Below are 125,490 nucleotides of genomic sequence, written 5' to 3'. Positions count from 1 at the left end.
TGTATACACACTTTTTAAATAATAGTTTGATATTTTTGGAAAATATGCTCATGTTTAGTCATTTATACATAAAATTATGAAGCTAGCAGCGAGTTAGCTTAGCTTATTGGAAACAGCTAGGCGAAGGCCGTCTGTCCAAAGGAAATAAAAAATCAACTGATTAGCACCTTCAAAACTGACTAATACATTATGTTGATCTAGGTGTGAAAACAACATGTGCTAAGCTAACTAGCTACTGGCGATGGCTTCACATTCACTGAACAGACATGAGAGTGGAATCAACCTGCTTGGCCAGCTCTCAGTACAGTTTAGACATATTGATCAAGGCCAGGCTGTTTTCAATCTGCTAACCAGTGGTCAGCTGTAGCTTCATATTTCCCTCCCAGACTTGTTTGGTCTTTTTAAAAAATTCTACTCTCAGTCAGACAGATACGAGAACCACATTTCCAAAAATGTTTGCACTATCAATTTCAATTTTGAACTCTTTGTGAGGGACAGTGAGTCATTTGTGACTTTTTCTACAATATAAACAGATCATGCAATAGAGTATTTTTCCACAATCACTTCTTATCCCCCTCCCCCACCCCCTCTAATGGGTCCGATTATGGCCCTGTTGAAAATCAGGTCTTGTGACCACTTTTTTTTTCTGCTGTTGTGCAGACAGGAAGAATATCCACAGCCACACTCTACAGAAATCCCTCCATTTCTTGAGTTTCCAAATATTAAAAAAACGCTATATTGCTTGTTTCAAAACTAATCCATATTAGTCTCTTTCACCCCTCCCCCCACCCACGTCGGTTTGAACCGGCTGCTCCCCTCACGGTGAGGATGGAAGCTGCCGATTTCATGGACAACAACGATCCTTATCAACTGGAGGTCACAGATGGAGCCTGTGTCTACATGTTGCCGTTTCTCATGGCCCTCATCAATAATTCAATGACTCCCGATACGCCCCGGACACAAACAGCTCCCCGGGCTCCGCTAAGACACCAAACATCTTTGGTGAGCTTGACTCCGCTGATGCCCTGACTCCTCTGCTCTGCTCTGCTCAACCTGCAGCCTGAGCTCAAAATGTGACCTTGTATCAAGCATCATAAACTCATTTAATTTTGGTCATGTGATGGAGGAGGATGACGCTCTGCAGATGCCAGTGTGACAATGGAGCACATAGGCGTTGTCTGGTGTGAGAAAGCAGCAGGGGTGGCAGTTTTATAATGTTATGTGGATATACTAGTTGATAGTGCATGAGGTATGACAGCTTGTGCATTTAGGGCTGCAGGAATGGCTTGATCAGGCTTTGTAATGGGGTAGAGGTGCACACACACACACACACACACACACACACACACACACACACACACACACACACACACACACACACACACACACACGCCCACAGTGAGCCTTTGTGCTCACACTTCCCTCACACAAACACAGACAAACAGGAGGAGGTGTAAATGCTACGCTGAGCAGATGGGACATACCTCGGGCGGTCAGTGGAAACACACACTTCATCATCTCTCACCACACACAAACGCACACACACACACATTGAGTTTATGCTAGTTTGGAGCAGAGGCCTGCATGGCGAGACGCAAGCGGCCTCCACCAGCGGGCTCTTCACATCATCGCAGGATGAGACCCGAAGCCACGGGGACATATGTTGAGCAGCGTGAGCACATATCGCCCCCGATGACATGATCTAACACAGTTGGCTTTCACACCTCTTTCACTCATACACTGTGTGTGTGTGTGTGTGTGTGAATGCTGGGGGTCTGGGTTGTGTAATATCAGCGGATGTCCCTAAAGGCCGCCATGAAAGATAACACAGGTGACAAGCGTTTGATGTTAAGTTGCATATTCATGATGCTGAGTGATGTGGTTTAAGGTGGACTGAAAAAACTGTCTGACCTAATTTCCTCTATCAGCTGTTCTGCTTCTTCCAACTCCTCCTTAACGTCTCATTCATCCCGCAGCCATAAAAAACACACACACTCTTACTCCTAAAGACCCAGAGGGAGCTCACTCTGCAGCTTCATCCCGTGGTTTTCTACACCAGCTCCAGGACTGAGCCTTTTCCCCCACACAGGAAGAACACAAGCAGAGTGGAGAGGAAAAGCTCTGGGAGGAAGTATTCCTGTTCTCGTCTGACTCAGTCAACCTCCACTGAAATGAAACCGTCCCTCCCTGCAGGGTTGTTGTTGTTTCTGGATCAGCACTGGGATGTAAATGACGCTGATTGGAGGAGACACATTTTAGGAGGACGCAGAGTATTTAATTTGGCAGGAAGCATCAACTGGCACAGGCTGACATCTGCTTTTTATCCCAATGGTGGGAAAAAATGGACAGGGATGAGATTCGCCAACTATAATCATTTCATTCTTCCTCCTCTTGCCTAACATGTGTCCACACAAACACACACACACACACACAATCTCCACCTCTGAACCCAGAGATGAATGGACATCCATGACCACAGCAAGAGTATCCCACCCACCAGACCCCACCCCCCTGCTCCGTTTAGCTCAGACAAGGTAGTGTTAACAATTCACAACACAACTGTGTCACCTGATGCACTGTCCATGAACAGATCTGGACAAGGACAATATGTTGCATCTACGATTTTAGTTTAGAGTCTGGAAAAAAACAAAACAAAACAAAAAAAACACATATCAAACATTTACATTTAGAGGCTTTTTCGAGAGAATATAAAACGCAACATACTGTAGCGGCTACGTCAGGGCGGAGAGCAGCCACCGTCCAGGGAGGTGTTTGTGAACAGATACACAAGTTATTTAAAATGCAAGAACACTGCTTAATGATTTAGGGATGTTTTTCTTCTGAATAATCAGCATTCAGCAGACTTAGAGTTACCTTTTCAGCCAGTTGGGGGACAGCAATAAAAATATCAATAACATAATGTATTGCTCTGTTTGAGTTCCTATATGTGTTTACATTTGTCTCCTAATATTTGACAAGAGGGTCCTCCTCCAGCTGCTCTCAACCCCTGTCACGGACGCCACAGCACAAATAGAGCACATTTATATAAAGTCATATACTCCATAATTTCCTTATTTGCATGCACATGCAGTATTAAAAAATACAAGTTAGACCAGAGCAAATAGTTTATGTACTGTTTGAAAAAAGTGTAAAAATCCAGTGCGACAGTCATTGAGTTCTTGAGGTCTACATGATTGTAAATCAGAGAAAACAGCCAATGAGACGATCCAGTTTAAAGAGAGGGGGCGGGGTCTCCTCTCTCTGTTGCATATTCAAGTTAAATCTGAAGGAGCTGTGTGGCCCAAATAGCCTGAAATAATGAGATGAAGACTTCTTTAAGGTTTTTATCAATTAATATTCAGTTCCAATAATAGAATTCAGGCTGATGAGAGAGTTTTTTTTTCTTCTACTTCTTCTCTGTCTGCCTGTTAAACACATGATTATTATTCACCCTCTTCGCACGCAGAGAGAAAGTGATGCCTGTTCAGGTTCCTGTGGAAATCACTTAGCAGCTCTGCACTAAAAATGGATGATCTCACTGACTGTTTCAACATGCTGTTTGCTGAAGGAGGCTTCCTTGATTTCCCAAACATTTCTAGATTGCACATCAACAGCGACTCTTCACGTCGACGTACATTTATCTACAAGCCCTTGTAGTGAAGGGAGAGAGGGGTCATGTTTGGGAAAGCAAAGAGAGGGCGGGAAACAACAGACAGGGAGAGAGAGAGAGAGAGAAAAAAAACACACACACTGAAACACAGTATCATCATAAGTTTCGATCAAAAAATAGTGTACAGCAAAGAGTAGAAAAGTCACCCTCTGCAACGTCTTTCTAGAACCAAGAAAGGGCCAAAGGGGCCTCTGAACGCAACTCACAGGACGTTTCTTTGTATCACAAATCTTTGAAGTATAAGTACAAGAAAGCAGAACTCAGACTAGCCAGCACCAGAGACATTCCTTCATCGTCGCTGTGGCCCTGCACATCACAGCAACACACCTGCCACGCAGAGTTTCTACACATTATGTGGCGACTGCTGAGGTCCACTCTCGAAACTCTACGCTCATCAAGGCACATTCAGGACTCCTATATGAACCCTCTACAGAAAGACCACAACCAGGGTGAAGCAGCTCCTGGAGACACACACTAAAGACTTCATGTCTTTTTTTTAATCATTAGTGTTGGGGTGGGTGGGTGGGTGGGGGGGTTGAGTGTTTGCAGGAGCCATTTCACCCTCTGTCCAACCCTCCTCCTCCTCCTCCTCCTCCTCCTCCTCCTCCTCCTTCACATTCCTGAACGAATGAAGGAGGGAGGGCCCCTCCTCTTTTTTTTTTTTTATTGACAACAACATCGCCCTGCCCCGGCCGGCACCGGCAGCAGCTAGGGGGAGCAGGGATGCATAAGCCTGCCTGTCAGTATGGTTGCCAGGGAAACTAGCCCTACAGTTTGATGGGATCAGGACACTTCACAGACACACTGCTACGCAATCTATACTTAGGGTCATGCAAGGCAACGCTATGACTACTCAAGCGCACTCGACCGTGCGCAGTCAATTTTCTGTACTTTTAAGCACAATTTAAATTAAATCCATAAAAAAAAAATCCATCTTTCTTCGACGTGACGTCAGAGCTCCGCAGAGCGCCACCTACTGGGGGGAGGGGGCTGTGTGGCGGAGATGCAGGTCAGTGGGGCAGATAACGACCCCTGTGATCTGCAACCCAGGGAGGTGGTGGGCGATGGTGGTGGGAAAGAGGGGGGGGGGTGCACATGACTAAAGGCACAACCTGTCACTTTAACCTCAACTTCTGGAGCTGACGGTGCAGATACAACTGAAATCATAAGGACGACTGAGAGCAATAAAGTTGGAGATATCACACCAATATACCGATACACTGATACTGTAGCTTAGATATACTGTACTGCAGCTTAATCTGAATATATTGTAGCATATATTGACTCTATTTGGGTGATATAAGGTATAATAAGTGTCAGCCCCTTGTCACAAACAAGTCTTGTCATGTATGAAATATTGATCTGGGTAAGGATCAGGTACATAAAGCAGGAATTCTTATAAAACTGTCAACACATTGACTGCTGTTAAAGCCATCACTGCTCAGTGGCTCTGCTGGACAATCGTGCACAGACATTAGGTGTGTGTGTGTGTGTGTGTGTGTTAGGAGGACATATACATCAAAGATCCCTCATAACTCACAAGAGTTGATTTTTATGCCGTCCGTAAGCAGAATAATGCCATCTTGTTTTACTCAGCTTATAAATCACGGCTGAACGCTCAGTCCTTTAATAGGCGGCAGCAGAGGGGGTAAACACACCAGAGAACAAAAGCCACACCAGCCACCACTGCTGCATTTGACAGGGGGGGGGGGGGAGTCCTCATAAGTATTCATATCACCCGCACTAGAGTAACAAGACCGCCTATTGTGGCTCTTTGATGCCACAGTTTTAATTCTGCTGTGCGAACATGTTTGTAATGGCAGCCTGTGCTCTGAGCTCACGTTTAGCTGCTGGCTCCCTGCAGGTTTCACGGCCCAGAGCTCAGCGCTGCTCTAATATGAGTAAACTAGATGATCAGATCAGGAGCATGGTACCATATGGCATGTTTGGCACCATCAGGGTGTCAATTTGGGAGTAAAGTGATGGGTGTCGTGATCCCCCGCTTCATCTGCCAGTTTTGCCTAAAAAGAAGCAAATTATCCAATAACTTTAACATTTCTGCTCATTCTGACCTCCGGGACGCAGAGAGCAGATAAAATCTTTCATTTTTTGCAAATGTTGGAGCTGAAATACAACTATGGGTGACTGTTTAATATTAGTAGGTTGTCATATTTGATGCAAAATGTGCAAAAATACAAAATAATGTCTTCAACTCAGGGCCCATTTACTTACTCCCTCTGGGGCTTCAGACCAAATTGCATGGTCTTTATCTGCAGTAATGGAGAGTGAGTAGATTAGATTTGTGATATAAAATATTAACTAACATATTACCATGAGCTGATTTAGCTACCCAGTGAATTAAGGTAGTTAAATTACCCCAATGCTTACCAAAAAGTGCAAAAAAAATAAATAATCCTATAATACATTATAATGTATATTACTGTAAAAGAGGTTGTTCTACATCAAGAATACTTTTACTTTTGGTACTTTAAATATATTTTGCTGATAATTCAGCGGATGAAATTTGCTCATTTGTTATGAAATGACGCAATCATGGCAATAACTCATAAACTCTGCTGATGAAGACTGTAAAATATGGCCAGAAGCTCCAGGACGAACACATAGTAAATGGACCTTGAGTCAGATGCTGCTTCCAAATTAAAGAATATAATGTTGAGCTTAAGTTTGAGTGTCGGATATTTTTTGTTGTTGTTTGGGATTTGCTGAAGGCGCTCCAATGCTCAGATGAAATAATTTGCCAACAGTACAAAATGAACTGATTTTATATTCTATGCAATTCATCCTTTGAATGAATGAGGAAACAGTCACCAAAATAAAAGCATCATTGATGAGGAGGCAGGAGAAGGAGACCCCTCACTCACTTGTGTCGGGACACTTGTTTGACTTGAGGCAGGGTGTTTTTATTTTCATGTTCTACAGCATCACATAGTGTACAAAATGGAGTTAGTAAGACCAGAGGACACATGGGAGAAACAGCACTGCACGGGAATATAGCACCTCCATTCCCCCCCCCCCCCCCTGCCCAGGCCTCAGCACCAGTGTGTGCAGTCGGCCAAGACAGGCCTGGGCTGAGTGTCTCTGAAAACACCTTCATGCTAAGGCCATCTTTGTGCCACTGGAAGTGAATGGGACCGAGATGTTTTCAGTACAAAGATGCAGGCCAGATCACAGTCCATGAACAAATCCCAGAGTTCCTCGCTGATCTATGAGGAGACGGACGGGTTTGAGAAAAATGTCAGCAAAAATATCCTTTCGAGGTAATTTGGATCGACCCTAAACGAGGGCGGGAGTTTAGCTTATTTTGGCCAAATCTTAATATTAGCCATCTGATCTGCACAAAAACGTCTTTTAAAATTAGCTGCCTGGAGACGCTGCCACTTAAAAATGATCCAGTCTCCCAATGGATCTGAGCGACCGGAGGAACTTGTTCCTGGACCGAACCCTGACAGGATCTGATTGGCTGACAGATTTCTAACCCTCACCCTAATGGAGGAGACGTTGTGAACGCAAACATGAAGCACCACAGTGATGGAGAAAGGGCAGTGGGAAGTGCATGGAGTTACAAAGAAACATCAGTCACATCTGGCCGCTGACGCCTGGGCCCCACGAAAACATCCTCAAACTCCACTCAGTGTCAGGAGCCAGGCAGCGGACTCCACCGACATACACACACACACACATTCACTCACACACACACCCTGACAGGAAAAATGCCACAGGCCATTTGACAGAAGTGTGTAACTCCTTGGGAGGAGCGGAGCACCGTGCTTCAGTGGTAGCCCGCGTACTTCGCCCGGGGGCTCCTTCACACACACACACCGACAAGCATGTGAGCGCACACATGGGTGCAAACACACTAAGATGTCAATCAAACTAATTGCGAGTGGGGCCTGCGTGATACCGGGAATGGGAGAATTGGAAATAAGATAAAGGTTTTAATCAACTGTTTTCGACCGCTAAGCAGCGGCGGGGGGGTGGGGGAGCGTGACGTGAAGGAGCTCCAGGCGGGAGCGTGCGGGTCACACTCACTGAAAAGAGCATTAACAAGCCTGGCTCGCAGTGAAATACATGTGTGGGCTTCCTTCCAGATTTTAAAAGCCACAGAAATTTCCTTCGGCAGAACATGAAAACAAAACTCATAAACAGTTTATATATTCATATATATATATATATATGTGGAAAAAAAATAAAAAATAAAAACAGCCAAATCAACATCTTTTTTTTGCTTTGAATTTAAATTCCAACATTTTCTTTACGTATATATAGATTTGTCTTTTCTCAAACAATAATACGTTCACATAATACAATGGAAAATCAGTTTTGAGATAATCTAAATATTTCTTACTGAAACATCGATGTAATGACATAGAAGAAGCACAATTATTTTTCAACGAGTGACTTAAGGCTATCCCTATATTCAAAACAACAGAAGCCTGACAGCTTGAACAGCACATTATTTCCTCACGCAACATCATTGAACCTGTCTTGTTCGCAAGGTGGCAGATGAAATGACCGAGGTAATTGGTCATAAAACATGGAGCTTTGACTACATATATACATGGAGAGCCTAAAAAAATAGACAAAAGTAGAAAGCTGAGCAAACATAATGAGCTACAACTCTTTTTTTTAGGTGAGGAAGTACTGAATGTTGAAATGGACGAATGTGAGTTTATTAGCTGGTGTTGGTTTTCAACAATTCTGGTGTAAAAACAAACGACTAAATGTGCACGTCACAGAAATGCCAAGAAAGATTTGCAGCGTGCATTCAGACAAATTTCATATGATGCTGAGAATAGATGCGAAAAAACTAAAATCACTATTTTCCTGTTGGCAGGAACCCTCGTCCGAACTCGGACACAGGACACTTCCATTACTTCCACTACATTGTAACAAAGAGTTGGTCCATCTATCACCACCAAGTGAACATCTGTAAACTATTGGAGTGATTTTGTTTCCTGCCTCTGAGCTAACATGGAGGGAGGCTGGAATTAAAATGAACACACATTCAAATGACAAAATCAGAAAACCGCATTATTCTCAGCGATCCCACTCTTGACCTCTTCTCATCTCATCACTATTACACCAACGAACGCTGGAGCCAAAGCTTTGCCAGCTCGATGCCAAGTGAATGAAAGGTGCAGTGCACGTTAAACGAAGAAATAATCAAGTGCTAGTTTTTTTTTTGCTTTTTTTTCACCGTTCTCCAAAAAAGCTTTGGAGTGATAATGGTTCAAAAAAATAAAAAAGGGGGAGTAGCCATACAGTAGCTGCTTTTTTTTTGTTTTGTTTTACTTCCTTTTATAACTAATTCAGCAGGAAGTGGAGAGAGCAACATTTTCAACTCTCTGAGCGTAACCACAGGCGTTAACAAAAAGGTACCAAGTGCTCTGTTCCACACGTTAGAGTGCAAGTGCCTCACATTTGGTTTTCAGCCCTCCTCCTTTTGGTTAGCGTTTCATCAACATGCACCTCTGCCATGTAAGTAAACACAATGTTATTTAGTTCCCTTTGGGAAGGTGTAAAGGTGGGGCGAGGAATAGGAGGAGGAGGAGGGCACTCTAGTCTCTCTGGCTGTGGACAAATATCTTTTTATGGCCTGGCCTGCTGCTGACTTCATGACTCCAGGAAGGTCTTTAACACACTTTGATAAGCAGTTGGTAGGTAAACAGTCATAGAAAAAACAAAAAAAACATGGACAGTAAACATGGCACCTTAACAAGATCCAAAAACATAAAAGAAGAAATGAAGGAGTTTTTGGTTGCAAAGTTGTCATGAGTAATGAGAAGCTGTTGTTGAGATAGTGCTGTTTACAGTATAACCCCAAGTTTTTAGCTGCTGGTTTTTGCTTTCTTTAGAATCACATCCCTGATAAAGCAAAGAAAATGAATCAACTGGATAAAAAAGTGACATAAAAAACAGTTCCCCATCTTCTGTTATGATTGTGTGGAAATTGTTTTTTGTTTGTGTGTGTGAATGCTGTCGTGGTAAATCACTGGCATGACCCATCTGCTTTCCCTGACTGTAAAATGTACTTTTTTTGCATTGATCATTCACCTTGTCTCTCTTCCTCCTTTTCTTTCTATCTGTCAACCTGCCTCTCCCGCCTCGGCCGTACATCCCCTCAGGGCTGTCAGGAGAGAAGAACAGGTGAGAGTCCGGGAGAGGCTGTGGTGTCGGTGATAAAAGATCACCTCAAAAAAGTTCAGGAATAAAAGAGATGAACAAGTTGAAGGAAGAACAAAAACTTGAGTTTTACCTCCATGCTTTTTCAAAGCGTTCTCCTACAACTGAAGCAAAGAGGCTCATTCTTCATTCTTTTGGATAAAAAAAGTGAGTTTTTTTTCTCTTTAGACAAAACACACCAAAAAGGAAAAAAAAAGTTGTTGCCCTTTTTTTTCCTGGACCACTTCTTTGACTAGACTTTCCATTTAAAAACCAGAGCTTTACAAAACATAGAAAGATGCAACACTGAGAACCCAACATTAAAAAAAAAAAAAACGCAGAAAACTTTAGATCTGTTTTTTCTTTACACTGTTTAGCTGCACTGGGTTTTTTTTCCCAAAACTGGGAATGACGGGAATCCCGGATGGCAATGTGAAAGGTGACCCCGCTTGTCCTTCAGTTGCTTCTGCAGCTGGAATGGTTGGGTGGAGCTGAGGGTGGGCGTCGGGCGGAGCTTGACGAGAAGTTGAGATTTGGAAGTCGAAGAAAACCGAAATGCATGCAAAGGGACGCCCCTCCCCCCCCTCTCTTTATCTGGCTGGAAAAGGCAGCAGTTCCCGTTGGCGTGGCGCCGCACCGTTTGCGTTGGCGTGGAGGGTGGGGTGGTTTCCGCTCAGTCGGTGAATCTCTGACAGGCCTTTTTCCAGCGGCAGGCGGTGCACCACATGTCGCGGTTCTCCATCCCGTACACCTTACGGCACTTCTTCCCCTCGCCGCGCACCTTCCGACTGAGGACAGGAGACAGAGGGAGTGAGATACGCTCGTAAACCAATGCACGGATACGAGACTCTGCGCCAGAAACTCACTACACACTACACAGATTTTTTTCCTAAATGATGAACTATTCCTTTAACTCATTGAGTGCCGCGCTCCTTTCCAAAGTTTTAGTCAAGTGTACCGGCAATTTAGACCATTTTTGACTTTTTATGTAGAGCCATAGTGTATTCTATATTATTGCCACCAACACATACTGTAGCTCAATTGAAAGGTTTATCTTAATGCTTCAAGTGGCCACAATCCGTTTGTTTCTACGTGCCTCCGTTCCTGAGAAAACTCAAGCTAAACATGGCTGGGTTTCACCAAAATCCCTCCTTTTTTTCTAGAAAAGGAGATAGAGCGTCTTTTATGAAAGGTGCGCTGTTTGTGTCTGTCGCTCTTCTGACACTCGCATTTCTGGATCAAAGGGCTCGTATAAGATAAATATATACAACACTGGTTGTTCTATTCACAAAACCACCAGCGGGGGCGGGGGGGGGGCGCCACTAAACAACAATAACACAGACGCACCGTGCCCTGTCACAGCTTCTCGCCGCGGAGCGTGAGGGTCTGTCGGCCACCGCGGCTCGGGAAGACCGGTCCCGCCGGTGGTCGCGGTCTGTCTGTGGTACGGGTCGGTGACGGCGGTCTGCTTTGGCCCAGAGACCATCAGATTTTACCGCGGGGGGACTTTGGGGAGGACACGGTGTTGCTCGAGGTGAAGACCGGGCGGGACTGTCGGCTGAGAGCTTCCTGGTTCAGCTCCGAGCTGCTGCAGCAGCGCGGGTGAGAGCAGAGCAGCTGCAGAGCAGCTGCGCTGCATCTGCATGCAGAACTCCGTTTGCAGAAGCCGAGTTATGATAAAAACTTCCAGATCATGAGCTGTCATGTGACTTTGATCGTCATCTATTTCAGTTCTCCTCGTCGTAGAGTCCCCAAATTTACATATAATGTGTATTAAAGTGTCTATTTTCATAATTAAAAAAAAAAGCAAAAAACGAAAAATCTCCTTTTTGGCACTCAACGCATGGGAACGAAAAACGAGAAATTACGTGGTTGGCACTCAATGAGTTAAGCATGGGAACCTGTTTTCTGCCTAATTAATGGGAAACAACCATCAATAGAGAACAATGCAGCTTCAATTAGCATCAGCATCACACTGCCTCCTTCAGTTCAGCTCTGATTAAATCCTACGTGATCATTTGTGTCCTGATTAATAGTAATTAATAAGACACAAAACCAACAATACAATCTAAAGCAGCTTGATTCCTTATTGAGGTGGATTAGGCAAATCTGAGGCTGAACTGAGCCGCCTAATCATGACTTATTTTTAATTACAAGAAACTGACCTATTTTATAAGAGTCAATATTTGGTTTTTCATCTTTGAGCACATGAGGAGATTTTCACTTGCTGAGGTCTAATCCAAGCAGAGAATCATATTAGATGCTTTGGCTTTAATTCGAGTAGATTTGCTGTAATATGTGAGCTGTGCCTTCAATTAATTTGCTCTTTAATGAAAGCGAGCAAAGGGCAGTACCTGAGGGCGGTGGTGGCTCTGGGAGGGGAGGAGAGGACGGCGATGGTCTGGGAGCGCTGTTCGCCAAATCCCTGGCTTTTACTGGGAGACACCTGAGGAGGGGAGGACACAAGCGCAATCATTAAAAATCCACAGGCGCAATTATGTGCGTAATTGATGAGACTGAGAGTAATTGTGTGTGTGTGTGTGTGTGTGTGTGTGTGTGTGTGTGTGTGTGTGTGTGTGTGTGTGTGTGTGTGTGTGTGTGTGTGTGTGTGTGTGTTCCTCACCGTGCTCCCAGTGAAGGTGACGGGCGGCGACTGCCAAGAGATGCTAAAGCTGGAGCTGTTGGTGGGAGTGAAGCTGGTGGAGGCTGAGCCGGCTGAGTTACTGCTGCTGGACGGGATGGACACTGGAGCTGTGGCCTGAGGGTGAAGGTCAAAAGTCAAAAAAAGGTGTCGTTTTCTGCTTCTAGCTAAAATCTGTAAAACAATGTTCTGGATTTGCCCCAAAACCCCTTTTAATTCACAAAGCTGTGATTCAACGTCTTGTTCTGCCTTTTCTAATCTGTGTGTCCTTGCTTTATTTTTAAATTGTAGATTTTTTTTCTTTTAATAAAAGCTGTTTGAAATAACAACAAACAACATAACAAATCTCTCTCCCTTGGCTGAAAGGAAACAATGAAGCTCTGTACAACAGTTTCCATGTTTGAGAAAATTCCTTTCATTTTGGCAAACAGCAAATCTTTGACATTCTTCAATTGAACACAGATCGTGTCCCAAACTACTTGAAATGAATTTTACACTAAACAAACTTTTTAGCAGTGTTGAATATAGATATTTTTCAGCAGCAAAGAAGCAGTTTGTACACACATCACTGTCACATTAATGTCAAACTCACTCAATGTCACTGAATTTTTCTTGTTTTAAAAAAAAAATTGCCCCCCCCCCCCCCCCCCCCCCCAAATTATTATAATAATAATAAACAATAAGAAAGCAATTTATAAGATTACCACAGTGTTACCTATACATCTTTCATTTACTATGAGTCATTCAATCATTTGTAAAAATAAATACAGCCGTACAGTTTACATGATAGAAAATGGTTGAGAAAAAAAGAAAAGGAGAGTGTAGACTAACCAGCCACTAACTCTATGAAGGAACGCCAAATCTTATGGAAACTCTCTTCAGAGCCCCGAAGAGTAAATCTAAGCTTTTCCAGTGCAAGGTGTTGCATAGCATCTCTCCTCCTCCTCCTATTGTGCAAGATGGTGGGTTCATCAATGTCACTGAATTTTAGGTGAAAAATGATCGACTGTGTGGTTACTCCGCCTATAATAAATTGTTCAAACCTGTTGCTTTTGTTGCTTCTCATACCTCCACTGTCAGCTAACAGATGTCACTGTGACATCATTTGTTTTTTTGTAAACACTGTGACACATAATCAGGATAAAGAGGCGGAGGAGGGTGTGGGAGACAATATGTGCATTTAGTGTGTAGATAATTGTGCTGTGGTGTGTATATTGATCCAGAGAGCGCATTGATCTTTTACCTTCATGTTCAGTTTGAGCGAGTGTGTTGTACATCGATCTTAATCTGTGTCTGTGGAAGTGTGTGTGTGTGTGCCATGTGCGCACACTCACCTGGTAGGCGTGATCCGTGTGGATGAGGTAGAGAGCGCTGGGCGCGGAGCGGCTGAGCGGCGTGGTGCCGCCGGTGTGAGGCTCCTTGGTGTCGGCGGGCTGCGGCGGTCTGTGGGAGTCTGACAGCTGGCTGAGAGGAGGGAGAGGGGACGGCGCCGGGGGAGGCGGGGAGAGGACGGAGGGCGACATGGGGGAGAGGCTGCTGAGCCCGTCGGCCACCGAGTCCGTGTTGAGCTTGATCTCCGTGTAGTAGAAGTCCTCCTCGCCGTCGCTGCAGTCCGAGTCGCAGCTACGCCTGGAAACAGAAACAGAGGATGTAGGGAATCAATGCTGTGGTGACGAGCAATCAGTCAACCTGCTGCTGTTGAGTGGACAGTAGATGAGATATGCAGAGTGTGTGTGTGTGTGTGTGTGTGTGTGTGTGTGTGTGTGTGTGTGTGTGTGTGTGTGTGTGTGTGTGTGTGTGTGTGTGTGTGTGTGTGTGTGTTGGTGTCCTACCCCAGGTGGATGGTGCGGATGTGTCTCTGGATGCCGGCAGCAGTACTCAGCACCTTGCCGCAGTTCTTCCACAGGCACTTGAACATCACCTTCATGGAGTTCTGTGGGAAACACACGACAAGACGGCAGCTGCAGTCAGGAAACACAGGAGCTCACGTGTGTTTCACATGTTGACAGGGAGAAGTGACCTCGTGAATATGAACATCTTTGTAACCATGGAGCCACTGACATGAAATCACAACCAAGCAAATGTCTCAGCGTGAGGATATAACTTTCTTATCCGTCACCACAATCACTGTGCACAACTCCCTGAGCTGTTCATTAAAACTTAATCTCTCAGAAGGCTTGTGACAGTCACACCTATACATCTGCTCTTTAAATAATTCACTAACAGTAATCCAGTCGTCTGCTCAAAGCGTTCATATTGGGTCTTGTTATATTAATTCAATAGTATTGCAGCCTGTTGTTTTTTTAACAACAAAGAGCTAAAGAATTGATTTCTGGGAAAGCTGCTGTTTTATCTGAGTGGGAACTACAAAGTTTAACTTTTATTGAACCAGTGCTTAGACTCAGGCACTTGCTGTTTCCTGTTCTAACTTTATGATGTGACTAGAGTTAGAACTGGAGCAGCATCATTATCTATCATTGTTTCTTTAATGTTATCAACCTTTCTTGGGAATAAGACCACATTTACACAAATCAGTTTGCTATAAATCAATTAGTAAATCTGAAGCTAACATCGTTTTTAATAAATAAACCTTGATGTGGATATGTAAAGTGGACGGTGGTAGAGTTACTGTATGTTGATCATGACTGTTGGCCAACTGCCACTACCAAGAACGAATAACTGATTCAACACCACAGTTGGTGCTCCTTCCTCTTTGCTATAGTTTGAATATGCTAAAAATGCACAAACAGCTTTACTATAACTTCCTTATAGGGAGCTATTCTGGACACACTCAACTAAGAGCTGAGTGAGGCTTATTCCAGTAAATATTTCTGGATGTGAGCAGGCGGTGCTCTTGGATTTTTTATCCGTCTACTGTAATTACACCATGAGAGACTGTACATTGTTTTTCATGGAGTGATAAGCCCAGTGAGCTTTCTCTCTGCCCTCCTGCTTCCCCGCTCTGAGCCATTATAAATGGTCTTACAGGCCCGTCGATCAAACTATTGTTGAGGGGGCTGATTTAATTTTAACAAGATGTTTTTTTTTTTCTTTTTTCAAATTATCTTCCTCGTTGCAGTAACGCATGCACAACACCCAACAATCAGCTGTCCCCTGTGCATTGTTTTGTCTTTGGGTAACAAAAAGCACGCTTTTTTGTGTGTCATTGTGTGTGTGTGTGTGTGTGTGTGTGTGTGTGTGTGTGTGTGTGTGTGTGTGTGTGTGTGTGTATGTGTGTGTATTCCTCCCTTTAAAGAAGCATTTCACAGTTAATTAAATGGGGAACGCCACACAGTATTGTCTTGCCAAGAGAGAAGCCAGAGCACAAGGGGACCATGTAGATAATTTCATGTGAAACCTTGGCATCACATATACAGCGTGTGTTTCTGTGAGACAACTACATTGTTAGCAAAGCTTTTACAGAAACTGTTTTGTTACAGCCATGCTCTATTTTCTTTTTCCTGTATTTGCTGTTAATTCTTCAACCATAACCTCCCTTTCTCTTCCACATTCCTCCATAATGCCCCCCGTCTCCCTCTTCCTGCCCCTTTTTTGTGATAAGTCCCCAATTAATACAGTGCTTTGTGCCAATGTGGAGCTCACCCAAGAGTCTTTATTGATTTTTAGAGGAGCCATGAAGCCGGGCAGGATCTTTATGTTTGCTGTAGCGGGTATTAAAATCATTACTGCGGTTGCGGAGCGGCTGCATGTGAAGGCTGAGAAGTAATTATGAAGGGCAAATGTCTGGGGAGGACACACACACATACAGAGCAAGGGGGGTAGAGGAGAGAGAGAGCACGGGACAGTGCAGGAAACATAGTGAGGAACAAGGAGGGAGAGATGGATGATACTGACAGAGAACAGCAAACTATCACTGATAAGGAGAAAGGGGTAAGAGAGAGAGAGGGAGAGAGAGAGAGGCAATATATATCTGAAAAAATAATGAGTGACACTGAGCTGTGGATGTGATGAGCTGTCAGCAGTGTGTAGAAATGAGACGAGGCAAAATGATGAGTGAGGAGGCAGGAGAGCACACATATACGTACATGTGCATGTGTGTGTGTGTTGTGCTAATAACATCTGTATAACAAAGACAAAACTACCACAGCTGCAATAGGTTGTGTGTCCCTTCCTGTCCCATTTTCATCTCTTCCTATCATTCGGTCTAAAGCACATCTACAACCTTCAGAGGTTAACACACGGTGCGTTGGGGAAGAGAATCAACCTCCTCATGTTCATCTGACAGCATCTCAAAGACAAACTCTTCACCTTCTTCTTATCAAGATCTCTGCTTGTTATCAGGAGAAACGCTGCCGGTCTCTTTTTAACACGTGAATCTCTGACAGCTCCACACCATGGTAAAAGAAATTCTTACAGTCTGGCTGCAAATATTTCTGGGGCACGTAAGGTCACGACAACAGAACAATTTTAATTCCTGAGAAACTGTGAGGATTGGAAGTGGTAACGGGGCAATTTATTTAGAACTTGCAGCCTGTGAGAAAATTGCCTCTAAAAATAACTCTTCAGAGGTTTATTACTTTGGCCTTCCATCCACACTCAGCCGTTATTCCCACTGCATTCTTTATATCTAAAAACAAACCTTTTCAAAACGCCGTCGAGTTTCAGTGTGAATGTTCAGTAAACAATGAAGGAGGCTGCTTGACAGTGAGAAAACAACTTTCTGCCCTCTAACCTACTCACTTTAAATGTCAGTAGTGCTTTGCAACCAAGTTGACAGGTGTTGTATTAAAGCCCCTACGAAGAACCTTTAACTGGATATGCAGAAGTCTCTCTTTTCTGCTGATGTCTCTGTTTGACCTCTGACAGCAAATGAGGCCGTAGGCGGGAATAAGCTATTTCTAAATAGTGTAACTCTTCACCTTCAGGAGGCAGTGGTCGGGTCGGTCCAACAGATGAAACGATTTACGACACTCAGACCAGAGACGGCATGCGCGAGCCAGATAAGCATCTTTATGACAATACACGCTAAAGCTCATAGGAAATGCAGTCTTCATTCTGGCAAAACACTACCGCTTCTGTCCACAGGGGTCACCAAAATCAACACAAAATGAAAGTTCTTTGTAGATGATTTAACAGTGGTCAAATCACTGTGCCAATTTTCTACAGCTGAGAAGAAGATAAACCTGAGAATCAGTTTCATGAATTAAAACACAAAATGAACTCTGAGAGCAAGAAATCGGCCCAGGTGAGGTTCAGTGGGTGCTATCCGGCTTTCTGTTGCACGTGTCTGTCAGTATTCATTCACCTTGCGCTTGCGAGGGATGGGCTCATCGAAGAGCAGGCTGCTGCCGTCCTGGTCGTCCAGGCTGGGGTCTTCGGGCCCCGCGGGTCCGGGCCCGACACCGCCCAGGCTGGGCACTCGGAATGGCTTCAAGCTGTCGGCGGAGAGCGGTGGGGAAGGTGTGGAAGGGTTGGACTGGTCACTGGGGGCAGACCAACTCCAGTAGCCCCCCGAGGAGCTGTTGCTAGATGGCGTGAAGGGTCCCGCTGAGCCGTTGTCCTTCCACGAACCACTTAGACCATCTAAGAGAAGATGGAGAACAGAGAGACGGAGAGAGAACAGAAAGAAGATCAAAATGATGATGAGTTGATTGAAGTTTTTCTTTCCTTAATTTAAAATTCAACCTTTAATTTAACCAGATAAACTCCCACTGAGGTTAGCAAGCTCTTTTTTAAAGGTGCCCTGGCCAAGTTTCAGACAGAATACAATACAATACAACATCAGGCACACAAATTACACGAGTGAAGAAGAAAGGTAGAGCCCCTGAGGGAGGATTCAGTCATATTTGCAGATGCTAAAACCACAACAAAACCTGATTGTTCTTCTGTCTATGATGAGAGATCAAGACTTTCGATGAAGCTCACACAGCTCACACAAAAGAACCTCACAGCACAACTGTTGAGTGTGAAACTAGAAAATAAAAAGGTTAGTTTCCTGTTCTGTGATCCCGCCGGCAGACTTCCAAGGTCTCGTGTTTTAGATCAAAGAGATTTTTCTTTTGAATATCAGCTATAGAAGGCATTTCACTTTGTGAAGACGGAGGCTGGGGCTGAGAGTGTGGAGTGTGTGAGTAACAGAAGAGTAGTTCCAGTTTGTTTGGTTAAATGGAGTGTCTTGGTGATGTGGCTTCTCTCTTATCTCCATAAGTTTGACATAAAACAGGAAGTGGCTCACTGACAATAAGAAAACTGCAGTGCTGACACATGTTTGGTTTTGTAGTATAGAAAAGCAAATATTATGATTGACAGATGTGTTAATACTATGATAGGCACATTTAAAGATAAGAAAACATCCTTATATGCAACTTTTATTTAATTAATTTTTAAATGTTATGTCGGGGAAGCACTGTGTGTGATTTTAAAGTGGAACTATGCAAGTCAGGTCCTCTTTCGCTGTTTTGGTCGCTTTCTTTCTCTCTACTGAGCTCCCCCTACAGTTTCGGAGTACATATTTTCGTTGTGGTAAAAACACATTCTGTCACATAGAGTATATGTGACCCCCCCCTCATGTGCATTCGTTTATAACGAAGCTGGTGAGAAGGCAATCCGTGGAGCGGTGTCTACCGAGGTGGGTAACGTTAACAAGAGATTATGGATTACTGGGCATGTTTTTGTCATGGTGCCGTAAAGCAGTCCATGTTTCTAGCAAGAGAGATCTGGGACACCGGGTCGGAGGCGCTAATCTTGCAAGGTTGGTTTTCGGCCAAGAGACGTGAGGTAGAAGCCAGAGAGCCTCCATTCTCCCCGTAACAAGTTATTTAACCATCACAATTACTCTGAAGCTGTTAAAATAAGGTGCAAATCTTGCTTGGTTCCTCTTTAAAACTCTGAGTGTGCACTAAGCTTTATAACCTGCTGTGTGTACTGATGTAAATACACATCGTATGATCTTCAACATGTGTGCTTGGGTGTGACAGCTGTATGACTATGTGAAGATGAAACTGTGCAGCTGGTACTTAAACTCTAGTTTGGGCATGTGTGCATGATGTATGTGATGTACATTTAACATCTGACCGCATGTTAGTGTGTGACTGTGATAACACGTGCGCGGTGGTTGGAGGGTTGGCTGCGCTGCTGCTCGGTTGAACGGACAGCTGGTCGGTTACACAGACGATCTAAGCGGTTGCATGTGATTGCAGTTAGGGGGCACTTTGGATTTCCGCCACCGCGTTGAGTGGCACGGATCCAGACTCATTGTGCCTTTTCTGTGGATTTGCAGAACTCATTGATGAGAGCATCCGAAAGCACAGCAGGTGGCAGTAATTTATCAACCTAAGCTTCCACATGTATTCACAAGATAGCCGCCGAGGGGGAACGAAAAGTCAGTGTAAGGCAGAACATACAAATGACCGGCTCAGGCTGAGCTACTTTTTTTGTGTTCACTTTTCAAAGACTTTCTTCTTTTACTAGAGATGGAAATGAGAGAACGATACATCAAAGCCAAAGGTTTATTCAAACCCGCAAAGCACATTTTGTTTGTAAAAAAAAAAAGTATATTTCTATTTAATCAGCCATTCAACAGTTATAAAACTCACCGCTGACTTTGACAGGTGGACTCCTAACCAGCGGGCTGGTGGAGAGACTGGTCAGCACCATGGCCGCCGTCACCTTGTCCATGTCCACTTCCTCCTCTGACCGCCTGTGAAAACACAACAGATAAAGAACATGAGCATGATGATCTGATGGCATCAATCAGGCACTATGGCTGAAAACACAACGCGAATGATTAGAAATCAAATGTAAAACTAGACTGGACTGCTGTGGCTCTCATCCATACAACAGCTGCACAGTACCACACTAGCCGATCCATATGACACTGTAATTACAGACGATACACGTATTTGTCTCTTCTAATTGGCGCACGGAAAAACACACTAGAAGACTGGAGTCTTAATCCTCTCAGATGTATTCCTCAGAGAGAGGCAATCCCTGTGATGAAAGGGATGTCAATAGCTTTATTACTGACAGTAAACCTACGGTGCATGCTCACTATTAAGGTAACCAGCAGTGTGTGTGTGTGTGTGTGTGTGTGTGTGTGTGTGTGTGTGTGTGTGTGTGTGTGTGTGTGTGTGTGTGTGTGTATTATGTCCCTGAGTGAACAAGACTTTGATAGTGTGTGTAGAAGCCAAACGATCAAAGTCGATTCTGTTACAATGATGAAATCTCCAGCTGTCTTGGGAAAAACATGACATCAGCCATCACCAGGTTTCCAAGATGCCAGGATCAAATAGCAGGTTATTCTGCATCTTAATGGGAAATGAACAGTACAAACGACAAACTGTTGAAATAAACAACCTCTCATACTTTTCCAACACCTGTCAAATGACAAATAAATACCCGCTTAGTCGTGAGACAGCAGCTGATGGACACATAGACGAATGAGACACGAGCAGATGAACAGATGAACTGATGTGATGCGTAACATCACAAATAAAACGTTCAGGGGGCGTCGTTTAGCTTATGCAGAGGCTATAGTCTTTGCCTCATTCAATTCCACTGCTGGCCCTTTGCTGCATGTCATTCCCCCTCTCTGTCTTCCCATTTCCTGTCTGTCTACAGCTGTCCTATCAGTTAAAGGCCTAAAACCCCAAAAATATAAATTTACTAAAAAAAGAAAGAAAGAAAAAAGGTTCAGGTGAACAACATGTCCATTACAAGTTAAAACTGTTGAGTCAGAGGAACTCTCTCTCCTGACACAAAGGAGAGTCATTGTACAGAGTGATGGCAGCTGGCAGGAGTGACTTCCTGTTGTGCTTCACATCACACCACAGTGGAGCTGAAGAAGCCTCTTCCTAAAAAGTGCTCCACTGACCAGCAGGTGGTGGAGCGGATGTGACATGTTTCCATAACTTTCAACATTTTATTTTTTTTTGCAGCATCTGGCGATGTGGGCATAAGAGTTAACACACAGCCAAGGACCGCAGGACCTGACGCTGCAGCACTTGGCGGCAACAACCACATCTACTGTATCTGTGTTGTCAGGCAGAAATAACAAAACAAAACCCTGTCTATGACAGCATGTCTGGCTCTGGCAGAAAAAAAAAGCACATGCGAAAGGTTAAAAGCAAGGAGGCTTTAATCAAATTAACATTGAACTCCTCAGTCATGTCGCAGTTCACCGTCTGGTCCTCGATCTCACGTAATGCATGGTGGTAAACTAGGAGACTGAGAAACACACAATGAATTTTACTGCCTCTTTCACCGCGACAACCACGCACATCCTGACAGGACACGACCCAAGACATACAGTCGAACTGAAACCATCGGTGGAGAGGCTTAAGAACAACAGTGTGAAACTTGTTCAGTGGCACAAGCCAAGACGTGACTCCCAGTATTTATTTTCAAAATAGCTTTCAGGCACAGATGCTCTCCATCCGACTTGACCCAGCTTAGGCAAATCTAGAAAAAAAATTAAAAAGAATGAAAGTCCCAAATCCCAGATGTGCCAAACTAACACAGATGAATTTAAGACGACATACTAGACTGAGAGTCGCCAAGTTTCTCTGACTCACGGGGTTGAATATATGTTTAAATTAGAAATCGCTGACGAAAAATGCAATAAGACACAGTTCTGCATCATTTTATATTTTATGTGTAGATAGAGTATTTGCAAAGACAACTCTTAAATGTTTGCTGTGACTTAAGTTCTATCCATCCTACATAAAGTTGAATCTAACCATGATGTCCATGTGCTGATCCCAAGGCTTTGTTATGGGATTAGATTTAAGAGAACAAAGCACAAGGACACAATGTTAAAGCATCGGCAGCTGAATTATGGGAAGAACAATCTGAGTTATATACAGTATACACGTTTGTTTGTGTAATAGCAAAATGATTTTTTTCAGTGCAGATCTTTGTACTGTGATGATGCAAGAGATATAAAACTCTGAGAGGACCTATAACTGGATGTACTCTGACTGTGGCGTGTTTGACTGCTACAAATTGGTTTGTCTGTGGTCTTAACAACACAAACAACCAAGTTGTTGTTGATCAGCAGTGTTTTCACTGCCCACATCATCATGGATACCTGCTGTTGTAGCTTCTGTGTAGATCCACACGAAATGCTGGTGTTGTTGTTGTTCGCAGTAAGACTGCGAGCGTCTCGAGACGCAGTCATGACCTTGTGTCTTGGCTGCTTGAGCCCGCTGAGGGCTGAATGCTTCTGTTAGCAGCTACAAGTCGAGGAAGCTAAAAGAGGCAGGGGGATTTCCACTGCTCTTTTCCAGATGACAACAGACTTGAGGGATTACTTTTTAAATGAATCAGCTTCATAAAACTGACTCAAAGCACAAGGTTCACCATGGACTAGTTTGATAAGAAAAACAAAATCCCATTGTTCACCCAAGGTTTTTTTTAGTTAATAACAGAGTACAACTTCAACGTCTTTGTAACAGACAAGAAAATAACATTCTACACTATAAAAGCACTCATTTCTGTCAGTGAGTCAACCATTCAGCATGAGACGGTGACTGGCGATAGTTTTGAGAGTTCGCAAGAACACTAACTTTGCACTTTGCAAGAAGAAAAGAGAAAAGAAGAGATGAGGAGAAAGAGAAGGAGAAAAAGAAAGTCTCAGCCTCCATTAGCTGATGTGTAATTTATTACCTTTTCCACTGTTGAATATGATGTCATTACAGCCTTCACATAAATCAAGAAAGGAAGCCGCACACACAACTGCTACTTTTACCCGTAACCCCCCACCCACCCCTTGTCGCTGTAAAACCACTTCTTGGTCACCTTGGGAGGCCATCATGTGACCGTAGATATTATATCCATGGCAACAATGACAGACAATAATTACCTAGTGCTCTGTCTATCTTGAAATATGAAAGAGTAAATCTCAGAAAAACACATTAGGAGGCACAATAATTAAGACGTGATGTATGAGACGGGGAGAAAGAGAGAGCGAGAAGGGGAATTTCCCAAATTGCATTTGTCATTAGTAGTCTTATCAAACTTCGTTTCCGTCCGAGTGCTTATTATGGCCATAATTAATAAACACTGAGAACATGTATGAGTGTGTATTAGAGAGACATGTCTAAAACACATGATGCATGTGACAGAGGAGTGTGTGGTGGGACGGTTAATGGATGGATAAGTGAATTCTGATAAATGAGTTTCATATGTTGGTGTGTGCATGTGTGTGTGTGTGTGATAGAGTGTGTTCGTTTTAATATTCTTACTTCACTAACCTGCAATAAAGCATCCTCCTGAATCTGACTCCTGAGGCTTCCTAAAAGGAGCACTACCATGGACATATAGCTTCATCAACCGAAAAGTGGAGAGAAAGTAAAGAGCTTGTTTGCTAATGCAGATTACGTGAAATGGATCCGTGTAATTTTATCTTGCCGCTGGCTATTCATAAATGGAAAATGAGTTTATCTCCAGGGTTCAAACAAACAGATTACTGTAGAAGCTGTTAATGTTGTGAAAGCCCTTAAAACACTGGCAACGTTTGATGAACGAGCTGGAAGAAAAAGCTCATTGTCTCTTCAGGTAGCATCACTACACTGTATGGATTTAAACCATCTATCTTTACACATGTATCACTGAGCACATGATTAAAGACGTCATGAGATAATGGTACATAAAAAAGGGCCACATACAGTACATAGAGAACTTATTATGTTTACTTCCCTCTTAAAAACTTGGACTCACTTCTTGGCAAAAAAAAGACAAATACAAAAGATGTGACAGTTAGATATGCAACTAAAGATTAATTTTGAGTGTTGATTAATCTGCCTAATTTCTTCTTTTTTTTTTTAGATGAATGGACAGAATTGTTTCCATCTGTTACATCATTTGTTTTGTTCTGTTTACAAGACAAAGAAAATACTCACATCTACAAGGTGGAAACAGATCATGTTTGATAAACAAATCAAAGATTTATTTTTCCATTTGGTTCTTTTCAAATCTAAAAAACAACCGATTAAAGTGGCCAATGCTGAATTACTAATTCCTGAGTGTTGTTAAACTTACATGAGGTTACCAAACTTCCTGAATCACTGAAGGTGTAACCTCTCCCTCCTTCACAGGTGCAACCAAACTAATGAGGTCACAACGACGCCAGTCAAGCTCACGCCCTCGTCGTCATGGAACCAGGTCCAATCAGGATCAATTCATTCAAAACACCTGTGTAACTCATGCTTTTAAATTGAATTCACATTGTGGAACAGAAGTAGCTGTATGTGTTTTATATGACTTCCTATCCCTTTTTATTTTTTTTGTCTTTAAATGTTAATGATGGATGTAGAAACTCTTTACAACCAGCAGGCTAATGAAAGCAAAACTTTGCATCATTATGAGCGAGTGCTGGGCGAAGCAGGAAGTTGTTTTAGGCCATTTGTTATTGAACTATTGAGGAGCTACTGGGGGAAAAAAAAAGACATAGATGAGTTGGGATTCACCCCACGAGGGTCTAGAGAATAGATACAAATAAAACAACAGCTCCCTCTTCAGGGGTTTGTTGAGCTTTGAGGGGATGTGGCTGTTTGCCAATCTGCCAAAGGCCTGTGTGTGTGTGTACGAGTGTGTGCATGACATGCGCTGAAACTTGTTGTACTTCCCTGGAAAGATGTGGCACCTTGTTATTTTTTTTGGACTCTCAGGTGAAGTGAACAAAACAAAAGGGCCTGCATGAAAAAGAAAAAGAAAGAAAAATGGAGGCAGCATGAGTGTAAGTGTGTGTGTCTGAGGCCAAGCATCACCAGCGTTGTGGGGGACAGGCAGTGTCCAGTTTCAAGCAAAACACCGGCCATGGCGAGAGCGACATTAACAGGGCTTCATGTTACTGTGGCCATCTTAGTTTGACAGGTAGATAGGAACCAATGAAATGTGGGCCTGACTTTTGTTTCTCACCACATATTTAGCTTTTCTTTGATGTTGAAGGTGACATCAGTTTTTCAATCAACAAATGAAAATCCAACACTGATTTATGCAGTATTGCTATTTTACACTGAACATAGCAGTCGTCACTTCAGTGTCTGTCTGTTTCCTCGCATGCCATATTATTAGACATTGAAAAAAGGAAGTGCCACTGAACTCATTTGCTTTTTCTCCTTGCAATGCCCTGCTGCACAGATCAAATTGCCATTCACACATCCTGCCTTTTATCTCTTCTTTTATCATGGTAAGTTACCACAGCTAACATAACTCTCCACTTAAGGCTAATGAGGGACGCTTCTGTCCAGAGTCGGACAAACATTAACCCAGGGTACAGTCCTGACATGTTCAGATACAACACAGCTGAAGTTTCACATGTAGCCGCTTTCCAAAATTTGCGATCTTTTCCAACAAACTGGGTCAAGGTCGGTCCTCCCTCGCACAAACAAGCACACAAACCCTTTGTCGTTTCTGTGTCGCCCAAAAAAACTATCAATCAGTTCTAATGAAGGCAGCTGAAAGGTGTGGTGGGTTACAGGAATTCCCCTGAAACACAGTCCAGCGCCGCCAAACACACCCCTCACTCCCACACTCGTCCATCCTCTCTCTCCTCTTCCTCCTTTCACCCCGGCTGGACCGACTTCAAACTCTCTGCGCCTCGCTCTCGGCCTTGCTCGCTTTCTCTCCCACGCTTTGCTCTTCTTTGACTTTTTACTGCCACGACTCACTTTGAGTAAAGCAAGTGGAAGAGAATGACAGGAAGAGGGAGTGTATATGCGTTTATCTGTACTGTATATGTGTTTATCTGTATAAATGTGTGTGTGTGTGTGTGTGTGTGTGTGTGTGTGTGTGTTTAGCCTGTGTCTTTGATGCTGGGCGGTGCAGGGAGGTCTACTCGTTTATTACAGCCACTGGACTATGACGCCTATTTCCTCCTCAATAAGCTCCTATAAATCAGAGAGCTCCTCCTCAACCGCGTGCTTATCTGATCTCTTCCTCTCCCCTGCACACACACACACACACACACACACACACACACACACACACACACACACACACACACACACACACACACACACACACACACACACACACACACACACACACACACACACACACACACACACACACAGAACGATCAAAACCACAAAAGGAATCTGCATATGACACGGGGCTAACATGCATGAAGGGCACAGCTTTTGATTGGCAGATGTGTATGAGGGGACACACAGGAATTTTCCTTGGCATACTTGTGTGCATGATTCAGGCTCTAGAGACATTCCAGATAACAGTCTATTGTTGGAAAACACACATCCCAAAAAAAAAACAGCATTTCTATAAAACCTGTGACTTACAAAGGGACACATTAGAGCCATGTTCAATTTCCTGTGAAGAGCGTTGTGGCTGTATGCATGAGGTGCATATGTATGAAGTCTAGGGCCTATACACACCTATGACACAAATCCAGGTTGTATGCGGGGTTTGGACAGGTGCTGCCAACAGCTGCAGGCTGCTGTTTGTCTACTGTGAAGGCGAACACACGGATCATGAGGAAGATCAATTTTTATGAACAGCGGAAGAGTTTTAAGCGTGTTCAAGAGCCGTCAAATCTTGCTTTGTTGTCAAGTCGGTTTTTAATAACAAATCCTTATTCATACGCTGACAATGTAACAACCAAATGACTTTCTATCGAGCGACCTTTCACACAGAAGCTGACAACAACTCTGGGAACAATCATGTACTTCCACAAGTCTGCATGTAAATGTTTTCATATGGATATCTATACAGACATTCCTGGTTCCCAGAGGATAAATTATAAAAACTTTGATCCCCTAACCTTTCATCTGACGTGATCATCAAACCAGAATTTCTATTTATACGCAGCCTCTGTTTGTAGCTTGTGCCTCGGCTGCATAGTGCTCATGATTCTAATTGGTGCCATTGTTGCTAATTGTCAAATTCTTCTTCTTCTCTGTCTTCCTACCTTAATCCTTGATCCTTTCAAGGACATTATTCACATTATTTATTTGGCTTTCAGAAACTGCTTTGGAAGTGAAAACCATGGTGATGTATAATAATCATACAGTAGTGACTTCACCACTGGTGTCCACGGTGAAATGAAATATAGAAGTAAGGATTGAACTTGTATCAAAATCTCTCTTTTACCCATATGTACACACGTATGCACACATGCACACACACACACACTTTTTGAACTGCACATCTGTTCTGGAAACCACACACACAATCAAAGGCCCAAGTCATCTCCCTAGCCATAACAACATATGCACTGGCCTGGCAGCCAGCTCCTTGAAATAGGAGCCACGGGCATCTTTCCCTCCACACACACTCAGCCTCGGCTCTTTAGAGCAGCAGTGCCAAACCTACATCTGATTCACTGTCACTCGAGCTTTACGATGAACTATAGCCCAGATCAGAGTTCCCCCTCCGCTGCTGAAAAAGAAAAAACACCTCCTTTCACATCAGGAGACTCTCATTCGAAGTTCATACACTGATGATAGATCGGAAACATTCAAAAAGAAAATGTAGCGGAGGCCCAGGCCTGTAAGAAAATAAAATAACATTATCCCCTGGATGGAGAATCTATTGTACAATAATTTAATAACTGTAAATAATAACTGGACCAGCACCAGTATAAGTTTTCGCTTCTAATAAAAACCACATGCTGACTCAGACTTGGATGTTAATTTATAAGGCTCTGTAGCCATGCTGCACTGAAACTGATATTTGCCTCAGTTGAATGTGTTACTTTTTTATTTGTTATAGATGCAACTGTGTTGTAAAAGTATTTCTCATTAATCTTACCCTGAAAAGTTAAACAATAACATTGCTATCGAGATCATAAAACAGATGAGAAAAAAATGTAATGAAAAAACTTATCTTGCATTCTGTTTGGTAACTTTGACTTATAGTGGCTATTTAAATGTAAAATGATGTGTTTATCAGTTGTCTGTCACTTGTGTGTCTGATAAAAACAGATACACTCCCAGTTCAATCACTCCAGCTGTCTACACCACCAGCTCATGTTACTCACTAAATGTCAAAAAAATACATATTCACTCTTCAAATCTGTTTTCCTGCAGCTACAGTGATTGTACATAAAACACAGATGACCTTCAGCCCCAAACTGTCAGAGCTGCTGCTGCTGCTCTCATGCTACAGTCTGTGCAGTACATCACCAATATAATCAAACTTAGAAGAAGTTTAGAAAAAGAAACTATAAGAACAGCTGGCTCCTCTGCTTCAAAAGATGTCCAAGATGCTAGAATTCACTTTCACTGAAGAAAAGGCAATGGAGACATTATTGTGAGTGGCTGCTGACTTTCAAAGCGTTCAAGATCAAAAGCGAGAACAGGACTGTTGCTTTGTACGATTAATGTGAATGAAACCCAGGGAACACAGACTAATTCAGCAGACATTATGAAATACAAGGCGTTGGTAGATTCGCCTTAATAAACTCAAGAGACTGAACAAAGTCTTTGTTTTTGTTTCTGGAAGAGTTTGTAAACATTTTCCCATCCTCCGCCACCTTATTAATTTCTTCTCAAGTTCAAAATATAATTTTGTCAATGATCAATTAGTTTTTCTTGAACAATCTACCTGTGACCTCCACCCCACTCCCCACACCCCACTACTGCTCCTAACTAATGTCCTTAAAGGCCAGGCAAATCCCACACTCAATCTACTTTAATGCACTGTACAGGAAATGGCTAATTGAATATATAAGGCTGGTCACGTATAGATTAGAGTAGATGATGAAGTCATTAAGACTCAACAATATTATTGCTGAGAACCACACTGTGTCTAATCATCTGAGTTTTCTAACAGCTAATTACTAGCTGATTACATATTAGCATGTTTAGCTCTGTCTCTCTCTGTCTGTCCTTCAAAACACAACGTCACACAAACACAAACACAAACACACACACACTTGGGTAAGGATCCAGTACTAAATACAGAAACATGTTACACATGAGTAAGCAACAGTACTGTACGTGCAGATGGAAACAACACTCTGTTTGCTAGTTCCTCCTTTTTTTTTCTCTAAAACAACAAACACACACTCACTCTTCATGGTGAACAGTGTGGGAGCAGAGCAGGGCGTGGCGTACATTAGCTGGGCATGGAGCCAAAGACCCTCTGTGTGTAAATGTGCGTTACTTCCTCGTGTGTGTGCAGACAGACAGATGCAGCCGAACAGTAGCTGCACTGAGAACGTCGCTGGTCACGATTTTTATCTGCACATGCACATCCATGTTTTGCTTTGCCTTTGTCCTTTTTTTCTTCCTCTAATGCACTAAGAGCAGAGCAGATCCGCTTCATGCTGCAAATGGGCAAATAAGTCGACGCTGAGTGACCTGTTGACACACACACACACAAACACACACACATACCTTCTCTTCCATATTTTTTGCTGTTTTCTGTTATGTTACTGTAAAACGTCCTTGGGCGTCCTGAAAAGCGCTATATAAATCTAAGTTATTATAATTATTATTATTTATTAACATACAATTTACAATTTCATAATTCATCACAGGTGTAAACTGTGTGTTTTCAAGCCTCTGTCCCACACTCTGCTTTGAAATAAAAGCAACTCTTCAGTATCTCAGAAAGCACTGGGGAACAAAAGACAGATTCCCTCTCTTGCTCTTTAGCCTACTTATCTATCTACACACTACATTGCTATGACAAACACACACAAACATATACACAAAGGGATACGACTTTCACACATGAACACTCAAAATTGGAAATTAGATCACACATGTAAAGCGAGACTTATGCACAGGGGGGGAAACAAATACTTCCACTTACTAGATATAGCAGTTAGCTAAACAAACGTGCAGATAAATGTGGTGGGGGAAAAAGCCCTCAGGCTTTTCATTTCATTCTCTACAGCAAGAGCAAACCATAACATTATTATCATCAACATCATCATCATCTGGACCAAACTGTCTATTGGACCTGCACTGAAATACTCACAGGCACTTGTAACTGAGCCTGTGTGGCTTAGAAATAAAAACAAACAGCTGCTTTTCCTCTATGACTTGAATGGTAATACATTAAAGGCAGAAACTCAGGGTGAGCAGCAGTGTGTCTCTGTTGGATAAACAGACTCTGTGCTTGTGAACAATGAGTTTAGCTCCAAAAAAATTGTCAATATTTCTCATCAGTTTCCACTTCTCCTTTCGCTTTTCTAATAAAAATGCAGGGCATAAAAAGAGGCATGCGCTACCTTTGTTTATGTGTCTGTGCCTGTGTCAGCCCATCATGTGTGAAGGGGATAACCTTTGAACTTGAAGGTAAATATGTCACGACAAAGCCTGTGTGTAGCGACATGTTAATGGGTCAGACGCAGGGATGGTTAAGTGTATGAAAGACCACCGTCCTCAGGTAGTGTGTGTGTGTACGGGGAAAAGAGCCACAGGCTAGAAAACCAAGTCCTCAGAGAGTAAATGTGTGTGTGCGTGTGTGTGTCAGGTTGATGTATATAAGTCCTGATTTTCTCTCATTTCACCGCCACAAAGATGGAGTTAACCCCTTGAGCGACAGAGATAAGAGGAAATTATCCGCTCTCTCCAATACACTTTGCCTTTTTATGTGCCTTTTGATTGACACATACACACACGCTGCAGCAGTGTGTGCCCTAGATTTGCACTATAGGTTGTGCTTTCTTACATACATCGCACCCTTTTGGCTTGAGGTCAGCACACACACACACATACATGTAAGGAGGATTATGCCCTAGATTGGTGCTATAGGTTGGAGGACCCACTTCTGAGCCAGCCTCTGGGCCTGGCACACACACACACATACATACACACAACACAACACAGGGGCTCCCCTTTATAAAATATTACTGTAGCAGGTGTGGAGGACAGCGAGTGGAGAACGGGCAGCTGCTGAACAAAAACTCACAGTTAAGATTGATGCAGAGAGATGATGGCAGCGAGGCAGATGAGGGAGAGAGGTTCGGACTAATTTAATTATACATTCATTCACGTCAATCTTAAACTGTCGGAGGTAATTGTTTCTGCTACGTTTCTCCCCCAATACTGAGACCAGTCTTATACCTGTGCCGTCACAAACCTCCACTGGATCTTTGCAACACGAGTCATTAATAATCATATGTATGATTTGTGCTTTTACATGTCAACAGCAGTGACATGATGCCTGTCTTCAGCTAACACAAAGGAACAATTGTTTTTACACTTGTTATGTTTTTTTAGTTTTTTGCATTTACCTTTTGTGTGTTGGTGCAGTGAACTAATCCCCTGCCAGAGAGCTATTGTTGCCTCTCCAAGTGTTTTTCCCCAGAACAGAATCTACACTTGAATCAAACAAGCAGTTTGACAAACAAGTGAGAAGATACTGTCATGACATGACATGAACAACCTTGTCTCCTCTTTTAACACAAAACTGCACTACCTGAATCTAATCAGCAGCTTTTTATAGTTAAATCTTCCCACTTCCTTTTTTTTAAACCAAGGGTTTTAAGGTGATCATGGAACTGCAACATCCCACTTCAAGTCTCTCTTCTTTTTCCTATTTTTAAATAAAGAAGCCCCCCATAAATAACAGGTGTAATGTCACAATGATAAAATTGTACGGCCAATATAATACCTTGAGGTATCATTACAGAAATAATTTTTTCTGGACACAATGAATGGAATGGGTGTAATAATAGAAGACACACTTAAAATGCAAAGCATTATGATGAGGGAGATGGAAGAAGAAAGAGGGGCAGGAGGTGGAAGCAGGGATCACCCCGCTTAACAGACAAATACACACACACACACACACCCATGCGTACGCAGACACAGAGTGATGGGCTTTCCCTGAATTGATGTTGCTGTATGGCCTAATGAGCAGAGGGAATACACACAATCTCACTGCTCCAAGCTACTCATTTGGCCTTGTGTGTATGTGCATGTGACTGCACGTGTGTGTGTGACTGCGTGAGGGTAAATGTGTCACTCTCTGTGAGATGTTTATGTTTCTGCTTGCAAGTACCTGCGTGCATGGATGCCTGAATACTTGCCGGCAAATGTGAGTGTATATGAATGTGTGTGTGAGAGAGAGAGAGAGAGAGAGAGAGAGAGAGAGAGAGTGAGAGAGAGAGTCAGTGTGTGTAGTGCGGGGGTCGCCCACTGATGCGAACAAAGACAGCAGCTATGAGAGTCATGACGACCTTTAGAGTGGCTAGCTGGTAAATATTCTCCCTCTATCTATCCCCCCACCCGTTCTTTCTTTTCTCCCTCTCTCTTGCTGTTTATGTCTCTCGACCCCGACTCTGTAGCACCTGTCTTTCACCATCTCCTGCCTCCCTTTCTCTCTGATGTTGGATCAACACTGTCCATCTCTGTGATGCATCGTTGGAGTGAATAAAGGAAGTGGCCCGAGGAATAACGTATCTGAGCTCCACGTCAGAAATGGAGTAAATGAAGAGGCTGAAAGTGTGTGTGTGTGTGAGTGTTTCTCCCTGTCTCTTTGTTCTGCTCTTTTTCCCTTCAGCTTGGTGTAACATTATGTTTCATGTTGTAGCATAACTGGCTCATAACGGAGCCCAATTTCTGCATCGCAGTTCTTACCCTGAGATCTCGTTGACCTCAGTCAGGAAGGGAACTCCACAATCAGAGCAAACTGTACTTGAATTTGGAGTTTGTACCTTAAATCAAATTTATTTTGAATGTTGTACATTAATTATAGACAGGCAATTGATACTCATATTTATTTTATGAAAGCTGTCAAACAAGTAACTCAAATATCTATTGCCTCGTACTTAAAACAGGACAAGGAATAGTTTGATGAGAGGATCTCCACAGTTCTTATATCTATTCAGTGATATGAAGATACCACCAGCAGCTGGTTCATTTAGCTGAGCACAACAACTAGAAACAAGGGAAACCGTTAACTTATCTCAGTCCAAATGTAACCAAATCCACCCGCCAGCAGCTCTGAGGCTCACTAATTAACACATTGTGGTTTACAGCAGGTTATGTGCCAGGCCATTAGTCCTCGGCCCACAGCACTGATGTCCTGGTGTTTTGTCATCACTGTGAAGTTGCATTGTTTCCAAAAAGGTTGAACTACCCCTTTAAGATGAAATGTAGGGCAACAAGTGTTCCTCAGTTTTTTTTTTCTTCTTCTAATTTCTGTCTCTAAGTGCCACCATACTGTAGCTTCAGCGTATAAATGAGAATTATCTATAATCCACTGTAATCACAATGTCTTTATCATAATAATTTGTAATACTTAAAACACCTTATTACACAGTTTAAGCATTTAAATACACAATAATTGTGTTTAAATCATCTCAGTAATCAAAGCGATTATACCTCAAGGTGGCACATTTTACATATAAGTAGTTATGACTAGAGTGGGTTTCTTCAGTGCTGTGTGTTGTGGATGAACAGTTCAGTGTGAGTGGAATAATCTTCAAACTAAATGCAGGTTCATAAAATGTCACCAGGTCTGACAGAGCGCCTAATCAAAGGTCTGCCCCCTATATCTCCACATCCTCCCTTTCCCTCCACTTTCATCCTCCAAGGGTGGGTGGTTGGGGGGAACCTGCTTCTCCAGTTTCCTTCCCCATCCTCAGTGTGTGTTTGTGTCTTCGTTACGGTGTTTAGTGGCGAGTGCGGTGGTGATAATGGAGGTCGTAAGAGCAGCGCGACTTGCCCCCGAATGCTCCTTTCTCTCCACCTGCCCTCTGGACACACACACACACACACTCATAACGCACCACAACCTGCCATTAAGTGCCATAAACCACACCGACATAAACACACACAAGCACCCTTTTATTACCATTGAGCTTGATTATAAACACCTTGGCTGTAACCACAGTAGGAGCAGACAGACACACACCCACGCGTCCATACACACGTCCAGCAGCTCAGCTCCCAGGAGAGCGATACACACACACACACACACACACACACACACACACACACACACACACACACACACTGGAGGAAGGGGCCTCTTTCCCAATTACACCTCGAAGGGGGGGTAGCTGTGTGTGTGTGTGTGCATGTGAGAATGTGTGTGTGTGTGTGTGTGTGTGTGTTTGCTAAAGGTGCTCATAAATGCCCCTGGAGATTGAGCTGATGGAGAGCATAATAAAAGGCCTATCAGCTGCTCCAATCGCCTCACACTGCCTCCAGGCAGGACAAAGGATCTGCCCGCCACTTCAACATTTACCTAAAGGCCTTTTACTTACAACCCTCCCCCTCGATTCTCTCCCCCCTCTCTCCCATCCTCGCTCTTCCTCTCTTCTCCCCGCAGATTGCCCACTATTTGTGCAATTGGTAACCTTTACCTGAGGAGTAAAAGTTAACTGGGATGTGTTTTTCTGACGCTCTTCTGCTTCTTGACACCTTCATACCTACATTTACAGTCTCCAAATACTGAAACCTCACGGGCAACTTACTGTAATAGTTGTTGGTAAAACATAGAAAGAAGAATCCCTCATTAGAAGTCAGATAATCAATACAAGTCACAGGCATGTTTGGATGACCTTTCAGTTGAGTCTTTGTTTGGCAATGGAAATGCTGCTTGAGAAAAAGAACAGACGGACAGAAAGGTGGAGACAGAGAGAGAGAGAGGGGAAGAGGGGGAGAGGGGAAGGGTATGTTTTGGGGGAAGGTCTCCATCAGGCGAGCATCATTTCTGATTAATTTACAGCCGTGTGGTATGAGGATGTGACACTGAGCGTGAAGAGACAGCCATGACAAAAAAAAAAATGAAAACAGGAGCCAGAGAGAGAGAGAGAGAGGGAAGGGGGGTCCTCCACTACTCTCCTCCCTCTCAACCATGTCAACAAGTCCACAGCACAAGATTCCTCTGCTCCATTATCCCACATACATGCACCCATACAGGGCAAATGATCATATTTCTAATGGTAACTATACAAATGATACATCTACATGAACTTTAAAGTGAACACTGATTTAATTACCCTTTCATAACAACAGTAACAGGACAACATGAGAAGTTGCTGCCATACTTAATGCATAGATTATACAATGATTAAACATCCAATTCAGCATCATGGATAGAGACGGACTGATATTGCTGCATATGTGACTATTATGAGTATGAAATATTATCACTATCAATTCTCGTACAAAGAGCGCTGTCTTAAACTGTCAAAGCTTTTGTTTGTCTACATTCTGGCATCGTTTCTAGGACTCCAGCAGCACAATGCCTCCTATGAAGCGAGCGCTCTCCGCCAGGCAGGAGGTGCTGCATCAAATGTGAAACTTACCGTATAATGGAACAAAGCACTCGCTTCTGCTCATGTAGGGTTTTCGCCATGACTACAGTACAGTCTAGGGCTGCCCCCAAATAGTCGACCAAGCACTGGTCGACCAAAAAATCATTAGCAGACCAAAATTTCATTGGTCGATTGGTCGCAGGAAAAAAAAAAACATTTGGAGCCGTGTCTTGTCAAAATTAAGCCAACATCAATGACTGAACTGTATATGAAAGGCTATTGGGCTTTTATTTTGAAGGGCCAGATACAGGAAGTCGTGACGTGACACTTTTTTTTTTTTTTTTTTACAAGGCACGGCTCTCGTATCACCCAAATACACACGTGCGCTGCGACAGCTGATCAGTGCGCTCTGTCTCAGCTGATCGCGCTCACCGCTGTCACCATTAGCGGGTGCTGTCTGAGCCCCGGTCCCGTCCCACAGCGCTCACCGGCGGTCAGTCTCAGTGTCACGGAGCAGATGCATGATAGTCCCCGCTGCAGTCAGAGACCCGCACCCATTATGTCTATGCCCGCACCGCTCCACGCCGCGGACCCCCATCCCCGCACCCCCGTCACACAGCCTGAGCTCGGTAACTTTTTACCCTCCTCATCTACTGTGTTTATTGGTGATAAACGGGCACTCTGCCGGTAATAACGGTGAAACCCGACCGGCTTGTTGTTAAATCTCGGACCCAACACGGCCGGAGTCACAAGCATTAATTAATTAATTCTCAACCTGACCGCGGGCAGCAAAAAAAAAAAAAAAATTTTTTTTTTTTTTTTTATTTAATTTTTTTTTTTTTTTCCGTCAAGGTGGGGGGTCGATTAGTCGACTAATCGCCATAAGTGACGACTACTGGTCGACCAGCAAAATCTTTGGTCGGGGGCAGCCCTAGTACAGTCAAAGGCAACTTATATGAATTTACATGCATTTTGTTCCATTTTGTTCCAGTGTTGTGTGTAGTAGTTCACTCTGACTGTTAATTGCAGGTTGGGGGGGCACAAAACGATAATCTTTGAAAATGTCCACAGTGGAAATGACCTCCTTTTGTCTGAAAGAATGGGAGCTAGAGAGCGAAAGGTTTCCCCACCTGTCTGTTTTGAAACATACTACAGCACAAAAGAGCAGATGAGGAGAAAGCAGGTGCCATAGGGATCAATAGGTCCCACAAACAAATACAAATGCTTCACATTACAGTCGCATTATTGATTATTCTTTGTTATGTAGGACATCAGCATTTTTTAATACCATCTCCTGGGCCTGGCTGCACAGAGGGATTTTAACCTACTTTTTTAAATTGCCTCCAATTAATAAACAAAACAAAAACAGGGAAATTCACAAAGTGAAAACACAAACATGAGTTTCACTCCCACCACCTGTGCCTTTGCGTGTGTGTGTCAGTATGCTCCACACGTCTTCAGTGCTTAAATGTTCTGAGCTGCCATAGGGAGAGGCGGCGATGAATTGATGGACAGTTTCAGCCACCTACGTTCCAATTGTCGTGTGGCATTAGGGTCAACGCCGCACGCCTTTGTCTACAACCGCCTGCATTCAAAAGGTAAACAAAAACAGAACAACCCTGGAGTGTAACTAACGTGAGGCATAACTGAGGACCAACGATGCCTCTTTCCTGTCTGTCTGTCTATCTGTGATATCATAATCAGTTGTAAATGTGTGACTGTGCACCCATCATTAATCATTAACCCTTCCTGTGGGGGTTAAATGCAAATGATTGGCATATTTGCATACATAATTAGAAATGTGCATGTGTGGGTGTGCATTGTGGGTATAGGATCTTTAAGTATGTTTAGTATACAGCATATTTAATTTTTGTGTAAATTATTAATTATAGCTATTTTTCTTAAGAAGTAACATTTCCCTTGTGAGAACCACCAACTGGAAGCAATTAGATGATTTGTGGAGTGAGTTGGATGAATTTCAATTGATGGACTGTTGTGGTGCCAAAAAGATTTGACAGAGTTGTTTGTCAGGAAACACTCAGACAAACAACTTGTACTCGCCTCACTGTGACTGTCGCTACAGATTTCATATGCTAGTGCAAGTTAGCCGCACCACCTCCTCTACAGTGCCAGCACACAGCTGAGCGGTGGGCTAACATCTCTCTCTGTCAGAGGAAAAACAGTCTCACACACACACACACAAAGCAGGCAGCAGTGAGAGGAGACAAAGGAAGAGAGGGGAGGGCTAATGTGTGGGAGGGTGGAAGAGACACAGATCATGGGGGAGCGAGGGGGGAAATGAGCGGGAAAACAGAGATGGAGAAGATAGCAGAGAGTGAGCCAGGGGAGGTGAAGGCAGGACGGAGAGAGAGAAAGGGAGAGAGGTGGAAAGCAACAATGGAAAGCTCATCTAGCCATGTGGGTAAAGGGGCATGATGAAAGAGAGACAGAGGGAATAAAAAAAAATCAAGAAAGACTGCGGGAATGGACGGTGAGAGGGAAAAGTGTAAGTGGGAGAAACCGAAACAAAGAGGTGAGGAGAGAAAGGGAGAGCGGTGAGGATCTCATCTAGTTTTTTAGTCTTTGGTTTAAATGACCTGTGAAGCTCAGGTCCAAACTTTTACCTGGACCAACAGTGTGTGATGTTAGTTTCAGACCAACACGGGTGTCATGTTTCTATCCAGCGCCCACGGTGCAAAATACGCTCACACCTATCTGAGCTCCCGTGGGCGTGTTGGTCTTAATATGAGGCGTGGTCAGGTGCGTTGTTGCTATCTGAAGGCAGTGATTGTGTGACTGACCCGTAAAAACGTCAATGGCACAACATTTCCATGTTTTTGTAAATCCCCATGATCAATATATGAGTATGTGCCAGCGTGAGTGAGTGCGCTGAAAATGCACTTCAGATGTTGTTTGGATAAGTCAGGTGAAAAGATTACAATACAGCTAGTCTGAGCTGAAGGAAGTTTGCTGCTGCGATCAGCCTCTCATTGGCCAGAACGAGCCTCCCGCCGGAAGTCCCGCCTTCCTGTTGCAGTTTTCACAGTCCCCTCGGAGAAAGGAAACAACAACAGGAACCACGGATATTTCGATATGATTGTAAAGAATTTTCAAAGAGTATGTTTACGCCATTTGCTGTTCAAGAAGGACGTTCTGGCTTGTTTGCCGACCAGCTACGTCAAAAGTTTTATCTATCAAGCTTGGCCCATCGTCTTCAATGAGCTAGCGAGGCTAACGCCTACCCCCCCGGCAATATTTTGCAAGCGCACTGTTGCTGTGGCATGATTGTGATTGGTTGAAACAAATCCAAACAGTTGAGGTGTTTTATTCTCCGATCTCAGAATCAGAGTCGGACCAGCCAGACCTTTCTTCTCTGGAGAAAGGTCTGGTGAGCGAGGCGACAATACAGCCAACAACAGGTTGGAGCGTTGTTTGTGCCGTGCTGTGTGTTGCATAATCTTCCACTGTGTCATGGATGCCTCCAGCAGACAAATATGGGAAATCCGCCATATTGTTTCCCTTTCGTCTCCAAGACTAAAATTGTGCAGATCCAAAATGAAGCTATGATTCATTTACACTTCTCATAACATAACATAAAAGATGTCTAATGGTGCGATCTGTGCCTTTGCTTCATTGCGGAGCCATGCGTAGCACATTCACTCATTCTCTTCCTTTGCCAGAGAAACATTTACATCTAATCCGATGTAATTTCCAACACTGGCCATCAAATCCCAGTACTGGAGCCACAGATGACAAAGAGCCACACAAAATCTTAATACTGCTTTGACATGTAAGTGAAAATACACAGAGCGTCTGTATCAGATAATATGCGGCTTTAACTAACAAATATTGAGCCAAAAGTCAGCAGAGGCTAAAAAAAGAAAACAATGGTTTCCTTAGGATAAGTTCTTCCTGGATGGAAGTGTGCTGAAGTTGAGTAAAGAAGGATTTTACTAAACTCCCCAACCCTCCTACAAAGAGCCACTACACAGCAGCTGACTGAGGCACCAATGTTTACATAGATGTCAATGGGTGGTCATGAATTATGCATGCTGTATGGAAGACTATGTTTTGTGTGTATGTGCGTCGTTTGTAGATGTTAACTCCAGAAAGTGCTATTGTGCATGTGTGGGTGCGTGTGTTTGTGTGTGTACGTAATGGGGGTGTTATGTTTCCCTCCATCGAGGCTACGAGTCTCAAACGCTCGTAAGAGTGAAAATAAGAGAGGGATCTTAGAGAGAGAGAGGGAGAGGGAGAGGGAGAGGGAGAGGGAGAGGGAGAGAGAAGCCCCTGGTAAACACATCCATTTTCAGCTCATAGTGAGGTAATGCTGCCAAAGCTCGCACAATCCTCACACACACATACAAGTAAGACACACATGCAAAAATACACACACACAAGTTCTGCCGACAGCTTTCTAGTTTGGCAGAACATCGGAGTCCCACCCGACCCAAACCCCTAAATTGATTGCACACACACACACACACACACACACACACACACACACACACACACACACACACACACTAGAGTCAAGTTCAGCATGTGGAACCCGAATCCAAACAATAACAACCTCGTCTGCAGATGCTGTAGCTCACGTGACCGAAGCCACCGGCTCCCATTGTTTACAAGGAGGGACGGGAGAACAGGAGGGAGGGAGGTGATAAGTGTGTAGTTTGGCCAAACTGCCGCCTTGTTGATATTAAGAGCTCTCTGGTGGTGGGGGTGGGGTGTGTGTGTGTGTGTGTATGTGCGTTGAGGAAATCGGGAGATGGTCTCAACAACCTCTCCCAGTGGGGGTTGAAGAGGAGGGGGCTGTACCAGCTGTCTTCTGAATTCCAGCACCTCCGTGGATGTGCACACTCACAAACACCCACGCACAAGATTAACCCCGAAGCCAAAAGTTTCACCGCTCGCTGTTTAGCCTCTTACATGTTGTCCTGTACAGTGACAACGGACGGCGGCAAACCGGAAGATAAACACAACAGCGGTAGACCAACCTTTACCTTTGTGGGGTCGTGTGCGTGTGTGTTTGCGTGTGTGCGACTGTGCGTGTGAGATAACCATGCCCGCTGCCTGCCGGCTCGCAGGTGAAGCTAATGACAAATGTCTTTGAAGAACAAAGGACGGCAGAGAGGGGGAGACAAAGAGAAAGTGAGTGTGAGTAAAAAGAGTGAGAGAAGATGAGAGAGAGAATATTACACAGACTCCCTACAGAGAAGAGACACAACAACTGAAGCTTTGTCTTGTTTGAAAACGTTGTGCGGTTGCGTTGGCAAGGGCCGATTACAGTTTGGTACGTTGGTGAAGCAGCTGGGGTGCACCGCTTTAAAGTTTGACGATTTTTTTGCGCCGCAACAGAAGGATGTTTTTCATTTTGGGTACTTGTTGATTTGTGACGGAAAAAAGTCAAAATGATCATATTAGCAACAGTAATAAAGAGTAAACAGGAATTCAAAGTTGAGGATATTTCAAAAGAGTGAGATGAGAATTTCCAAACAGGCTGCTTGCGTCAACACAAGTCTACCACTGGGTCTCTCATATACACTTCCACTTTAAGGAAAGATAAAATAGAGAAATAGCTGCTGTATCTGTTTCTCTTTGTCAGGCTCTACTGTATGTACGTGGCCAAGTGTGTGAGCTGAGACCCAACAGATGATGGATTGCCTTTTACTCCTTCTTCTTCTTTTGGATGTGCCTGGTGCGTTATTTACAGTTCTGGTCTGCTGCCTACTTGCCGCTTTAGATCTTATTGGAGACACCAAAGACCACGGCCGCCCCTTATTGGATTATGAAGTAAAAGGATATTCTACTGTCGTCCTATTCTGGAACAATTTTATGTAGATCGGCTCTGGCAGATGGCTCTCTGATGTCGGACTAACAAATGGCTAACTTTCAATTAACTTTATCTCCCTCCTCACAACATAAGGTCTCTTTGTTGAGGAAGGCATCTGCGGGATAGTTTTGACGAAATGTCTGGCTTATTTAACTGTGTACTGGTTTCAACAGTAAAAGCAGAATTCAGAGGACGGCAACTGTTGAGATGCTCCATGTCAGTTTTTTTTTTATGTTACTCTCTCTCATTAAGTACGATTATACCAAAGAAAATTAAGAATAATCAAGCAAATCTGCACTGAAAGGTCATCTGATGCATGTTGCACAAACACTGCTTTAAATTTGTCCGACTGCTGCTTGTGTGAAAGATCTTTTTTGCAATCTCGTAGGTGAAATTACACACTACCTCGCTAAACACATTATAGCTTCCCCCGTGGTGTAAATATCTTTAATACATCTGTTGGTCCAGAAGGTGGATCCATACTACATCTGGGAACTAACACAAGGGTAGGCGTTGTGATTTTGATTCATTACACAAGTTAGGATCATATGAAGGCTGTCGAGTCGACAAATCTGTTACACAACTTCAATTCTAAGAGGGTGTAAGCGTGTAAACGTACAGTAATATGCTCTGATAGTCTACCTTAAAACATTTTACGCCCTGACAATGATCCTGACAACAATGGATGTTTACTTGTTTGCTTTAAACATGTGTTCTTTTGACAACACTGAAGGGCACTTTGGGGATGAAGGTCAGTTAACAATCAGCGGGGCGTTACGTCTTGTCCTTCCACATTGCTAATTGGCAGGTAATTGGTGTCCTATGATTATCAGTGACTCGCCAGTGATTACACCAGTACAGACACTATTGACAGTATCGACAGGGTGGAGTGGTAAAAACATCGCTTCAGGGACTTGAAGGACATGCGGGAGGATGTGAGGTTTATCCGAGTGGCTACACAACTCAACATCTGTTAGGAAAAGGAGAGACACCTGTGTTGTGACCTGATGTGACACAGAGAGAGGAGGGAGGGTGCAGAGAGAGAGATGCCACTGCTGAATAATATAGCCGGGTTGATATATTAATCATATGAAGTCTCTGCTTCCATAATGTATATATGTGCGAACATTACCGCAGATGCATGCGAGTCAAGAGTAAATGCGAATGCACGCGCAAGTAGTCTGATAAACAAATGCGTTGAACCGTACGGAACAAGCCACACTGAGCTGTTTGGCTCCTCGCAGCATTTTTCCACAGTTCCTTCCAAGTCCAGAAGATTCTCATCTGGAAGGAATCATATTGTTCTCTTTGAAAATGACTGTCTGCATGAGACGGAGGCGAATTACAGAAGCACACAAAAAATGTTTTTCATATCACACCCCTCTTCATCAAATGTAGCGTCTCAGTCGATTAAAGGAACATTTAAGGAAGTCCCACGTTAAAATCATATGGTGTGCAGCTGATAATACGTTCTGCTGCTGGATGGGGCCTGTCAAAGAATAATTAATGTTCTCATGCAAACTGTCATGAACAAAGAAAGGAAGTCATTATAATGCGATCTTTAAAGCAGGCGGTGCTGACAATCTGAGAAGTGGCAAGTTGGAGTGGTATCAAATGATAGCGATTGCACATATACCGTAACGCGCGTACATGCGCACATGTCACGCGAGGGCACCTCCACCCTATCTTGGCCCACCCCTCTGTCACGCCGCGCCCACTCTGCTAAACTGCGATAAAATTGATGAGCGACACTCAAATTAAAACGGGGCTACAATTATGACACCCTCATGCCGCGCTCTTAATTAGTACATCTCCATTTTAATTAATAAAGCCTGTCAGCCTGACAGATATCAATAATTCACAACAGACAGGTCAATGGAGCCTCAAAATTGATGGCCATAATTAGAAATAATGCAGGGAGGGGGTTACTTCTGCAGGGCTGGGTTTGTTTTTAATAGGTTACACTTGAGAAGCATGTCGCCTCCCCGCTGTGTCACAGTGTCTTTGCCCCAAACCAAAACTTTGCCTGGGCCATATAGTAATAAAAGGACTAAATTATGACAGGAGGTGCACAATCATTCATCTTGCAATCTGTGTTCTGTACATTTTGTGCTTGATAAGTTTTTTTTTTTTTTTCGCATTAAGTTTTTGTTGGGCCATTTATTATGAACTACTGGGCAAAAAAAGTTTAGACACAGCATCTAAACTTACTACCATAATGTCATGTATTAGGATTTCAGTTCAACGTTGCGACATAATGAAAAAATATTTTAAACAATAGGCCTAAAATCATTTGATGTAATTCTCAAAATGTTTACATATACTGTCAGTTTGAAAACATAGTACAGTATTATTCCCTGTTCATTCTGTATGCTAGAGTCGAATTAGCATGGGTTTTATAGGCAGGTGGTGATTTTGAACAGATTTTCATTTCACCTACAAACTGACAGACTAAAACTGTGCTGACTTCACTGCCCATCTTGGGTGTCACCAATCCACTGACCAAGTTTCCCCTTGTACAGAATGGCTGCTCAGTGGACTTTACAGTAATTTCACCCCCTCATTAGTGCTTCTGTTTGGACATGATGTGTGACGCTTAACACTGCTGTCAATTAGTACCACCTCGTATATACCATAATGCACGTCTGTCAATAGAATCAATTAGAGCTTTTTTCCCCTCCTACAGCACTCTGTGCCATCAGTCCATTAAAGCTTGGGACTATGGATTAGTCTGAAGCAACAGAGGGCCCACAGAGCCTGCTGTCACATAAACATCGGCGTCGAGGCCCTGCACTGTGCATTATAGATAGCAGGCTGGGAATGACTGAATACAAAACTACCTTACTGATAAAACCACTGCAATGGTAAGATAAATTAGCATATTACTGACATTTTCTGTGAGGCTTTAGATTGATTCTTTGGTTAATTCATGGCACTGGTGCTGTGCTGTCAGACCAATACATTTAGTCACACTCCCTTGGCAGCCATAAATGGTGTACAAACTCCTAAGAAGATGCGTTATGTTTATTCACAACATCAATAACTGCAAATAGATTTTTTGCTGATGGCTCCAAAATGAATGTTACACACGATAAGTCAATTTTGCTAATAGTGTCAAAGCAATCAGCATAGGGCTTCTAGACTGTCAAATATGTTATTTAGATAAACTATAGACAGCGTGTATTTCATTTTAACTGTGTGTAGTGAACCTTCAGGCTGAAAAATGGTGCAGATGTTGTGATAATCTTCTTTCTCAAAAACTGATGTTGTAATGAGCGTGCCGAATGTATGATCTAAGCGAACATCTAAGCTTTTAAAGGGATAGTTTGGGTTATTTGATGTGGGGTTGTGTGAGTTAGTCATGCATAGTCAGTGCGTCTACCTGCAGTAGTCGGATAAAGGCGATGGCAGTTCAGAGAAGCAGTAGGGAACATGGTACAATCGCAGAGTGATGTGCGCTTCAATGTACGATTCATGTAGAATAACTTCAGCATATTATCTTCCCATCAAAACAGCACTTTTCTTTTCTTTGGTACTAGATATTTCTCAACCACTGAGTTACCGTATTCCTACACACTTCAGTACCTGCACACCTACTACAGCGCACAATATATTAAGCCAGCCGCAGGTCAGCTGAGTGAATGAAACAGCTAAACATCACTTTGTTTTCATGGGAAGCACTGAAAATATTCAGTATGCTGGATAATTTCAATTTGAAAGCATCTAAAGTATTTTTTGTTTCTCGCCCTGTGCACAGCGGCACAGCAGCACACTTGGTACTCGATGATAACACACTGACTATGTATAACTACCTCACACAAACCTACGTCAAATAACCCAGACTCTCCCTTTAAGTCTTTTGTCGTTCAAGTGAATGTAAATCTTGGGAACAATACACACACAGATTGCCTGCACGTTTGCCACAGTCTAGCGCTTTGGCAAAAGATCACAGTGAATTCAGGCTGACCGTCAACTTATCCATGGTTCACCGTTCCTCCACTCAGGCTCCCTGATATTTAGCATGCTTAATTAAAGAGCCAATTTGCATATAAATTTAAACTCACAATGTCGCTCCTCGGGCATCACAGGTGGTCGTTTTCTCAGGAGCCACAACCTGTTCACTGAGCCTCTGCAGACCCGCTCCGTGTGCCTCTTGCTGGCCACAGATATTGACAAAGAGAGAGAGCTTTGCCTTTGATTGGTCTATATGCAATAAATCTAAAGCTGCGTTAACAGCAGGGTGGGGTGTATTTGAGAATAGAGGTTCACTGCAGTCAACCTCAGCCCAAAAGATCTACATTGTTTTTGTTTTTTAGTTTTTTAATGTATGCAATCTGCAGACAGTGCTGGTGTTGCCAGACGGAGCTACTTCCTACATGGCACTTGTCAATGGCTCATGCTTTTAGAGATACAAAGAGCCAATAAACGCTAATATAGCATGATATTTAAGTAATCCGTGTAGGCTATTATTTAATAAGGTATGCTCCCGCAACAAAATCACTCATGCTACAAATGACAACCTGAGGCACACAAGGTGCTTGCGTCTCAGCTGGTTTTCACATCTCCTGTGCATTTATTCTTTTCCTGCAGAGAGACGATCTCATTTTGTCCTATTAAACTGAGTTATATCATGCAGAGACACTAAGGATGGAAAGTGGGAGGTTAGAGGACGGATCTGATATTACAACAGCGCACGATGGCTTATGTGTAGCTCCGACAAAAATGAGATCATATCACTCTAATTTTAGTGTTTGCACTGGTTATCTGATACTCGCAAAATTGATTTTAAGATTTTGTTGATCCCTTTTAAAGCATAAATACACCTGGTGCCAAGATATTATCACAGTCTTTTAACCCCACATGAGTCAGACTGAGGACCTCAGGTTGATCCCTACTGGATTTTCTAAAGCCAAGATTAAAAACAACAGGCAACATCAGGCTTTTCCCATCAGAGCTCTCACACTCGGTTAAAAAAAAAAAAAAAAAAAAAATTATTCAAACCTCTTAAAAGAAGAGAAGAATTGTCTGTGCATGTTTTTGCACACTATACCACTGATAACAGTACTGTCAAACTGGATAAACTAAACATTAAACAAAGTTAAATTAAACCGCCTGCACAAACGTCTTCAAAAATGAAAAAAGATTCAATGTGCCTGCTAGATTTGCCATTATGTCAAATCCCATTACATTTTGAATTTTGTGGGCTATCATGTGTCAAAAACAAAAGCCCTTTGTTAAACCTGTTGGGCAATGTCCTATACACTGTGTGTGTTTGTGTATATAAATCTTTTTGGTTTATATATATATAATACACACACCAAGAAGATTTCTGTTTCTGATATTTTTAGCTTTGTGTTGTTGGACCCATCTGATAAAGTTAACAGAATACTTAACTCAACACAATTGGTTTGGTCAAATAATCTGTTGCCGCAAAAACCTCAGTGCTCAATCAGATAACAGTGCATTGAGACTGGGAGAGTGAGGCAGTGAATGAGAGCGAGAGAGCGAGCGAGAGACAGCGGAAGAGAGGGAGAGAGAGAGAGAGCTCATGAGAGCTGTCTTTTCAAATGGTAATCACATGGTTTCTAAACTCCACTGCCGTCCAAACCAGGAAAACTGTTTTCTTTGGAAAATGCTGAGCATCTTGCTCGGTCGCTCTCTGTCACTCACTCCATGGAGAACCCACACCGCTCTCATGCATGCACACGCCCCGCCCTCCCCTCCTTTCTCTTGTTTCGAAACTCAAATGCCCTCCTTCGCCACAAACACAAACATATTGTGCAAAAGGAGTAAAATAACAGTGTTTCAAAAAGGTATGAATGACCACAAAGACAAACAAACCCAGTAGCAGAGGGAGAGCCGGCAGGTCACGGAGCCATGTCTCTTTATTAAAAGCCAAATGATGATCTGGAAGTCCCTTTGGGCTTCTTTTTGCACAGTATGTGCAGTCTTCAGCCCTGCTCCATGTCTCAGCTGGCAGTAGGCTAAGTGTGAAACAAATGGCTTGCTCAGCAATGCGTCAACAATAAAAATAAACAACAATAATAAACTGTTTTCCTTTGGCATCAAATCCGGTTTTTGAAGTTTGTCCCACTTTCTTGTTTCAATTTACAGAAACATGAAATGATCAGTTACCACAAATCACATAACATTTGGTCAGCTTGGCTATAAAAGTTAAAAAATATAACATTGTTGGGGGCCAGCAAAAGGTCCAGTTATTTTAAGAAACATGAGTAAATTTGGTTCGCGCTAGAAAGGGAGGGCGGGCTGTTGGCGATCTGAGGAGGAGACGATTTAAACCCCAGATCTGTTGTTTTTGGGTTTTGCAATAATAAGCAGAGCACTCTCTTGATTTCCCCTTCAACTAAGGTTATACTTCACTTCCTCTGCTTGCAATTAGTCTACAGAATGCTATTTGTCAAAAGCCAAGTCATTTGTTTCCACTGGTCTGCCCCCGCCAGCTCTTGTTACAATTGACTGTTTCCTGCATAGAGAAAACATAAGCCCTTGGAGGAAGGAGTAGGCCCAGCAGCTGGCTAAGACCACACTCTGACAATGAGTACAGATGTCTGAGCCTTCAGTATAAAAGAGAATCACACAATAAGTATGGCGTAAACAAATCAAAAATCTGCCATAGTGAGCAATTCCTGCCTTGGTATCTTGAGACACAGCACATTTACAAATGTTTCATAAAGGGAAACCATTTCTTTGGGCATTTGGGAGTTGGGCCAATGCAGAAAATAGGTCAATCATCGAATGACACCTATTGATTTTTGGCACAAGATCTGACGAAATGCGGGCGAAGTAAATGTGCTGTAAACAAATACGATGAAAGAAGGTACTCGATAAAGTAATGAGAGCTGGACCGGCTGACAGACCCATGAAATGTAGCTACAAAAAACCCCCGAGGTCTAACATCTATACACCAAACTGTCATTTTTCCTCTATTTTTCCAATGATTGCGGATGAGGCATTGGGGTCCTTCTGTGACTCCCAGTGAGGTAGGAAACCTATTGTATCTGGGTTACAAGGGACCTGGAGAGCCATCAAACAGCCCGACATTTTCTTGGTAAATCACCAGCAGAGAGGGAACTTCTCAGAGTGCAATTAACAACCTCAAGGTCAGACTTCTCTGGAGAGTTAGCTCCGAAAAAAAATCCTCAGGCATTCTCTCTCTCTTTCCTCCCTCTCTCTTTCGCTGTTATCTTTACTGTTATACACTCTTACACGTGCTATTTCTCCATCTCCTTTACTCTCCTGTCCTTCTCCTCACACATGTGCACATTTCCCCCCTTGTCATTCCCTTGTCCCCTTTCAACCATCCCTCCAAGCATCCTGCCTTCCCTTCTTCTCCCCTCTCGTCTCCAACACAGATAAACGTTACTTTGTGGTCGGTGGTGACACCATTTCTTCCCCGGGGCCGGAGCGGGACCTGAAAATCGGTCGCAGGTGTGCAGAGGATGAGAGCCATGGATCTTAATCTTAAGGCAATAATGGTGCTGTGCACTGAAGAGGTCACTACAGGGATAGCTTAGAAGGGAGCTCAGGCTCCTACCTGCTCTTAAGATGTGGAAAGAATTAACTTTCCGTGTTCTTGATTGTGCGGGCGCACTTTATAAATTGGGCTGAAATTGATTTTTTTCAGGTCTGGTTTTGCAGTGGGTTTGATTTAGCACTTGACAAGCACAATAGATCTTTGGATTTTGAGTACCAGGCTTTGAAGTGCTATACACAAAATAATTAGATGTCAAGTCGATGCTGTTGGCTAAAAACGGGGACTTTAAAGACGTTGATGTGACATTAAGAAGGGATGAACTCCCTGAACTTTAACTATGAGGATTTTTCAAAGAGGAAACATTTACCCCCTCACATCGAGAGAAACCTTAAAACACCCCAATTTTTTTTTTAACTCAGTCACTGCAATTACATCATGAGACCTATGTTGGAGGCCATGCTCTTCTCTCTCAGTATGTCTTTTTACACTGTCACTGAAAAAATTAAGACAAAATCTTATTGTAGAATAATACTTTTGGAATAGCTCTGTAGGTTTCGCAGCATTTGCAGAAGCTATACATAGAGCGCATACAACCACTCACACTTTCAAGGATGTCTTGATTGTGCAAAAGGTGTCCTACCTACACATGGCCTTTACTTACCTGGCATGAAATGAATTGGCTCCTATAGACCATTTCTAAGTTTGCAAACAATGATGACGTATGTTGTGGGCAGGGCTTCACTGGTGGCAGAACGTGACAGCTGATCTGGTGTCAACAGTGGAAAGCCGGCATCAAGAGCGATCAAATCAGAGGAAGATGGATCATACAGAGGCCTTCTCTGATTATTTTAATGCTTTGTCAACAGAAAACAGGTTGCCATACAAGTTAACGATTAGCAACGGAGTGTGTTGTGTGTTACGGACCGACGTACAGTACTGCCTAGCCAGTGACAGGGACACAAAACACTGCTGTATAAGACGTGGGAGATCATCAACAAGTCCACCAACTACGGTATACTGACAGCAAACTGTAGCCTACTTGTATGGCTGTATATTACAGTTTATTTAACGGATCCATGTCTATTATATCTGTAGGCTATAACAGTCAGACCGTTGTTAGGCTATATATCACAGACCGTTGCTAGGGACACCGCTCATGACCCGATGTGTGTAAAAATGAATGAATAAGAGGGTGAACGTGTACACGTGTTAACGTTTACACCGAATGAAACAGTAAATGTTTAATAAAAATCCCTAAACGATGCACGCAATATCTACATATATTTTATACACTGACCCGAATATATAAGTATTTTTTCCGTCGAAAAAAGTTGGAAAGGACGGGTCATCTTATATTCGGGGTCTAGATATTGTAGCCTACATGTGCAAATCAGCGGGTGACACCAAACAACGTCTGCCCAAGCAAGTCAGAGCTTTTATTTCTCTCACACTCACACACCAGTGACCTAGAGATGCAGCCGCATCTGAGGGGACGCGCTTGTGTTGCCGCTTCTCCACTACACAGTTACAGCTCGGCTCTAGCCTACTCGACTCGGTTTAGGTCCTAGTTTAAATCACAGCTGAGTTCTTTATAGTTCCTCCTCAGCAGTCGTTGTCTCCCCCCAATTTCCACCGGGTCCGTCAGCGCGGCGGTCACCGCTGATCGCTCCCTCTCTAATCACCATTTCACCGGTCTCGCCGCGGCACGACTCTTTTTTCTCTCCTTTCGTCAGCTCCAAACTCACTGTTCTGCACCGCGATTACGAAAATTAAATAAAATTCACCCTCTAATGTGGGCTCATCATCACAGATTAGGGTCGTGCTGCAGCCAAGCAGCTACACTGCTTTTTAAAGTTGAGCTGTATGTCAGGATGGTCAGGTTGTTGCTTACTTCCGGTATTTTTCTGCCACCAGTAAGTCTGGCAACGTCACTGTGACGTCAACGCCGAAGTGGTCTATATGGTGTTGGAGGCACAGACAAAAGGGAGACGAAGCTTAGCACACTCTCAGTCAAAGTAGATTTAACCTTGGTATTTGGTTGTTTCTACTTCTGGGAGGATTAGTGCTGACAATTCTTTCACTCCTAATGCTTCAAAGATGCCTGGGCAGGCTAAATAAAAACACAGCAACACTCTGGCACATTCCTGTTGGAATTTTGGCCAGGAACGCAGCTTGGGTGTGTTATTGAAAATTTGGAAGCGAGTACCTGTGCTGTTAACTAAAAAGATGTGACTCATTGTAAAGGTCATGCTTTCTCTTTATCATTATGTTAGGACTGCTGCATGAAGAAGTTAAATTCTGATTGATTGGACATTCCCCATGGCTTCCTTGTTGTTATGGGGTCTCGTTAGGGGGATAAACAGGAAGTTGGCTTCTAAAGTGGTCGTCCCTGAGCTGAGGCAACGAGCTGAACTTGCACAAGGCCGAGATAATCAATAAGCCATTCACAATACCCATATAAATATCAATATTATTGCAATCCCTATGCAAGGAGGTAATTATAGTGGGACAGGTGTAAAACTTGTGTCTAATCCATATGATGGATTGAATTTAAAAAGATATTTTTCCTCTTAATGGGAAACAAGAGAGAACCAAATCAATGATTCATCAGCAAATAACTATTAAATTTAAAGTAGGGCTCAGGATGCGGTAATAAAGCTGCTCCTATGGGCCACTTTTACTGTACTTTTCAGCAAGTTGCCATCGATTGGACTCCTCCAGCAGCCAGAGACAAGTAATGGGGAGTGATGTTCGATAACGGTCCTGTGCTTTACAAGATATTAGCGTTTCACATGTAATAGTGAAAGAGTGTTGTTTCTTTATTAGACTGGCACTTCACAGACGTGCAGCGCCGCCTATTTAAGTTTAATTGTCCTGTGGCGGGCCAACATTAGCGGTGGATTATGCTGACTATCTATATATCTATACATTTGCGGGTATGTGCGTGTGTTCAAGTCTGTGATGTAAAAGAGTCACTGAAAGTGTAAGGGCTATGTGAGGGATGTACTACGCCACAGCTGCTCACCCAATTGTATTTATTCTAGTCTCGATCATGGCCGTGAGGTAAATGTACAGTATGAATAAGTCTACAGTGTCTTTGCTGTCAAGCAGGAAACACGTCCTAGAGGGCAAAGATTCAATTTACTATGTTAACTCTCATGGCCTTGATTCCACGTTGTACCACTATTACAATTTGGGAAACCACCAGACGCATGTAATTTACCCGTAACCATAACTGCTTCAGAGAGTTAAGACGGCAACATGGAGTTCATCCAAAAATGACATTTTGCCCACAACCCTTCAATATTTAGGACAGAGTAGGTACACACATAAAGTGTGACACGTATGATGGCATATGATAGAATATATATAAATATGTAATGGGGTAAAAAGTGGGTTCCTGTCACATGGCATTGCATTCAATGGGCTGCCAAAATAGCTTCAAAGTCAATATGAAAAAATAGGATGTCAGCCCACATAAACTCAGTCCTATTTCTGAGATGACATATCTATGCCATACACCTTCAGTGAACTCTGCATGTATGACCACAAGCCAAACTCGCTCTAGGACAGGAATCAGACTCCCGCTGTCAAAGAACAGTCAGCACGCGCACACACACACACACTCACACGCAGACACACACATACACAGTCCTACCTGGCGTGAGGAACGTCAATGCTGGAGGAGACCACTTTGCGTTTCTGCTCTAGCAGGGACACTGATCGGGTGTCGGGGTCCCAGCCAAGGCGCTTGCTGTCTGCCAACCGCTGCTCCTCCACCACCTCAGGGCTGAGGGAGCCGCCCTCCACCTTGTGGCCCTGCGGAGCTCCATTACTAAAGCTCTGTTGGAAAGGGACACAAAGAGGGATAAGAAAATAGAGAAACATATATAACTTAGTTGCAAAGATGAGCAACACTGACGGAAAGTTGTGCCAAGTATAAAAACAAAATTCCCTTTGTAAAGGTCTAGGGTGAGGCGCATGTCATACTGTATATAGTAGCTTAAGACTAATACTCAGAAACACTGCCCATTTAAACTGCCTAAATACACAATAATATTCCAGTGCATGGAAACAATTATAATCTGATACAGTTTGTTCAGCAAAGCTTCAACTAGAGAGTCTGAGGCTCTGGGCTCTAGATCCAGCCGTTGAGATCTTGAAACCCAATTTTTTGAAGATATTCATGTTTACATTTCAAATGAAGGAGTACGCTGTCCAAGTTGGTTTAAGAAAAGAATTGAGACTCTTGCACCTAAAAAAGCTTTTCTAAAATAGACTGGATGAACTCAAAATGCACAAGCCTAGTTTTCCCCTAGCAATTTTGATGATGAGGTTTTCAAACTGACACTGTTGAGAAACTGCCTTTCCATGAACCATAAGTGTCAGTGAGGACACAGGACACAGGACATTACATGAGTGCTCATCTGTCCATTTATTCAAGGCACACTGTGGAGGTTTTGTCCACTTCTTACTATTCAGCAGGGGTGCACGACTAATTGAAAAAATAATTAAAATTGCAGTATGGCCAAGTGCAATATCCCAAATTGCATGAGCTATAAAAAAAGAAAAAAGTAAATCGCAGTAACCACAATTTTTGGATCAAGGTTTAATGTTACACAATGTGTTGTGCATTGTTAGCACCATAAGGCTTGTGGTGGCAGACGGTGCTACAGAGAAGTCTCACCCTACAAATGATATTTTACAGAGACGTGTCTATTTGGCAAAATACCCAAAGACAGCTACATCATCATTTTCATATCTTCAATAAAATGCAAAAATAACCAACTGAAATTGCAATGCAATCATGCAATCAATTTATCTGCCAAAATAATTGCAGTGTGATTTGTTTTTGCACATTGCGCAGTTCTACAAGGCAACAATGTTTTGATTCGCTGATTGTTTGGATCAGTGAAAAATGGCGACGCTTCATGCTGAAAAGCATTCCTTTTTTTGTTGTTGTTTTGTTTTTAGACTATTCAAGCATGACAGCCAGCATTTCCTTCAACTTGTACGACTGAGCACATTTCACTGGGCCTCTTGTGTTTGTCAGTTTCTACTCTTCATGTAAACTTCTCTGGTGAGACAGTGAATCCATAAAATACACACGTACAGACTGCTGCTTTCTGCCCTGAAAACCACATGTGACAGCAAAACCCAACACATACAAACAAACACAAATGCTCCATACAGAAAGACAGCGTTACACAAGACAACACCCCATATACTACTTACTGACACACAATCACAAAAGAAAATCACTTTCCCCCTCACAATGCACAGAAAACACCTACCCGTCCTGCAGCAATGTAACAAAACAACAACCCAACATCATCTCTTCTCTTACACAACAGCAACAAGCGGCATGCTTCTGCACATGAATACCTGCATGCACCTACGCACACACCAACACACGCACACACATCTTTGTAGGTAACTAAAGCCATCAGGCTCTTAGAAACACACTGGGAAAAGGCCGAAACACAGCCAGAGCGACACACACTGCTGGCCACGCCAACAGAGCGTTGATGGCTATGACAGGCCGGCCTGTGTGTGTGTTTCTGTGTGTGAGTCTGTGATCTAGATCATTATCTCTCAAGCACTGTAACACGATTAGGCTTGACTGTGGAAAAGGCAAAGGCACCTGACTCAATAGTTCATACACATGCACACACACATGCACACACAAACACGAAGAGAACAATTCACTTAGATTAATGAGGTAAAAGAAAAACAGGAGAAATGAGTATCGAGTGCCGCTCATGACAGAGGCTGGTCGCGCGAACGCTCAGTGGTGCACAAAATGCTCTGTGAAAACACAGACTTGAGTAAAACAACAAGATGGATTACACCGGCTCGGGGAAGATTAGGTGTTGTGTGTATGACGAGTGTACCTCTCCGGTAGAAAAACCAACAGCAATTCCTTCCTTTCACCAAACTTATGAATGATGGCGTTTCACGGAGCCAGGAAATTGTGAAGCATACCAAATCGGTTGTGAAATGTGAGTTGCATGTGTCAAAGCTGGTGTCTATGTGTGTGTGTGTGTGTGTGTGTGTGTGTGTGTGTGTGTGTGTGTGTGTGTGTGTGTGTGCATACGTGAACAGAACCCCCCCCCCCCCCCCTCTCTTTATCTCTTATTCTCCTTCTCTCTCCCACTCGCAAGCACACTCTGAGAAACTCATAATCTACTTGCTTTGGGCAGTAGTTTGTCAAGCGCAGAGATTCTCGTACCTTCATGGGTCGAAGGTTATAATAAAGCAAAGCAGACATAAATTGAATCCCGTGGACCCAATGTCATAAAATTCCAACGGACTGTGTCTTTTCGCTCGTGTGGTTCTTTGTCCCTGCGAAGCATTTGCATTGGAGCATCTAGTGGATGTACTCACGGTTAAGAGACATTAATGATTAATTAATGGTTCAACACTGCATCGCACAGTGTACCACAAGATTTTCCAATAGAATATATGAGTTGGTCCAGAGCAAAACAACTAACTGGTTTTATATCAAAGCTGCAATTTGAGAAAATGTGTTTTTCTAAGTGGGAGAGTTAGATAAAAATATAACTTCACCCGCAGCTAACACCTCATTATCAATGATTCTACAGTATGAATTTACCACACTAATGTCGTCAAGTATACGGCTATATTTGAATACCCTAAATGTCAAGTATGCTACCAATGCTGTGTGTTGGCAAGCTTGAGCAAAACTGGTGTAAGTATTTCTAATGAAAGATTAGCCAATTCACATATTAGCTGACTTTTCTTTAAAGGTCCGGTCCAGTCAGTGTGTAATATGGGGGTAAAACCGTGATATAGCATTCAGATTCTAGTCTGCAGCGCTCACTCACTCACTCGCACTCACCCCTCCCGTCGGCAAAGTGACGGTGGCCTCTGAGGACAAAAAAAAACTTGTTTACCACGACTGGGAGTATGGAGCAATGAGGTGAAGATCTAAACTACTTCCTTCCGCCTTCTTCCTCGTTGGTTTATGCACGTGAAACTCGCGAAACGTGCGCTCTGGCTGGCTGGATTTTCCATTCAGGCTGCAGTACAAACATGGCGGCGCAAGATGGCGACACTCTCTAAAGCAAGACCCTTGCTATAAATAAAAGAATAATTAAAAGGCTACGAAAACCAAACAAATTTGATTTGCAATTATACACTTATACAAATATATTCATCATGGGTAGTATATTCAGATTTTGCCAATAAACCTTGCCAATTATTACACACTGAACCTTTAAATAGAAGGCAGAAATGTGATTATACTTGGTACAAATATATCTTGATTAACAGGCTTGAAGGTTACCCTCTAGAAAATGACCACTATTGAAATTGCACTTTCAGTCGTAGTATATAAAACACAATTAGAGGTGCTGCCCTTACTTTGTCTGCATGGGGTAATAGAGGAAGTTATTCTTCAGGCAGAATGATTTTCCATAACAGAAATACTTTGGAATGACACGCATGAGCACAAGATGATGAAAAAAAGGATCTGATATGTGTGTGTGTTTGTTAAAGCTGCATTTGTGTGTTCGTGGCACGCACAACTCAGAGTCGAACATATACACCTCCATTACCCTAAGAGATTACTCATACACCATCGCAGGGGCAGCAGGAGCATCCAGACTTGACCCCGCGGTCACTGCGCTTCACGCTCATGCTGCTCAGTCAACCAATAAGGACAGCCGACGCCGGTCTGCCTGGAACCACGGCTTCAGAACAAAGAGTCACTCAGCTCCTGTCAACAAGCTTGCTTCATTGAATCCCACGTCGGCGTGTGACGAGTAACATAAACAACAGCAAGGACAACAACAGAAGCGCCAGCAAAACAAAAACAAGTAGTGCCTCTTGATTAGCAGGCAGACATCTGCGTAACACTAGTCGCTCGCACACACACACACACACACACACTTGCACAAACCAACAAAGTCAACAAGTGGCATCCTGATACCCCCACCCCTTTCCCAGGAATAGGGGGCAATTATTTGCCATACTGGGCAGCGAGCCAAGCATCCAGCTTCTTTGGAGCATGCCACCCGTTGCCAACCTGGGGGTGCCTGCTTTGTTGGCTGCACAGCTGCGACTCAAACGGGGCAGTACGCCCTCACAAACAACCCCCACTCCAAAATTTATACTAGTCAGATCTCACATATTAAACACACAAATATGTACGAGAAAGTCTATCTATGCTATTACATACGCATGCACAATAAAAGCAACACAGATGCACTTATTAATACGTGTGTAGATTGGACACACACACACAGATGCTCTCGCACACACACACAGAGAGCAGAGCGGAGCAGACCCCTCCTCCTCATTTTATGGCTTGTTTTCGACCTCAGCAGGAATTGAGTCGTGCTGAAAGAGACTTGACCATTGTGCTGACGGGACCACGCTCTCAGCCTCAGCTGCACTACTCCAGTCTGCACCGCTGACTGTAACAGTATTGTGCAACAGCTATTGTGGAGTAGAGGACTGCACACGCACAATGTGCAAATGCAAAACACGACAACCAAAGTTTAGAATTGCATTGATCCCTCCCATCACTCATCAAGGCACTGACAAAGTCTCTGTGCTATGCTGGTGCATTCCACGTAGTTAAGGTTGGACAAGCTTTAAATAACAGTTTCCAACTTTATTTAAGATTTACAAACATTTCTGACTGTGGAATATAATCTTGAATGTTGCTGTTGCAACTGTAAATCCACACAGACCCATGTGTCTCACATTTGACAAACAGGAAGCGTAATAAGTCCAAGCATGTGTGGTAACAAAGAGTGGCCAAACATCTATTCTAATAACAAATAATGATCAGAGCCTGCAACTTACTTTATCAATAAGCTATCAAAACAAAACACAACACACATGCATGCATGCCTGCAAGGAGGCACAACACCACACCACTCAAAATAAATCAAAATCAGACCGTAAACAAGCCGTTATTCAGTCACATGCATTCCTCAGTCACTCCCTCACTATAAAAAGGACAGCACACACACACACACACACACACACACACACACACACACACACACACACACACACACACACACACACACACACACACACACACACACACACACACACACACACTTCCCCCTATGCCAAAAACTCTGTGTTTTTATCCCAGGGCTGGCTTGACTTCTCTTCACACAATCTTTATCTGAGGCCATGTGACACCAAAAGCACACACAAGGTGGAGGTGAAGGCAGCTGGGTCAGTGCTAATTGGGCCCATATCACGACCACAATTTTGGACATCATCGAAACTTTCTATTCTTCCTCTATAATGTCACAAGAGGGCCAGACCAACTTTTTTAAACCTTTGTAAAACAATAATAGCAACAAAAAAAAAGAAGAATGTTTTCCCATGAAGCCACTTACTAATCAACTGGGTGTCAAGCTGCTGCATCATCTGCAATTGACAATACCCAAAACACATCCTGGCTTGCAAATGCAAAATGCAATGCAGAAATGATCTGTTATAAACGTGATCACAAAAACCAGTGGTCAAAAAGATCGGGCCAGATCTCTCCATCACCATCATCACCATCATCACCATCATCATCATCATCTGTCCAAACGCTGCAGTCACAGTGTGTTTGTTTGCCTCGGCTTACCCACCCACTAGCCCACATAAACATTGCGCAGGCCCTATCAAGCCCTTTGTCCCATATATCTAATGTCGCCAAATGTCATGACAACCCGTTATTTTGGTGCAATATACAACTAAATCGGTAATAACAGCTATTCTGGGCGATGCTGGGTTTGTCCCAGCTTGATTAAATTTGCCATCAGCGGTAGAAGCAGCGGCGGCGGCGGCACCGTTAAATCCGCTCCGTGCAGGAAGCGGTTAAACGCTGCAAAACACCGCACAACAAAAACAGTGAAGCGCTGCCTGCCGGCCGGCCGGGACGCTTTGCACACACACACATACACACCTTCAGGCTGGATTTCAGCGGTCCTTTGGTTGCAGTGTGGTTGAACCCAGCGGCGATATCCTCCTCGGAAAACTCCTTGAGGCTGCCGTCCTGCATGAGCACGGTGTAGACGCTGCGCCGGGTTCCCGCGGCCGAGACGTCTCTGTTTTCCTGCTTGACAGCCTGGACCACTCCTGTCACTGGGGCTCCGTCCCCGGTCGGACTCGGCGCATAAACGCGGCTGCCGAGGATCGACCGTTTCACCAAACGCCTCGTATGCATGTCTAAAAGTGTCTCGCTGAAGTCTGGGCCGGCGAACCGGTCGATTTAGATCATTAAACGTCGAGTTATATCCGGTAAACAACGTCGAGAAAAACACCAAATCGCAGCGGGTAGACTACGCGCTCCAACAGCCCTGACAAAATGTTAGAAAGCGGCAACATACTCGGAGGGCGAAAAACTCCAAACAGCGTCCTAAATGCACTCGCATACAAAAAAAAACAAACACCGAAAGCATCAGGATAAGTCTGAATTAGCACCGACTAATGCCAACAACATGAAGACGATTCATTCGCCGCTAAAACAACCTCCACATCCAACCGGCTACCTCCTCCGTTCGACCTGTTTGTTTTCCCCACTGCTCCCTGCGAGCTCCGGAGACGGCGGGAAAACACGGGCTAGCTTCAGTCCCGGGAACCGAGATGACATTTGTACACGATTTGACGAAATTTTGGTTTATTCGCGATAAAACAAGCCGGGCATAGACAAATGGAAGTAAATACGTCGAATAATTTCACTTCGCTCGACCCTATATGTCGTAAACCGACCGTAGGTGTTGAAAACGGTGCAAAAATACGACCGTTAGGTGACTCCGGCTCCGGTTGCTGGGTGATCCGGTCCGTGCGTGGCTCCGACCGAGCGCAGCCTCTACCGGCGGAATGCTGCCTGTAAACATGTGCGGTCCGGCGGCTCAGACGAGCTGCCATTGGTCGGGGAAGCACACGCCTCCACAAGCCCCCACCGCTCCCCCTTCTCCCCCGACTGAAGGTAACGCAAGCCGGGAGGATGCTCCATTCAAAACAATGACGCAAGGATGGAGTGGAAGCGAAAAGGGAGAGGGTATGGCAGAAGGGAAGAAAGAGAAAACAGGGGGGAACGGAAAGCTTTTATTAGACAGTTTTTTTTGGTGTTTTTTTTCACTCTAACCTAGTTCATGGAGGGCATTTAGCCTACTTTTCAGGTACAAACCCACTATGATCAGGTTCCCAGATGAGAGTAATATACCACACTGGTCTGCTTTTGTGAATGTAAACACAACAGGTTATTTATTTATTTTTCATGTTTTCATGACAATAGGCCACTGCTTTTCCCTACAAAAGGCACTAGCTCATTCAGACAATGCTGCAAAGACAGCCAGGATATAGATGTATGAAAGATGCTAATTCATAAGGGTGAACCTATAGCTAGGTCAGCCTTGCCAGAAATGCAGCGATACATTTACTTCTTTATTGTGTTCTTCTTTATGATTAGTGAACATAAAGGGGCTCACAGGTGGCTAAGCTACAGTACTAAAAGAAAAAAACCCTTAAGAGTGATCATCACTCAATGTGACAAGTTGTTGTTCTCTGAGGAAAAAAAAAAGATATCTGAATAGCACATCTCTCTTGATTAAAAAGTTCACCGTGCTTTTATAAATCAAGTTTACCAGAAGACATTGCGATTATCAGCCAGTGTGGCAGGGCGGATACCAGAGTGTTATCAGAGTAACAAATGGCCTAATTAATGTCAAACGTAATGTTTTTTATAAATTCATGTGCAGCTTACAATCTCTCTAGATGACAGCACCCAGTGAATAAAAAGACACAATGGCACAATTTATTATATAGTATATATTTTAATAGAACTTCATGTCATAAAATATTTACATGCAGAGAATGGAAACTGGACAGAGTGGGGTAACAGATGTGGCCATAACTGCCAAAACAGGCTTTGCCCTGTGATCAAAAGCGGGTGTTACCATAGAGTTGTCTGCTGGTTGTATGAGGACGGGTGGGGTGGGGGGTGGGGGGCAAATGGACTCGTTACAGGAGTAGTGGAGCTGAAGGAGAGGCAGCGGAGGAGCATCTCTGAACCCCTACAACACCCCCATTCCCCTTCAGGGAATGGACATGTTTATGTGACCAGGACAGAAAGAGAGAATGTGATTTTAGGTAAGTATCTATTAACAGTGTATGTGTGTGTGTGTTGCCCTGATTAGATTTGGCACTAAAGCATCCCCCTTTGGCAGATCATTTCCTTAGAGGACATTTATAGCGTTCTGTGAACACCATTAAATCTAAATGATGGCACCATCCTGATACACAACCATGTCTCTTGGTAGGAACAATATACTCAAAGGATCATGTGGGAGTGTAAATAACACTGATAATTACCTCTTTGTCCAAATTAACATAACATTTTTTTTTTTTTTTGAGCATTTCAGTTACCTGTCTCCATTCAAAAAATACTGGGAACAGATTGCATTTAAAATCCTCTTTAACTGTAGCATTGCTGCGATATGTAACAGCATTTAAAATGTCTGATATCATTTATGAAACATGAACTGAGGCTGGAGATACAGTAAAGCTGGGATATGTTGATGTGGGTGGAAGCAGATGACACCACTTGTTCTGCAAAAGCAGGGAGATACTGTAGCAGTGAAATATATATTTACAGCAAATAACCCCCCCCCCCCCCCCCAAAAAAAAACAAAAAAAACAAAACATTGGCCCTGTTCATTTGAAAATAAACATCAAACAACAGTATTTAGAGATTAATTCAGTTTTTTAAAAATAAAAGTACCACAGTTACTGTTTCGTAAAATGCACATACCAAAACATTGTACCATATTTCTGACATTTGATTGGTTACTTATTCTCAGAGCTGAAAAAGCATTTTGACAACTCTGAGTTACATTACAAGGCAAAAAATCCATTGGACGACAGGGCTTCAGTTTTCCTTCAAACAAGGCAGACATGTAGTATAATCAGTGCTCTTAACAGACTTATCCTAAAATTATATCACTCTGAACATTGTACAGTTAAGTAAAAGCTTACATAAAACTTCCAGCGAGTAACAGTTAAAATAGTGCTCTAAACTATATACAAGCCTTGGTTGGCATGTCGTCAGTACAAGCTACAAACAGACAGATATGTTTTCTTCAGAGTGCTACTAGTAAGTCAAAAAGCATTAGATATTCAAATTGTGCAGAGATCTAACTGACTTGTAGTTATGCTTTTGATAAGCTGTATATAAATGCAGTACCATAATATTAAATTTTTGTGCTTTAAAATAATCCAGGACGCCAACTGAGGACTGTATGCTGTACCAAGAGTAGGCTCAAAAAGCATGACAACCAAAAAATACATTTGATCTACAACATTTGTAATAGTAATACAAGTTTGTGTCACTCTATCACATAACAAGTCTTTTGAGTTTGTTTTTACCCCTTTGTAAAATGACAAAGAAAAAAAATGGTATATGTACTTTTTAAAAAACACTTCTTTTTTTAAAGACTGGGGAAAGCGTACCTTTACAACTGTCAATATGTCACAACTCACTTTCATTTTCAATAAAAATGCTAGAAACGTCTATAAAACCCTATTTACTTTTCTCTCACAGACATACTTTGCAACATTTCACAATTACACAATAATATGTATCTTCAAATAAATATGAATTTTCACAAAAAAAGTTGACATGGACTGTAAAACGTCTAAAAAATCCTTTGAACATGTATTGTGGAACCACAAGCTCGAACCTATTTCTCTAAGCTCTTGTTTCCATTTTGGTTCCACAGACTGGTTTCATATTTCTCGACCTTTGACATGTTGAACGCACACCTTTACAGTGATCGGTGTCAACGTGAGGACATGTATGCAGCAGTCCAAGAGTCATCATCATATCAAATGCAATGTTTGTATTGACTAACTATTTGGTCACAGATAAGAGTGGCTTTTTGCTTTCCATGCCAAGATCCCATTCACAGGAATTTCAAGCAGAGAATGCACAGTGGAGGTGCAGCCTACAGTATGAAATACACCATGGCACCTCAATAAAACATGACTATAAGTTACCTGGCTGGAGGAAGTTAGAAAGTCACTAGCAGCTGCAGATGGGGCATACAAATCATGTTACCTTCATATGTATAGTAAGTGCATGGATTTCATGAGTATATGGCACAGAATTCTTGGTATCTTTTATTACACAGGCAGGGTTTGCGTCCTCAGCTAACGCTTGAAATGCTATGTTGTGAGAAAATCTTTAATAATCACAGGATACTTTTTTCATGATCAGCTGTTCATGATATGCAGAGATGAAAAAGAGGGATTTAATGATGATCCAAAGTGCAATCTTCCACGTGATTAATGCCCAGTGACTGAGGTACTACAGTTCATTTACTAGTAGGCCTAACAGTACCGATGACATTGACCCTGGGTGATAAATTAAAAGTTCAGATTTGATAAAACGTACCCAAGCTGTATAAAAGGACACTCATGCATTAATGATGGATGTGGTGTGGTGAGCCATCTTCTGCTGTTTTCCCCAAGTCATGCACCAAAAGCATGCCTGGTAGCAGGTTCAAAGCACTGCAGGAACTCAAGATAGGAAGCTTCTACTGACCCCGCCACAGATGAAGGCGGTGGCGGGAGGAGAAAAAAAAACTCAGAGGCGGTATGTTTCCTGGCCCAGACCCAACTCTCCGACACTCTCGTAGTCAGGCTCTGCTTTGGCAGTGTCTGACCCCTCCGCTCCCAGCCCAGCCATGTGGCCGTCGCCCGGGCTACTAGCCTTTGGGATGCGGATGGTTTCGTAGCCGGGATCTGTGCTGTCCAAGAGGGGGTCTTCCCCCGGCTTGGGCTCGTTGGGCTGGGCGTAGATGTCTCGGACAGTGGCGTACAGGTCACTGGAGGAGGAGGTCGGCACCAGACCTTTGATTTCAGCGATGCTGCTGTAGTCGTGCTCTTTGTCCTCCTCGTTCACAGCATCATCACAGTCTGTTTTGTTGACTGTAGAGTACACAGCTGACTGAAGGACACAGAAGAGACACGCTGTTCATGTGAATTGTTCTTTTTTTTTGGCATAGTACAAATTTGTGATACATGCAACAACATTTAATGAGAACACAAAAGGAAACATTCACCAACATTCATGTGCTTATATGAAAAGACTCCTGCAGGGTTTTTCCCTCATAGCGTATTGTGTGATGTTCTGTGACTACTCTCCCAGTTTCCACTGTTTTTTCCCCCCCCCTTTTTTTTTTTTTTTTTTTTTTTTTTTTTAAATCTTTCTGGTACTTGGAGCTTTTGGCATTCACAGTGTAAAGTGCTGCCGTCTCGGGACTGGAAAAGACAGTTTGGGGAATAGGGGAGTTTAACACACACTTACCTCATTGTCTGACAGAATGTGGTTGTCGAACCTTGGTGCAGGAGACAGAGGGGAGTGTAACTGGAGGAGAAAAGAACAAAAAGGTAGATTTAGATACGGCAGCCTTTGTATGAAAAGAAAAGAGAGTGCAGAATCAGATATTTAAAACATTCCCAAAGCTTAAACTACAAGGGGCTGTTAGGAACATTTGAATGATTGTCCCGTACTTTAATTTTGAAACCCTTGGTTCCTGTTGAAAATACCAATACCAAAGTTGAGTTTAAAGAGGTTCTTTTATAAACAAAAGCAGCATGCTGTTACACTGAAACAAAAAACTTTGAGGGACATGCAATTAAGATATGGTGGCAGTGCTTATTGATCTGCGTCATGAAAACAAGCTGGCAAACTATTGACCAGTTCTCAAAAACATTAACACCAGTGGAAAATCTGCACATCTTAAGAGGGTGCTGGGGAAGCGATCAATAAACTGAACTTCTAAACTATTCCCAGCAGTGGAAAGAGAGAGAGAGACGGGCTCTGCACTTGCCGTTTCGTCTGCGATACATATAAAGCTAATGCTGTTTATAACCACCCATTCATTAAGAAAATTATTGAGTGAAAGTCAATAAGTAGCGACAGAGAGTGCGATGTTTTTGAGCATAGCCTCTGTCCACTTCGCCTGATGATCGATGAGGGTGTCATTAATCAACAAAGCACATCTGACAGCGGTGCCAAACACCTCAGGTGTCTAACAAGAACCTCAATATCACTGGCAGCATCGACTAAATTCTTAATGTTATGTGAAAATTTCATCATGCACCTCTATAAGAGGACAACTTTGCTTTTTGTGTTTTTTTTCTGTCTTGATTAAAAGGAAAAAATTCAGATTCATGAAGTCCTCGGTGAAAGGTACCAAGGCAAATGCTGATGTATTTGAAAAAAAAAAGGAAAAGGAAAGCTTTTTACTTGTTGCCTGGTGCCTGCCAAGGGGACATACCCTCACAAGTTCCTCTTATACAGTATGTACTGAATAAAAACCCCATACAGAGATAATACATCAAACTGTCCGCCCCTGCTGGACGTCATAACACCTTCCAGTGGATACACTTTTCTCCCTTATTCTCCTCACAGCATGTCAATCAATACAATTACTTTATGAATAAAGTAATGAATAACGCATGTTTGGAGACATGATTACTTTTATGGATCCAACACACACACACACACCATAATGGAACCGATGCCTATTCATTTTGCTTTAATTAGCCGACCAATTAGGCAGAGCGACCTAAGGGAGAATTTCTATGAAGCTCGGACACAGGTGGCTTGACCCAGTGACTGTACCTCTGCATATGTTTCACAACGCTTGTTCTCCTAATGTGCAGCCTCCTTATTTCTTGGCTCATGTATCAGTGCAAATTAGATTTAGACAGATTTGTTTTTTCATTATGTGGATGTGGAGATTTATGTATCTTGTTAATTGCTGTGATTTGCGTTGGAAAAATTCAATAATACTATTGAAAAAAAAAAATAGACCCATGGGTTTGATACATATGGGCCTTAAATACTAATCTGAAAACCAGTGTATCCAATACGTATAAAAATTATACCAGGGCCTCTATCCGTACGAGGACGGAGTTAGTTTATTTTCAATATTCAGACGCGCTACAATAAGATGTAATGTGTTTGCATGTGAGTGTGTGTGAGAGAGAAGATTACAGCAATGTGTTTGTGTGTATTTAGGAGATACAATGACATGCAGGACACACACGTATGACAGTAAGCTGATTACAGCGGCCTCGGAAGATGGACAGCTCAGGTGTCAGTGTGTCAGTCGTGCTGACGAGCATGTTGACACAGGCACATATAAATCACTATTAATATCTTGCCTCAGATTATCTGTGTTTCCTGTTTAGCACATGCTCAGATCCAAACATGGAAAGGTGGATGTGCAAAGTGTATAAACTGTTTAAACAACAAAGTCACATTATAATCTATGATGCACTTACACATGCAGATATGTTACATACAAAAATTCTCTATTTAACAGTAGTCAGCAGCACAAGGCAGCACAACAATGCAGCTGACAGGCTAAATATCACAGTTTACCTGCACCACGTCCCCAATGTATACCCCAGTGGCCCATTGGCTGGGTCAAATTCATTTCCTGCACCTCGTATGAAAAGCCCACAGGCGACGCACAGTCAAATGACTGCAAACAAGTGTTACTGCTGTTTATGACGGTTCAATAACTGTACAACTGCACAGGATCAGAGAGGTTGTGAATAAAAGGTCACAAAATGGCTGTGCGAGTGTGCGTGTTTGTGAAAGTGTGGGTCTGCAGTGAAATGTTAAACTAGAAACCAGATGTATGTATGGAAAGATTGTGTGTGTATATGAGAAAACCTGCCTTAGTGTGTGCGTGTGAGCAGCACTTACTGAGCTGCCACTGGAGGGAATTCCACTCAGACATTTATACAAGCATCCCAGCGTGTATGCAAAAAGTGCATGTATATACAGAATATATACAGTATATACATAAGTGTGTGTGTGTGTGTGTGTGTGTTAGAGAGAGAGATAGAGAGACGGAGATGTAGAGCGAATATCCTCAGCCCATATCATCCATCATGAAGCCAGACTAACTGTCATAGTGATGGTGGCCAGCTGGCGCTCACTGTGCTCAGACACACAAACACACACTTGGTCTGACAAGACAAATCACCGACAGCTCCTGGTCATACATGGGCGTAAACCACGGGGAGTCGGGAACATTCAGGGTAAACCTTAAATCAGCCCCGGGGAGTCTATGTGTAGCAGAATATAATGTAAACACACACACATGTCTCAGTATACATGTATGTGTGTGTTTGTGTGTTATGAAGGGGGGGATGGGGAGAAAATGACAGAATTAATGCTGACTAGACACACCAACGAGGTACATGTGGGTGCATATATAAATGAACAGCATATATTGTAGCTCAGCAGATCAAGATTTCATCATGGATACAGGGGTCAGACCAGGCTCGACTCGCCTGCTGCCCACATCAGCAGCAGTGATTAACTAATTGGCTGCAACATCAGGGACAAAGGAACAGAGGGATGTGACTAAACGAAGAGAGGAGAAATAAGGAGAGGTGGAGGAGATGAACAGAAGAAAAGGAGGCAAGAAGACGTAGCACAATAAAGGATAATTCTGCTTTATTACAACATGGGCCTTATTTCTAATATTAGAGGTTATTGTAACAGTGTGTTCCCTCAAGCTGATATGTAGGACATGGTAACTGTAACAAAGTCTACCAGGATATATATAAAAAAACAGCAGGCAGACAAAGCCACCAGATAAAAGACTGTGTTTGAAGGTAAAAACCAACATTAAATGTATGTGAAATGTTGCGGATAATCTCTTCAAGTACCACAAAACTATACAGTGAGGAAGTGAAGAGAAAGTGTCCACTATAACTACCTCTGGGCTGACAGCCAACATACTGTAGGGACCACAGCCAAAACTCAAGCGTACAGCCGTGTTGAGCGGCTCCATGAGGCTGTTTGAGATAAATGTAAACATCAGCACGTTGATACAGTATGCACACGGCACGCTGATCTTTGTGGCCTGATGCGAGGAACGTGAAGAGATAAACAAAGGACATTGCCACGCATCCTGAAAGGGATGTGGATGCATGAAATGAACCAATGATGGCAGGCAGCACATCGAAAAACTCAAAACTTCAACTTGGCGGTGACGCCAGAGGAAGCGGCAAGGGGGACTAACAAAGTGTGGAAATAATATCTTTGTCAAACTTTAACAGCGATCCGTCCTGTGATTGTTGAGATATTTCAGTCTGGAAGCGAGTGGTGATGGACAGACAGACAGACACTGCCGTCTTAGGAGCTTTGAGAAAAGTTACAAATTAAGCGTCACTGTCCTTTAAAGGGAAGCGCAAAGTACATATGAACAGAACTTAAGGGAGGACGGTATAGAAGAGAACAACAGTTGCCACTTCACGCAGCTTTGTGGCAGATTGACAACGTGGTGTTTATGTTCGTGCGCTTGTCAGCTCCCATCAGTCTGATGCAATCGTGTGATAGTTTGTTGGTTTGTGTGTGTGTGGATCTCCGCATGTGGAAGACAACACGCTGAGAGCAGCGGCAGCAGCTCTGCTCTGTTCAGCCCATGACACTGAACAGCGTCTCTTCTCTCCTTTTCACCTCCACACCCCTTTTTTCCACTGTTCTCTTCTTTCTTTACTCCTCTTCATTCTATTGGATTTTTTCTTCCCCACCCCTCGCCCCCTTTTCCTCCCCCCAATACTCTTCCTTCTTTATCATCCCTCTTTCTTTTCGATACACTCCTCTCTACTGCAGATGGCTTCATTTGTATGCCGCTGGCTTTCTTTTTTCTTTTTTTTTCTCCACCTCTCATTCACTCGCTGTGTCTCTTGACTCTCTCTCTCCCTCACCCTTCATGCTTCCAAGTCCTTTCAGCGTTTTTTTTTTTTGAGCCTATCTCCCATCATCTCTCCTTCACTATCTCTGTTTCATCTATTACTCTCTCCTCCTCTTCCCTCTCCAGCTACCATTTTCATTCCCCTTTCCTCCCCTCACTCCTACCTCTCTCTCTCGAATTTCTCCCCTCGGTCTGTCACTCTCCCTAAAGCAGCACTGAGCTGGCAGCTTACCACATGATAATTGTGTGGGGAGATGTATCTCCATTTTTCTTTGTTCTCCATTGTCTCGGTCTCTTTCCAGCTACGTTGACTCCTTTTAACACAGGGTTCCCGGGCAGAAATGACCCACCTCCAGTTCGTGTAGGAATAAACTGGACTGTAACGGTGTTGACAGCAACTGAGTTCTTAAAGTGACTTCCTTGTAATAAATGAGCTGATCACATAGTTACATGTTCTCTCTGAATAACATGTTGGCAATGCTTGTTTGACTTTAATGGACCATTAAGAGTCTGATGTGTGTTTCTATAATGATCACATGAGTGAGGTTAAAGTGAAAAGATCTAGAGATGCTGACAAATTAGAAGTTTAACACATCATGCACACTTGTGGGGTTGTATGGTGGATTAGTGGATTGCAAGAAGATTCAGTCTCCTGGCCTGGGGCCTTTTTGTGTCGCATCCTGTGCCTGTGTGGGTTTTCTCCAGGTACATCAGGTTAACTGGAGACTCTAAACTTAACTTAACCTAAGTTCATTTAACAGCTGCTACAAATAATTGATGTTATGAATCTGTGCTTTAGCCATATAAAAAAAACCCTGGTTTTCACTGATCCAATGCTCAAAACAAAAACAAAAAACTTCACTTATATAAGTAGATGGCTCAATCAAGAGTTTAAAAATGAAAAATGTTTAAACCTGTTTTGAATAAACCAGAATGACATTTGGTTTGAATGGGGTCAGTTTAACCTGCATTGTGCTAGACATCTACAGGTGTGAGACTCTCACCTCTCCATTGTGCAGCCCGGCCCCCGCCAGCCCGTTCATCACCACCGGCTGGTTGTCGTTTTCATCCAGAACCTTCTCTGGCACCGGCGGAGGTAAGTCCTCCGGATCCTCCCGGGGTTTGTGAGGAGGCTTGGCGGTATTTTCGGAGCGCCTCTTGGCCTCCAGGTCGGCACTGTGACGGCTCTTCTTGTTCAGGTCGACAGAGGCGTACTCCACCCCCGCGCACAGGGGCCCCCGCTCAGGTGTGCAGGGGCTGAGGTGGCCGTTGAGGAGGGCAGGAGGAGGAGGAGGAGGAGGAGGAGGAGGTTCTTCGGGGCTCAGCTGGATGGTACCGTTAGGGAGGCCAGGCTGCGCAGAGGCGTCTTTGAGCTCCTTGACCGTCTCGTACAAGGAGTCTTCTACGCTGACGTCACGCGACGCCACGGCGATCTCCTTCACCACCTGGACGACACATACACACATCGACTTATTTAACATACTTTAACTAAAACTCCAACAATCCATCAACCGCTTGTGGAAAAATTCAAATTTTCTATCTGTATTTTCAGCCTGAGCTCAAATCAATCAACCAATCAATCACTCAGTCAACCGGCCAACTAATCAAAGCTTTAATCTCCTCTGCTGCCACGTTCAAGCTAAGTGCGAGTGAAAAAACGTGATTCTGCCATTGTGAGGTGACTTTAAACATTGACCTCGTAGGTGTTGTCCCCTGAGACCGGGGGTCCGTCTCCGATAAGGGCATTGTTGGGAGGGATGCTGGGAAGCTCGCGGTCCTGAGGACACTTGGAGGACCTGAGCTCTGACTGGCTGGAAAGCATCTCCTCTGACGGATGGGGACTGGTGTCCTGTGTGTCTGTGAGGACTGGTGGAACAGAAGGAAAAGAAGAGAGGCAGGGTGAGAAGCATTCAACATTTACTTCACATTAGTTTCACTATGTTGCCTTTTCATGACCACATATCTCACAACCTCAAATCTGTTTCCATTTCCAGTTTCCTGTTATTAACGAGGAGGACCCATCCAGGTAAAATGACTAATGATTTTGACTAACAACATTACTTTGATGCTCATAACAAACCAACAGCTGCCGACAAATATTATCATTATGCACTTGAATTCCCAAACCTAGTGAACAGCAACAACATGTGTATGTACTGTAGCTCTAACACTGATACCACACAGTGCAGGTAAAACAGTTAAGGATATGGACAAAGTTGACAGTTAAATAAACTCTCTTTGCTTACTTGTACCGCTGGTTAAAGGACCATTGTGCGAGGTGCTGACGGCCACATCAGTTGCTGGGCTGTCCACTGATTGGCTGATCGTCTCTCTCTCTGACACCTGCACCACGAAAGGACAAGATGTTAGTCACCGCTGGTTTCTCAAAAACAAAAGACAGTCTGTGTATCTCGGTTACACATCACACCATGAAATATACTGAAGGAGACAGAAATCCATCTGCACTTTTCATTTGCACAGTGTGGATGACTTCCACACCTCTGTGCAATCCAAAAGCCTCTGGCAGCAGATCTGGAGTTTGCTTGGAACAGTATTTTCAGGGTCTTCAGGATTTTGGGGGGAACACAGCTCCATATTTGCAGCGCTGATTACGGTTTTCACACTTCCCTGCCTTTCTAATCACATTACTGATTACTTTATACTCATCATCAGGATGTTATGCATGCTTAATTATGTGCATTAAAAGCATTTTTAACCGCCAAGAACAGACATCAATAGATTGATGCAATTGCATAATTTCTGCAAGCGGGAAAAACAACACTTGTGTCTAATGAAGGTCCGCTTATCCTCATCACAGCTGATGGTAACAGGGTTTGTGTCACTTATGGATACTTCCAATTTCATGTTTTTAATGTCACATAGATTGTAGGATAGAATAGAAGTGAGACATTGAAGAGAACAGTTAAGAGAAGGGGGATGGAAATGGCAGAATTAAATAAAAACAACAACAATAATAATTCAAACCATAAAAGATGATATTTTATAGGTAGGACAAGGATATTCGCCTCCCTGTTTCACCCCCCACCCACTGCAGAAGTCAGAGCTACACAGCAGTAACCCTGGAGCTGGCAGGGGTTCAGTGTTGCTCAAGGACACTTCAGCAGATTTTTCCAACACTGCCTCCATGCCCTCCAGCTGTGGGCTGTTTCTCTATTCACCACATCACATGGCAAATTCTGCAGCTCTAATTAAACTGTGATAGTGAAATACTCCACACCGCAGGTTTGATCTGAGTCGAATCAGCTCCGCAAGCGAGGAAACACTCAAATCAACATTCTCATCAACTCCAAATAATAGTCACCGAAAAAGACACCACGCTAATTAACACAGGATGTGCTCAGCACCTGCTGTATTGACCCGGGGTTTATAGCCACACGCTGTAAACATCAACTGTCTTGCTTCCATGGGAAACTCTATCACTCATTACAAACGGCTTAGAGATCAATGTGAAAACATATTGACGAGTGTAAGTCGAGATTCTCTTTGTTTAGGTTTGTTGTTTTCCTCCTGTATGAGCAGTGATATTGTGTATGAAAAGCTCCACAACCCCACCTTGTGGCCATCTATTGTTATAACTGCTGCTGACTATGATGTAATGTTTAACTATTTTACTGCCTGAGTCTCTCCAATGTTTTTCTTTTGTTTCAGTTTCTCAGTAAAGGTGGGAAATATCCTCTTGGCTTCTTCAGGATCCAAAATGAACCTCGCACTCCTCTTTATGGCCAAGTCTCACAAGACGTGAGATGTGGGGTTTTAATGGGACCTAATGAGACACATAATTTAAGCGGCATGCACCTTTAAGCTTAAAAAAAAGTTAACAAATGTCTAATGTTAAATGTGTGAATGAAGACGAGGTGTGAGACACATTAGGATGTGGCCACGGACAGACAGTCAGACTGATTGCGGGCAAGCAGGGAAGAGCCAATCTACTTATCCACAAAGACAAAGACCCCCATTTAACCTGTCAGCCTGTGACATGGTTCATCATTTAAATGGGTCCCCCCTGAAACAATCCAACCGGCCCGCAATTGTGCTTCTGCACAAAGGTTACGGTGAAGATATCCATCAAAGGCAAAAAGGCTCTGAGGAATGTGTATGTGCATAGTAAAGCATGTGGGGTGACACACACACACACACACACACCGCCCTAGAGGGAGTGACAGAATAAAAGAGTGAGTAGATGTCACTAAGTCTGTGTAAGCCAGACATTTGTCACATTTAAATGTTGCTTGGCCACTTAATCATCCGTATTATGGGAGTTGGTGATTATTATCTATGTCTATGAAATGACGTTCAACAGAACATGTGCACTTTATGAGTACTATATGTCTAGAAAGGGCAAAGGTCAACTCTATAAATACTGAATAATTTATTTTTTTTCACATTGTTGTCTCCATTGTGTTTTAGCTTTATTATATTTGGTCTCATTCTTTAACATCCTAAAAAATAAACACATGTGGAATTTCCCTAACACTTCACCATCAGCAACGAGTTTAGGAACAATCAAGCTGCTTGCATCACTTAACAATCGCAGGCTGTCAATCAGGAGTAGTGCAGGGAGCAGGTGATGTGTCGCGTATGGCTTTGTATCGGCGTAATGCAAGTGGGTTAGGGGGTAAATGTTAAAGTGTGTGTATATGTGTGTATACAGCTCTGGAAAAAAATAAGAGACCACTTTCACAAATGTTTCTTAAAAGCATTTCTACATGTATGACGGCCATTCTTTTCTTTTCTTTTTTAAACACCAACACAAACACAACTCATTCTACTTAATGAGACACTGTTGAGGTCATCACCTGAACCACATCTTTTATAGGAAGATTATAAAAACCACTGCTAGGATTAAACATTGACATTATCCCACAAAAACTGATTTATAAACTCTTCCAGAGTTAAAATATTATATTATAAATATGAACATGTTTTCTTTGCATTATTATTATTATTCAAGGTCTGAAAAGACTTGACATTTTTTGTTATTTAGACTAGTTTAGTCATTTTAGTCATCAGCCAATAAAAGCTCTAAATGACAATATTTTTATTTCAATTTTGGGAGAAATGTTGTCGGTAGTTGACAACATTTTTAAAATTAAATTTTACTCAAACACATACCTATAAATAGTAAAACCAGAGAAACGGATCATTTTGGGAGTGGTCTCTTAATTCTTTCCAGAGCTGTATGTGTGTGTCATAGCACATCAGGGTGGAGACCTGTTTGAGTGAACATGTGTCATTCAGGCAATGCAGCCAATCTGGATGTGCCATCCACAGGCTCGTTAACAAGTGATTACACAGCCTGATTACAGACCCAGATCACATGACTGTCAGTGTGTGTCTCTGCAGTGTGTGCTTTTGTCTGAACAAGAGAACAAATTGGAGTAAACCTTTTTTTTTTTGGCATTCAGATACTGTAAATCTTTCTTTTTCTCGCTGCTCGAATTGACAGTGTTTTGTTTGTTTATTTTTTTTTGCTTCTTGATTTTCCCACAATCCCACATGGATACTGACCCCTGAACTCAGTCTTTCTACCCGTTTTGTCTATAGACTGCGTATGTGTGCGTGTGTGGGTGTAATTACTCATCTTCCCGACACAATGTGCGACGACAAGCTGACTCAAAACACAGCTCGCATCACACACACACACACACACACACACACACACACACACACACACACACACACACACACACACACACACACACACACACACACACACACACACACACACACACACACACACACACACACACACACACACACACACACACACACACAATCAACACCTGACAAAAACAACAAGCAGAATCACAATTTTGCAGCCTTTTCATCAGAGCCGCCATCTGTCAGGTGCTTCAGTCGCCCTTCAAAATATTCCATTAATTCCTTAAATCCAGTTTACTGCAAATACGGAAAAACCTCAAAATCTGACTCACTCCATTCATCAGGTTGTCTTGGTCTCCTGCTGGATGTCCATTGACTGCTTTCTTCTGCCTAAAAAAAAACAGGATTGGAGAGATTAGAGAAAAGAGACGAAAAAAAAAGAAAGGTAGATGCTCATTGTTTTCCCTCTGCTCTCCACCAATGGAAGTTTCAATAAAACTATGACATTAAAAATCTGTTTATCATCTTTGGTGTTTCTTTTATGTTATTTGTGTGGTTTAGGCCTGACGTCAAAGTGATGCTGTAATTTGACCACATTCTATTGAAAGGGTGTTTCTGTTCCTCTCTTCACTCGAGTGTATAAAAAGGAAGGACAGTGTCACACCCATCCATCTTAACTGTGACCCTAAAAATAGACACATTTTAGAAAATGTCCCCAAAAGCTGTTGGTTTTGTGAGTTTGGGTGAACTCTTGGAGGTATCGGTAGTTTCTTCATGCAACATCAGATGTATGCGTTTCCATTTTATTTCTAAATGTTGCTGCTTCATCAGCATCTTCACGGTTTCAATCCAAATCCAAAGGACTGGAGGCAAAACAAAGGTGCCGCCACACACACTCACTAACTGCACTTTGTTTTACAATGTATGTGACTTTAAAATCACCCTGAGGAGTTGAGCAGGACAGTGTTTGTGCTGATGACCATCAAGGTTTCATATCCGCTCCTGTAACCTCTAATAGAAACTATCCCAGGACAATACAGTATCTAACTCTAGTGTAGTGGTACATTCACATGAGAACTTTACTGTAATTTAAAGGGACAACGAGGAGTTTTGGAAAAGCGAAGCGTTTTCACACTACACTTATGAGCCTCCGCGCGCACCGTACATTTCTTTGACCGGCGCAAGACAGACTCATGTTTTCATTCATCAATAATTAAAGTCAGAGGTTCAAAGAGGTTCACATACCGTTGTAGTTCCGACCATAAACGGCGATTCTGCGGCGTTATTCTCATAACTCGCCACGAAGGAAACGCTGGTCGGCTCGACCAGCATTTCCGCCACCACTAATAATAACAAAATAACGATAGAGACAGAACGATATCGAAAATGGGCCCATTAACAAGTGTGGGTAGCGGAGATTCATCCACATTAACGTGAGACTTTTTTATAACTGAATAGAAACTCCTCGTTGTCCCTTTAATTGAGCTTTTACTCCATGGAATTAAAAGATAAACACTGCACTTCTGACACCACTACAATTCTATGAGGTCCTTGTTACTTTGAAACAGAGCCCTTAGTCAGACGATTCACTTTTATTTTGAAAAGGTGATAGATCATACACTGTGTTTAACACTGTGAAAACACAGTCGCTGCCAACTCCTTCTCTGCCAGTCAGGTCTGAACCTGCCAGTGTCCTAACGATGCTGCGTTAGATAAAGATGAAGCAAAGAATTCTTCACCAGAGACCATAGTCTGATCTTAAGTCCATATTTGAAGGTTTAGAAATAAAAAAGAACATACATTTAGATTTCAGTGTTTGCTGTGTTTACAACGACCAATCTTCATCAATGGCTAAATAAGAAATATGAAAACAACAGTGACTCCTGTATTGTATTTTTATGACATTTTTTTACAGGCTTTGAAAGTGATCCTTCTCCTACAGGTTGTACAATCAGTCAGTTCATCCCTTAGTAGCTTGTTTCAGTGATTATATTGTGTAAATGTGGGACAGTACAACCATGTATTGACATAAATATGTACTTCTGAATACTTAAGTATTCAGTGATTCAACTCAAGTTATGAAGTTGTGTTATTTGTTGACCTTGTGTTTGACAGCACACAATCATTTATAGTTCCTGTATCAAAGCCAAAATGCCCCTGTGGTCACCTCAGGCTCTTACCATACTCAGAGGCGTTGTTCCTCATTCTTATACCTTTAACCCAGCGATGGAGACCTTCTCAGGTATTTCTGCTATTTTTAGCGCTACCATGCTCAGTTGGCATTTCCAGTAAGAGTTGATTTGGCTGAGATAGTTGTGCACTGGAGGATGGGACGTTACGTAAAGTCAGGAATCTGTTATGATAACACACGTCAACCTTTTCCTGGCCTCTTCTAACTATGCGAGTGTTTCCTAGAACAACAATTATATAGGTCATTAGTGTGTTCGTGTTTGTGTGTGTGTATGCGTGTGTGTGTGTGTGTGTGTGTGTGTGTGTGCTGGTGCTGGTGCCTACCCCTGGCAGCTAGCGCACAGCAGCAGCAGCACGGAGACCAGCAGCAGGGCGGTCAGGGTGCTGAGGGTGATGACCAGGACCAGCTGCTCACTCCCCAGCCACGACGCCACCCCGGTAGCAGCTGCCGCCCCCGACCCGACGACACCCGCCTCCGGCCCCCACCACACTCCACTCAGCACCGGAGCCATGACGCATCACACTGTGGGAGGAGAGGACATCTGACAGGTAGCTACCGGCTGAGGAGACACAAGACAGAGGGGAAAAAGGAAGAGGGATTGAGCATCACAGTGAAAACATGGATATCAAATAAGTCAATCTTTATTTTCAACTATGAAGAATTTGGAGTTTGAGGCAAAACCTATAATAGTAGACAAATAGTGAGATTAAATATGTGGTGGAAGAATCTGTGTGTTTTTCATCATTTCACTTGATAGATGACAATGCTGGTGGGGGATGAAGACAGTTTACTGAAGGATACAGCCAAGTCTGTTCAAACTGCACTTGATTTGTCGAGCAAATAAACTGAAATGAGCTGGTTATGGTGCAGCAGCTTCACCACAGACACTTAGATTTTAAGCTCCATTATGAAATCAGTAACAATGTGATCATTTTTAGCCTGATGCTATAAAACCCCGGATAATTAAAACATCTTTCTGATCTGATCCTGTGTAACGATGTGGTGCTTTTTAATAGCTTCTGTGCAACAATGGCGCTTCATGGCACAGATAAATGAGGTATAAAGAGCCTGATTCCAGCCAGCACACACATCCTTCTCCCCCAACCGCATCGAGTGATCGCGCAGTGAGCCAGCAGGTGGCAGCACAGAGCGGCGACAGACTGCACTGCAGACAGCGATCCGCCTCAGTCTGCTGCAGTGGCCCTCACACCGGAGACTCCCAACAACTGGTGTCTGGGCTCTGCCCCACACAGCATAAGCAACCTCATCACGTCCCCGTCCAACAGCACAAAGTTGGATTTCGCCGAACTGATGGAAGCCACTGATGTTGTGATGGGTGTATAGGTTCACGGCAGCTGTGTCGTGTTACAGGGGTGAGTCACGGAGGGTGGAGGCAGTGGCAGGGATGAGACTGAGAGCTTCTCTGAGCCAAAAAAAAAAAAAAAAAAACTCCAAATGAATGTGGAGTGGCAGGTCTGCATCTCACTGTGTGTGTGTGTGTGTGTGTGTGTGTGTGTGTGCTGCATGCCGCCGCAGTGACAGTAACAGAGATCGAGGGATTTGGAGCAGGAATGAAAAGGTGATCAGAAAGAGAAGTGACACACTGGGGGACTGACAGGGGCCACAGAGTCAGCACTGGTATCTATCCACACGTCCTTCTCCTCTCAATCACCACAACAGACAGCTGTATAGCCAGGGCCGTTAGGAATTCTGGGACCCCTGAAAGAATACTAAAGTGGGCCCCTGACTTTTCCACTTTTTTTCTTAGACTACGTATGTATTATCATTTTTTATTTAGCCTACTTTGTTTTGATGCTAATGCAGCATTACCGTACTATGAGTATTAGTCAGGGTCTTATGCAGAATAATTCAGTCATACAAAGATTAGACTACTGGGGGGTTTTGTGGGCCCTACTGGGCGCTGGGTCCCTAGAATTATCATCACCTTTTTCCCCTATACAACGGCCCTGGCTACAACAGACCTGCTGACAAAAATATGACAATTCATCTTCTCTTGTCTGTTTTCTCCTGGCATACACACGAGCCAAACTCTTGTGTGTGTGTGTCTGTGTGTGCAGAATATGTGTAGCTAATTGTGTGCCGTTGGTGAAAAACTCCATTGTGTCTGTCTGCTAGCCTATGCTAATGTGAACGGGGATTGTGGGAGTTGAGGAAGCGCTCTTCGTCTTCGAGCGGCGAGGAAGTTTTGTGGCGAAACCAGATGAAGCTGCAGCAGAAGCCAATTTTAACTTCTCCTTCAAAGGGCCACTGAGGAATTCCTGTTTTTGTTAGAGCGCCGTGTTGTGTTTTCCCGGATGAAAAATACACCGGGGCTCATGTTTGCTATCAGTGTGAGTGGATGGTGAGAGGCAAACACAACCTTACCTTGACACCTCGGATGATTAGTCAGGTTGGCCTCGCCTGGAAGAGAGCAGATAAGAGGAAGAGGGGGGGGGGGATTACTGCTTGGTGAAAATAAAAAGCACTGAGCTGAATATTACCCTTGGTGGATGGTGTTGTTTTCTGTGAGGGTGTGGACTACAAGTGTGTGTGTGTGTGTCGGTGTGTGCCTGGAAGTAAGCTGCTTGTGAGTGGGAGAGAGAGGCAAGGGAATTGTGAGTGTGTTCTTGCTTTTTAATGCCCATATCAAAAACATATTGGACAACAGGCTGACTGCAACCTCTCGGCCACACACACACACACACACACACACATACACACTTTACCCATGTCTCCAATGTTTCTTGCACACAGGACACACACAACATGCACTTTATTGACCAGACCAGTCGGCTCATGTAACATAGATGATGACAACCAGGTGACATCATCTCAGTATCATATCGCACCACTGCAAGCTGCAGCGTTTCAGTACACAAACATATGACATCTTACACCAGGTCTGAGCATAAAGGTGAATACACACTTTCACACTACCAGATTTTGACTGATACGCCCCACTTCAGTTCGTCCACATGTGCTCAAAGATGTTTTTCTTTTTTGTCTATGTTTGTTGTTTTTTTCCCCCTCATCCGGCTCCGTCTGAGTGGCTGGAGTCCAGGTGTTGCTATCTGCCACGGTGTGCCAGCTCGTGTGTGTCTCCGCTGGCACTTAAGCCAGAATAATTACCGGCTGCCATAGCACTGAGTCACCATGGCAACATTCCCTTCTAGCCATCAGTGCTATTTATGGTGGTGGTAGAGGGGGGGGGAAATGAAATATTACAGAAATGTTTTGAATGCAACTCACAGAGAACTATTAAACTGCAGGTGATGTTCGTGTTAATATACGGTACTATATGTTAACTGGTTGTCACTGTGCATGTTAAACTTTCACTTCAATATTCTCAAGAAAAAACACCACAAACTTTGTTGCTTCCTGACTTCCTGCCTCAGGTGATAGTGTTGCCATGGAGGTGGTTTAGTTGTTATCATGTGTGAGTACACCATCAAGTGTGGTCTGTATCCTCAGATAGAGACCGTCGCCATGATGACTGTGTGAAAGCTTCGGACAAAATTAGATCATTATTATTATTATAAAGTTTGAGAAGGACAAGGAAATATCTAATTACTAAAAATACAGTAAACTAAGATAAAGTATCATAAAATAACAAACATTCAAATGACTTCTACTTCCCATATTGAGACTGTACACATTGACAATGACTCATTTAGTGATTTCCCCAATTTAAAACTGTATGTGACACTTTATAGTTCCCACTGGGGTCATGTTAATGTAAGATAACAAGCTGCTCCACTAAAAACAGAAACACATAGTTCTGTAATTATTTAAACATTAACATGATAACTCTAGTCGACATGAATCAGGTGTGGCATGGCTGATACCCAAACCACTTAATCAGGTCTAATCACATCCCTACATTCATTATTTATCATTTTAAAATCAGTAGCCGTGCAAAAAACTAAATAAAAACTGTGTCACATTTAAAATTCAACTCATCACAAACACAAATCTTGACATGATTAGAACCGGAGAGTCTGGCAAACTGCAAGCTTATCATTTTAACAACAGTTTCAAAAAGTTACCATCAGCTTTTTGTGCTACATGCAGCCTACTCTTGTCTCTTAAAGTGCTGCAGAAGCTTTAAAGCAACACTGAAAGAAAAGGAAAGACACACTCTTCCTTCTTTAAATGAAAGTTGAATTCATAAGCAATGAAAAAAAAAACTCCCTTGCTGAATCTGGAACACTCCGGGTTTTGCTGAGCCAGTCTTATTTACAGTATTCTAGCATCACCGGTCGCTAATATTAGCAAGCTGAGGATAGAGATTAGAGTCAGCTCCTTGACTTTATGACACTACTTATCCCACTGTTTCACTGTTAAACAAATATTACATAGGCCCTCCATTCACGTAGCGTTGCGTTCACTTTCTGTGAGGCAGAAAGCTCCGGCACATTCCACTATTCCCCCTCTCCCACTCTGCTCCGCCGCATTTTATGTCCCTAAAAAAACAAAACTCCACCGTCTTAACCCAAATGGTATGAAGAACCTGTTAAGTACAAATGCAGATCCAGCTCTGGAAAACATTTCTGACATGCTTCCCCCCGCTGAGTAAAAAATATGCGAAGGAGTCAACCATCCATTCTCTATCCTGTGAGGACACACTTCATTCCTAAATACTTGATAAACACCACGCATAAAAGCTCTGAGTATCTTTTTCACAGTGGAAAACTCCTTCCAGGCCCACCACCATGTGATACAAGACAGCAAGCCAAGGACTACAACTGTACTCTCTTATGCTGTCATTCTCTGTCTCCCGGCGCTTTCAGGCTTTGATGAAAGAAAACAGAAGCCTTGGAGGGGAGACAATCAGTGTGGCTGTCTTGTGTTTCATGCCATAGAAAATAACTGACTGGAAAAGCCATTTGAAAAGGAATGTGTTTTGGGAATTAAAGGCAGAGGTCCAAATTCAGCCCTCAGCCAGCTGTACACACACATAGACCCGAGACTAACCACAAGCCCCATCGAGGCACAACCCACCATGCAAGAAACTAGAGCCAAAGAGGCAAGGAATCCAGTCTAAGCCCTTCTGCTCTGCAGGCTGAGACCCTACCTGACACTGCAATGAAGCGTACAAGCCAAGCAGGGCCACGTCTGTGTGTGTGTGTGTGTGTGTATGGAGGGGGGGTTTAATCTGTCGGACAAGCTGTTGGACGGAAGAGAAAGATGGTATAGGGGTGAAAAATGAGAGAATTAACATCCACATGCAAAGCAGTGCTTCATCTTGTGCAGATGCCTGTGTGGCTGTGTGACACCTCCCTCTGCAGGGTCCTCTGGGTGCACACAGACAGGGAGGGTTTACAGCTGGATGGCTGCTGAGAAATGAGCCTCAGGAAGCCTCTCATAGGAGAGCCAAAGGCATTTCCACAATACTAAATAATCCAGTTTTTTGGGGAGGAGGAGGAGGAGGAGAAGCCTCAACTTTCTTTACGAGATGATGCTTGTGTGGAGTGCTGCAGGAAGCTCAGAGCAACATCTCACATCTTTTTTTTTTTTTTAATAAAAAGGAATAAGGAGCGAAGAAAGTGATGACTGGAGTTTATTCACACAATGAGAATTTCTGCTTCGTTAGCAAGGTCTCTCTTTGTGCATTATGTGGGGAAATGAACCGGGAATCACAGTTACAGATGCATTGTATGCAGAAGAGCTACTAAAAGAGCTTTGAATAGCTCTTCTTCTTCTTCTTCTTCTTCTTCTTCTTCTTCTATACAAACTGCACACAAACGCTCAGCAGCACACTTTAGACTTCTGCAGGGACAAAGCATAACCCAAAGACGTTGAGCTCCCAAACACACAAACACAGCACTCTGCAGGGTCTCGGTGCTGACGTTACTTTGGTAGAAGTACCATAAAACTATTGCACTGACACACAAAAAGACAAATCAAAGCCTCTATGAACAAGCTCCCTCCCCCACTGTCATCTCCATCTCTCACTCCATTGTTCACCAGCTCGTGGGTGACGGAGGGAGAATGCCTCTAATTGTTGACATTGATATCACTAATATCATCTAATACCACTGGGATGACACGGGCATGTGGCTAAGGTTACATAATATATGTGATGTATGGATGAACAGATAAAAATGCATGCACACAAGCATACACAATCACATGTACAGAGTATAGTGAAGCATAATTCATATTCCCACTCATACATAGATCTTAATGCAAAAATTGTCTCTTTTTTTTAGAGGAACTTTGGATTTCGTGATTTGTTTTTACTAGTGATAACAACATGGCCATAAAAACAATGCACATGAATGCAGCATATAGCACACAAACACACACCACTGACCATCTTGTGTCCTGACCGGAGGGCCATTTGGAAGGTGGGGGTGGAGGAAATGGGGGAGGGGAGAAGAAGGGACAGGGGGACTGCTGCCAGGAGAGGAGAGAGAAAGGAAGATAAAGAGAGAGAGATGGAGAGAGAGAGGGAGTGTGTGTGTGTGTGGGGGGGGTTAAAGATGTACAGAGGCCATTCACAGGAATTTGGTGAGAAAGAGGACAAACCACGGGAATAAACACGCAGAGAGAAAAAAAAGAGGAGGGAAAGGAAACAGAGAAACAAGAGCAAAAAAGGACACACAGGCAACACATAGTCATAGTGACGCATACGTACATCCTTACACACACACCCATCCCGAGGGAGCTGGTGAAAGGCAACAACTCCCCACAGGCTGCAGAGCAGGAGGGGCCCTGCCCTGAAGTGAGACGCTGCAATAAACTCTGTCCACATGCAGAGACCAATTTGTTGAGTTACATACGTACATTTAAAACAGAAAGAGGAAACCTACAAGTTTGTGTGTGTGTGTGTGTGTGTGTGTGTGTGTGTGTGTGTGTGTGTGTGTGTGTGTGTGTGTGTGTGTGTGTGTGTGTGTGTGTGTGTGTGTGTGTGTGTGTGTGTGTCACTACATATCTAACACTGGTCAGTAGTCCCTACTCTGTCTCATTAACTAATCACTGTCTCTGCCTGTGTCTGCGCGAGCATGAAAACAGGTGCTTCTGATCAAGGGACATAATCCGCGTTGCCATGGTAACGCTGTCTATCCTCAGGGTTAATGGTTTTAGCATGAGAAATTGATCTATCCTCCCTAAATGGGGAAATTGAAACTGCATAATTCAGCAACCCTCCTCCTCCTTCCTCCTCCTCCCCACTCTCATATTACAGATATCTGTATTATATCTTCATCCATACACAGGACTGCTCTCCTCTCTCTCTCCTCTCTCTCTCTCTCTCTCTCCCTCTGGAGATACAGTAGCAGCGTTTGTATTGAACTCTCACTGGGGACACATAAACGAATATAAAGCACTTTCATCTGATCTGATAAATGTGCTCCGAATCGAAAAACATCTGCATGTGTTAATTCTCCTCCTTCTTCTCATTCTATGTGGATTTTCTTACTGTGATGAAAACATATTGCAAGATGAGGAGTGTCAGCCTCCGGTTATTGTACTTGCCTACAGTATTTTATGATAAATCCCTCACAACCCCATTTCACAGAGTCTCCTGGTGGTCTCGTGGTTAACTGGAAGATCTGGTTTCAAGAATTCAACCTCCTTTTGAATCCCAACCAGCTGTGAGGCTGCAGAGGCAGCAACATGTGTCCTCTGTCTTCACCATAAACGACGACAACGCTCTCTCCCCCTCCCCGCCAGCATTTCTGTGCCATGTCCGGTCCTGACCTCGCAGAGCCATTACAGTCTGCAGAGGCTCTCCTTGTGTACGTACGGGGGATTATATAAACATGTGTGCACGTCTGTAAGAATCGGCCTCTGGTTAATGTCGCTTAGCCCCACGGGAAAGATGCATTTCCTGTCTTCCTCGCACAGTTTTTTTCGGAGGACACTGCTGACCCAGAATTCTTCAGTGGCCCGCAGGTGTTCCTCTGAGACGTGCTCATATCAGAAACACAGCTGAACCAGAAACTACTGGATTCACATCGGATGAACTCAAATCTGAGGCTGAATGACCGCTGGCATTTTGCTTGACTACCGTTTGGAAAATGTAATTTAGTAACAAAGAGAGCATTGTAAACTCACATTAAAACAAATGAGCTTAGATTTGTTTCATTATGTCTTAAATTCTCAGTTTTTTTTTATCTTCACATCTTCACTTCACTTTATCTTTCTTATCCTAGTTTATCTACCCTATTACTGTCCTTCTTGCCAGGGCCAGAGGCCGCTGCTCTGCATTTAAATCGTTTGATTCTGTGAGTGTTCGTTGAACTAAACTCAACAATGTGCGTCTGTGTGATCCTGCTAACACACTGTACGGAACGAATATTCACTCTATCACCCTCAAACACTTAAAACCTTTCAACTGCAGTTCCACTTCTCTCTTTCCCATCCGTTCTCTCGTCCTCGTGAATAACAACAGCTTTCACCGACTCACTTGGTCGTGTCTTCCTTACACATGATGATGAATATTTCAATTTCGATTCTACTTCGAACTCACACTCCATCTGGTCCTGGAAAAGAGGAAGTGTGTCGCCCCGGTGTTCAGACCTTCAGCCATCGGTCTGACCAAAACTGCAACTTCTACAGAAACCACAGCAGCTGTGTGAACGGTCACATCAGGCGAATTTAAATCTAATGAACCGAGCTCCACACAGAGACTTTTTTTCTTTCATCTTCCACGTTCCTGACAAATGTATTCCCCTCACTCCAGCATGGAGGGACGTTCTGTCATTGTCATTGTCTCAGCTTTGTGACAGCGCGGCCGCTCAGCTAATAATAAAATGCTAAAACAAAACAGACTTTGGTAATTGTGCAGCAGGGGTAATTTACAGTGATTAAACAAACGCAGCCAGGCGTGGCATCCAAATATGTAAATGGGAGCGTGGAGCGTGAAAGAAGAGATGAATTGTTGTGATGATTTCAGGGATTGTCACTCACATTAGAAGTGACCTTCTTGGCAAACACTAATGAAAGAATGAGAGGGGATGTGTGTGTGTGTGTGTGGGGGGGGACTGTTGAACTATGGGAATTTGATGACAAAAAGCCGTGAGATGAGTGCGCTAATGAAGGGTGGCTGTCTGTCTGTGCACAAACATGCGCGTGATCTCCGACTAAATTGACACTACGCTTGAAAAACAGACCTTTCTCCTCTTTTAAAAAAGGAAATGAAAATATTAAAGGCGCTCACACATGCAGATCCACACACCTCCGATTAGATTTATTCACTGTCGGAACGCCTGCGTGCATAAAATCTTTCTATCATTGTCACCTTGAGATGAAGATTAGCATTAGAGTGAATGAGGAGTAGATACGACCGCATCATTATTCAATGGCACTGGCCTTTATGTGCTGAATAGCCGCCAAGATAAAGGGATTATCGGGGTGAATGGAATAGGATGAAGGGTGTCGTATGCGTGCGTGCGTGTGTGTGTGTGTGTGTGTGAGGGAGAGAGAGAGAAATCCACGGAGGTAATTCTAAAAGCTGCTAATGAAATGCAACAGATGCCTCCAGACGCATGATCTTGCTCTCGCTCCGGCAAATTCACAAATGAGCTGACAACGCCGACAACATAAACACACGTTTTCTCTATCAAAGATGCATTAACACAAACCAATAGGATTCTTTCTTTCTTTTTCTTCTTTCCTCCAAGTCTTGTGGACAAACCCCTGAGCCGTCGAGGCTGCACACACCCCTCACCGCTGCTCTGAAAATTGCCACGCAGCACCTCATTTATCTCCTCCTTTGACGCCAGCCTTTTGGACAAAAGGCACAGGGCAATAGGGGGGGATTAATAGAGGTGTGTTTCTGTGTGTGTGTGTGTATGTGTGTGTGTGAGCAGATGAGCAACTGAAATGGAAATGTGATCCATCTTTACAAGCCTCTAACCACAGCAGGGGTGGGTTTATTAGAAGACCCAGACGGGGCGAGTGGCAGGGGGTCAGACCCTTCCAACCCTCTGTCCAACCTTTTGGACTGTAACACACTGTGCCAGAGTTGGAGAGGGAGCACAAGTCTGGTCTGCTAATGGGTGATGTGTGTGTGTGTGTGTGTGTGTGTGTGTGTGTGTGTGTGTGTGTGTGTGTGTGTGTGTGTGTAAGTGTGTGATATCTGAGGAGAGGTTAGTGGGAGGACGGAGGAGAGTTAGGAATGAAAAAGTGATGGAGAGGAGGGAGGCTAAGGCCTGTTGATGCTACGTCTGACCTTTCAGAGTGAGGTATTTTTCAAGCGTATACTTCTCCTCACTGGGTTTGTTTAATATCTCTCTCTAACACACACATACACACATACACACACACACACAGATCTTTCCCTCCCCTTCTGGCTCTGCTGGTGTCCCACTCCTTTGCCCCCTCCGCCACACAACCCACCAATTCTGTCACTGTCTTGCCCATCCTCCGTTCTGTCCTTGACTATTTCTTGTCCTTCCTTTCTTTGTCTGTATCTCCATCTTCTTTTTATCCTTCTGCCCTCCTCTCACCTCTCCTTCTGCCCCCACCATCTCCCACCCCTAGAGCCTCACCCCTCTCCAGACCATAGCATATTCAACACGTCTGCTCCCCCATAAATATATGGTAAAATATGGAAGCCTGCAGGGACTCAAAGGGCACATCTAGAATCAGAAACAGCAGCTGGGGGTAGATGGCCAGGGTGGTTGTGAGTGTGTGTGTGTATGTGTGTGTGTGTGTGTGTTGGGGGGCTACAACCAAACATACAGTACATGGCAACCTCTACTATGTGAGCTAGGAGGAGAGGGAGAGGGAGGAGGGGGAGGGAGGATGCTGCAAGACATGGCAACCTTCAGAGAGCAATCTTGAGATTTCTGGTTAAACCCGCACGCCTGAGTAACTCTGAAAGATTGCATGAGGCAGACACACACGGCCCTGCCTCCACCTTTTTTTTTTTTTTTTCAACTATTCCATTTGATTCCTCATTTCACAAGCTGAAGATTATTCCATATTTCCTGGCGGTAAGTAAAGAGGAGGGGGGGGGGGCACTCCTAGTCAGAGAGGGGGAATCAAAACTAGCTGCATATTTGGAGAGAAGATGCAGAATATTCTTCGTTTTATTTTGGCATTCGTGGGGGGAAACTGTTTAGCTTAGCTGAGCATGAAGACTGGAAGCAGGGGGAAACTCTTAGCCTGGCTGCACCCAAAGGTAAATAAACCTGCATAGCAACACAATAAAGCTCATAAGTGAACATATATCATTATACGTCACACTGGACTATTTCTTGGCCCTGCAGGCTCAGGGACTTCCCACAGTCTTGTCTTCGTTTCCATAATGACAATGGTATCAGTCTTCTCATGTAAGTATCTGCGTGTCAAGGTATGACTTTAAGCTACAGATATTTTTAATGAACTTCCTGCATTTTTTACTGTCAAGGCATGCTGTCTGACCAGCTACTTATCACTGTCACCTGTTGTGACAGGGAGTAATTGCCCAGTCCTGACGTCTCTTTCCAGCCACAACTGAAACCAAAATCTGCATGATCACACAGCTAAAGCTCATTCACTGCTTCCTATATGCAACACCTCAATGAAGCAGGGGGGCAGACCATGCCTAATAAATGTATAACATGGTGGAGTGTTTATTTACAAAGCGGCACTGGCAGCCACAGCCCTTCGCAAATCTTTTAATGGGGGCGGCTCAGTGTTTCCCGAGGGAGAGCTGAAAACCAAATGAACCAACTGAATGTGCATCGGAGCAGCAAACAGAACGCCTGCTGGTGGCGGAAAATCTGCTGTCAATCACACACACACACACACACACACACACACACACACACATCTGCATGATTATTACACACACACACACAAACATGCTCACACACTCACACTAGTACAGGGAGAAATGGACACACACGCAGACAGAGTCATCCGAATAGAGATGAACCAATTAGCAGGCGACAGACATCAGAGAGATGGAGGGAGAAAGAGGGAGTGAGCCAAGTGAGCGAATACATTAAAGCACTGAGTGTGCGGGGAGCAGTCGGAGAGGAAAATGCAACTGAGACACCTTCACACCGACACTTTCAAGGAAGCCGAGGTGGCCAGAGGCAAATCCATTTCGACACAGTGGGTGGATAATGTGGCAAGATGTGTGGAGACAGGGAGGCAGACGGAGGTGACACTCACTGATATTATTCACAGACTGAATGTATGTGGCAAACACACACATGCCAGGATTTCACAAAATGACTAGTGCTTGTCAATAATTCTTTCTGTACGACTTGCTCTCAGCGGGAAAACACCACTTTTTCAATTCATAAGAAGAGATATGCCCATGGTCTGCTCTTCAGCTGCGTGAACATGTTATTGGGACTTACTGAGGTGATTTGCTGAGGTGCTGCTGACGTGCAAGAAGTGGATCTGAGGCACAGATGGTTAACTGACTCATAGATACTATACGTATATTGTTCTTATACATCTACTTACTCTCAAAGTAAGTGATCGTTTGCCTGAACCACCAGTGGTCAGTTAACTGTCAGACTGACCAGCCAGTGAGTCGCCCAATATGTGACATAAGAGTGATTTTGCCACATATGTGTTGTGTTATATCTAGTATGACATACAACATGCATATGAAATGCTTTGTACATGTTTTTTTGTTTGTTTGTTTTTTTAGATTAATTTCTCATCAATTTTAAACTTTTAACTTTTAAATTGTCTGTCGGCATATTACTGAAGAGTGGTGTGAAACATCTGGACCCTATATACACTGACAAGCTTATACACACACACACATACACTTACCATACACCACACCACTACATGAAATTGTTATGAAATTGAAATTGTTGTGATATCCAGTAGATTTCATATAATTTTTGCATATATGTTTTAAATTAATGTACACATATTTTATATGTAGAAATCCAATAGGTCCTCTATGTACATCTATTATATTTCATTCCTCCACCACACCTGTCAGTGTTAGTGAATGCACACACTGAGACTTACTGGTGTTTTTTCCCCATAAGCTGTAGCCCATCTGTTCCTGCCACAGAGCATGAATGCATGTTAACCACTTAATTGCACCATGCGTTGAATCTGCTTAGAAACATCTGCATATGCTACAGAGTGTGTCTCTCTTTCTCTCCCCAGGTTTGTCCTTTAGTCTGTCCCGTGTATACACAACACCGTGCACCACTCAGCACACAACATGTCTGAACTTGAACCCAACACATACTTCTCCCCGAGTGCCCCTCCAATTCAAAGGCTGCATTGCATTACAGCGTTTGTAAATTACCTCTCAATTCTCCTGACCGCAAACTCGTATTAGGCCATTAGCAAAGACCCGGACACTTAACCCACTGCACAACACTCACACACTCCACATGACTCTGACCTCTCAAGCGCTTGTAATGATGATTCCCCGCCCCCCGCCCACTATTGCTATAAAACGCAACATCATACATGACATCATATTACAGCAATAATGACTTGTCTTTATGGATTGGTTACTTAAGAACTTCCTGAGTGTCTATCAGTGTCAAATCAATTGCTGTGATTCTGGCTCTCAGAGCAGGCAGGATGTCGCTCAGAGCAGATGTCAAGGATTTCTGACAGGAGGAAGTAAGTTCAATGGAAAACGGATTGGTGTACTTTAAAAAGATAGTGAACCACATCTTGATCTCTGTGACATGGCATCCTCTCTACTATTCAAAAAAGCAAGAAATAAAGTGAAAATAATCTTTGAAAAAAAAAGAAAAGAAAGGAAAAGCGCACAAATCCAGGATTGACTTTGTGATGGTTGTTGCTTTGGAGGATTAAGGGGAAAATAGAAAAAGGTGACTAGTTCAACATAAGCTGACACAGCAAGAAGCATAAAATCATCACTTGAGGGGGAATTAACAGTGTGAACTGAGCCAGAGAAGAGATTGCAGATTTTGCCTTTTAAGCTGCTTGGGCACAAAAATGACAGCTGCAATCTCTGCACTTCCAACAACAAATTTGTTGTGTAAGGTTTCTTAGAAATCTTGATTAGAGGACTGAGTTTGGAAGAGGCACAAATTACAAGCTTTAATTTGAAAATAAACACAGAGGAAGCATCTATAAGCAACAACTGTGTGGGTACTTCAGTATAGGAGGCTGAGAGGAAAAGGGTGATGCATTCAGGTGCATTTACAAGGTTAAAAAGTCCATCAGGAAGTGAGTGTGTTTGCAGAGAAGTGAAGTTTGACCGGGGGTAAGTGAAGGTCTGAGGACAGTTACCAATTGTAATTCAGAGAAAGGCTAAAAATATCCCTTACACACACAAACACACACACAGACACACACACAGACACACACCTTCCCAGGCAAATTGGGAACAGAGAATAGAGAGTGGGATTCCCATGAGGAATCAGTGGAATGTAAACAGGCCACCCACACGCGCGCACACACACGCAAACTCTCTCTCTCTCTCACACACACACACTTCCAGAGTGCTTCATATGAGGCCGTGAGACAGGGGGCCTCATCTGGAAAAAGATGCCCCTGAGGACGGTGCAGTTTGTTAGGACTGTCCTCTTAGTTTACCCCCTCTGCTCTGTCCTCGCAGTGTCCTGCAAAAAGCCCCATGAGGGACCATGGGAATGCAGCTGCGTGCTTTGAAATGCATCAACCTTCAGCCTTTTCTTCTGTACTTAATGTACTTTGTACAAAATCCTGCAGAATTATGGGTAAAATGGCACAGCTGCACTCAGCCATACTGAATACATTAGCGTCGGGGGGCTAAAAGCAGGGGTACCAAGATTTAATGAAGAACTCAGTTTTCTCTGGCAGGAACTCCGGTATTGTGGCTCGTGTGCGTGTGCATGCACACGCACACGCACACGCACACGCACACGCACACGCACACGCACACGCACACGCACACGCACACACACACACTCTAATCCTATGTATGTATGGTTTGAATGAGCGACTTGGATGTCATAAAACCCTAGGTCGCACACCACAATTTCTACAGTGTGTATGTGTGTGTGTTCACATACCCAAGATGCACTTTCAGAGCTGCTTTCAAACAATCATAATCACATACACTTGTAGCCCATAAAGCCCAAACCTCAAGGGTACAGTGCAGCGATCAGGTATAAATAATGTACACCAAACCCCTGCCGTCTTTAACACTTTCTCAGCCATATGACGCCATTGTTGTGTTATTAGGCCTATGGCCCACATAACCACCTGCTCTAGAAAGGACTTTCTGGGTCGCTGGGGGATTATTGAAGGGCTAACGCCAACAGCTCACAGTCCTGGGGGCCACAAATGGGTCAAACACTGCTTCATTTGGAAAGCGGCGCAAACAATGAAACACACGAGAGTAACCTTGAGAGCTCATTCCTCAGAGATCAGAAATCCACAAGGGGGCTCTTCGCACTTAATTAGTAGGAACAAGTCTAGACAGGCAAAAGTAAACAGTGGCTAATTTCCTGTGTTTTGGCTCCTCTCAGCCCTGTCCTGTGGTTAGCCTCTTCACTTAGCTTAGCATAGTCGCTCTTACTTCTGCACGCGGCCGCCGCAGCTATTGTTCTGCTGTCAGGCCTCTAATAAACAGCTGGTTGCAGCCAGTATTTAACAAACCACAACTGCTCCAAAAAGAGGCCAACGGGTGTTTGAAGTCGTCGACAGTAACTTCCCTTTGTTTAAAGTGGGAGAGTCTTTCTTTAGCAGAGAGGGAGGAATTGTTTTCAGTTCAGCTTTCAAACCCTTTTGCTGCGTGTTTTGTCTGCGAAGCTGCCCGTGCACACGCTGACACAGCTGTTTTAAAAAAAAACCTCAAGAGGGAAGGAAAAGTATATCTAGGGAATATGAAAGTAACAAATCAGAATAGAAAAGTAAAACATTTTTGACTGTCAAGGTTGAAACGCAAGAGACTCTCAGGAATCTAAAACCCAGGGAAACATTGGAAAGTTCCTCCGACTTGGAGGTTCATTTCATCATTCTTGACTGCTGGGAGAAAAGTATCAGCTTGCACCTTCTCTATTGATTTCCTCGCTTCAGTAATTAAAAGCACAGAGTGAGAGATAGCCAATATTATAGGGTAACACACTTTCTTGGGTTATTATGGCCTAATATATCACTGTGTGGTCATGACAGCCCATTAAATTAGACCGAAACACTGGAGTAAAGTGTCAAGCTGCAAGCCCTTTCATGTGAAGATCTATAAAGGTAGCGGAAGTTTTAACAGATGTTTGGAGTTACTCCAAAAAGACCCTACCTCACCCTTTTAAGATTTCTTCAGGAAATGAGAGAGATACGTAGAGCGAAAAGGAAGTAGAAGAAGACAGCAGAAGCATGACAAGACGCTGGGCAACTCAGTTTAGCCTATTGAGAAAGACGGAAAACTCAGCACCTTTGGAGGATATAAAAATCCCCTAGAGGGAAGTTATTCTCTCTGAGATCTCCAGCTGGTGTCGTACATGGGTTTACAATCCTAACTGAAAGCAGAGGAACTTGTTATTCACCTCAGATTTTACACCCATGAATAATTGATCAACGCATCGGGCTGCCGGCCCATATGATGATTCAATAATGAGCTCCATTGCCTGTTTCTGGAGATTTGCTGAGTGTAGCATCACATAAGTTTCTTGTAGGGGAAATATAGATTGAATTGGATGCAAAATAAGGGATAACAGCAAAGAGAGGATGTACTGTATGTAACAACCTCCTGGACTCAAACCTGCAGCGTGACATGGTGTTCATTAGTGCACTGACCCGTGAAGAAAAGCTGCTGACCGTGCAGCTGGGTTTATAGTCTTCCTCAATGATGCAGCTTCATGGTCGTGAAATGACAGGGATCAATATGTCAATATGTCTTTTTTAGTGTCCCTCCATCCAGCTGTCTAACAAAACCATTAGAGAGTTTTCAGTTTCTATAGCTGCTGTTTGAAGGTGATCATAACCCCAGCTGGAGTCAGAGTCAAGTATATCAGAGCTGAGAGCTGATTGATTGATAAGTGAACTGATAGAAAGTAAACTATTTGTAATATTCAGATATACCGTAATTGAATATAGATCACTGAACACAGTGGCAAAGACCAACTGCTGCTCTGACAACACAAACAATTTGGAGATTTCACTTTGGAAACTGGGGATTTTACATAAATCTTATAATCAAATACACTAAATTATTAATCATTTCATTGAGAAAATAATTTGCAGATTCACTAATAATGAAAATAATTCTGTATGGCAGCTCACATAGTGCCTGGTATAAATTGTCCAGTTAATAATTAATATGGTGGAAAAAGCTAAAAGTGACAATACCATATACAGTATAAACATAATGTGTTAGTTTAAGGGCTTTGGTGACATATGGTATGACAAATGTCAGTATAAGTAACCCTACAGAGAAAGAGTTATTCATAAGATAAGTAGAACAGTTTTATATTAATAATTAATGTAAGCAATTTAATTAGATACACACATTAAACAACAAGGCAGTTGAAAGCTGTGTGGCCAAACTGCATCATTACAGGACGATATTAAAGTTAAATTCAGGCCTGTGAATGAACTCTGTACTGTATGTGATTGTTCCACATCTGATTTATGTCATGATGTGAGAGAGCTCGTGTGTAACTCCACATCTGCACGAGCGCGTGTGTGTTATTTGACATACACCCGGGGATCAAGGAAAGCTTGTTAACATCCCTCCTCACGCTCAGAGGTCGAACACCCTCCCCGGGCCTCGTTATCGCTCGCCGGGCCGTGTCGCACCAAAGCAGCGTGTCCCCATAATAGGCTGTAAAAATGACAATGCATATCGCACCGAGCTCAGACACACAGTGGGATAACCCTGGCTGGATGCGCGACAACCTTGAAGTGGCGGCGTGAGAGAGTGGAAGAGATGACACATTATTCACACGAAGAAAATAACAAGCACGCACAAGCTCTCACAGACACATTACGCATCGATTAGTCCAGACAACGGAGTGGCTTTGAACATCACTGGAGTGTCTGGGGTGTGTGTGTGTTTATGTATTTGTGTGGGTTTGGCACTCTGACAAATTTGTAAAGCAGCTACAATGCACTGAGATTGAGAAGAGGGCACTTTGTTTAGTCAGTGAGAAGTCTCTAGTGGCAATATGTAACAAAGCATTAAATATCATATAACAAAAAGAATACTACAAAAACTACAGTTAGATTAATCATTTAGCTATTGTCAGCTCTCTGTGTGCTTTATCCCATTATTTCTCACATAGATGCTCCAAACTGAGCAGTATAAGGCAGTAATGTCTGGTATATGTAGGCCTATGTACAGCGAATAGTCTATTAATCAGATTGTTTTACCACCTAATGCATTAATCTGCTGTGATCTGGCTCCGTGTCACTGTGTGTGTTTGCAGGTAGACTCTGACTAAAGCTGTGCCAGCTGCTGTGAATGCCAGAGTTGCGAGTCACTGGGCAACGGAGCGATGAACATACTCTACAGTCTCACTCACTGTTACACATTCACATTGTAGAGGGAAAATAAAATGTGTGTGTGTGTTTGTGTGTGTGTGTGTGGGAGGGGTGGGGGGGGTCCTCCTGGTCATTTGTTGTTGTAATTCTCCTGTAAGCCTTTACTCTGCGAAGTGACACAGCTGCCAGACATATCCTCTTTGCTGGCGCCTCAAACCTCCACTCCTTTCCTCTCACACACACACACACACACACACACACACACACACACACACACACACACACACACACACACACACACACACACACACACACACACACACACACACACACACACACACACACACACACACACACACACACACACACACACACACACACACACACGCGCTGCAACCATAACATATCTTAAAACAACATCCATGCCGATGGAGCTTCATGATTATTTATGTGCTTTACAGTAATAATAAATTACACTGTCTATTAAAAGGATTCAATCATCACCAGTGACAAAAACAAACGCATTCATCTCCCTGACACTCGATAATTAGAAACAAACAGGAACTCTGGTCATAATATATGATTTGTCAGCTACTAATTGTGATAGAATAGGAACGACCGCGTTTGGTTTGGACTGGAGGAGGAGGAAGATGAAACGGCGCGCTGGCTTCCTGTTTGCAGGGACGGCACACACCCTGTTTATGCAACGGTTTTATTTTAACAGACAGCCAAATATTCACAAGTACACAAACTTTGCTTCCTAATCCTAAAATTGTCTGGCGTAAGACTCTAGACGTCTGCAAAACATGGCTGGTGGAGTGACTTTCTGAGCAGCAACCTACTGTTGGGAAACTGATTTGTACATGAAAAAAAAGAAAGAAAGAAAGAAACCTCTTTTATTTGCATGAATTCAACAGCAGAATATCTTTTGTGGATGAACCCAGTGACTCCCAGGAAACCAATTTAAATTGTATTTATTTTATTCATAAGGGCAAAATAAATCACAGCCCTCTGCAGGTACAGCAGGACAAAAGGCGAAGGAGGATGATGATGATGATGGGGGGAAAAAAAGAAAAAGGAAATCAGGACGTGGAGAGCCCACATGTCTATCTGGCACTTCGGTGATGCCAGTCTGTCCATCCATCCCCTAGCAACCCTGTAACCCGGGGCGACAGGACCTTGACGATGAACAGACACAACAGAACTCAGTGGTTCTCCATTTGCTTGTTGCCAAGATGCTGATAATGCAGACCTTTCAGATCCGCGCACACGCACGCACGCTGACAGGCACGGAAACACTTGTGCGCGCGTGAAAACACAACACGGAGACTTGTCGTGGACTGACACCTCCTCCTGCGAACGCAAACATTCACGCAGCTCGCAGGCCCCTCGTAGCTTTGAAACACAATGTCAAACACAAGTCTGTATACGCGTAGACACGTAAACACAGACTCTCCTCTGTGCCATTATCCGAGCGATTGAGTTACCGAGACAGTCAATATGCTACCTCACACCGAGAAATCGATAGAGTTACTCTATCCATGCAATTCATCACCAGCTACCAACATGAGACAAATCAAGAGACTTTGTTTAGGAACCATCGACAGACAGAATACAAAAGAAGCCAAAGTGCAACAAAGGGAAAACCAACTTGTGTCAATAACTTCATATTGAGGAGTTTTATGCCAAATGTGACTGCACACTGTTGATGAACCCGATGCCTTCCTTCATGCAGTTCTCCAGAAAGGAAAAAAAAAGCAGATTGTGTGTTTCAGGGCGATGTGCTATACACACTCTGCCCTGATTTCATCTTCTGCAAATTTCCCCCCTTATTGAATCTGTGCACCACTCAGCCCCGACAGCATCAAGTTCGTGAAGCACAAGCTGGGCTAACTCCTCCGGAGCAGATGAGCGGGGCTGTGTGTAGTGTATGCTCACTTGCAAAACATGAACGGATGCAAGATGACAGCGCAGAAGACGAGTGCTAGAAAAGCTCGGGGAAGAACCAGGCGGCGCTGACATCACAACAAATGGGATGTGAAGTTTCTGGAACAGTGTGGGTATTGTTGGGGGAGCACGGCGGGGGGCTTTATGTTACACTCTCTCTGCATAGCTGCTGTTTATTGATGGAATAGAGGAGAAGCACAGAATCTGCGCACACTTTAAGTGACAGCTCCTTTGCTGCTAATAGGGAGATCTCACAGCAGAAAAATCACACTCTCTCCTTCGACATTTCTCTGCAGAGACGAAGCAGCTGGGCAGGAGTGTTGTCTGTCTGTCTGTCTGTAGAGTTTGTGTGGTTTAAGCCAGCTATTATGGCATTAATCCTGAGAGTATTGTGTGCGCGTAACAGGCAATGCAGAGTCATTAGTCGTGTTGCTTTCAGCATACAGCATGCTTAATGAGAGGGCATGACCATGCTGTCTGAGTGATTAGTTACTGTGGAGGCAGAGGGCCAGCACTGATTTCTCTGTGTGTGTGTGTGTGTGTGTTTGTGCACCAGGCAGGGGGTTTGTTCATTAATGGGTTTTGGGGGGAAAGAAGGCCAGATCTCTTAGTGTGTGTAAAACAGACATAAACAAGAGTAAAAAAAAACAAACCCAGATTCATTTTAAATGAGCTAATCTCCGTCGGGAGTGTACAGCAGCTCACTTTTCATGTTTTTTTTACATCATGCTTTGCATCTACTGAAAATCTATCAGTGACATACCCGCCTGAAACCTCAGCCACAGACACACAGCCAGAAAAAACCCTACCCACTTTGGTTTTTTTATGAGGCATTGTGTGGCTGAGAAGAGCCTAAAAATAACCTTTGTAACACATTTGAAAAGCAGTTAATCCCCCAGCCTCATTTGTTGCTCTGAGTCAGGCTTTTTTTTTTTGTATATATATTTACCGGTTTATGGCCGGATGTGTGTTCATTGCCACGGCTCTGTGTACATGTGAACGGCATCACAATGAACAGGAAAAGTGCTCATGACATGTCAGGATGGGAGAGGAGAAAAAAAACTGAGAAATAATATACAGGAGGAGGCTGCTGTGGAATTCCCCTCGTCCTGCCTGCGTCGCTCCTGCTGGAGCACTGCAGCAGCCACTGCAGCCTGCTCATCATCAGACACACGGCACGGGACAACAGAGCGCCTCCTGTTCACGCCAGCTGAAAACACAACCATCATCATCACACCTCTTTTTTTTTTTTAATCACTCCTGACAACTCAAGAGAGAACAATCCCATCAACGTTTATTCAGATCAGGGCAATAATGCAGCGTCAGAGCACAGAGTAAAAAGAGAAACACCTACAAACAGCCGTCTGATCCGTCTGCACCGATTCATCGTCGGCTCATTCTCATCACTTGTTTGGTTCAAGTGAGTCATGATGATCTTGATCTCTCAGTGAAAGTGACAGAGCTAAATTGGACAATTAGCTGATCAATAATCTTTGATAACTGATGGATCATTGGTCCTAATTCAAGCTAAAATGCCAAATAATTTGCTTGTGAGGATTTGCTACTTCATCATAGACTGAATATCTTTCAGTTTTGGACTGATGCCCAGATATGTCATCAATCACATCTTCCTATCCCTATGCCTCCCCATCCCTTTGCATCATTCAAACTATATTTTCTAACATTTCATAGCCAAACTGCTCTATAAAGAAAGTAATATGCTGCTTAATTGAATATGAAAATGACTGTTCATGGTAAACAGTGAAAAAATCTGTCATGGTTCAAAGAGCTCAATCCTCAGACACTCATTCACGTTTCACCGTTGCTTCAAGGTTTTTTTCAGATGATGCAATTTCTTTCCTGAAACTCTGCAGGATTACAAATTCTCAGAAGTGTTACGAGAACCTGACACGAAGCGTCTGGCTGAATATTTTACCTCTGAGTGCTACGAATTTTGAAGATTTGTCATGTCTAGTGCATCAGCGTGAGCAGAAGCTCTGATTACGAGTTGGACTTCCCGCTGTCACTTTCTGCTCTGTCTGAGGGAGAGTTGCCATTGGCTCAGTTCTTCACATTCCTTCTCCTCTTCCTCCTCCCTTCATTTACTTTCCCTATCCTCTTCTCCATCTGTCCATTTCTACATTCCTCCAGAACTAGAGACACCCCTAATTTAATTTCTGAAGGAATCGTATCCAAGCCTCCACCTAGTTGAGCCTTTAGAACAATTATCTGCTTCCTCATAAAATAAGATAAGAATTATTTGATTAATCCTTATGTATTTGCCTGTCAGCTCATCTACCATTTGCAGAAGAATCAAAAAGCCTGATGGCTGTAGGTACAAAGGATGAGCTCTCAGAGGGTGTATGTGTTTGAATTTCTGCATCATGCCTGCACTTTGCACACATGTATTCAGATGTTTGTAAAAGAAAAGACAGTGTTAATCCCAATTTGTCCTCCATGATCTTCATCCCAAAATTTGTCAACTTGAAAGAAGACGCCCTAACCCTTCCTCAGGTTCCTCCTCTCTTCTCATCTCCTTTGCACTTCTTTTCATCGTCACTCCCTTCCTTGTAATCCTCCATTTTCTTTAACTTTTCTCTCCTCTCATCAGTGCCCCTCTCCTCTCCTCTCCGCTTGGTCTCTCAGTATTCGCAGACAAGCTCAGGGGGCTGGCTCTGGTTCAAAACCTTTTAATGTCGCTGTTCAGTGCAGCTCAGCTCAGCACCCTGCTGTGGTGGGTCTCTTCGTTTTTCAAGCTCACATCTCTCCCTTTAAAAAGAGCACTCCCCCCCCCACCTCTCTCTCTGGCATCGAGTTCACTTCCTTTACCAGAAGCTGGAAGGCAAACCACTTTCATCTTCCCCTCCCTCTTGTCAAAAACTCCTCTCCTGATATCTGAAGAAAAGGTGCTGCTTCCACAACAACCTGAGCATTTAGACTTTTCAAACACGCTGCTCTGCCTGAGCCACACCTGTACAATTCCCAGTCTCCCTGAGCTGTGGAAAAACACATCATACATGTGAGAGATAAGCCGAGTGAAGATGCAGCAGACAGGGTTCACATGACCCGATGTGCTCCACATCCTTTCATCCTCGCTGTGCAGGCTTCCCCATTTTCTTAAGGTGTATCTTTCATTATCTCACATTCTTCTCATTATTTTCTCAATTTAATCAACAAGAATCTTTTCTTGAGTTATTTAATTTTTAGTTCATTAAAAAAAGTCTCAGACTCCAAGGTGAAAATTGCTTCAAATTGCTTGATTTGTCTAAACACCACTCCTGAATCCTAAATTCACACCATGAGGAGCAGCAGCCGATTTCCGCACCTGACATGTTGGAATAAGATCATTCCTTCAATTACAACAAGTTCATTCAATTTGTTGCTTGACTGTGTAGGGCTGGTGACTTAAATTTAAACCTACTTGTACAAATACATAACATTTAACACAAAATAGAACAAATGCTGCCCTTACATTTGGATAGGCTCCCTGAAATGCTTCCAAACCTTTGGGGAAAAAAACCTATATAACACATTCAAAATTTGGAACTTAATGTTTATAGTAAAAAAAAACAATTTAACTGAAAAGTAATAACTCATTGAATTAAAATGTGTTTCTGATGTATCAATAGTTTTGAACAACTGTAACAATGTAAGTTTTCTCTCCTGCTGAGCGTGGTTTCTTGGTGACAGTTGCAGTGACCATCGTTTGACAGGAGCTTCAGCCATCTTTGTGTTTTACTGGTCAAGACGTTATATGTTGTACATATACAACCTCTGAGGAGCACTGAGTGTTCAGAGCAGGCTGGAGGCTATAGTGAGTTGCAATAGGAAAGTGATTACATGAGTCATCTCTAGCTGGTTAGCATGCTGATTTCAGAGGAAGAAAAGACGTAATAGAGACAAGAGTTAACTTGAACGTTGTTTTGATAATGAACTCATAATGTTTTCTCTAGACTGGAGTAAAAAGCTGCAAGTGTTAGCCTGGTAGTGATAGCAAAACTTAGGAATAACTCCTTTAAATATTAACAAACATGTATTTATGAATTCCCAACATCCATGACAGCATTATGACCATAGGGAGGACAGACTCATACACATATCCTTACTAATGGTCTATAACTGCCCTATAAAGCATTAGAATTATTTATTAACTAGGCTTCTCATAAAGGCCAATGGTTACAACAAAAACCTTGTTATACAGCATCGTGAAAAGATGATTCAGAGCATCCTTCGTTATATGGTGCATTAGGTAAATCATGATGCTTGTAACCTGACCGTTTGAGCAAGAAATAAAACCTCTCATCAGGGAATCTAAGACAAACACCGAGGACAAACTGTCCAGGAACTGAAAGGTCCCTCGCTAACCTCAACAATCACCTCTTTGTTCCTCCACTTGGCTCAAACATCTTTTCTGTAATTCAATTTACTCATTCATTCAGACCTCTCTGTCTAATTCTCTGTCTGTGCCACCCCTCTCGTTCAGCAAATCTTCCTTTTCTTTGTCTCCTCCTTCCATTATATTTTGTTAATGCTGCTCCCGGATAGTGAAGCATATTTACCATAAGCCAGCCGAGGCAAACAACCAGCCTATTCAAACTAAGAGCTCGGCAGTGACAGAGATGGAGAAAGGAAGGAGGAGGAGGAGGAGGAGGTCGGAGTATAGGAAAACAGAAAGAGACGGAGAGTAAATTCCCTGGATGACTTGCAGATATCAGTTTAAGCAATCCCCTAATTTCAGAGAAAACATAACATGTGCAAACAGTCCTAATGGCTATAATTGCATCCTTCTTAAGCGCTCCTACAATTCTCATGTTGCAAATTGTTGCAGACAGGCTCGACCACACAAACACTGTCTGCCTCGCTCCCTCTCATCCTCCCATACGTACACACACATCACGCTCTCTGGTGACATAATGCCCTACACTCCATTAACAAATACTTTCCCTGCTGTAAACAGTCATTTGCAATCAGGCTAAAGGCTGCTCTCTGGAGAAAAATGGATAAAACTAGGCAGCCGCTTCCACTGCACCAGCCAGATAATGACTTCAAAAAAACAAATCACACACCATGAGACAAGACAGCAAACTGACCACTTCCTTTGCCGCGTCTGTGAAAGTGAGGGCAGAGTCACTCAAGCTCGCTGATCAAAGAAATCACTGACGAGACATAAATGTAGGAAGTTACCTTATCTCTCACTGACTCGCATCTATTGGCTATGACTTGCCAGTTCCTTATTGAAGGAGAGTTCAAGAAAATGCAGTATTTGATGAATGTGTGCTTTCAGCCTTTAGCTTCAAAAATACGACCACACAAAGACAGAGTATTTAGTCTAAAGTGACCTTGCTACGGCCTCTGGCTTTTGACCTTTTGCCTTACACACAGAGAGAGAGAGAGAGAGAGAGAGAACTGGAGGTTGCATGTGCTCGCTCCTGACCCAGCCCTGACCCAAGCCTCTCCAGCTCCCACTTTCTGGTCATGTGATTATATGTTTACAACTGTCCATGCAGGGAGACAGCTGCAGTAGGCTATATTACATTGCAGCGAGAAGAACTGTCACTTTAACCTGCATCTGAATCAAACTGCAACATTTGAAAAGGGACAACGAAAAAACAATCAAACATTTCCCATGGCATCACGGGTCATTTGTAAAATTAGACCCATAAATCTACACCATCGACCAGTGTCGGGCTGTCTTGACAAAGCTGACCTTTAAGGGAAAAGAGAAGTTTGAAGTACAAAATGGAGAAAGCAGGCTCGCTTATTGTGATACATCACTCTTTATTTATTTTTTTACTTCCCCTGTCCAAGTGTAAAAAATTTTTTACTTCCCCTGTCCAAGTGTAAAATGATTTTGTGATCAAAATGTTTCACAAAAGAATAGTGGTTGGTATAGGCAGGTGTTCACTTACTTTTTTCCCTCTTTATTTCATGTATCATTTACAATATTGAGAACAGACCGAACTACGGTAAGGGAAATTGTTCAGTTCAGAGAAAATGTCAAGAAGCTCACCGAGCTGTTTGACATGTATTGCGCTAATATGTTTCTGCCTGCAGGTAGCATGTTAGCGGCTAACTTGCAGTAGCATTTCACCTGCTAGCCCTCTAGGCCTACAGTATGTCAAGCTTCTGAAACCCCAGGTTGTCCAAAGATGAGCTGCTGAATTTTGCTGATAACAGTCCTCTGGTACTGACATGATGAGGAGATTAGAGGCTTCCCCTGTTTTTAGCCATTTATCAAGCAGAGGGAAAAGGACCCTCTCATCTCATGGTTTAAAAGAGGAACTGCATATTCTCTCTGTGTTTATTATGTTTGCAGATATTTTTATGCTTCAACTAATTGATTATTCAAAATTTAAAACATAACCAACCAACCTTTGTTGGAGCCTTACTCTAAATGGAAGAGAGTATTCTCTCTCATGCAATCATGCATTTCCAACAATACGAGACAGATCTGGCCCCTTGGCATTTGCTTTCCCTTTTCACATTCAATTCCCTAACCTCTATCCAATCAACCAAAAAGAAAAAAGAAATTGTTTTTAAAAGAATGATGTTTGACCCTGGAGAGCTTCATCTTCCTTGTAATTTCACACATTACCCCCTGTTCTCTTCACACCTGTCCATTCCTCACCAGCTCTCGCCACCTTACTACACAGGCAAGTACAACAACCTAGGGGAAAAAAGTTTGAAAAGGCTTGCAATGTAATATCAGCCTTGTGCTATTGCATTTTATCAGAGCACAGGCATACACGTACCCACACCTTGTTTGTCTACGGCTTATATTAATACGCCAGTGCCCGTAGAGATAACGGGGGCATTTCCTATTATGAGCCTGCTTGGGAAAAGGGAAGAGGGAGGTACGCTGTAATTATAAGCAGGACAGACTATCTTCTGTGCATGTGTGTATCAAACTGCCTCAAAATCAGTGCCAATGTTAGGGTTCATTTTGCAGGAGTTGAAGACTAAGAAAGAAAGAAGGTATTACGAGACACAGGGGAAAGAGCACAAGACGGATGACAAATATAGAAAGAGGAATGGAAAGGAGACAAATTGATGGGAAATGTGAAGAAGTGACACATGGTGATAGAAGGTCAGTGAGGAGGAGGAGGAGGAGGAGGAGGAGGATTGGAATGCAAGTCTAAAAGAGGAGGAAGGACAGGTGAAGAAAGACAGGGAGGTGGGAGGGGAGCGAAGAAAAATAAGGTGGACTGGAGAGAAGTGGAACAAGCTGACAAATAAATAAAAAAAAGAGGGAAAAAAAGAAAGGCAGAGTGACAGACACAGACAGATGGAGAGAAAAGGTGTAAAGTGGCATCAGCCAGCCTGAGGTCCTCGGTGATGTATTCAAGCCAATCTTGTGGCCGTCCCATTCTCCATCTGACTGCACATAGACAAAGCAAACAACTGCCCCTGTAGAGCACAGACCCTCATCACACTATCAGCTGATATATGTGCATGCATGTTGGACAAATGCAAAATTCACACATACAGACGTCAGAGATCTCACAAACAGTTGCCTCTTTGTGTTTCATCTTTTCATTATCTATCCACAAATCATCGTTGGAGCTTCAGTTATAAAACATCCATTAACAGATATTTCATTTCTCTCCACACTCAACACATGACGCTGAACACCTGACCTCAGAAACACATGACGGCCGCTTCGCACTGACAGAACACTGCCGTACTATATCAGGCGTCTCTATCGCTATAAAAAACAAATAAGTCAAGATAATCATAATCAGATAAGATTTAATTATCATTTGTTTGCTTTTTATATAAAATGTGATTTGTTTTTGCAAGGATGCCCAGAGAGAAATTCACTGACACAGACACAAGCTCATACTGTAGATATTCTTCAAACAACAACAAAAAAAAAAAGAGAGAGGCTCCACGAAATATAGATAAGGCTCACTACATACTGCAGACCTTTGTGTGCATGTGCACGTATGTGTGTACATGTACAAGTGTACATTTTTGTATCTCTGTGTCTGTGTGTGTGTGTGTGTGTGTGTGTGTGTGTGTGTGTGTGTGTGTGTGTGTGTGTGTGTGTGTGTGTGTGTGTGTGTGTGTGTGTGTGTGTGTGTGTGTGTGTACGCGCCTACCCTGCAGTGCTTAAGGCAGCAGAGTTTGAGATGAGGATCCTCCCCTTGGGTGACATTATAGCATCCCACTGCTGCAGTGTTTGAATGTGTGTGTGTGTGTGTGTGTGTGTGTGTGCGCGCGCGCGCTGCATCAGCAAAACTTAACACCAAGGAGAAGGGACAGTCCACACACACACACTGTGTTCACTCAACCATGTGCACTGTCCATTACCTCACCTCACCTCTCCACACACACAGCATGCTGTTAATCATTTGGTCCGTGTATTTATTCACAGCTTACTCATCCAGGCACTTGAAGGTGTTACAGGTTGTGTTTATCAAATACAACAACCACACTTCCCACAAATCCTACTGCCTCTGCTTCAGATAGGATGTTGCTACTTGTCCCCTCCCAGTCCTTGGCATCACTCCATTTGACTTGAAGAGCTAGGAGTAACAATAACAGCAGACAGCTGCCCTCCATAGCAGAGAATGAGCATTCAAACAAGAGAAACTAACATGAACTTGGAATTATTTACAGTACATCAGCAGAACAGCAGCAAAGCTGCATGCAGCAGCTCTCGGCAGAGTGCAATGGTTTGCCAAATCCAACCTGGAGGCACACAGTGTAGAAGCAGCGTAGAGCAGAGCAGACACTGCCAGTCTGCTCAGAAAATGTGTTGTTGGTGCTGGTAATGTTTGCATTAGGGGAGACATGCAGGAAATATACCGTGGAGAACAGACAGGAGTACACATCAGAGTTAGCTGACCCAAATCAGTCAAATCATATGGGTCACTACGCGTCCTGGTATCTGTCTCAGGCAAAACTAAAACGAAAAACCTGTATCTGGAGTAATCTGAGGCTTCTCACAGGAAACACAGGTCCCTGGTGTGTTTCTCAAATATCATTTCTATGCTTCTAGTGTCATAACCTCCACTGCATTGGGTTGGCAACTTGGCAACGGAAGTCTCACTGATGGATCAGATAAAACTATCTGCATACAGGTATAGTCTATGAGTTGTTTCTTTCCTGTACCTTGGAAATGGTAATTTGACATGAAACAGCCTCAGCTCCAGCTCCACTGAGCTTCCTGCTGTATCACACAGCCTTCATGAAGGGATGTAGCTCTAGTTGGCATGGTATATATGAGCTCAGCAGCATTTACACTTTCACCCGTAGCACTTTAAGAACTTGTTTCCAATGTTTGCCGTGTGAGAAATAATCTGGTACTGGAAACAGGGAAAAGCTAACTTGGGTCTTAACAAGCTTCACAGAGGCTGGTGGGGAAACTTTATTACCTTGGATAGGGCCAAGCAGGCTAGCTGCAGCTTCCAGTCTTCATGCTCAACTGAGCAAAATCTTGTTGGTATAGTTTTATATGTAGCATGGTATCACCCGAAAGTGATGAAATGAACTGTTCCAACTGTTCAACTTTGCATAAAAAATTGTTTGACAGAACAAGTTACTTGCAAGATTTTTACACTAAGATCCGTCTCCATGACGACTGAGTCAGTACCGCGGATGACGCCTGTGTCATTGGGTTGAAAGCTTCAAATGTAGCTTTAATCTTCCCCTGCATTTCGACAGCGATGTCAGTGTACCAGGAGTCATTTCCCCATTCCTAGACCCTGCATGCAGATCCAAACATCAGGGGGTGAATACATAACGACTTGCATTACCCACAATTCTCGGGGAAGAGGGACTCTGATTTCCCATTACGGCTCCCCCATGGCAATCACAGCTAATCGCATCTGCAGTGTTTACTCGCCGTGAACACACCGCGCTCTCCCTCGCCCCTCTCTTGTTCTCTCTCGTTGTCTTACTTTGTCCTCACTCTGTCTCACAGCAGCACCGAGGTGAGGTGTGTTTCAGTGCTGTGGTCGAGCGACGCACAGTCTGCACGCAACACAAACACAGCAGCTGAGCACAAGCTGAAACAGCCTGTTCAACAGCCTGTTATCCATGAGAAAATTGCTAGGACCACAGTGAGTTCATAATTTAGTGTGTCTGTGTCTGTGCCTGTGCCTGTGCCTGTGCTGTACACTATGCAAGAAAAAGGTAAACATTCATGTTATATGTGTGTAAGTGAAACCTGAGTGTGTGTGTGTGTGTGTTTGGGATCTCAGAGACTATCCTCTAGGTTGGCATTCATGTATGTGCTTGTGTGTTTTTTTTGTATCCTGGCGTAACTGTGTGATTGTGTTAGCCATGTGCTGGTGTAGGCCTATATTGTTTTGTCTGGAAAGTGTGTGTGTACTGTAAGTGTGTGTGTGCATTTCTGGGCAGGATCAGGCAGGATTCCAGCAACTGTACGTCAGGACAAACAAGTCTGGCTTTTAACAATGTGTGGCAGCAGGTCTCTTGCACGCACACGCACACACATACACACAGACACAGACACACACACACTGCAAACACCTTCACATGAGATTTTGCATTCCTGTTGGTTGGTATGCTTATATAATGAGCTCAGCTGCTATTTGTCCCTAAGGTGTCACCCCCTTCGATTAGAAACGCAGCACAGACACACACACACACACACACACAAAGTTTCCTTCATATCACAAGTTGTTGAGGAAATCTACAGTGATGTCACCACCGACAGGTAAAGGGAATAACACTGAATCATGGCACCTGTTAACTGGCGGGGATATATTAGGCAGCAGGAGAACATCTTGCCCTCAAAGTTGATAGAAGCAGGAAAAATAGACAAGTGTAAGGAATGGAGCGAGTTTGACGGGCTATAGAAGAGTGGGTCAACTCAGAGCATCTCAAGAACTGCAGCACTTGTGGGGTCTTCCCGTTCTGCAGTGGTCAGTAGCTATCTATCAAAAGTGGGTGTTGGTGGTTCGATCCAACAGACCAGCTACTGTTGCTCAAACTGCTGAAGAAGTTCATGCTGGTTCTGATAGAGAGGTGTCAGAATAAACAGTACATCGCAGGTTGTTGCGTATTAAGCAGCAAAAGGGACAGGTGGTCATAATGTTAGGCCTGATCGCCGTATATTTCTGAAAAAGCTTCCTATGTTGGGATAAATTGTATTTAATAACATTCTCTACTCACTGTAACAATTTGTCTTTCCAAAGTCTGCACCTTCACAAGAGATTCATTGTGGTTAAACGATTCGATCCATTATTGATTAACCAGAGTAATATTCAACATTTCAGCTCAGCAGAGCGTTAAACAGCTTCCCTGTTTGAGACAAGCGGATATATGAGAATTTCCTGATTTTACTGCATGATGAGGTGTGGAGAAAAAAAACCTGTTGAGAAAGGAGAAACTGTCATCCATCATCAGCCACATGCTGGTCAGTGTTACCATGGGGATTTGCATTTATGAGCCGAACTCAGCTCTAAACCTGCTGCAGATACACAACCTGTCCTGGAGTCCCCTGAGAATAAGGAGAAGAAGCTGTGGGTGCTCTGATAACTACCACAAATGGGATTTCAAAAAGCATAACAAGTGCCCTTTACACTGTACAGAACAAATGAGAAATCAATCGTGCTCCAGTCAATGCTGTTGAGGAGACCGAGGAGCACCCGTTATAACCCAACCGATGCACTGGAGATCAATATCCTCTTTTTATTATTAGAATTGCTCTCTCATTTTTTATTCTCCCCATCGGTCATACCCTCCATCTAATATCTCTTTTCTTGCTTAGTTCCCCTCTTCACTCCTCTCTGATTGAATCTCTTTCATTTCTCACTCAGTCTAAATCATCTCATCTTCAGCGGCAGAGGAGACAAGACCTTTTCGGCGGGCCGTCCCTAATTCAGGTGCGGAGAACAAGCTGTAAAATGACAGACAGACAGGCTCATAGAGCAAAAAGACGGATCAAAGACCTCAGATAAATGAGCATCACCAAATTAAAGAGCAAAATCTGAAACTATGCTGAAACCTTTACAACTTACAGGAAACTCATTAAGTTGCATTTTGTTGATGTACAGTTTTGGCTTTTTTGCAGAAGTGGGAACTTAGCCCCCTGTCGCATCAACCTGTGAATATTTAGTTTATAAACACAACTGGGTGTTTCTAAGTAACAGCTCAGAGGCAACCCCTTTAATCACACTTTGGTCTTGACTGCAGGATGCCCAAAGCCTGTGTTAGAAGCTCTCATCATGCAGTTCTTCTTTTTTGGGTGCGAAAGCCCACATCATCACCTCAACATATAAGCACAACTATGAGGTCATTTTGTTATTTCCGTGCAAGACTCAAACTGCACCAGTGGTTTTAACATTCAAACATCGTGGGTTTTTTTTTTAAGAGACCATGAGAACTTTGCTTTTGGTTATAAAAGAGTCGCATATTAATGTGGATGGATCTACATTACTCACACTTGTTAAATAGGTCAATTTTTTAATAAATATATTGTTTTGTCTTTAGAGTTATTTTGTTGTTATTATATAGTGGTCGCTGGACTAGCCCAGCATTTCCTAGATTCCTGGTTTCCTGGACGCTGCCCGACGGGTCATGACGCCGCCGAATCGCTAGTTGGAATCGTTTATGGTCGGAACTATGACGGTATCTGATCGTCTTCGAACCTCCGACTTTCGTTTTTGATTAATGAAAACATTCCTGGCAGATGCTTTCGTCCATCTGCAGACGGTCCAATAATTTCACTGTGCGTGCTGAGGCTCATGGGAAATGTAGTGTTAAAACACTTCTGCTTTCCGAAGCTCCTCGTAGTCCCTTTAAATTTGAATTTCTCTCATAGCTTTTATCATGTGAAATCCCCTCCTGATCGACGCAGGAGAAAATAATTACATTCAGCTCCTCTACTTCGCACCGTTCCAGATCAATGGGAGAACAAATACTCTTTGCCTCACCAGTGCAAAACAGTATTTTCCACTTTCATAATAGAATCCTGCTCAATCCAAAGCAAGCCTGACATTTAACAAACACTCAGGGCCTTGGTAGTCACAGCAACACGCCCGTCCTCCAGTCTCCATCTTCGGTCTAATTCCCAGAGGTGTGTGTCTCAGATGGACAGGGGGTGTCAAACAGGCCATGCAGGGTAATTGCAAAAACCTGGGGTGCAGAGCCTAACACTTCACTGTTTGCCTACCAATGATGGCGATAGGGTTCTTGCTTGTTAAAGCCTAAGTGAGTGTGAAATGTGTGTAGTCTGCTAAACGGCATCTTGACAGCCTATGATGAAACTCTACTTTCACAGCAGTCAGACAGGGCGTGATTATACTTTATCCTTTGAGCAGCAGGACTCTCAGGCCCAGTACAGCAACATCACTGTGTTCTCTATCAGCCTATCGGACACATTATGGCCTGTTTTAATGAGTAGCCCTCACAATTACAGGCAGCTGTTCGGCCTCACCCCCTCCTGAACAGAAAACAGTTTCAGTCATGCAAATGACTTTCTACAAAGGTCGCTTTACCACAAAGTGCTATATGACTCCCACAAGGAGACTTGAAGCAACCTGCTGAGGTTTAGTCGTCCAGAAACATCTGCAACATGGCTATGAAATGATGCTGTCACCTGACCTACAGGTTCAACAGGTAACATTTACCAGCCAAGATAAACATTAGTAAGAGAACAGGAAGTATATCATGTAAAAGAAAACAACTGTTTGATTGAGACTGAAGTGTAGCTGTGACTATCTATATCTATCTATCTATCTATCTATCTATCTATCTATCTATCTATCTATCTATCTATCTATCTATCACAACTGTAGGCTATAAACCACTGCTTGTCCCCTACCCTCAGATACAGCTGATATTAGTGTGCCAGCAGCAGGCGTATGGCAGCTCCATCGTCATGGTAACAATAATGATGAATGCAAGTTATAGAGGTTGTGTTCAAAACTACTTGGTATTTGAGTGTGGCTCTTAAAAAACTGTTATTGTGCTTTTGGATTTCATCATATGAGCTAATTGTTTTTGTGCGCGCTGCACTTCTACCTTTGCTGGTTGATAAATCCTCTCAGTTACAGGGTGTTTGAACAAAAAGGCTTAACCATTATTAACCCAAACCTGACCAGAGCCTCCTTGGTGCAGTTCGGTGAACTCCTCATTGTGAACGCTCTCAGCCCGTTCGCTCCTTGCCCGTCTCCCCCTCTTACATGCAACAGCTGCAACCTTGTCTCCCTCCAAATACCAGCATTAGCAGCAGGCTATGAATACTCTGGTGCTCACGTTGTCACAAAGCATTTGCCATCCTGCTGTCCCCTTACATTTGCCTCGACTCAGTCAATCGCTCATGAATGACAGAGATTTAGCCAGATCCAGCTCTGACCCTTTTAACATGTGAGTGTTGTACTACTTAGGACCTATAAATATATTATGATGGCATACAGGGGGAGCACGGAGCAGTGGGCATTTTCAGCTTTTTTTTCCCCCAATTAGTTTCCATGCTGGACATTCATTGTAGCTGCCATGTGATGCATGGTTGCACATTAACCAATGTAAAACACAATGAAAAATGATGAAAAAAAACAAAAAAACACTTATAGAAGATGTCAGTGTCATACCAATTTCATTAATGTTTACCACATTACACAAGGATGTGAAGTGATGACAAAGGGAAGCAAAGTGTGTTTGCTGAAGTGAATGTCAACTTCTGTGAAAGCCAGGCTGCTGCAGGGTGGATGGACTGCCAACAGCTCCTATTCAACAACTAAACACATCAGCTCTGACTGGGGGAACGGGAGGGAGGGAGGGGGGACTATTGGTGGCATTTGGCTCTATGTGCCTGTGTGTGTTGTGTGTGTGAAGAGAGTTCTGTGGGGGGAAAAAGGAGAGAACTCAGGGGGAATTGACAGAGTGTGAAAAACGGTGTTTATTTATTTGGCAGGTCAGCAGAGGGGAAATTCTCATTCATTACAGAGCGAGATGGTCGAGGGATTGTGTGTGTGTGTGGTTCTGTCTCAGCATGTGTGTGTCTACATCATACATGCACATGCAGTGTGTGTTTGTCCATGCGTATACATATGCACGCCAGCTTGGAGCAATAGGAGAACAGAGGCCATGTACTTGTCAATGTCAATGAGGATAGTGCTGTTTATGCATGTCTGAGGATAACCAGGGGGTGGGAGGGGGGCTTAGCAGCAGCATCCATACGCACAACCACACATGTATGTGTGTATACATTTATGTGTGTGTCTTATGTGTAGCACATGCATGCGACTACAACCAGTCCATCTGCATCCACGAGAAGGGAAGCTGATTTGTATCTCTCAAAAAAACAAAAAACAAGCAACTGCCTACAGGCGAAACATGCAGGTTCTAGACCAAATAGCCTACATGTAGTTTCAGTCACACTTACTGTAGGATGCCAAACTATAGCTTAATTTCCTGTGTGAACACAGTGCACACACCCACTGTGAAGAAGGAAACACACAAGACGAAACCTCTCTTCCACAAAGAGAAATCAGCCAATACCAAAGGAATATTGGTGAAGGTAACACCAAGGTGACACTGATGTCTTCTCCATCCAATAAACCTCCAGGACTTGTCTCAAACTGAACCTGCTGCAGCATTAAAACATGAAGGCATGCGATATAAGGACACTGAATGCATCAGTGAAGATGAATATGGGTGCAACTGCGTTCAACTGGCAACTTCTCCCCAAGTTGACATTCACTAAATCTGCAGCACCGGCAGCACTGCGCTGTTTTAACATTAACACGGAGCAGTTTTTTTTTACCCCCCTGCAGAGGCAACAAGTCCCTGCTGCTCCCGCTTCACTGTCACCGCTACTCACATTTCTTCTGGTTTTCCACTGCGACCGCTGTGAGGCTGCCGCAGTCACTACTATACACTGTCAGTGAAGTTTCCCGACGCAGCAGCAACACGCACATCCTCACACACGCGCATGATAAATGAACAACAAGGAAACAACACAACTTCAGTGTGAATATATGAAGCGATCACTTACCAGCCAGAGAGAGGGAGAGAGAGGGAGACACACAGAGGGAGAGAGGACTTGTCCACAAATCAGCATTCAGTGGCGGGTTGAGGGGAGAGAAAGTGCTCGGATGAGTCCCGCGCGCGTCTTTATCCTCCCGGTTCCGACGCGTGCCGGTGTCACATCAGACACCTGAGAGTGATGTTGCTGTGTGAAGAGGCCACGCAGAGCGATGCGCACATTTCTGGACGTGAGACACGCCGAGATGTTCAGTTCAGTCTGCTCCGTTCTCTGCGCTCCGCCAGCCAGCCAGCCAGGACGCTGGTGGGAGGAGGAGGAGGAGGAGTGCCTGGAGTACTACAGCCGCGCTAAGGCGTATGGGAAATGTAGTCCGCCGTGATGCCCAAGCTCAGGGGACTGCCGTGTGCTTTTACTGTAGATATAACGCAGGTTTCTTTTGCACTCTGTTGAAGTCGTTGAACTCCAGTTTATTCCATCACACTCTTTTTATTTCTTTTTCAACACTTTGTTTATTGATTTTGATTATTTGAATAGACAACAAACAAAACAATCTCAATAACACAACATCCCTTCGCAAACAACAATCACAAGGAAAAAAAAAAGAAAAAAGCACAGTAATAATAATAGATATAGCCTATAGAAATACATCAAATAAATAATCATTATAAACAGTTTGCACAAACTCATACACGGGGAAATTATGTGTAGGAAAGCCTACATAACTAACGCATACACATCCATATGGGCAAACACACAATACACAATAAACTAAGCTTGTAAAAATAATTAAATAAATAATTGAAAAGGTTATGGTCTGGCCATTATCATATTCTTCCCCCCTTATAAGCCATTCTGGACTGTTTATTCCATCACACTCACTACTTAAATGAGTAGATCCAAAGGATTATGGGAAATGATGGCACACTTAATGTTTAGGCCTGTTTGGAAGGATACCCTAAATATCCAACTATCAAACTTGAAATATCAGAATATCAAACAAAAAAAAGATAATGTATGAAGCTTGTACATTGGCCTTGGAGTGAAATAAACAAATGTATTGTAGGGCTAAAATAATATAATTAAAAATCTTTCTCAAATATGCTCTAGCATGCCTTCATGGAGAATCATTTTGGTTTCATAAAATATAAATTTCAAAATGTGATGATATTTAAACCAGTAGCCTATGAGAATTGAAGACAACAGATGTTTTTCAGTTGGATAATATTTCTGTGCTTCATGGTTGAAACAGAACGTAACATTAAAAGCTTAGTTAGCAGAGACTCTTTGAGAGGGATGGTCGAAGGTTTCATGGCAGCAGTAGACTGAGGAGCTCAACAGACAGCATTTTTCTGTTGTAACTGATTCATGAGCTCCACAGGTTTGAGTTAAGTAATATTTAACAAGTGGAGAGAGGAATAAAAAAGAGAGAGAAACCTGATTAACAGCGCGCTGCAGTTTCACTTCTCATCAGTGATAACATGACGCTGTGTTTTTCATACTTCTGAGGACGCCCTTACGACTCCTGGGAGTTCCTGTGAAACGACTGACTGATGTAGTGAATGTAGTTCCAAGTGCTACTTCCTTGCCTCCTACTTTATGGCCTGTTTGTCTCGAGGGGTGGGTGGTGGTGGTGGTGGTGGCAAGGGGGGAGTGCACCTTTTCTCCAACTGAAAGTGTACCGGTATTTTTCCAAAGAAACCCTGTGGGCGTTCACGCGTACATTGTTGGAGTCTTTCTAAAGTCAGTCTCTCAGTTGTGGCTCTAGGTTTACTGTAACAGTGGTAATATTACAGCAGCTATAGGACTTCACATTCACACCTTAACTGGGTGTCACCCCATGGTGTGAGGAGCAGATGGTACATGAACTGTAAAATTAACAGTGTTATGACACATGAAACCATGTTACGCTACAGTGGAGGGCACAGCCTATATTTTAACACCAAACTGTTGTACCAGAGAAAACGCCTATACTGTACCAACATAGGCTACTGTAAAAAATAAAATTTAAAAAAGACCCATGTTGACCATCCTATTGAACACCTCTTTCTCTGAAAGGTCTTTTCACAACTTATTGTGCTGAGACCTTGATAGATGAAATCCAGCAACAAGACAATACCTTTTTTTTTTTTTTTTCTTTCGCTGAGGTCAATCGTCCACTTGAGCATTCATTGTTTCAGACTGCCTTCTCTATCTTACAGTGCACAGTGCAACTACTTAAATACGTGTGTGTGTGTGTGTGTGTGTGTGTGTGTGTGTGTGTGTGTGTGTGTGTGTGTGTGTGAGGGGGGGAGAGAGGGTGCGGGGTGTGTATAGGAAATGCTTCTGCCTCTCAGTAGCTGTATGTCTAAATTTAGAGCCCCGTTGACTCCACTGTCCAACTGTCACAGACTGAGTCGGATTGTCGGCCTTTCAGGAAAGAGACTTGAGGCGTGTTTAAGTCGGGAGACATTGTATGAACTTTGAAAACAGGGTGGCTATAAATACCTAGCTATACTGCATAGAGGTCGAGGATACAACTGAAGTGTAGGCTACAAAAAGTAGTAGCGTGTAGTGTTTTCTCTCTCTTTTCTGGAGATTTGTAAACTTACTGATAAGTTCATTGAGATATAATTAACTGATATTTACTGCAGCTGCTGAAAAGACATGGCCAAGAGATAAATATGTGCCCACTTGGTCAAAGTTTCCACTCTGCAAACCAAATTTGACAAACTTCCCTGCATTAAAAAAAAATTGCAAAATAGCTGTTTTGATTTGACGCTCCAGACGCCTCCTCCATTACTTACTCACACACTTATCTCACAGAAACAATTCATGCCTAAATTAAATTTGACTCAAGTGCTAACCCAGTCAAAATTCAAATGCATTTCCATTTCTGACATGTTTTTCTATCCTGAAAGGCTTTTGACCTTTTTTCATCTGCAGAGTGCAGGAAGCAGCAGTAGCTGGGGACCATTTTGCGTCCACCCTTGTCTATTTGATTAGGAGAAGTGTCTGTTTGATTGTCTATTTGGAGAGCAGCACCTCCTTTATTGACTTAGTGCCTGACAGACCCCACCACCTCCACCAACACCACCCCACCCACCCTCGAACATAATTCTGCTCTGTGGCATCGTTTGTCAGGCGATTACAGGAAGGTGCCATATGCACTTTCCCTCTGAGTGTGCGTTAATGAGCTTTGTCATGTCGTCGTGAATGAGATGCTGCTGTTTACTATGTTCTATCACCTATCGTGCATATGGTGTTATTTAAAGAGGGCAAGAGTGCACACATCCAAAGAGGGCTGTGTGCAGGTGCAGGATTAAAAAGTGCAAACTTACAAAAAAAGGTTAAATAATCTGCACATTGCAGAGACTCCCTATGATTTTTTATTTAGCAGGCAACGTTTAAACGATTCGATACGAAGATCTTCTTCAGGCAGTTTGACAGTAGCTACATTGCTTTTAAACAAGAGGTGGCAATTAGGTAAACCATTACTGTGTGCTTGCATTGATATCTGACATCTACATGAGAGAGCAGGGATGTGGTTGTAACTGGATCCTGGAGAGGTCTGAAGTTAAACCAGCTTTAAGAGAGCCAAAACAAAATGCAAACCAAATTTTGTTGCGGATTTGTAATGTTGCTAAGCAATGAAAACACACATAAATAGCCTATGCCTATCCAGAATGTGGAGGTGGAAATTCATATTTAAACCATTTATAAGTCAAATTATAGATAAAAATCTACTGTTTACTTATCAGCTTTTACTAGGCCTATTTCTAAAATGCTGCCCCATCAACTAGCCTACCTCCAGCAGCAGATTATTTATCCTCTTTTTTCTTTTCTTTTTTTTTGTTTCTCTTGTTTTTTCCCCCCAATCAAAATCTGTATTTAACATTTGGAAAAATACAGACATTGAACAATATAAAATGGAGTCATATCAGTACAAATATTACACAAAGTAATAATGAGTAGGCTATATAACAAAATATATATAAAAAAAATAAAATACATGTAAATTAAAAATATAAAAAAAATAAAATAAATAAAAATAAGGAAGAAAATAAGTGCATTGTGCTTTCACTGAGGTTATTGATCCTCTGCTGCCCTCTAGTGGCTGGTCTGAGCGCCTCCATCACTCTGTGGCGAGGTTGGAGGTCAGTGCAGAACCAACATGGCCGCCTCCAGTAAAGCGACCGTGGTGCTGAAAGCTGTGAAGACAATAGCGGTTCGGTTCTGTCCGTTCGAGTCCAATGTCCGGTCCACACGGTAAGACAGAAGCGCGTTTGTGTCATTTGAGTCCGATCTGTGGAGGGGGGAGGAGGACAGGTTCATTAGCAGTTTGTGTTGTGTTTCCCAGACAGCACTCACTCAGAACGAGTTTATTTAGCCTTCAGGTTTTAATTTATTGGAATGAAAAACATGACACTCAATAGTGTTATCGATCCTGAGGTGACTGTAGAGTGGTCTCAGTTCACAGCCACATAAATCTGGTCATGTAGCCTGTGTTTCCTCTACGTGGTGCTGCTAGCCTGCACGTAGCCTAGCAATAAGCTAATATGCTATTTTCTTAAAGGCATAGGCGTTACTGCTGTCACACTCTGCTCAGTCAAAGTCCTTCTCTGGCTCAGTCTCTTCCCTTTTGCATTTAGTTATGAACGCATCTCTCTGCTGTTTCTCACTTGGTGTCTGCAGACACACTGAACATAGATGGATACATAGAGACACATGATTATGAACACATTTAAAACCACTTTGCTGCCAACTGTCTGTATGTTGTAGGTTGAAGACACTAATTAGTAATTATTTGAGATTTCCTTGCTTCTGTGCAGGAGCATTTTCTGCCCTGGGTATCCTGCCCTATTACAGTGCCTTTGCAAATGTATTTATAAGTGGCACTGAAAAATTATATTCACTAAATATTGTTTCCCGAACAATGAAATGCACAAAAATGTAAAAAAAAAAAAGTTTTTGCCTTGGCATGATGTTATATTTTTGCTTTGGAAGTCATAATCACTGATCTGTTTGTATGTAACCAAAAGACCTGTCCTAATATCAGATTTTCACTACATGATAAATATGGACAAAATAATTTACTATGACAAAAACATAAGAAAGTATGTTGAAAATGTAAAAAAGGAACAGTCAAATTAATTTTCAGCTTTGTCTAATACACTTTTTTTTCCCTCCTGCGAGGCAACTGATTCAAGACTCAAATAGTCTAAGGAGAGGCTCTGAAACCAAACTACACACAGAGAACAAGTATGAATGGTGAAAGGGCTTGGTTCCCTTTCACCATTAACACAGTTAAGCAAAAAGGTTAACAAGTGACATCAGGATAACTACCATGACATCAGCACTTAATTTTATTATTGTCAATTCTGTTACTGTCAATAAAGGTATTTTGAGCCACACCCAGTTAGCAGTATTTCAGTATTATATATGTTTCTTAAGTGTGGGTCACTGTAATTGCTCTGAATATAGTTTGGAAGTTTTATGCAAAGAAATAATACCATTTCTTTTTATATGTATGTCATATAACAGGGAGTTTCTGGCCATGGTGGGCTCAGAGAAGGCCAGGTCTACCAACATGAACTGTGAGGTGATGACCACGGTGAAACACGACAAGTCTGAACCAATAGTGGACATAACCTATAGTAAGTATTATCAGACTATACTGATATTTGTGTAGTCAAGACTAATTATGAAAAAGGGTGTTGTGTAACTACAAATTGAAGCTGACTGACAAATACAAAGACATCGTTTTGCATCTTTAAAGTGCTTCTGTTACATTTTGACATAACTGACATGAGCTACTGAAGAAGAATTTTTTTGTTTTGTCAATGACATCAATATAAATTTGACTGTGTTATAGCAAGAAAAGTCTGCAGATTCCTTCTATGTTATGTCACTATGGGATAGGCAGAACTCAAAGACATCACTGTGACTTGTTCTGTTGTTTTCTTAGATACACACACCTATGCATGACTGTATGCAAACGTAAATAAACTTAATGCAGCAGTGTAAAAGATGTGATTTTTCATGTTATCTCCGTCATATACATTGAGAGATAAGTAACTCAACAAAAACAGAGAAGTCTGTCAGAGGTAAAGCCCGGCACTGAATGAAAGTAGCCAAACATGTTCACTGACTTTTACTCCGAGTTAACTTTCCCACCTCTGTCTTTGTCTCCTGTATTTCCTATCCACCCAGGTCATTGTAGCACTGTGACTCATCTCATTGTGTCTTTGTTTTTTCCATACTACAGCAGATGGGGAGAGGCTGGTCATGAAGGGGGCAAAGTTGACGAGCAGCGAAATGCTAAGTGCGTTCCAGTCCCGGTGTTTAGCCAAGGACCCGCAGGCAAAAGCTGCAGCAAAGAAGTGATGATGATGAGGAGTGGAGACTAGACCTATGTTGGATTTATCTGTATTTATCTGTGTACATTATTGGATGTTTATAATAAAAGTATCTAATGTAAACATGTGGGTTCTGGTGTGAATTGACCTTTGGTTCACTGAAGCTGCTCAGTGATGATTGTGAGGAGTATTTTGGACAGGAATGATATTGAGTCATTCACTCCTATTGAATCACTTGTATCAAATTCCTCTTTTTTTCTGTTAACATGAACTTTATTACAGTTAATCTAAAAAAAAAAAAAACCAATGGACATACTGCATTACTGTTTGTAATGAGAAAAGCCTTAAGCATCCCGATCAGTAATGCTTATTCTCTCCATATAAAAGGCATCTATTGAATTGCTTTAACTGCTAAAAAAATGCTGTGATCAGTAGAGGGTCATGGTGTGTCCTTGCATAATGCGCCATTTTCCTGATAAAAGAGACCATTCCAGCGTTTTAGAGAACATTATGCAAGCTCCAACCTTTGACACAGCAGGCTTACATGTAATTTGGCACAGAGTTTTAGATGTAGCCTCACTGGAAAAAAAAAAAAAAAAAAAACCTTTCACCCAGTCACAGATAACTGAAATCCTGTCCTCTCTGCTAGTTAACCCCTGTCCCATTAGCATCTCTAACTTAGCTTTTCTCCATGGAAGGGTTCTTAATACATCAATGCTTTTTACATAGAAAATATATTTTCAATATATTTCTATTACTACGCCAAAAAATAAAAATAAAATCCATGATTGATTTTGCTATTCATTTCCAAATTCTGTGTTAAGTCACTTCAAAATCCTCCATACAGGAAAATAAAGTTAGTACCACCTCCAAACTAGGGACCCTCTCTAAAATGTTGCATAAGTTGCATCCAAATGGTTAATTAGCAAGTCATGTATTAACTCTATCAAATACCACATTTTGCTTAGTGAGATCAAACAACCCAAAAGCTTCTATTTAAAAAAAAAACCTCTTAATCAGAAATTAGATGCTGGATTTCTATTACGTGACGTGTCAGGCTGTGATTGGTTGCACGGGCCTGTCAGAATGTCGGGCTGGCCCTTTAAAAACGCTCTGAGCCCGTTCCCACACTTGGAAGCGAGTTGAATCCGGAGTCACTCCACTGACCGGCCCGTTGTTGAGGATATCACACCAAGAGACTGCAAACATGGTTGAAAATTTTGTTGGGACCTGGAAGATGATTTCCAGCGAGAACTTTGATGACTACATGAAGGCGATTGGTAGGCGAGACTTTGTATTATTTGATGACAATAAAAGTAGAATTAACTTGAAAAAAAAGAAAAGAAAACTCTGCATATTTGGATTTTTCCTCTTCTACACAAATATTTCTAGTGTGTGTGTTTTTTTTTAAATTGTTTTATTATTATTTTTTTTTATTTCTTTCTTTATTGTCACATTAACTTTGCCTTCCCGTTCTGCAGGTGTGGGATTTGCAACCCGGCAGGTGGGGAACCGGACCAAGCCCAATTTGATAGTGACCATCGACGACCAAGGGATTGTATGCATGAAGTCTCAGAGCACCTTCAAAACCACTGAAATCAAGTTCAAGCTCAACGAGCCCTTTGAGGAGACCACCGCCGACGATAGGAAGACAAGGGTTAGTGTGATGTGACGGACAGACACACAAAAAAACAAACAGCAGGAGTCTGTTGTGTGCAGGAGGTAACGGGTTCTCTCTGTTGTGTGCCTGCAGACCGTGGTGACTCTGGAGAACGGCAAACTTGTGCAGAAACAGAGCTGGGACGGCAAAGAGACGAATATCGAGAGGGAGATCACAGATGGCAAATTAGTAGCAGTAAGTTTTTATTTATTTATTATGCTCTATAACTTATTTATTTATTTACGTGGTCGTAATTGAAGTAAAAACTTTGTCTTAGATGCAGTAGTCTGTAATCATCTTTACTTTTATTTCATTAGTTTTTTTTTTTGTTTTAATATCACTGCATAGTTTAACAAAAAGTATGTCAAATGTGCAAATGTAATATCACCATGACTTGTTCCTGATGTGCATACAACACTTGTCTCCACATCTCACTTTAAGAAGTGGGACAAGTTATGTGTTGCTATCTAAAACATATATTTAATTATAATAAAGTTATTGTATTGCTAATGAAACAGTGCACTTAAGTAGCTACTGTAAAGACACAAATCCTTTGAATTCCCTCATATATCCTGTTTTTTGGCAGAGTGTAAACAATCTGAATATTAGAGAAGCACACACTGAGGACATATCATACATACCTCAGCAATGTGTGATGCATATAACCTAAATTCTTCCCTCTTATCTAAAGCATATGCAGGAACTCTAACTCTTCACCTGCACTTGATTTCTCTCTTTCTCTACAGAAATGCATAATGGGAGACGTGATTGCAGTGAGGACGTACGTGAAGGAGGCGTGATGCGGTCCCGACTCAGCCCACTCCTTTGGACACATTGCTGGATGACAGGCTCAGTTCAATGAGCGTAATACCAAACTAAAGTAATGGTGTGTTCTGCTCTCCTTATTCTTTATCTTCACTGTGTTGCCAAACATCAAATTTCTGTGCCTCTGTTCTCCAACATGACACATTTGGTTTCATTTGGAATTGTTGTGGTGATTTGAATAAAAATGAATGAAAAACTGTCAGAAGTGGTGACTCGTGACTTTATCGTATATATGCGTTGATTGTTGGGTCAGTTTATCAGCTGTTTATTCAAATGTGTCCAAACTCCAGTTATGACTTACTGCCGTGCTCTCCAGTCATTAGGCATGCTGAGGAATGTTTTGCAATCAAAGTGCTCTAATGGGAACATACCACCTAATCTGACCAGGTGACTTCCTGACCTCGATGGTTTTTTTCCCCATGCTTGGTTAATATTACTGTATTAATTCCACATTCAATCACATTTTCCATCTATTTTGGCTTGTACAGCTTCCTTATTTTGGAAGAAGACAAAGACAAAAAGAAAAGGGGCTAAAAACATAATCCCCTCTTAAAGGTCAGGAAGCAAACAGTCAGGCATCCTGATGATATATGATGTGTGCTGGCAGGGGCTCCTTGAGGAATGTGAACTCTTTTTAGAAGTATTGGGAGAATCAAGCACAGAGTTCAGTGAGGAAATGTAGCCCCTCTTCCTTTTTGGGAGGTTGAACATTTCCCATTGCACATGTACTGGCAGCTGTACGTACATGGAGAAACTAAAAGCATTAATGGGTTGTCCCAGTAGACGTCCCCGCCCGTTGGCGACTGGTCAAGTGTGTGTATGTGTGTGTATGTGTGTGTGTTGAGAGAATCGGGGGGGGGATTGTTCCAGAGGCGACAACCACTTTCCCATGACAGGAAAGGGAGACGATAGCACTGATTGGATCTAATGGCCAAAACAGCTGAACAGGTAGAACTGTGGGCCAACACTCTTGTTCCCCTTTGTGTGGACAATGGTATTGGCAGCAGCTGAGGACGTACAGTAGTTTAACTTTTGTGAAGATGCCAAGTGGATGAGAATATCACTGTGGACGAGCAGCAAAGGTCACCAGAGTTTATAAGTTTGTGATTGGCTGTGTTTTTTACTGCCTCAAACATATTTCACCTCTAGATGAGGAGCCATTTATTCTGTTCATATAACAGTAGCGACATGGTCTGAAACAATTACAGGGGATTTATTCTCACTTAACCTGCCCCCATAATTCATTTCAAAAGACAAGCAAGTTGCAGTGACATTCACACAACTGAGGCTGGATTACCAACTGAGCAATGGCGCTTGCAAAGACCTCCAGGGGTATCATGTGATTTTTGATTACTTGAAGAGCTTTTATTTATTTATTTTACAGAATTTGTACCCCTAAAGTTCACACAAACTTGCAAATTTAGGCAACTTAGTGAAAGTAGAGGGAGAACGAGAGATCAGGAGAGAAGCAAGAACTCAGCCTTCATGCTCTACAGGTTTAGCCACCGGGGTGCCTTCTGTTAATTTTTTTTTTTCAACTTAAGTTTAAACTGTGCTGACATGATCTGTTTTCCTGTATAAGATTTTGTGTTAACTAACTAATAACTGACATAAAACAGAAGAAGAAAACTTGGGACTATAGATAATGATCCAGAAAACTTGTCTTCTGGTTCTTTAAAATCTATACTTGATAATCTGGAGGGAATAAGAGCCCAACAAGAGCAGCTGCTTTGCTTCGGAGCATTCTGTCGAAAATACAGTATATTCTGTGAGCACGTTGGAAAAAAAAAAACACGTCCATTTTCTCACAGCCAGAAAGAAAAGATCACATCTGCTGTGGATTGACTTACAGGTGCAGTGCTTGCGATCCACAGGCATCCCCGTCACTTTGTTTGGATAACCGCGGGGAATGAGGCAGATCTCCACCTCCCTGTTTCATCTCCGACATCTTGATTTGATGGTCCAACGTATTTTCTTAATTGTCTAAGATATAACATAGAAACTGGAGCTTGAAAGCTTGAACAAACAAAAGAGTCTCGCTCTGCAAGCGGCCCTCTGTGAAGGCTTTAAAGTTTTAGCAATGTTTTTGTCACGAGTTGTGAATTGGTAGATGTACAGTATCAAACATGAACAGTATACAGTTTACAGGAGGAAGAGCATCTGAGCAAATATTTTCTAGCCCAAGGCCCAACAGGATAGAGAGGGAGGTATTCCACGTAGAGAGGAGAGGTCCTGATCCTCCTCTGCTGCCCACGGCCGACAGAGGTAAAGCTAACGTCAGCAGAGTGTTTTCAGAAAGCACACTAGGAAACAGTTTGGGACGGAGGAAGATAGTGAGAGGTCTGCTGAGAGTTCACTGGCGGGATTAACTCAAGTTTAGACATCCACTCACTCTTGTTTAGGAATGCTCTCGTAATGTCATGAAGACAAGAAAACACACTTGTGTTACCCACACAGTGTAAAGTGCTGATTTCTCCCATTACTGCACATTTGAGTGTGTGTGTGTGTGTGTGTGTGTGTGTGTGTGTGTGTGTGTGTGTGTGTGTGTGTGTGTGTGTGTGTGTGTGTGTGTGTGCGTGCGTGTGTGTTCTCATGCCTGACAGACAAAGGTATCTTGTTGACACTGGGTCGACAAAGATTGTCTTGAACTTTACAAGAATTAGCTCATATCCTTTGCGCAACATCTGGAAAGCTCCACTCAAGTTGTCGTGTTGACTCCCTTCCTCTGCTTGTCCTTAACTTAAACTCTGTCGTACACAAACATCTTTCATGTTCAAGTGGATCAACAGGGCTGAGGAGTGTGATGTAAACTATGCAACATATGATGTGTAACTTGATTTTACATTGCTGCACTTCTAAATTACATTAAAAGGCTGCTCACTCAAGAGAAATGTATTTTGTATTATTTATTCATTGTTTTGTTTTGTTTTTTGCCATGGCTTCAAGAGGAACTGCTTACCTGGCCAGATGTCAGTTAGATGTCACCTACTGATACTGAGCAATGCTGAACTCGGATGTAGCTACTGTTGTAGTGTCTATGGCTCCACACTGTCAGTCACAACAATGTAATCAAGAGGCATGGAAGAGAATTTGGAGTTTTTAAACTGAGAACAAACTCAGGGGCAAAATGCTGACTTTAATTCATCTGTGAACATCACACAGATAACAGCTTTAAATGTGGATGATACTTTCCTTGATGATGACACAATATTTTATTCAGTGACTGAATTCAGGACGCGAAGGAGGAGGTTGAGAAGAAGTAAATATATTTTTTTACATTATAATTCAAGAAGCTCAAAGTATTGAACTTTTTTTTTTTCTTACCAGTTTCTACAACAGTCAAGACAGTAAACTCCACATGACAAAGGTGGCATTGAAAGGAGGTAGGAGTGTAGAACAGGTCAGTATCAAAATAGTGACACAAAAATGTTTGATATCAGTTTTCATATTGTGGTTTGCTGATGCATCTGAATGACTTTGGTTTCAGGGAAGGAAATGTAAACAGAGAATAAGGAGACAGTCACGTCTGTACCTCTGGCTCAAATCCCACTCTGTGTTTTTCATCTTAGGTTTCTACTTGTGGGAGGGGACGACCTTCAGATCAACCCCCACTCTGATATCTCACCATGTCTCGGAGGGTTGCTGTGAAGTTTCTGCTCCCACGTTCACTCATGACATTATATTCATCAGTTTTACCTCAATCCTCTCCACATGGCCTGCAGCACTCAGGATCAGTCTCCAAGGGCAACCAAACAGCTGGGCAGAGCTATGTCAGTCGAAGCCCTGCTGAACTGGAGGGGAGGCTGGTTGCTATGCAACAAGCTTCCTTTCCAC

The 125,490-nt window shown here is 43.0% G+C and overlaps 4 protein-coding genes across 5 annotated transcripts; 2 read left to right on the top strand and 2 right to left on the bottom strand.

Annotated features, from left to right (window-relative positions):
* Positions 1-7,877: 7,877 nt before the first annotated feature.
* On the bottom strand, positions 7,878-59,503 carry znf704 (zinc finger protein 704). Its single transcript, XM_083982566.1, has 9 exons — positions 58,918-59,503; positions 52,630-52,814; positions 20,051-20,154; positions 17,761-18,038; positions 14,327-14,427; positions 13,829-14,123; positions 12,477-12,611; positions 12,208-12,299; positions 7,878-10,641 (listed from the first exon to the last, which is right to left on the bottom strand). Exons 1-9 carry the CDS (start codon positions 59,176-59,178, stop codon positions 10,527-10,529), a joined length of 1,566 nt encoding a protein of 521 aa, XP_083838692.1. The 5' UTR covers positions 59,179-59,503; the 3' UTR covers positions 7,878-10,526.
* A 2,165-nt stretch (positions 59,504-61,668) lies between these two features.
* pag1 (phosphoprotein membrane anchor with glycosphingolipid microdomains 1) lies at positions 61,669-113,103 on the bottom strand. 2 transcript variants are annotated; one of them, XM_083982737.1, is made up of 9 exons: positions 112,842-113,103; positions 78,945-78,980; positions 76,883-77,118; positions 74,701-74,758; positions 70,993-71,089; positions 70,443-70,612; positions 69,751-70,191; positions 64,324-64,383; positions 61,669-63,963 (listed from the first exon to the last, which is right to left on the bottom strand). In XM_083982737.1, exons 3-9 carry the CDS (start codon positions 77,068-77,070, stop codon positions 63,601-63,603), a joined length of 1,377 nt encoding a protein of 458 aa, XP_083838863.1. In that variant the 5' UTR covers positions 77,071-77,118; positions 78,945-78,980; positions 112,842-113,103; the 3' UTR covers positions 61,669-63,600. The 2 variants fall into 2 exon arrangements, with proteins under 2 accessions (XP_083838863.1, XP_083838862.1); XM_083982736.1 differs by having other exon boundaries at positions 112,846-113,103.
* Positions 113,104-116,964: 3,861 nt separating this feature from the next.
* Positions 116,965-119,266, top strand: mrpl53 (mitochondrial ribosomal protein L53). Its single transcript, XM_083982066.1, has 3 exons — positions 116,965-117,081; positions 118,357-118,469; positions 119,081-119,266. Exons 1-3 carry the CDS (start codon positions 116,987-116,989, stop codon positions 119,197-119,199), a joined length of 327 nt encoding a protein of 108 aa, XP_083838192.1. The 5' UTR covers positions 116,965-116,986; the 3' UTR covers positions 119,200-119,266.
* A 1,044-nt stretch (positions 119,267-120,310) lies between these two features.
* Positions 120,311-121,858, top strand: fabp4a (fatty acid binding protein 4a). Its single transcript, XM_083982759.1, has 4 exons — positions 120,311-120,451; positions 120,653-120,828; positions 120,925-121,026; positions 121,578-121,858. The coding sequence occupies exons 1-4, from the start codon at positions 120,379-120,381 to the stop codon at positions 121,629-121,631; spliced, it is 405 nt and encodes a 134-aa protein (XP_083838885.1). The 5' UTR covers positions 120,311-120,378; the 3' UTR covers positions 121,632-121,858.
* Positions 121,859-125,490: the final 3,632 nt, after the last annotated feature.

The sequence above is a fragment of the Trachurus trachurus genome, assembly GCF_905171665.1.
Source record: "Trachurus trachurus genome assembly, chromosome: 11".
NCBI lineage: Eukaryota > Metazoa > Chordata > Actinopteri > Carangiformes > Carangidae > Trachurus > Trachurus trachurus.
The sequence above is the reverse complement of the archived record's forward strand: the minus strand, read 5'-3'. Positions and strand labels throughout refer to the sequence as shown.

Coding starts and splice junctions, on each gene's coding strand:
- znf704 (XM_083982566.1), bottom strand. CDS start 59,178: ATGCATACGAGGCGTTTGGTGAAACGGTCGATCCTCGGCAGCCGCGTT. Junction 14,124..14,326: donor ATCCGCACCATCCACCTGGG/GTAGGACACCAA, acceptor TTCTGTTTCCAG/GCGTAGCTGCGACTCGGACT. Junction 12,612..13,828: donor ACACGGATCACGCCTACCAG/GTGAGTGTGCGC, acceptor CTTCACCCTCAG/GCCACAGCTCCAGTGTCCAT.
- pag1 (XM_083982737.1), bottom strand. CDS start 77,070: ATGGCTCCGGTGCTGAGTGGAGTGTGGTGGGGGCCGGAGGCGGGTGTC. Junction 74,759..76,882: donor CTGTGCGCTAGCTGCCAGGG/GTAGGCACCAGC, acceptor GTTTTTTTTTAG/GCAGAAGAAAGCAGTCAATG. Junction 64,384..69,750: donor CCGGGCTGCACAATGGAGAG/GTGAGAGTCTCA, acceptor TTTCTCCTCCAG/TTACACTCCCCTCTGTCTCC.
- mrpl53 (XM_083982066.1), top strand. CDS start 116,987: ATGGCCGCCTCCAGTAAAGCGACCGTGGTGCTGAAAGCTGTGAAGACA. Junction 117,082..118,356: donor TCCAATGTCCGGTCCACACG/GTAAGACAGAAG, acceptor GTCATATAACAG/GGAGTTTCTGGCCATGGTGG. Junction 118,470..119,080: donor AATAGTGGACATAACCTATA/GTAAGTATTATC, acceptor TCCATACTACAG/CAGATGGGGAGAGGCTGGTC.
- fabp4a (XM_083982759.1), top strand. CDS start 120,379: ATGGTTGAAAATTTTGTTGGGACCTGGAAGATGATTTCCAGCGAGAAC. Junction 120,452..120,652: donor TGACTACATGAAGGCGATTG/GTAGGCGAGACT, acceptor CCCGTTCTGCAG/GTGTGGGATTTGCAACCCGG. Junction 121,027..121,577: donor CAGATGGCAAATTAGTAGCA/GTAAGTTTTTAT, acceptor CTTTCTCTACAG/AAATGCATAATGGGAGACGT.